This window comes from Eulemur rufifrons, chromosome 8, assembly GCF_041146395.1.
Source record: "Eulemur rufifrons isolate Redbay chromosome 8, OSU_ERuf_1, whole genome shotgun sequence".
In the NCBI taxonomy this organism is placed as follows: domain Eukaryota; kingdom Metazoa; phylum Chordata; class Mammalia; order Primates; family Lemuridae; genus Eulemur; species Eulemur rufifrons.
The window spans coordinates 115,627,532-115,748,257 of NC_090990.1; the positions used below are offsets into that span (position 1 = coordinate 115,627,532).

The 120,726-nt window shown below is 43.6% G+C and overlaps 4 protein-coding genes and 1 non-coding gene across 8 annotated transcripts; 2 read left to right on the forward strand and 3 right to left on the reverse strand.

Moving 5' to 3' along the window:
• Positions 1 to 1,390: 1,390 nt before the first annotated feature.
• ELAPOR1 (endosome-lysosome associated apoptosis and autophagy regulator 1) lies at positions 1,391 to 75,612 on the reverse strand. 2 transcript variants are annotated; one of them, XM_069479063.1, is made up of 22 exons: positions 75,460 to 75,612; positions 34,504 to 34,624; positions 32,113 to 32,305; positions 25,924 to 26,071; positions 25,369 to 25,449; positions 24,695 to 24,800; positions 24,409 to 24,558; positions 17,922 to 18,010; positions 14,996 to 15,173; positions 14,186 to 14,314; positions 13,691 to 13,781; positions 12,295 to 12,400; positions 11,906 to 12,043; positions 10,126 to 10,389; positions 8,613 to 8,786; positions 5,830 to 6,010; positions 5,413 to 5,509; positions 4,822 to 4,923; positions 3,536 to 3,662; positions 3,278 to 3,456; positions 2,584 to 2,749; positions 1,449 to 1,490 (listed from the first exon to the last, which is right to left on the reverse strand). In XM_069479063.1, the coding sequence occupies exons 1-22, from the start codon at positions 75,610 to 75,612 to the stop codon at positions 1,449 to 1,451; spliced, it is 3,015 nt and encodes a 1,004-aa protein (XP_069335164.1). The 2 variants fall into 2 exon arrangements, with proteins under 2 accessions (XP_069335166.1, XP_069335164.1); XM_069479065.1 differs by lacking the exons at positions 17,922 to 18,010; positions 24,409 to 24,558 and having other exon boundaries at positions 1,391 to 1,459; positions 24,717 to 24,800.
• Positions 75,613 to 76,774: 1,162 nt separating this feature from the next.
• On the forward strand, positions 76,775 to 83,051 carry CFAP276 (cilia and flagella associated protein 276). 2 transcript variants are annotated; one of them, XM_069479049.1, is made up of 5 exons: positions 76,775 to 76,855; positions 81,002 to 81,118; positions 81,638 to 81,753; positions 82,411 to 82,541; positions 82,981 to 83,051. In XM_069479049.1, exons 1-5 carry the CDS (start codon positions 76,775 to 76,777, stop codon positions 83,049 to 83,051), a joined length of 516 nt encoding a protein of 171 aa, XP_069335150.1. The 2 variants fall into 2 exon arrangements, with proteins under 2 accessions (XP_069335150.1, XP_069335151.1); XM_069479050.1 differs by lacking the exon at positions 81,002 to 81,118.
• Positions 83,052 to 84,860: 1,809 nt separating this feature from the next.
• Positions 84,861 to 85,282, reverse strand: LOC138391234 (small Cajal body-specific RNA 2). The gene has a single exon (XR_011234839.1). It is a non-coding gene; the product is annotated as a small Cajal body-specific RNA 2 (non-coding RNA).
• A 1,011-nt stretch (positions 85,283 to 86,293) lies between these two features.
• On the reverse strand, positions 86,294 to 92,213 carry TMEM167B (transmembrane protein 167B). 2 transcript variants are annotated; one of them, XM_069479053.1, is made up of 3 exons: positions 92,096 to 92,213; positions 89,706 to 89,837; positions 86,294 to 88,824 (listed from the first exon to the last, which is right to left on the reverse strand). In XM_069479053.1, exons 1-3 carry the CDS (start codon positions 92,103 to 92,105, stop codon positions 88,742 to 88,744), a joined length of 225 nt encoding a protein of 74 aa, XP_069335154.1. In that variant the 5' UTR covers positions 92,106 to 92,213; the 3' UTR covers positions 86,294 to 88,741. The 2 variants fall into 2 exon arrangements, with proteins under 2 accessions (XP_069335154.1, XP_069335153.1); XM_069479052.1 differs by having other exon boundaries at positions 89,645 to 89,837.
• A 10,756-nt stretch (positions 92,214 to 102,969) lies between these two features.
• TAF13 (TATA-box binding protein associated factor 13) lies at positions 102,970 to 111,105 on the forward strand. The gene is made up of 4 exons (XM_069479054.1): positions 102,970 to 103,024; positions 103,905 to 103,983; positions 108,558 to 108,655; positions 110,456 to 111,105. Exons 1-4 carry the CDS (start codon positions 102,998 to 103,000, stop codon positions 110,624 to 110,626), a joined length of 375 nt encoding a protein of 124 aa, XP_069335155.1. The 5' UTR covers positions 102,970 to 102,997; the 3' UTR covers positions 110,627 to 111,105.
• Positions 111,106 to 120,726: the final 9,621 nt, after the last annotated feature.

The window sequence follows — 120,726 nt, forward strand, 5'->3', positions numbered from 1 at the left end:
AGGGAGGGAGAATTGCCAGTGGTAGAAGGAAGAAGGTAATTTAAAGTCTTGCTCTGGTTTGATCATTCTAAGGTACCTAAAGTTCACCAATTACAATTGGGATAAAAGTGGGGGAAAGGGGCACAGAGAACACCCACTCTACTCACCTTTCAAAAGGGATGTTGCCAGAAATTAGGACCAGATGTCTTTTTAGCTTTTTAGCACACAAAGGAAATGAGAATTTGAAAAAGGGAAGGAAAGGGGCTTGAGAGAGAAATATCCCAGTTTGGTGAATCCCTTGTTAAACTCTCCTAGCCTTCCCTCCGTGGAGACTGGTCTGATTCTGCCGCTGGGGGGTGGGCCTGGGATTCAACTCATTCTTAGACCAGCCTAGACATTATTTATTCTGTGGCTGAGCAGGTGAGTTAAGCTTAGAAGCAGACATCATGGCCACCTCAGGCCCATGCCATTGTGGGCTCGATCCCCCAGGATGGCCCCGTTAAAACCTGGCCTCCACGTGCTCTTTTGAAAGAAGATACCCCTGGCCAAGCCTCCAGGACTGGGGCGCTCGAGGATGGGTAATTTTCCCCACTGGTAGGGGTTTGCCCTCTCTGTGGGTAAAAGCCAACAGAGGATAAAACTAGAGCATCTGGGTTTGGAGGTTACCTGGTTCTCTTTATTGTCACAGGGAGACAATGGGAGGTGAAAAGAAAATCGGGAGAATAGACCCACCACGGCTTTGGGCATTTTCTTCGTGAACTTTTTCCTTTGGCTTCAGTGAGGATATTTATCACTTATTAAGAGAAGGGAATGAGGTATCCAGTTTAAAAAACGAAAAACCCTTAGTGCCTCTCTTGTGCTTACCCAGGCCTTCCTCACCTTGCCCTCAGACTACCCGTTCCTCTCAGTGTGAGCTGGCTATCCAGGAGAAGTGAATCCAGGCCACCATGAAGACTGTCCATCAGGGAACCCCGATCCCCCCACCCAGCCTCTCTCCCAAAGAGATCATGAGCTGAGGGCATGACGTGGTCAGCAAAACCCCCAGATGTTTCTGCCCTTAAATAAGAGGACAGAGGAAATAGTTTCTATACTTAGCAGAGAATTCGGAACTATAAGAATTTTGGTCAAAGCTATGGCTCTGGCGGATGGGCCATTTTGGGAAACAAAATGCAAGCATGGGAATAATTTACAACCAAAGTGTGGGTATATTTGGCAGGTTTGAGGCAAGCAGAAAGGAGGGTTTGGGTACTCTATAAAAAAAACCAAATATCTGAAATTCAAAAGTCTTCTGATAAGGCCACAATGAAGAGATTTTCAGCAGTGGGTGTTGCAGGATGCAGGCACCCAAATCGCCACAGGCTTGCAGGTGATGTGCCGAGGTGAGGAGGCAGGTGTGGCAGGGCAGTGCCTTTCACAGGTCCATGTCTGGGCCTCCTGAGGACGTCTTCAGCGGCACTGAGTCAAATCCATCAGGAGTCCTCTGAAAGAGAGATGGTGACAGGAGCTGGCTGCTGCACAGGGGCAAGTTTGGGGGACAAAGGAGAGAAATAGAAAACAGGTGACAGAAGGAACCCTTATGGAATTCCCGTTTTCAGTGGTTTTGTAGAAACACAGAAATGAGATACCTTCTATTTATCTTGCTCCCTTCAGGGTCAGTCAGAGAATAAGAAAAATCTTAAAAATCCCCTGCTTTGCACCTTTTCTAAATTCTAGAAGTCCCAGATCGACTCAAGAGTCCCAGGGTGAACTGTTCTCCCATTGGAAAAAAAAAAAAAGTCACAGTCTAAGGAGGCCACGGGAGTCACCCTGGCAGGTCAGCACAAAGGGAACAAGATTCAGCAATCTAAACACCTAAGCACCATCCTTTCTTCACCACCCCACCTGTACGCTCCTCCCTCTTTCCACCCTCCCCACCCACACCCGTTGGGATGAACTGGTTCAGGGCAGTAGTCAGGTGTGGGCGCTGGCAGAGTGGAGCTGCAGACGGCTGTAGCCCTGGAGGAGTTGCTTGGATGCTCTCTCCTGGCCCCACGCCCAGCGACAGAGTTGTCTGTATTGCATTTAAGAGCTTCACACTCACTCACCCACCCACACAGAGCCAACCCTCCCAGCTCAGAATTGCTCAGTGGTGAACAGCTTAGACTTAGCTATGATTCAGTCCCCAAAGGACCAGGCCCAGACACCTGGGGGACAGCACCCTCCACTGGTCAAAGGAGAGCCCCACTTCTATCAGAAGTTGATCCTAGAGATCACCTTTTCCTCCTTCCAAAAAAAAAAAAAAAATAGTGGGAGAGGATAATTCTTATAACATGGATGGTTCAATACTCCATCTGGAAGTTAAAAGGGCCAAACAGTTCTCCAACTGCAATGCATGTTGGAAGAGAAAGAGCTTGGTCAAGAGCAGCCTTGGGCCCCAGGCGAAAGAGTATCAGCATCAAAATACAGAAGGCAGAAGGCAGGATTTTCAGATGGGGAAACAGAATAGTATGGGGAGTGGGGAGTCAAGTCGTGGTCCCTGATCAGTGCCGGACCACTCAGTGTCCTGGCAGCAGTGTCTCCTCTGGCCCTTCATGCTGACTTCAATGCACTGGCCAGGCCCCTTACCTTGGAGGTAAATGATTTGATCTTCCCAAAGAGTGACTTCTTGCTAGTAAAGATAAGGTCATCCTCTACATCCTCGCCTTCCATGATGGCACAGCTGTCAGCTGCTGGCAGGTCACAGTCCTTGAGGGTAGCATTCATCACCAGCTTGGAGTACTTGTACTCTAGTCTATGAAACAGGAGGTTGGGAAAGACGAGACACCGAAATGTGGGAATAAGGGGAAAGAGGGAGAGAGATTGGGTTATAAACAGATCCTGCTCCCATGCCGTGGGGAAGGAAACTGAAGCATAGCAAAGTGGTGTTAGGACTGATATATAGAAGGAATCTTAGCTCCCACTTCAGTGATCTTTTCTCCTTAAGGATGATTGTTTCTCTGATCTCAAAGCTTAGTAGAATATTGAAATCATAAAGTCATATTTGTATTGTAAATAATAACAACAAATTAAGGCTACTCTTTGCTTTCCCTCTGAGCATCGAGCAGCCATTTAGAGACTTCCACGTGATACCATCCCTGTTCAGAAGTCAGGACAATCAAGGCATACACTGGATAAGTGTGGCTCAACAAGTCTCTGGCCAGAGTCACAGGGTCTGTGGCCAACTCCAGAGAAAAGCCCCATTAATTTATACTCTCAGATGTTCTCCCTGCTCAATAATCCAACCCTGTTCATCCCCAAATTCCAATTCCCCGTCATGTACTTTTGATTCTTTTTCCAGAAGTAGCAGGTCAAGACTGTGAGCAGGATGGCAGTACAGGTGCCCGCAGAGATGCCCACTTTCAGCCAGAAATCTATCGTTTTGCAGATAGTGACTCTCTGCTCAGGCAGAGAGATGCCACCGGAGCATAGCTTTGGTTCTCGCCACACATAAGTAGTCTTCTGTTGGGGAGAAAAACAAGAAACTCAGATTTCACATTCCCTTTTCTCCTGGGACGTCCCGAGTCAGAGGGAAACCTACCTGGATCCCAGCCACACAGCTGCTGACGATAGCGTGGTAGTCAGCCACTGAGCACAGCGGGCAAGCGGCCATGCTCTCCCATAGGAAGTGGAAGTTGCAGCCATCACAGGTCCCATCGGAGCACGTGCTAGCAAAGCAGAAAGGAGGCCTGAGCTCCACTCGCTGGACCAGTGGGGGAGTTCTGGTTGGAGGCCTGTTGTCTCATGGCTTTCCTGATGCATCCTCTCCCTGCCCCAATCGTTAACCCTACCAGGATCCTTCCAATTAGTCCTTAACACAGGCTTGATCTAGGATCTCCCTGATGATAAGAGGCCTTCCCAGTTTCCACTGGGCTCCCCACGTCCTGCCTGTTTACGCTTTTGCTGACATCAGATGAGAGCTGATGTAAGGTGTCTGAGCTCTAGTGTGGCTCCCCATCCACCCCTGAGGTCCCCGTCCTCCCATGGACATGTGATGTTTTGCAATTGCACTTTGAAGCAGCATCCTGGGGGTGGGATTGGTCTTGAGAAATGAACTTCAAGTCATGGATACCTGCTATGTACTTTACTGTGATGGTTACAATGGCAAGAACAGTGATTTTACACTTGGACTCCACTGCTGGGTCAAGATGCCCTGCTCTGCTCCCCATCTTCCCAATCAGTCTTTGCGTAGGAGCAGCATTTCCCAGACTGTCTGCCTCAAGGCACAAGTGCCCATCAAGATGTTAGTTGGTGTTATGTGGGAAAAAAAGGGGGTGGGAGTGTCCTCTGGTCATATTAGTTTGGAAACTTTCAATTTAGTACACTAAGCTATTAAACTCAAAATTGGGTCTTTCAGTTGCAGAGAGATTCTTAGGCTCCCTAAACCTTTACTAATCCTAAAGTCCTAAAGTCTCATTGGTTTCTTCAAACCTCAAAACAACTCCCTGAGGGAACTTATTATCATGCCCATTTTACAGATAAGGAAAAAAGAGGCCCAGAGAAGATAAGAAATATATCCATGATAATATAGGTAGTAAATGGAGGAGCTGATTCTCATCTGGCTCTCAGCCAGAGCCACTGGCCACCCTGCTGCGCAGCTGCCACTATAATGGCCTGGGAACATGGGGGCAGCTTTGACTCTTCCTTCTGCCCCATTCCTGCCATCTGAAGATTGAGAATTTGAGGCCATGACTATGCCCCTAAGAGTCCATTAAGGGATCTCAAACTCTTCCCTTTTGCTCTTTTTCAGTAATATCTGGCTCTTGGGATAGAATGAGTCCAAAGAAGGGAGACTGTGGCCTTTGTTACATCCTTTGTAGGGCTTACCTTGGCAGTGACAGACTTCCGGGGGCAGATTTCTGTGGATTGCATCTGACACGGATGGTGGTTGATCTCCCAGAACTGCAGGATTGGGTCACATCATCGGACCTGCAGAGAAAGCCAGCCCCCGTGGGGGAACAAGTCAATCCACCATGTTATCGGAGAGCCACTAAGTACAGCCAACATGGACCGATTCCCTTGCTGGGGAAGTCAGGACTTGGGCTCTAGCCTGACACACAGGGAACAGGGAATGCACAGGCCTTGGCTTATACGTGGAGGGTGGGGATCAGCAAGATCTAGTCAAGGAGGAAATGTAATGGTCTAGGAAAGGCACGGCATACACTGGAGGCTCCTGAGGCTGGAAGGGAAGTCCACTGCAGATCATCCAGTATTTCTCTCTGCCTCCAGGACAGACCTGCCCCCAAGAAGCTGGGCTCGGGGAACCCCCAGCCTTTAGCTATCATGACTAGGCAGATCTGCTAGACCTCAGACATGTCCTGGCTTTATAAGCAGCAGGTGGCTAGAGAGGGAGGGATGTAGCAAAGTTGTGGAGGAGTCCTAGGTTTCACTTGCATTAGCCTGGCCTCTCATCTTCACCTATAAAAGAAGATCACGTCCGGTATTCCCAAGGACTCCGGGTGGAAAAGTTCAGCTGGGGAGGTGATTCCATCCAGAGTCATATCTGTTGTCACCCCTGCCAAATTAGAGCTCCTAATTAGTTCTTAGCTAGCAACCACTTTAATTCTTTCAATACCTTTCAACATCCAACCTCACTTCACCTCATCACATCCCTGAGCGGCTCGTGAAAGGATGAACAAAGGTTTGTCAGAGGCCCCAGGGGCACTTGACACACAGGACGGAGTGGAAAACAGGGGTCAGAAGGTTGGGCCCCTCACAGGATGCCTTTTACCCCCAGCCTGGCGGCCTCGCTGTCTTGCGCCTGCACACACGCACACACGCACCCACGCACCCATGCACTCACGCAAACAAGGCTGGAGCAGCTGGGTTACTCACCGATAAGTCGGTCAGCGAGGCTGACAGGCTGCGAGGATACCCCAGCCTTGTAGCCTGTCACCTCTGGGGGGATGATGACCGCCTGGCAGACGTAGGCTGAGATGGATTTGGAGAACCCTGACTCACCCTCGGGAATCCGGAGGTCAGTGACATTGTCGGTGCACACGGACATTTTCTTACCCTGGTGGTGGGAGGGGTGTGGGATGTGAGAAAAAAGAAGTGAATAGTCACAGAGGAATTCCCAGAAAGGAACAGGGAAAGGTTTTTTTTTTTCACATCTAAAAATTTCAGCCTTCCAACAGTATGTTGCAGTGGAATGATTCATCCCAAGTGTAATGACAAAACAGATTTAAATGTTTTTAAAAAGCCAGAAGTAAGGCCTAGGTGCCCCAGTTTTTGGAACTCTGGCCCAGGGTCCCAGTTTTTTTGTTTCTTTGAGTTTGTTTCACCTGAGAGCACTACATAAGCCAGCTGATGATGGTGGCAACTGATTTAGACATCTAACCTACCAGCCCACCAGTTAAGGGTACGTCCTTATCCTAATCAGTTTCCTAGACAGAAACTGAAATATATATCTGATCCCAGAAACCAGTGAAAATTTTTCTGAAGCAGGGTCTTACTATGTTGCCCAGGCTGTTCTCAAACTCCTGGCCTCAAGTGATCCTCCCACCTCAGCCTCCTGAGTGGCTGGGATTACAAGCATGAGCCACCATGCTCAGCAGAAACCAGTGAAATTTATTTGCACATCTGGCCTGGTTCGCATCTCTTCCGTTTCTCCCTTGGTGCTGTGATTCTGCCATGTTTGTCTCAGAAGCACTTTCCAAAGACTCCCAAGGGTCAAAAAAGGCCCCATGACCAGCCCCCTCCCTGCCTTGAGGTAGGACATCTAAGGCCAAAAGGAACCCATTCCATTTTTTAAAAAACATATATCAAGAGAAGGAAGTTTGCTTTTCCTCCAGTCTTGAACCCTCACAGTGTAGAGATCTGGAAGGCAGTGGCAACTGAGACTTGAACTTTTAAAATAGAGGGAATATCAAGATATCATTCCTCCAAGAATGTTAAATTTAGGCTGGGCGCGGTGGCTCACGCCTGTAATCCTAGCACTCTGGGAGGCCGAGGCGGGTGGATCGCTCGAGGTCAGGAGTTCGAGACCAGCCTGAGCAGGAGCGAGACCCCATCGCTACTAAAAAATAGAAACAAATGATATGGCCAACTAAAAATCTATATAGAAAAAATTAGCCGGGCATAGTGGTGCATGCCTGTAGTCCCAGCTACTCGGGAGGCTGAGGCAGGAGGATCGCTTAAGCCGAGGAGTCTGAGGTTGCTGTGAGCTAGGCTGACGCCACGACACTCACTCTAGCCTGGGCAACAAAGTGAGACTCTGTCTCAATAAAAAAAAAAAGAATGTTAAATTTATGGAATATCAATATTTAGCTTGTTTGCCAATATAAAATCATTTAGTCAATATTTTAAATTTAAGTGGACTAAGTATTTAGAACATAAGATTGTCAATGTTTTAAATTTTATTACAAATGGACCTAAATCCCAGCTTTTTTCTGTAAGAACTAGATAAAGAACTTGAGAACAGAAGGAAACTTTTATGTTACAATAAAACACAGAATTATTTTTGTCTTTGAACTGAGGATCTATAGTGTGGCAGTACACAGTAAGCATTTCTGAAAAGAATAAAGGAGCAAAGGGAAAAAAAAAAAGACATCATCTCCCCAAATTCCCCATCTTCACCTCTCTCCATAACTCACTGAATGAAATGTTTGCAACCCGGGGCTTGCATTCATCCTTATTTCCTGAGTTATCACTACCTGTTACTTCTGAGGCTTCACCTCTCCAAGGACTTCTAAAAACAAGATAGAGACACCTATCTCTAACCTTTCATAGATGACTTTCTTTCTTGGTATGTTCTCTATGTTAACACACATCGGCTTCTCTGCACGCTGCAGAAGGCGGGTCGAAGCTCTATGATGCAGAGGCCTTAACACCACACAGTCGCAGACTAAAAGCTCAAGACAGTTTTTGGGGGGATAACATTTGAAATGAACTTTCCAACTGCTAACTGTGGCTTGTTTGCAGTTTAGTCAAGCGCAGTAGGGGTGGGATTACCCTTTACATTTCTGCCTTTGAATTTTGGATCCACAATATTTGCAGCAACCTGAAATGGCTGATGGTAACAGTCTTTCCTTATCTTAGAAAGTCTTTCATGTTACTTTCTTTTGTACTGTCAGCAAAGATACATGCAGGTGAACTAAAAATAGTTGATTTTATCCAGCCTCTAGAAAGCAAGTGACCAATGCAGTGATTGCTAAAGACTGCAGCTTTAAGAGGGGAAAGAAATCTTCCTGCATATTTTCTTTATATCTGCATCTGGAGGGAATAAAGGTCAGGTGAGAGTAAATGAACATCTTATTTTAAACATTTTTACTTTCCTAAGTCCTCAGAGAGATTTATAATCATTTAATAGCCGGGCATGGTGGCACATGCCTGTAGTCCCAGCTACTCGGGAGGCTGAGGCAGGAGGATTGCTTGAGCCCAGGAGTTTGAGGTTGCTGTGAGCTAGGCTGACGCCACGGCACTCACTCTAGCGCGGACAACAGAGCGAGACTCTGTCTCACAAAAAAAAAAAAAGAATTATAATCATTTAAAACCTCTTTAACCTCTCCAATCCTCTGCTGCCAGGAGGATTTCTAGTTTTCTCCTGCGTCTGTCCCTGGCCTCCGATCTCCTGGCTTTCTTCCTCGCTTCTCTGACTCTCAGCTCACAAACCTTACCTCGTTTCCGCAGAGACTGAAGGTAAAGTGATGGAAATATTTCAGCCCTTTGGAAGTGAAGCTTGAGCCTCCAGCCAGAGTGACAGCGTTTGCCAACGTGGAGAAGTTGTAGTTGAAAGTCCTGGCCGGGGTGTTGCGTGTGAAGCTGCAGTCGTTGTAGCACAGAGAGTGGATCTGGGCGGGGAGAGACAGGGTCGGGCCAGTTGGGTGGGCAGGGCCTTGAGGGCCCGCAGCAGAGAGAGTAACAGGTTTCTCCCCAGCTCGCTCCAGCCCAAATGGGGTGAAAGAGGAGGAAGAAAGGATTGGGGGTGGGCATGAAAAGCAGTGAAGCAGGCATCAGTGGGATTTATGTACATCTTGCCATTCAATTATTGGCACATATATGATGTACAAACCCAAACCTGTTATTTTCCAGTAGGTAGTTCGGTCAAATTCCATAGCCTTCTCCCTGTGCCTAGATTATTGAACCCTCTCAAGACACAGAAGACAATGGGGTGCTAACAAGAAGGGTACCCAGGATGGCAGAAGAGAAACTATAGGTCTTTCCCCCTCACCCCCTGAACACTGCTCCCTCTTTCTCAGGTTCTCTGCAGGAAAGGGGTTTTACTTCCCATAAACCCATTCCTCGCCCTGTTTTAGGGTCCCCCATTCAGCGGCAGCCTTATACACCGCCATTCCCTCACATCGCGGCAGGGGAAGCTCCAGGGGAAGAAGGTTGTGGCAAAAGTCCAGGCTGCCCAAAAGAGGTCGTCAGGGATCTGCAGAACCCTCGCACTTGTTGCAGAGCTGGACTGAGCTACATTTGCAAAGCACGCATAAATAATGTCTTACATTGTACCCAGATTCCAATCGGTTGAAAAAATATATAAAATAAAATAAAACAAAAAGATAAAAATAAATAAATAAAGCCTTACAGAGATGTATGTGCGTGTGGTTGAGATCAGTAAAAGATACAAACCATTTAAAAGCATCAGTGAATATCTAACAGCTTTTAGTCATATGTACTTTCTCAGATGCAGAAAGTGCATGGGGGTAACAGCACTGTTTTTCCACTTTAGAAAGGAATCTTTCTACCTGTCAACCTGAGAAGCTGCTGGGATAGAGCACAGCAATGCCAATGAACCATGTGTCCCAGCAAAGGTTCAGTTACCGTCCCAAAGGAGAGGGGGCAAATTGCCATGAGAACAGGCTGGATTGGACCAGGCTGAATTTGAGCCACAGGCCCCACCATTCCCTCCCTTCAGGTCTCTGCACAGATGCCAAATAACCTTCTGGACCAGACAGTCACCGATTTCCCTCACCCATCGACTGAAGATGAGACTAGTCCATGACTGAGTCCTGGACCCTGGAAATCAAGTCCAACTGCTAAGAACTCACCGCTCACAGTCACGACCTGGGACTGTGCTAGGGGAGCGCTTGAGGATCAGCCCTCAAGCCCCACCCAGGACCCAGCACCCTCTGAGGCCATCCAACCAGAGGGACAAGTTTAGGATGCATGACAGACTGCTGGCACCTTGTTGTTCTTGGTCCCTGGACCGCAGGGCACGCAGGCCTGGACACCATAAGGCTGGTGGGCTTTCAGGATTGTGTTAGGGGGGCAGGAGTGGCAGGTTCCTGAATCTCGGTCAATGTAGTAACCAGCAGGACAAGAGGTGCAGGAGGAGCCTATATTAGAGGCTTCTAGGGCACAGGGACGGCAGTAGGAGGCCACCCCATCCATGACATTGGTGACATTGATAGAGTAGATCTTGGCAACATCATTGGTATACTTCCTGCCCTGGAGACAAGGAAACAAGAGGGAAGAAGGTGAAGGCCTAGACGGCAGCAACAATGGAGGCCTCTGGAAATAGCAAACTCTTTTTTTCTTTGTTTTGTTCCCCCCCCCCCCCCCCCCCGGAGAGATAGGGTCACACTATGTTGCCGGGGCTGGGGAGCAGTTGCTATTCACAGGCACGATCATGGCACACTACAGCCTCAAACTCCTGGCCTCAAGCAATCCTCCCTCTTCAATCTCCCAAGCAAAGTACTTTTTTTTTTTTTTTTTTGTTGAGACAGAGTCTCACTTTGTTGCCCAGGCTAGAGTGAGTGCCGTGGCGTCAGCCTAGCTCACAGCAACCTCAAACTCCTGGGCTTAAGCGATCCTACTGCCTCAGCCTCCCGAGTAGCTGGGACTACAGGCATGCGCCACCATGCCCGGCTAATTTTTTCTGTATAGATTTTTAGTTGTCCATATAATTTCTTTCTATTTTTAGTAGAGACGGGGTCTCGCTCTTGCTCAGGCTGGTCTCGAACTCCTGACCTTGAGCGATCCACCCGCCTCGGCCTCCCAGAGTGCTAGGATTACAGGCGTGAGCCACCGCGCCCGGCCCCAAGCAAAGTACTTCTTAATCTTTTATGCTATGATACTCAAGAAAAATCTTAGAAGCATGCTACTCTTTTTATTCACTTAACAGTGGCTCTTTATGTACATTTTGTGTCATTTTAAAACAAGATTGAACCATTTTAAATGATGTATAAAAATATTAAGTACCATGGGGGAAATATGCAGTAGATACGGTTATATGGAAAAAGCAAGTCTTTTCCTTGTAAAAGAAAAAAAAAAAAGTGTTTGTAGAGAAACAAAGACTATACAGGAGATACTCCAGGTGTTAACTGGATTATCTCTGGGTAGTAGCTGACTTTATTTCTTCTTTTTTGCTTATTTCTATTCTCTAAGTTTTCTGCAATGAAGCTGTATTACTTTGAGTTAAGAAAATAAAACCAGGCCAGGCAAGGTGGCTCACGCCTGTAATCCTAGCACTCTGAGAGGCAGAGGCAGAATTGCTTGAGATCAGGAGTTCAAGACCAGCCTAAGCAAGAGCAAGACCCCGTTTCTACCAAAAATAGAAAAAATTAGCCAGGCATGGTGGCATGCACCTGTAGTCCCAGCTACTCGGGAGGCTGAGGCAGAAGGATTGCTTGAGCTTAGGAGTTTGAGGTTGCGGTGAGCTATGATGATACCTCTGCACTCTAGCTGGGGCAACAGAGTGAGACTCTATCTCAAAAAACAGGACAGGGACTACAAGGAGAGATAGGTCACTTAAGGCGCTTATATTGGCATCTTCCCAGGAAGTCAATGACTAAGGCTAGGTGATCTTCAGAAGGCTGGCTTAGACGCTTCCCTGCTTGACTCCTTGAGATCCTTCTAAGCCTTGGATTCTGAACCTCAGAACTTACGCTGATACTAGTCATGCTCCTGGGTCCAGAGGGTCTCTTCTGGGAGTCAGGGGGCTAAGGAAAGGGGAGGAACTTACTGCCTCATGAAAAGTGGTCCTCTGGAAGGCCCAGGTGAAGCTCATGGTGGCGTTCTCCTTGACGGTGTAGGTATAGGACTGTTTGCCTTTGGAACCTTTCCACGTCTCCACGGGAGTGTTGGTCCTAGAATTCACGCCCTGAACCAAGGACAGACAAGTAAAGAAAGTGTGATGGCTGGAGGTGAAGTGGGTGCCCATACTGCTGCCAGCCCGGGGCCATCACAGGTGGTCAGACTCATGTTAAACTGTGAAGTCCCTGACGGTCAGTCTGGGCCTTTCCTCTGTGGCATCACTACAAGCGGGTGTCAGTTACATTGATGCGCCAGTGGGGCAGATGGAGCCAAGCCTCCCCCGGAAGCCCCGCAGCAGGCAAAGAAAGAAAAACATACCACCATGAAGTAGAGCTCACAGTTCACAGAACAGATGGTCTCAAAGACAAATGTGATTCTGGCCACCTCTTTATTCTCTGTGTCTGCCATCACCGACTCTGGAGGTCTGTGGGGGCAGAAATTAAAGGTCAGTACCAGAGGCCAGGCGGTGCTTATTGAAGAGCCCGGACAGCTGCAAAGAGTGTACTCAGGGATGGGATTAGGTTCTGAGTACCCTGGAAAGAGTGTGGACTAAGTCCAGTTCTGTCCCCCCGACTATGTGAGCTTGACCTAGCCAAGCTGTAGTTTCCTCATCTGTAAAATGCAGGCGATAATATATCTTTCTTATCACCCTCCCCTCATTGTGGTGAGATCCAAAGGCATGACAGATGTGGAAGTGCTTTATAAAATGCTATATAACCTCACCCAGGCGCAGTGTGGGTGCCTGTAGTCCCACCTACTTAGGAGGCTGAGGCAGGAAAATCACTTGAGTCGGAAGTTCAAGACCACCCTGGGCAACATAGTGAGACCTCATTTAAAAAAAAAAAAAAAAAAGGCTATAGCTCTAGTGCGTGTCTTCCAGCCCAGTGTACTTTTCCACCGTACCACACTGCCAGGAGTAACTTTTTTCTTTAAGTGGCAAACAAATTGCTTGTTGCCCTAGGTCTTCTTGGGATATGGGGACAATTATGACAATAAGAACAATCTCTCTAGGCCGGGCGCGGTGGCTCACGCCTGTAAACCTAGCACTCTGGGAGGCCGAGGTGGGCGGATCGTTTGAGCTCAGGAGTTCGAGACCAGCCTGAGCAAGATCGAGACCCCGTCTCTACTAAAAATAGAAAGAAATTATATAGACAGCTAAATATATATATAGAAAAAATTAGCCGGGCATGGTGGCACATGCCTGTAGTCCCAGCTACTCGGGAGGCTGAGGCAGGAGGATTGCTTGAGCCCAGGAGTTTGAGGTTGCTGTGAGCTAGGCTGACGCCACGGCATTCACTCTAGCCCGGGCAACAGAGCGAGACTCTGTCTCAAAAAAAAAAAAAAAAAAAAAAAAAAAAGAACAATCTCTCTCAATCTTCTTGCTCCAAATAAAGATGAATGGACTATGGGGACTTCTAGCCCTATTTTTTAAGGTGTTTTTTTTTTTTTTTTTTAATCTTCTCTGATGCTGTGAGGAGGAAGAATTTGAGTAGCACGTGGCCAGTTGACAGGATGAGCGAGCCTGCGCAGCACTGAGAAAATGCACTGGCGTTCGCTCCACGTTGGCCAAACTGTTACTGCGCCCCCCTACTATGAACTGACACTGAAAGGAAATTCAGCTCCCGAAGCCCTCTCCTCTACAACATTCCAGAGTACGTGGGATCTGGGTGTGGCCAAGGTGGCTTGGGTTTCCCCTTGGCCTTGTAGTCCTCACCTAAATCCTGGCACAACCAGAGTGAGAATCATGAAGTCATTGTCTGAGGCTCCAGCAGCTGTATAAATGTAGTCACCAGCCACCTCCCAGCCTGGAAAAGGAGAGGGCAGAGTTAACACCCTGGTGCTCTTGGGTGCAGGGCAAATGTGCACCCAGATGCCACCCTGGAAGGGACATATGGCACCATCCTTTGGGGCATCCAGAACCACCACTGAACACAAACCATGTTACTGATCAGAGACTTTGGTCAGAGACTCTGAAGCTCTCAGAGCAAGACCTTCAGGGTGAGTGCTCGTTGTTTCTAGCTCTGATCTTGCATCTGAACTAAGTTTTGGCAGAATATATGCTCATGAAGCGTGGAACTTTCAAGGGAATACACGATATAATTAGCTTATTTTTCTCAGACACCACTATTATAAAGAAATGTGAAGTTGGAAGAACTGAGGGAGTGCAGGGAGCGGACAGCTCATGGCAGGATGAGAGGCAGTTAGTTACCTGTCATGCCCTTGTACTCAAAGTTGACCCCACTGAGAACAGTCGTTTCCATGTTTGTGGGCAGCGTGTTCCACCACTTGTATTCAAATCCCATGGCAGGCTCAGTCCCAGCTGGGCAGTGGGTACAATCTGGGGAAGCACAGATCCAGGCATTCAGCAGGAGGGCTGCTTACGGCCACCCAGCCCAACAAGGGTGGTCACTCAGTGCTGTTGCACAGAGTTCTATCCAGCTAACTCAAAACATTCTGACGGTGTATTTAACAGTGGCACTGTGACAACAGTGACAGACCTCAGCGTGAGGTAAACACTGAGCCTTCATTCCAATATGCCAACCATCCTACTTGCCCCCCACAATTTTCATTTCGAAACTTAAATGTATCTTCTAGTCTGATGCGTGTAGTTCGTATTATTGCCACATTACCACTGACAGATACAAAAATCCCCCCAAGGTGGCATAGCTTCTAGGTTCTGATTATGTCAAGCTGGTCATCTAAGCCCCTTCAACCTTCTAGATGGCATCTCCACCACATGCTGCAAGCCTCTGTTGTGAGCACTGGGTACCTTCCGGCCTGAGTCACATTCGCAGTTGGAACGAGGAGGCAGGAGAGCAGTTCTGAAGTCTGACTCTGATCTATAGACAGACCACCTCTCCGCCTGAACTCAGGCCTCCCAGGTGGCCTGGTCCTTCCTGCCTCCCATGGAAGGGCAGGGGCCGCATTCTAGTGGCCACTCTGAGTGCCCACATGGCCCACCCCCAGGGTTGATGTGGGGATGGGTGTGGCGCGGGGAACAGGGCAGTGAAGAGGTTACCGGAGCCGTTGGAGTAGGAGCCGTACGGGCAGGGTTCGCAGGTGCTGTTGTTGGTTTTGAAGAAGCCTGGGTTGCAGGGTGGGCAACGGGTCTTCATGCCAGAGGCGGGTAGTTTCACTGCCCCCTCAAGGTCCTCGCCGCAGATTTTTGGCTTGGCCCATTTGTACATGAGCTGCGTCTGCGGAAAATGGATTGAGCGCGGCTCAGCCTGTGTGGGGTTTAGCCTGTCTTCAGGACTCTAACTTTCAGTGGGATTCTGGGCCAGATGAGAGCTCCACCAGGGTGGGGAACTCGGTGGTGGTCACTGATGTGTCCCAAGAACCTAGCCCAGTGCCTGGCACATGGTTGTGCTCAGAAACTACCTGCCACATGAATGTCACCTGGATGAAGAGGAAGACACCTAATGAGGACTTTGTGGTAGAGGGGATGGGGACAAGTTCTCTTCAGAGAAAGCTCTGATTCCAGTGTAGAAGCTTATTACTACCAAGCTCACAGGAAAGGCAGCTGGTGAAAATCGCAGAACACAAAATGGCACACAATGGAGGCGGCTTACATAACTCCTGGGGAAAGAGGAAGTGGCTGAGATGTCCCAGTTTGTTTTCCAAGTGGTATATTCTTTGCTTTTTCATTTATTCAGTAAGCATTTATAGAAAGCCTAATATATCTATGTGCCAGACCAGACCTGGTGTCTCAGGGACGAATGAGACCTGGCTCCCGCACTGGGTACAGAAGGGGACCCCTGGGGAGTCAGGGGTGAAGTTGGACAGCTCTAGTCTTCCCATATGGCCCTCAGACCAAGTCAGAGGCAAAAAGGTGCCCTTACGGACTGCACTGAGGGGTTATGAGAACGGTCTGCGCAGAGCGCCATGCATGCGAAAGGACGAATGCGTAAGGCCTCTGTGTATTTTATGCAGGATGAGAAACGAGAAGCTCTTAAGGAGGGACCCACACTTTCTCCTCCCCCTGCTCAGCTCAGCCCTCCTCCCTGTGAAGAGCAGCCAATGGAGAGCCCGGGCTTGCATGTTAACTTTACCCTGCCCACCTGTCTCCCGGGAGTCTCAGGGTGAGGAGGGTGTTGGGAGTGGGGACACTGACTTGGGTCCTCTCCTGGAGAGGCACATTCAGCAAGCCCAGTGCATTGGCCTTCTTGGTCCCTGAGAAACCACTGAGGCACAGCAAAGGTCAGAAGGGCCATCACAGGAGCCAGCTCGAGGTGTGTCCGTTCATTTTAAAACATGGTTCAGAGACAAACTGAAATCACCAGACTGAGCAGAACCTGTGTGGGCGCGAGGCACGAAGCAGGAGACTTCTGTAAGGCGCTGCTGGTGAATGCATATTCACGTGCACGCCTCACACCACACGCGTCAGCGCTCCTCTGAGCGGGGCTGTGGCTGTGCTGCAGGGCGGGCACACGGCCTTTGGCCTGACCCAGCACCTCCAGGGCCGGGAGTGGTCAGTCAGCCGAGGCAGACACCCGGGCTGGCAGGCAGCAGAGCACACTACAGAGCTAGAAGGCCTTGGTCTGTGCCTGGTCCGTAAGAGAGTGGGACAGAAGGGAGGAAAAACGCTCACATTCGCTCACATATGAAGAGGAGGGAGAAGAGGAGCAGGATTAGTTGTCCCCATTTTATTAGTGAGTCAACTGAGACCAAGAAAGTGAAAATAATTTTTGCAAGGTCATACAGAACACCAGACACTATGGAACTGAGTCTGAGATGCAACTGACAAGACACGCAGCCATTCTATCTTTGCTGGGGAAGGGGATGATGCTCCAAATATAGGCGGGAAGGTGGTAGTGGTGGTCAGAGACGACGACGAACAATAATCACTGTTAAGGACCAGACTTTATTCCATGCTTAATTAGCAAAGGGATAATTCAGCCAGCCGTCCAGCCGGCAAACATTTATGAATCCTAATAGCCAAGCATTACGCTTAGTGCTGAATGCAGAATTCCCGCCTCCTAATGCTTTCTCTTTGAGAGGCTCCGGTTTAGGGATACAGACAGTTCATCCGGAGCCTCTAACCTGAGTCAGACCCCTCTCCCTGTGCCCTCGAGCCCAGCCCGGCTCACCACTGCTCCTTGAACTCACCGGGCACACAGCTGCCTCCTCTGCTCCTGCCGTGCCCTCTGCCCGCAGAGCTCCACAATGCCTCCCTCATCTCATTCAGGTCTCTGCTCAAATGTCCCCTCCTCAGAGAGGCCATCCCTATACTTTATAAAATAGCATCCCCATCTTCTATCATTCCCTGCCTCTTTATACCTGTATACCTCCCTGGTTGCCTCATCCAGGCTCATCTCGCTCCTCTCAGCCTCCCGCACAGGACTGCGACTCCCTGAGCGCAGGAGCCTGCCCCAGTCATCTGACTACCCCACCTGCAGCACGACACCTGACACACCAGAGTGGCTGGCTCAGTGGCAATGCAGACGAACAAGGAAAGCTCTTTTCTGAGGCAGAAAGCCTGAGAGAAGAGAAACAGCAGCAACTGAACAAGTCAGGCCGTTCTCCAGTGAGCCAGGAAGGAGGAATCAAGTTCCCTTGGCAACCCGGGAAAGTGGCGCTGAGGGGACAAGTCTGACAAGCTGCACGAGGAAACAAGTGTGCTCGGAGAGGCAGGCACTGCCCAGAGCCGCTAAACAAATGGGAGAAACCAAGCGAAAGAAAATGAAATGTTTTTTTTTTTTTTTTCAAACAAGCACATGTGAATAAACAGTGAAACAAACGCAGCAGAAACAGTTTCCTGACCTGAAAATGCATGAAGCCATCTCGTTTTGCTCCCTGACCAGCCCTGGGCTCACCTCAAAGGTCTGTGGGGTTTTATCTGGTGCCAGCTTGGCTGACTGCTCAACAGTGGCAAAGCCCGGCGGGGGGGAGGGGCGGGAGACAGTCCCCCCGGGGCCAAGGGGCTCCAGGACCGTGTTACCCACCTCTCCACTGGCATCGCAGGCCGTGTGTGTGTAGAAATAATCTTTGTCTGTGCAGGCTGGGCGCACTTTGCAGGAGGAGGATCCTTTTTCTAAATTGCCAAAGCAAGAATAAATATCGGAAGTCACATAAGAAAGCCGAGCTCTTGACCACTTGCTCATGACTGTGACTCCCAAGCCCCCGGGGTACATCACCACACGCCCACCCTTCCCCTCGCCCCAGTAGTGTCCTTTCCAGCTCCCAAAGCCCTGCTCACATACCCTTTTGCCCCTCTCCCAGCTGCCTACGAGAAAGCACTGGCCCCTCACCGGGGGACAGGGTGTGGAGAAGTGGCCTGGCCAAAGGACCAGCGAAGAGGGGTGGAAGCGCAAACAGCATCTTGCGGGTTAGCCACCACCAACCCAAGTCCCTAGACACCTGCCATCTTCCAGTGCCTCAGTGTCCTGACTGCGGGTGTGGTTTTGCTACTCCTGAAGGGTTGAAGTAAAACAGTAAAGCTTAGGACATTGCTTTCATATTCTTATTCCAAGCCTTTCTCTGAATTTTCTCTTAATATACGCCTCACATGAAGGTCTTCTATTTTTGAAATTTCCTCTTCTTCGTGAAATCAGCCTACACAAAAAATCTTGTAATTTCTCTGGAGTCTACTTACGACCTAAAGGTCTTCCCACCTGCCTCAACCCAAGCATCCCAGCATTATCCTTAACCTTTGACCTTTACCTAATGAAAACTGCTCGCTCTCGGTTTTATCCTGCTCTGTGTGGTCTCCTGGCTCTGTTCGTTCTACTTTAACCCGGCGAGCCTCTGCATAACAAGAACCATTTCAATGAATCCCTCTTTAAAGCAATGGATTTCACCTTTTTAGAATTTAGAAACTCTTTCGAAACATTGAAGAAAGATGTATAATCCATGCTAATAAAATTTTAAAAAGTTTTCCAGGGAACTGATCTTCTCCAGAATAAAAATCACTGCTTTATAGCGTGCACATGACAACACTACTACTACTACTGCCACCAAGACTTCTAATATGACTACTGTGTCACCTGCAGGTAAGCATTTAATAATGATAAGACTCTCTCTCTCTCTCTCTCTCTCTCTCTATATATATATATATATTACCTGGCAGGCAGTATGGTTAGTGGAATGAGATTTTAAGCTAGACAGGTCTGGGTTTGGAATCTGCTTCATCATTTAGTAGCTGTGTCACTTCAGGCAAGTTACTTGATCTCCCTGAGCCTCAGCCTTCCCATCTGTAGAGCAGGAATAGTAAGATCTACCTTGCGGGAGCCAGCGCATACCTGGCACATTGTAAGTAGATACTCACTAAATAGCAGTGACTATTAATACTATGCATGTTTGGGGGATTATTTTTATTTGAGAACCATCACAGGAGATTTAATAAGGATTAACAGTCTCTTTCCCTCCTTTCCAATTAAGGGCTTATTTCTCAGTTGATCCTTCTTTTCCCCAAGGCACCACATGAGTTCCTAGATCACTCTCCTAATCACAGCCTTGCTGGCCTGCACTGGGTAGTTCCCTCAGCTGCACCTCTCCACACCTCTGCTGTTCCCGTCTTATTAGGCCGGGCAAGAGGGAACGACTGGCTGAGAAACAGCTGGGGTCTCCTCAGCTCATTTCCTTTGTTAACAAGCAGAAGGCCCGATTCAGCATGGAGGGGTCCAGGGACTCCAGCTTTGGACTGCCTTGGCCAGGAGAAATTTGGGGAGAGAGATGGTGAAAACGTGCCAATTCCCGGGACCTTGCATAGTAGGTGTAGCAAAGTACAAATGTTGTGTTAGAAAATGCATTCCATACAAACCCCTTTCTCTGCCTGTCAAATATTTGCTCAGCCTGACACCCTACCTCCAGGCTTTAGCAAAAATGGTCCAGCTGTTTACACACTGACCACTGTTAAGGTGGTTTTAATAAATGATTAACCAAAATGCTGAGACAGACCTCACTTTCCCAGCTCAGGTTTCATGGAGGTGTTTAAGTTGGATACTAGTCAAGTTTGAAAGATCAGCCTAAATGTTTGGTTGAGGGAGTGAGAAGTGATTTGAATAGGACTGACGCTGAGCAAAACTGTAAGAAGATAAAATTTATCTCAGGGACTCCAACTCCTTTTTCTGCACCTCCCTCCTCCGTTCAGTATTTTCTCCTCACCTCCAGGAGTACACTGTTCTCACTGGGACCCCTTTTATCAAAGAAAAACGTTTCCCCTGAGAGATTAAGTACCTAATGACACAAGGCCCAGCTCAGACACCAGTTCAGACTTTTGGCAAACCCTTTAAGGTTTCTGAGTTTCTCTTTATTCATCTATAAATGGTAAAATCACTCCCGTACTATGCTATGAGCAATAAGTGAAAAATAATGTTTTGTCATTTGGAAAGTACTATACAAGTGACTTATTGTGGTTGTAACCTCTACCAAGAGTATTTTCCTATCAAAATAGGAGTGTTGGGACAGGCCTTAATGTAAATAAATTAATAAAATTAGTGCTTACTATGTGCAGGCCCCTTTCTAAATCTCTACCTGTATTTATCAATCCTCACAATCATGCTATGAAGCAGATATGATTATTGTCATTCCCATTTTATAGATGAAGAAACAAGCACAGACAATTTGCACAGCTATTTGGCACAGCATTTGAACCCCACTAATTTAGCTCTGCAGCCCACACTCTTAAATTCCATGCTATTCTATTAGGAAATGGATTGCTAAGATAAACATAGCACAAAGAAATTAATCCTAATAATCAAATTTTAGGTATCAATGAGAAAGACGCTTTTAGCCAAGCTTTTGTCTTGAACAGCTCTCCTGTGAGTTCTCCAGTCTCCATCCACATTAGCTCCAGCTTAGTTTAGGTCCTGGACACCAGCAACGGTGCCTGCTGTGACCTCTGCCTCCAGCCATTCCCTCCCTCCTCCGTGTGGCAGCCAGAGGGGTGTTTCAAAAGCACCAGCCAAGGCCGGGTGCGGTGGCTCACGCCTGTAATCCTAGCATTCTGGGAGCCGAGATGGGCGGATCGTTTGAGCTCAGGAGTTCAAGACCAGCCTGAGCAAGAGCGAGACCCCATCTCTACTAAAAATAGAAAGAAATTATATGGACAACTAAAAATATATATAGAAAAAATTAGCCAGGCATGGTGGTGCATGCCTGTAGTCCCAACTACTTGGGAGGCTGAGACAGGAGGATCCCTTGAGCTCAGGAGTTTGAGGTTGCTGTGAGCTAGGCTGACGCCACAGCACTCACGCTAGCCTGGGCAACAAAGTGAGACTCTGGCTCAAAAAAAAAAAAAAAAAAAAAAAAAAGCACCAGCCAGAGTGACCGTGTCACTCTCCAGTTTAAAATTCTTTAATGGCTTCCACTGCTGATAGGATCAAATCTCAATTTGTTTTCACTATAGCACAGAAGCGCTGCTCCATAATCTGTTCCCTGCCTGCCTCCTGGCCTTGGATGCTACTTCTCTCCACCTAATCTCCAGCCAAAGTGAAATACTCACAGTTCCCTAAACTCTTCCTCCTTTCCTAGAGAGGATCAGGCACTTCACTTTTTTTTTTTTGCTTGCACTCATGCTACACCCTGCACTCCTATCCCAACACCTACTGCACCAAGGAGAGTTACTGCACTTAGGTGTTTACTTAGCCACTTTTTGACATAAACTGAAGGGCAGGCACCAGTTCTAACCCTAGCACCAAGTGCAGTCCTTGGCGCCTGGCAGGCACTCAGAATATATTTGTATAATAAACGGATGGGTCTTCCCTCACTCCCTTCACGCACATTTCATCATAGGCTGTCATCAGACTCTGCATTTTGCCAGCCTCCCACTGCCCCTGCATTCTGAAAGAGGCAAGTCTCAAAGAAATGACTCTCTTTGTACCCCAAGCTAGTGAGGTAGTCGACAAGTTGACCATGTTCTTTATATTAATAGTAAAAGCTCATTTCTTAGTCTAAGAGACAGATTGAGAAATCAGTGGCAGGCTGGGTGTGGTGACTCACACCTGTAATCCTAGCACTTAGGGAGGCCAAGGCAGGAGGATTGCTTGAGGTCAGGAGTTCGAGACCAGCCTAAGCAAGAGTGAGATCCTGTCTCTACTAAAAATAAAAAAATTAGCCAGATGTGGTGGCGCATGCCTGTAGTCCCAGCTACTCGGGAGGTTGAGGCAGGAGGATTGCTTGAGCCCAGGAGTTTGAGGTTGCTGTGAGCTAGGCTGATGCCACAGCACTCTAGCCCGGGCAATAGAGTGAGACTCTGTCTCAAAAAAAAAAAAAAAAAAAAAAAAAAGAGAGAGAGAGAGAGAGAAATCAGTGGCAGAAAGAGAATAGACTAGAGAATTCAGACTCCCAACCTAACACTTCCATAATAGCTCTCTGGATAAAAATCAGTTGCATAGAATCGATTGAAACACACGTAGGCAGTTTTTCTAGAACCACCTTGCCATCCAAACTCTTGCACAACTGCTGGGCTGGAAAGGGAGCCAGAGACTTCGACTAACAAAGGCTGCTGTTGATAGAGGTAGAGCAGGGAAGAGGAATAAGAAATTCAAGTGGAAAAACAGTCATTTAGCCTTATACATTAAAAACTTCCTCCAAGAACTAAACATTATTGTTCTGACTGAAAACTATACTCATTTGGCAAGATCCATGTAGATAAATAGGACTTTTATTCTAGGAATTGTGTCGAAATAAGCAATTCACAGGTCGATGGCTGGTCTTGGCAGAGCAAACACATACTATAACACCTGTGTGAGGTGTGCATGTGTCCATGTAGGGACATGGGGGTCTTCGTAAGAACGGGCCTTGAGAAGGGGCCCTGTGCTGGGTTTACATAAAGTTCTGTGTAAGAAGGGAAAAATAGAATAGTTCTGAGTGTTTCCAGGAGAAAAGAGGGAACTGTTTCTCTCTCCCTTCTTGTCTGTTTCAGAACCTGTCTTGGGGGTTGACCCCCATGTACCTGCCTGAGCAAAGGGTGTCTGGTGGCACTGCCTGTCTCACACCAGAGCCTCGATGCCCCCTGAGAACCCCTCAAAGGACCAAGTCCTGTTTCTCAAATTGGGATGCTTTAGGAAGCTACCCAAGAACTGTAAACATAGGCTACTTCCAGCTGTCCCCTCCCTGTTCCTTAGGGTAGTGATTTTCCCAAAATGACTGCTTTGAATTCAATAGATGAGGCTATTGAGGCTGATCAAAGATTGTAACCTCTCCGCCAGCACGGTGGCTCACGCCTGTAATCCTAGCACTCTGGGAGGCAGAGGCAGGAGGATCCCTTGAATTCAAGAGTTCAAGACCAGCCTGAGCAAGAGCGAGACCCAGTCTCTACTAAAAATAGAAAACCTTAGATGGGTGTGGTGGCCAGTGCCTGTAGTCCCAGCTACTCGGGAGGCTGAGGCAGGAGGATGCCTTAAGCCCAGGAGTTTAAGGTTGCTGTGAGCTGGGCTGACGCCACGTCACTCTAGCGCTGGCAACAGAGGGAGACTGTCTAAAAAAAAAGACTGTAGCTTCTGTGTTTAGTCCTTGTTATCAAAATATTTGTGCTCATCAATGCAACCTCATGGTTCTTATAAACTAACTTGATAATAATTGCTATAAATTAAAATGTATAAATTTATATCTCTTGTATCTACTATATCTACTGTTTATAATTATAACCTTATATAAGGTTTCATTTTAAAAGAAGATTTCACTGCTTAAAAAAAGATCACAACTTCTTTCGCTAGCTTTCCTAATCCCTCCAACTCTGAGTTGATTTTCTTCTTGTCACGGCACCATGGCACTTTTTACCATCTAACATACTATGTAATTTATTTTATATGTATTATTTATTTCTTATATTTGCTTTTATTATTTTTATTTTTTCATTTTTAAGAGACAGAGTTTCACTCTGTTGCCCAGGCTGAAGTGCAGTGTCACAATCATAGCTCACTGCAGCCTTGAACTCCTAGGCTCAAACGATCCTCTTGCCTCAGCCTCCCGAGTAGCTGGAACTACACATGCGTGCCACTATACTCAGCTAATTTTTAAATTTTTTATAGAGATGAGGTCTCACTATGTTGCCCCAGCTGGTCTTGAAGTCCTGACCTCCAGCGATTCTCCTATCTCGGCCTCCCAAAGTGCTGGAGTTATAGGCGTGAGCCGCCGTGTCTGGACTATTTCATATAGTTATTTTTTATAGTCTGTTTTCTCCCCACTGGAATGCAAACTCCATGAAAATAGGGACCTTGGTCTGTTTTGTTCACAGATGTATTCCCAGCTCATAAACTAGGACCTGGCAGATAGGAGAGGCTCAATAAATATTTACTAAATGATTTCATTTTTATTTACAGAGCGATTAGTGGAAATATGGATTAGCAAAGGGTCTCTTAGGGAAGGGAAGGGTTTCAGAATTACTGTCCTCAGTTTGGCCAGAAGCATGGCTCTACTGGCTGATTTCTTCCTGTGTATTTGTTGGTACCCCCCACTCCCAAACTCTCCCGCCTTCAGAAACATCACCTGAGTATTTGTCAGGGTCACACTGGTGGCAAGAAGTTTCTCCTTTATTTGAATAAGTGTTGGCTGGGCAGAGTTTGCAAAAAGAGGAGCCCTGCTTGGCTGCATATGTGCCGGGTTTGCAGGGGAAGCATTCTGAAGTGTAGGCCACCCCTAGGGAGAAAAAACAGCATGGAAAAGCAAGGACTAGCCCTGGAGACTGAGCCCCCTGGGGACCGACTCCCACCCTCCCTGCAAAGTCAACAGGCCAGGAAGTCAGTAACCCCACCTCCAGCCCCACTCTCGGTACCTGTTATGGCGATGTTTCTCACCAGCACAGGCTTGGAAACTTTGGACCACACCGAGAAGGCTGTGGTTCTCCAATAGAGGACATTATTGCCTCGATTTAACTCGACCTAAAAACCACAAGCAGGAGGCATTAGTTCATCACAGAGACAGATGTCACTAATGTGTTGGGAGCTCTCCTCTCACAGCCTGCCTGGCCGTGCCTACGCCGACCCTCTCCCTCCTCTTGCTCAGCTTTGCCCTTCCTCCCACCTTAGCTTAGCTCCTCTCTTTCTAAGCCTCCTCCTGCAACCCTGTCGTGTCCCCTCCCTCTGCTCCCTCGATCACATAGTCCATGAGCATCTCTTATGACCAGACCGGTAAAGGGACCTGAAGGTACTAACAGCAGGGTGACTGGCATCCCCTCATTCCTCTCTGGTTCTGCAGGGAAGAACCCCCCTCCCCAGAAAATACAGCCTTAAAGCTAGAAAGCTGCTGGTCTTTGGGTCAAGCCACAGGAGCAACAAGTCGGCCCACACCCGTATTCCATCAACTCTAGAGGAGAAGGAACATAGTGTCCCTGTCACATCAGAGCCCTGCTGTGCTAGAGACTCAGACTGGGAGGCGGCGGCACTCTCTGAGGAATGGCCCTTGGTCGCTTTTCTGGGATCTCCAGGGGAAGGCTGGTGTGATACTCACACTGTGGAATTCCCATCCTTTCTCCGTGGTTTTCATCCACCTGGAGTCATCCACATTGGGCTGGCACTGGTCGTTCTGAACCTGAGGCAGAGGAGTTTGGGACCAGAGCCTCAGCTTTCTAAGGAAATGAGTGCCTTACCCCACGCCACCAGCCCTCCAGAGGGCCCTTCTCTGGGGAGAAGAGTTGTCAATTTTCCTTAGGGACTGAGCTGAGAACACATGAGCCTTGAAGTAGGGCAGGAGCTAGATGCACACACAAGCGTCTGAGCGTTGACATCAAAGAAATGACGCGTAACTCAGACATGCTGTTTTTGCATCTGAGCAGGACAAAACACCTAGAAATCTTCCAGACTCTCTTCTGCCCCCCAAAGTCCTTTGACTTTAGCCTTTTCTCCTTGTCTCTTTAGGCCTCAGCTCATTTTGCCCATAGTGCTGTCCAGAGGGAAAACAATTGTGATGTCCCAAGCAGCACTACGCTCGTGATGGATTCTTGCAAATCAATCTGAACCTCGGGGAGTCTGTACCTCCCACCCTCTCCCTTGGCCAGGGGCTTACAAAAAACTCGAAGATGATGCTGGAGTCTGGGTAGTAGTATTCGAAGTTAACAGTGCCCGACTGCTTCAGGTTGACGGCGTACATCAGCGTGGCTGTGCATTCGTCCGTGTTGGAGGCGATGTAGTCACCCTGGGGGACCCACTTGGACCTGTGAGGGAACAGGAACCAAGTTCACTGGCAGGGGTACGGCCTGCCAGGCTTTGTGTCGTGTGCAGCTCTCCTGTTCTGCGCCGTCCCTGGGAATTCTAGACCTGGGACTCACAGTCCAAGCTTGGACCTGCAAATGCGCAGTGAAGAAGGACTAAAGAAGCTCTGAGGCAGATCAAGGAGCCTGGAGTACAGCCAACAGGAGAAAGCAGGCAGCTAACCTCCCCATCACACAGATCCACCCTGCAGACAGATGGCAGGTGGATTGGGGGCTGTGTTAATATTTATCGGTTGCTTACTGTCTCCCAGGTATTAAACTACATGGTATCTGTCTTCTTTTAACTTAATTTTTATTGTATTTAGAGATGGGGTCTCACTCAGTCACCCAGGCTGGAGTGAGGGTGGCACAATCATAGCTCACTGTGGCCTCAAACTCCTGGGCTCAAGGGATCCTCCTGCCTCAGCCTCCTGAGTCTGTGTAGCTGAGACTACAGGCGTGCATCACCGTGCCCAGCTACACTACATGTTTTAAATTCATGATTTCTTTTCCTCAATAAGAGGAAGTGCTATTTCTTTCCATTTAACAGATGATGAAACTGAGGCTGGGGGAGTACCGTGCCCAATACCACGAAGCCAGCAAGCGGCAGGGCTAAGATTCAAACCCAGCTCTGCCTAACTCCAAAGCTGCCAAAGTCAGTCAGTAAACACAGATGTTCTTCAGAAGTCAGAAGTCCACCCAGTCTAGTCCACCTGGTTTTCTGGAAATGTCCCCTTTATTCTTTTTTTTTCTATGTATGAGTTGAATTTGCAATTTATGGAAACATTCACTTGAAGATGCTACGTGTAAGTGGTTTTTACGGGAAGGGGTAAGGCCAGAGAACCCCAGAGACAACCAATCTGGTCGTGTCTGTTTTGTCTCCTCGGTACGTCTCAATTCTCCCTGGCCTCCCCAAGGGCTTTCCCTATGCCCACCACCTCCGAACTGCCTCCAAACTCATCTCCCCGCATCCAGTCCTGCATCCTCCAACCCCTCCCCACACTGACCACATCACTCCCCTGCTTAAAACCCCTGTGCCTGACTCTCTGGTCCCCTTAGGATGAGGTACAAATTCTTGGCCCCCTCTTTATACTCTAGCCCTACAGAATTTCTTTCAATTCCTCTGCCAAACTTCTCTTACTCCTGGGCCTCCCCACATGCTGTTCCCTCTTCCTAGAACAAACTTCCTCCTCCTTCCCTCTATTTAATTCCTACTCATGTCTTAGAGTAAATGCCACTTAATCTAAGAAGTCTTCCTTGACTCTACCTGCCTCTGCTATGGGTACCCTCAACTCTCTTTGTTTCCCTCCTCACATCCATAACCCCATTCTATTTTATTTATCTTTAGCATATTATGCAATGTTTGAGACCTACACAAAGTTATAATGAGCACTCATCTACCTGCCACCCTGCTTAAGAAATACAACACAGCAGAAGCCTCCGTGTGCCCCTGGCCAACCTCACCTCCTCGCCTGTGACACACTCCCTTCCCCACTGCCGAGTGAGCACTTACCTGAAGCTGTTGTTCCAACATCCTGTGTAGCGCTCTATCTGTATGTATCTATACAATACACTGTATGGGAGTACTTTGCATGTTTTAAAACTTTATGTAAATGGTATTATACTTTTATGTTCTGCAACTTGCTTTTTTGGGGGGAGGCTTCAATATAATGATTATAGGATTCATCCATATTCTCACATGTAGGTCTTCTCCATTTTTACTACTGTGTAATATTGCTCTTAATGGCTCTACCATATTTATTTATGCATTACTTATTGGTGGACATTTAAATTGTTTCCAATTGTTTGCTATTGTGCACACTCTGCTATGAACATTCTTGTTCCCGTCTCCTTATGCACATGTCTGAGTGAAATGCCTGGGAGCAGAACTGCTGGGTCAGAGGGTATGTGAACCTCCAACTTTACCAGCTACTGCTACCCTGTTCCCCAAAATGGTCATATCAATTTACACCCACCAGCAGTGTAAGAGAGCTCCCGGTGTTCTGCATCCTCTCCAAATTTGGAACTGTCAGACTTTAAAATTGTTGCCAACATAATGTGGTAGGAAGTAAGTGTCTAACTGGGCTTTCAATCCTATTTCCTTGGTTATTAGTAAGGTTGAGCATCTTAGTTTATTTGCAGTTTGAGTTTCCCCGTCTGATCAAACTTTATTTTATTTTAATTCTTCTTCAGCTGTCTCTCTTCCTGGCTGGCCTGTAGACTCTGTGAGGGCAGTGACCGAATTTACCTTGCTCACTAATGTATCCCCAGCACAAAGCCCTGAGCCTGGCACAGACGAAGGACTCAGGGATTAAACAGAGGAATGTGGGAATGGGTGATCAAAGACAACCCCACTATTTCACTGTTTTGCCCGACACTAGACCAGGTCTCCATTTGCTTAATAATGGCCAGTTAAGGGAACCTCAAATTAGTTCACAGGTTTCCCCTTGTTTGCCAAAATAACATGGTATTTCCTGTTCTTCAGTAGTCCGTGTTATTCTCAAAATGGAAACACGAACTGAGCTCATCCAAAATATCCCAGCTAACCAAGGAGAGAGCATTGATCTCTCCTTGTTGAAAGAGACTTTTAATGCTGGTGTGCTCCATGGCATAAGCTATAAATAACTCCTGAAGTTTGATGAATAATTAAAAGGATGCCATAAGTGGGTCACATTTGCAAATGCATCACAATTCTGATTTTCATCAGAGTTGTCACTGGTAAAGACATTTCACATTGAATACTAACATATTCTGATTAATTTCCAGGGCCAGGCATTGCTGTAAATTCTTTACCCGTATCATCTCATTTAATTCTTACCACAACCTATGAGAGCACTGTTTTTTCATCACTTTTAGGATGAAGGAACTGAGGCTTAGAGGTGATTAGGAAACTTGTCATAGGTCAGTTAGTTGTGATCTGCATATAATGTTTTTAATTTTTAATGTTTATGTTTATTTTTCTCTCATTCTTATTTCACTGTCACAGTCTTTGAGCTTCTGCTCAGTCTTTTCTATATGACATCCTGAGCACATAGCACGTGCCTATAATCCCAGCTACTTTGGAGGCTGAGGCGGGAGGATCGCTTGAGCCAATGGTTTGAGACCAGCCCAGGTAACATAGCAAGACCCTATCTCAAAAAAAAAAAAAAAAAGAAAGAAAGAAGAAAGAAGAAAGAAGAAAGAAAGAAAGAAAAAAAAGAGAAAAACCTGGCATATTTTCTGTAGGAATGGTCTTCTAAAAACAAAGCCAACAACATCCTTTCTCTTACTCCCTCTTCACTTCTGTTGCCTTTTGCTTATCCCAGTCTCTGATCTCAGACTGTTTCCTGCACCTTAGCCCTGGGACACATACCCAGGAACCATGGAGGATTCCTGAAGGCTCGGGATGCTGCCATGAAGACTACATTCAGTTGGTCTGTTTTGCTCCCAATTATTTATTTTGTGTCTACTTTGGGCTAGATGCTATGTTGTATGCCGGAGACACAGCAACAAACCAGGCTAGAGCTTGGCTTGCATTCTGTTTCTAGTAGACGAGACAGAAACTTCACCAATCACACAATCAGTCATAGTCATGACTGTGATAACAGGAGAAATAGAAGATGATACAAGAGTGTGTGACAGGAGTCTATGGGGTCAAAAATGATTTCTTTGAGGAGGTGACTTTTCGGCAGAGACCTGAGGGTTAAGTAGGAGTCATCTAGGAGAGGGGACAGAGTCCAATGGCCCCAAGAAGGGAAGGAGCATGGTGGTCAGGGTAGCTGGAGCACAGCAGGCGAGAGGGAAGGTACTTGGGGGAGGCTGGGCAGAGGGCAGAGGCCGGAGCGGCAGGGCCCTGCCGGCACTATGAAGGTAGCTGATTTCATCCTAAGAGCAATCAGTAACCATAGGATCCAGAGTTTTGAACAAGAAAGTATTGTGATTGGATTTTTGTTTTAAGAAGATGAATCTGGCTGCTGAGAGGACAGTGGCCGAGAGGGGGCTGGGAGTGGAAGCAGGAGAACAGCTGGGAGGCTCTTGAGGCAGAACCGGCAGGAGCCGAGGCTGGCTTGGGTGAGGTTGGAGGCCGTGGGGCTAGATTTGGGTAAATACACAGCTGAACAGGAAAGCCAGACACTTGGGCTCTTGGTACCAGCTCAATTATTGCCTTTCAGTGGGATGGTGGGGAAACCACAAAACCTCTCCAGGTGGCCATTTCCTCTCCATTTCTACGGAGCAGAAACATCCTCCCCCTCCCTCCCTCCCTCCCTCCAGGGATGTCGTGGGCTGCCTTAGGGTCCAGGCCCTGATATAGTCCGTGCCATAAATTGTTATTAACCTGCCGCATCCTGCCTTGCTGAAAGATAATGATTTCTCGACTCTCAGTGTTGTCCCCAGAGAGAGGAATCCTTCCTTTACACGGGTAGGAATTGATTGAGCCAGGTCTGCACCTTGTCCATGGTCAAATGACATTCTCCATTAGGACTCAAATGGGGATTGGTAGTCTTAACCCACACATTCCCTTTCCTTCCAGCTTTAATCCTCTCTAGCTTTATCTCTAGCTTTATCTAGCTTTATCTAGCTTTTTTTTTTTTAATTTCTTCTGCACTTTGGTGTTTTATTACTTCCAAATCTCAGGCTATGTACAGGAAATGAGAGCATTGTCAAAATAAAAAAAAAGGACCTAAAATGGCCTGGCTGGCATGGCCAGCCACCCTGTCCCGTGGGCCCCAGGGCCTCTTGGCACTGTGTGGCCTGTGCACCCGGCAAGCTGGTTTTGCAGTTGTTCTGGCAGAGCTGGGGGCGCGGGGGGGCGGAGGGGTGAGGGGGGGCGGGGGCAGAGCTTGCAGTCTTGTCCCCAGAGGTCTGGAGTTGCTGTAGGTGTCCCTAGGCATGCCAATGAATTTGACACATAAATATGAACTCTAAAATAACATTAAAACTGGATGACATATTGAAAGCCTGCTTCTTGGCTCAGACAAGATTTAAGTATAGAATGGGGGACATTGCTCACAGTTTTAGAAATCCAAGTGTAATACAATTCTTAAGCCCCTTCTATCTATTTGATCGCCTGGGTATAAGAGAAACTCATTTAGTTTCTTCCCACGTTCATTGTCAATATTTACCAAAGAGCAGTGTACTTTCACATCCTTGCATCCTTCCTCTTTTACTCCCTAGGACCCAACCTTGCCCTGCACACACTAAATGTCATTTGAAGGTGGTTTTATGGGGCAGCAGAAAGCTGGGGACCGGGTTGGAATTCCAATCTTACCAGTTGTAAGCTGGAAAACAAAGGGCAGGTCACTTAACCTTGCTGGGCCTCCAGTGCCGCCTCTCTGTAATACGAACAGTAATACCTATTCCACGGGGTTCTTGTGAGGATTAGAGAAAACAGTATGTGGAAAGCACCCGGAATAGTGTCTGGCACTCACACACAGTGTGAGGAAGAATGAGAGTTATGGATGTGTTATGCACATCTGAAATAAATAGCCAGTTCTCCACCTACCCTGGACTGAGCTTTTCAATTGCAGGCAAAGGTCTCCTTCTGAGCTGGGAAATTTTCCAGGCACTGGGGTCTCAGCCAGCTCTGACCAAAGCTCGGGTCTGGTCCTACTCTATCGCCTCATAAATTCAGGTTAGGCAGAACCAGTTTTAGAAGTTAGCACCAAGCCAGAAAGAACCCCGACTCTTGGCAATAAAGCATTGTGTTCCAGTCAAGTCGAGGAAGTGTAGTGGCTGATCCAAAATTCCACGGTGGAAATCCAGCGGGTTTTGTCTTAAGCAGACTGGGCCATTTAACCCTTGCCCCTCCTTATCTACTTTATCTCCCCGTGTTTTTCACCTCCCACAAAATGCCTGTCGGCCACTGGTAAGCTTAGGGCAGTGAGCGTCTGAGGATGAGTCACATCCAGCAGTCCTGGGGGACCCGCAGCAGGCCTCCCCCTGGCAGCGTGGCTCCTCTTCCCATCCCGTCCTCCCAGCCCAGCCTGAGGAGCAGCGGCGGGGCAGGGGGTGGCATGTAAACTCACGAAGTGCAGTTCTCGGTGGACTCAGAGATGCTGTCATCGATCTCCATGTTGGCGGAGAGGCTGGCAAAGCCGTGGGGCAGCTCATCCCACTCGTCGAACCGGATACCTGTGCCCAGGGAGTAGCGGCCCTCCGCGCACGGCTTACAGGACTGGTCCTTCATGTCCAGAAACTCCCCGGCGTTGCAAGAGAAGGCTGGAAAAGAGGACGGGGACACGGGAGCGGGGTGAGGTCGCTGCAGCCCCAGGAGAGGTGGTCGGGCTGTGGGCATCCCCAAGGGAGAAGCACAGGGTCGGGTGCGAGGAGTCTGACCCACTAACATGTAGGACCATGGCCCGTATTGTGTGATTCTGCTTGTATGGAATGTCCAGAAAAGGCAAAGCCATAGGACACAGAAAGTAGATGTGTGGTTGCCAGGGGCTGGTGGGAGGGACCTGGGGAGAGATTGCTAATGACATGAGGTTTCTTTTCAGGGTGATTAAAATGTTCTGAAATTGTAGAGTGATGATGGTTGCCATGAATACTCTAAAAACCAATGATTTTTACCTTTAAAGGGGTGAATTTTATGGCACGTAAATTATATCCCAATAAAGCTGTTAATAAAAGAGAGAGAGTGATTGATTTAGGGCCATGGACGCTCTGCCTTGCTCCAGGACTTTGGGCTTATCGCTGGCAGTCTCATTTCCTTTGGAGAGGCGCGTAGGCCATTCTGGAGCTCTCCAGTAAAGAGGATGCCGTGGTCTCTCCTGCTGACCCCTCTGAATGGTGCACAGCCCTTCAGCCTGGAATTTCCCCCTTGAGTCTCTGGCCTCTGTCTCCTCCTTTCTTGTTCTGCTACTACCATGCTAGCTGGGATTCTCATGACCCGCTAACTCAGCCACGGCAATGCCCTCTTAATTAGGTCCCTATTCTTATTTTTGCACATTCTGTGGTCAGAGGTATCTTTCTAAAACACTGATATGTACTACTAGTCTCCTTATTTAAAAAATAATCAGACATTCCCTTTTGGTTATTGAATTAAGCTCTCAGCCTGGCATTCAAATTCTACCACAATTTCCCCCTGAATAACTCTTCATCTTGACTTTCTACTACAGACCTATCTCCACCTCAATCCCACCTGTCACCTTCTCGGTGTTGCCTCCACCCAGGACCACAAGCTCTTTCCCAAATGTGTCGCTGTTCTTCCACCTCCAAACTTTTGCTCAAGTGGTCCTCCCAGCTGTTCCTGATTTCGAAGCATCCATTATGCTCATTCTTTCTCTCACTGTATATGTCTGCCACCCACTAGGCTCTGAGCTCCTCCAAGGACAGCTGGCTCAGTGACTAGCACAGACAGAGTGGGAGCTCCACGAGGTTTGCTGAAATAATGAGTGGATGAATGAATGTCTGCTCCTCCCACCACAGCGTAAGCTTCTGAAGACAGAGACGGGGCTTATTCGTGTTGTGGTCCACACTGCACGTGCACATCCTGGTGCTTACACATGGTGGGAGCTCACCGAAGTCGGCAGAGTGAACTGAAGATGGCTCATTCGTTTCCATTAGTCACACCTCGGTTCTGCTCAGATCTCAGCAATATCAGTTTATTAATTTAATAAGTAGTTATTTATAAATACAGTGCCCACTCAACCAGGCACTGTGCTGAGCTGATGTTAGAATTTGAATACCCTCAATCGCCTTTCAAATTCTTCAAATGATTCCTTAATTCTAGTGCCTGATTTTTATTGTTATTCTCTTTGCATTCCTAAAAGAACAGTGCAAGGGCGGAGCTCCAATCGGTTGGTTACCCCACGGTGCTTTTACAGAACAGTGCAGGAGAAATTGCCACTTGTAGAAGAGTTGTGACTGCAGTCACAGAGGCAGGGCTGGGAGCTGCACCGAGACACTGTCTTTCCTAGTGCACAGTCAGATCCACAGTTGGGAGCATTCTTGTCTCCTTATGATGCCTGGTGCATTTTAAAGGATGTCTCTGCAGAAATTTATCCTCTCTGGCTTCCTTTTTAAGAACACAAGCAAATCGTAATCTTCCCTAATGACTGATTGTGGCTGGGGAGTATAGATTGGAGAGAAACACACAGGCAAAAAAGAAAATGTATGCAAAAAGAAAAAAAAAAAAAATCTGTGTGGCACACAGCTGGAATTTTTGCTTATCCACTGATGGGATTTAAATTTTTTTTTAAAAAATGAAAGCAAATTCAAATATCCAGTTTGCATCCATGAAATAATATTTTTGCACCAAATTTCAAAAGGGTTGGGGATGAGGACTAACTAGGGGAAAGATCTGACTCCTTAAGGCAGCTGCACTGCCAGGAAGGGCCTATCTTGGACAGCAGGAGGCTTGGAGGGAAAATGAAAGCTAAGTGGCAGGGAGGCCCTGGAGCAGGATGGCTGCTTACAGCACTCGGTGCCCTTGACGGGGTCGGGGAGGCTGGTGCACAGGCCCGGGGTGTGCGGCACGGCGACCCTCCACCTGGAACCCGTGCTGTCACACGCGGTGTACTCATAGTGGTACTCAGACTGTAGGGGAGAGAACAGTGGGCAAACGTCCATTAGCAGCGATCAAACATTAACAGCTTCCCACCCACTTCCTGCCCAGCAGGATGGCTACTGACAGTCGCTGTCACAGTAATGGGCCCTGGAAACCCGAGCAGGGAGTGAGGCATCATGGTGCTGAAATGATTACGATGCAAGTATGAGAACTACAATAATTTGGATCATTTCTTTCCACCTGGCCATGGTCTAGTCCCTAGAAATACATTTTTTGTGCGTGTGACTCTCTTTGCTGTTGTGGGTAAGTAATGTCCTGATGGAACAGAGGATTGTGGGAAGGTAACTAAAGAACAGGCTAGAAACAGATGGAGTTTTTCTTATTCCAAACTGTAGAATTTATGAGCAAGGATGTTTTAAATGGAATGATGTCCTGAATGGAAAGGCTGGTCCACAAAAAAATTACAAAGCATTGTCCCAGAAGCTGTATTTCTATTTCCCTGTGTTCCTCACACCCCCTTATGCCGAGAAGGACTACAAATTCCTACTTTCATTTTGTGAAAATGTCATATTTAGCCCAGGCAGGTGATGTGTTCTCATCACATGAGCCTGTTCACGCCTACTTTCTCTGTGCAGTGAGAAACTCACAGTTCAGTTGCTTTACTTGAACTAAGAATAAACTGAATGATAACAGCAAAACAGCCAAATCAAGCATTAAATAAAACAACAGCAAAAACAACAAAAAGTGCTACTCAGGAGAAAGAAAACACAATTGATGGGTCAAATGTTCTTAAGTATTTCTCACTCTTTTAAATCTTATAATAAACAACCGTCCATGGAATTAGTGACGATTTGGGCTCTGACAAGTATTTTACAATCTTACCTAAAACTATATTCAAACCCAAAGGTACTTTGTGTTACAGTATCCATGAGAAAAATAAAACTAATATTCCCCTTCAATCCACATGACAGCATGATTATATGGCACGTATAACTTCAAGGAACTGACAATAAAAATGAGACAGTTCTGAGTTTGCTAATCTAATAATGCATCAGGACCAAAAGGAAAAGTTTTACCTTTTGGAATAGGTAAATATACTGCATTTGATCCATTCTAAGGTGCATGTTTTTTCTACATTTAACCTCTATGAAACCAAGATGCATCTTATAAATGACACAGTAAGGAAGCATTGTGTCATATTAACTGATAGAGCTGTTTCTTTCTTTGTGGCACATAAAAAATGGTCTTAGAAGAAGTGGCATCTCGGTCTTGTTGAAATATGATAAACGTGTTGTTTCTTGATCTCTGGTTTCAGAAACTTAGAATGATCAGAGAACAATTTTAGGGCTTCACTTTTATTTTCCTCTATGAGAAATATCACCAAATACATATTGTTTGCCAAGCACCTAGAGGTAGCAGATGCGCCTGGTGAGCTCAAGACAGCAACACATGAACTCAGCATTTTCACCTAAGGGAGAAGATGCAGAGGAGATGGGGAAAATTTGGAGAACTTCCAGCCTAAATTTTGACCAGCATCTTTGGCTTTGGATTTAGATGTCAGTGTCACCTAGGAAAGAAAGCAGACCAGGACGGGAGTTCTTTGTGCCCTGGGGCTACCGTCTCTTTGGGGCTATTTTTCCTCACAGTTCCACTCTTCCTCATCTCAGAGGATGCTGAGGATAAGTAGGGCGACTACACACATATCACATCAATTCCAGTTCTAAAAATGATACTCTCAAAAGGGTTTTGCTGCAAGAATGAGGGGTCAAATCCTCAGTATGTAAATTAAATGGAGGATTGTGTGAACAAGGCAGAAAGGATTCAATGTTCTGCCCATGAGCGTAATCATGTGGTCTTTTTATAGTGCTTTCATTGTTCCCAAACACCTCATTTGATCTTCACAACTCCCTATAAGGCAAACAGAGCAGAGGCTGTTCCCTCCATTGCACCAATGAGAAAACTGACCCTCAGTGGGGTGAAATAGCTCATCCAAGGTCACACAGCCTGTACATCACTGAGCTAGAACCCTCCACCAGCCCCTCCCACCAGGAATCCTCTTCCACCCTCATAGAGCTGATCAAACACAAACTCACACTGGGCCAAATTTAAAAGCCAAATCTAAAAATTAAATATGACAGTGTTGGTTGACTGCCAGCAGCCAGGCTCACATTCTCACTGAGAATCAGTGTTAAAATATCTAATCTGTTCAAGCAGATAATTCCCATTCACTCTGACTGCATTTGGCCTTTTGGGAGCACATGGGCCAAGTCCATTACTTTTCATAGTCTTTCATTTGGTGTCCCCTGAGTCCCACTCGGGTGGGAGGTTTGCTGGGGAAAAATGGTAGTTCTAAGCCTTAGAAAATTTCCCTTTCAATATGTGCTAATTTATACTTCATGCCATTTGGGAATATCTACAGCCTTGGAGGTGGCTGGCTCTGATGCACCTGTTTCAAATCTGAACTGTATTTGAGATCGTACCACTCAAGACATAAGCTTAGAGAGAGTTAAATCAGGGGTATAACTGGCAGGACTCCTCAATTATGTTAAGTGTTCTGTGAACAATTCTCCAACAGTACCTCAATCTACCTAGTGATCTATCTTTGAAAGTGTACAATCTGCATATTGTACAGATTCACAAAGGAGGCACACAAACACATTCGGTGTATATATACAGCACACAATTCCTTCCTCCCCACCATGCACGGTTATAATGACACATATCCAAACCATAATGCTAAATGAGACACAGCAAGCAGTGGCTGCTGCCTGTTCATCAGGGAAATAAGGGAAGGGTTAGGAATAAGGGAAGGACTATGAGTTAATCTGTCCTCCCCAGCATCACCCCACTGTGTAATACTCCTGGGCATGTAAGGAGGAAGAGGAAAAAACTCTGAAGTTGAAGTCTGCTTTGCCTAATACTGAGCTATCTGTTGGTAACACTGGTCTTTCAGCTCCAGAAGAATTTACTCAGACCCACAATAGTTTTAGTCCTTGCTGTCTAGGTATTGAATGGACTGCTGAAATGATTTTTTTTTTTTAAATTGCGAAGTCAGGATGGTATCTGGATGGAAATCTGTCCTTCCTTCCACTTTTCCCCACCTTTCTTTCAAAATAACATGTCTTAGTTTTTATTATTTTATTTTATATTTTATTTTTTTACGTGTCAGAGAGCTGCTTTAATGTCTTAGTTTTTAAATGATTATCAAACCAATAGATTAGAGACTAAATCTTGTTGGTAATCTGTGGTTAGATGCTAGAGTAGTATTTGATTGCCATCCACTGTGGAAAATAGATACAATTTAAGCTGATGAGCTGGTGACAAAGGGATGTGGTCCACAATGCTGGTGGTGGGAGGGCCATAAGGACTGGGTTAGCCTCTTTTGTATGTCCTAAGTCAACAGGCCAGTTAGAAATGATCCCACCACATGATGCTCAACTTCCCTAAGCCACAGTTGCTTATCAAAAAATGGGGATACACAAATATCTGTCTTATTAGCAGGGCTGCTGTATACGGTTGTGCAGGCTATTCACAAGGCTACCTAGCTCAGGGCGTGAGTGGAGGGTGAAATCTAGCTCAAACTGCTAGATGGTATGCCCTGTCGTGGGGCTTCATCTGCCCTGAGAGGGAGTGCCTTATTCCCATGTGCAATTGGTCAGCTGTGAGCATAACTAAGGTGATGTAGGTCAAGCACTTAGCACAGTAGGCTTTTTCATCTCCAAAACAACCCAGTGAGGTGGGTACTATTATTTTACCATTTTACAGATGAGAAAACTGAGGCGTTGTGAGGTGAACTTGCTCACTCCAGACCACCTAGCCAGGAGGTTGCCAAGCCAGGGTTGGACCCAGACTATCTGAACCCAGTCTGTGTTCAAGGCTGCCGGTATTTGAGAGCCTCCTGTCACATTCACAAAGTGTGTCTGGGGCTCAGCATTGGCTCTCAAGCTGCTGAAAACTTTGCAAGGAAAGCCAATCGTATCAAAAACTTTGCAAGCACACATAGAAGTAACATTCATAGGGCGTTGGGCAGGTTGGCCGGGAAGGGGAGATGGGTAAATTCATACCTAATGGGTACGGTGCACAATGTCTGGGGGTTGGGCACGCTTGTAGCTCTGACTTGGGTGGTGCAAAGGCAATATATGTAACCAAGACATTTGTACCCCTGTAATATTCTGAAATTTTTAAAAAAGGACATTTAAAAAAAAAAAAAAACTTTGCAAACAAGGCCCAGGGGGAAAAGGCGCAAGTCCAAAACTGTGTGGAATGGGAAGGCTGGAAAGTACTTCAAACCTTGGAGGTTCAACAAGGACATCTATTGTTTTTGCCTGCCCTGTGTCCATCCCCGCCTCCTGCAGGTAACAGCGCCCCTGTGGGCGGACGCATTGCCTCCTTATCATATACAGGCTCAGTGGGATTGTCAAATGAGGTGGCCCACCCTCCTCTGCCATGGGATGGACATACGACCCACACTGGCCAATCGGATGATCTCCCTGAATAAGTGGGAAATGGGATGAGGGGGCTGAGGACACTTAGCCACTGAGCAGGGACCTCAGGTGGGTCGGAACTGAGAGAGGGATGGGGTGGGAAAGTGGGGCCGCTGGGGGTAAGCCCCACCTTACTTCCCAGTTCCGCCTAGGGCTGCTGTTGGTGCCCCCCAACAAAAATCCACCTTAGTAATAAAAATGAAGATTATGTAAGTAAAATAAGCCAGCCACAAAAGGACATATACTGTATGATTCCACGTGTATGAGGTACAGAGTAGTCCAATTCATAGAGACAGAAGGTAGAATGGTGGTTGCCAGGGGCAGGGGATTGGGGCGGTACTGTTTAATGAGCACAGTGTTTCAGTTTTGCACGATGAAGAGTTCTGTGGATGAGGGTGATGGCGGGCTGGGGAGGGGACAGAGCATAAGTAGATATGCAAATAAGCTTAATTGCCACTGCGCACTCTTGCTTGCCCCAATTCTCCAGAGAAAGGTCTTGCTGTCTAAGGACTCTGGCAAAAACAGTAACGCATATCTCTGACACCAACCTGACACCAACCACTGAACTACATTTTTTCTTCTCCAAGTGATGGTGGTTTGAAAGCCAGGACACGCCAGCCCGCACAGACATTTAGCCCAGTTGCTTAGAAGTAACCTGTATGCAACAGCAGAGCTGAGAACTGCCTGAGTGAGAAGCACAAGGTGATCCCGTGGAAGTGGGCTCTACTATTCTACTGGCCTTCTTCCTGCCAGGGCGTTTCTCCAGCCCCGCTGGCCAAGGATGCTGGTAACAGATGGCTCAGACAGGCTGGAGAGCCAAAGGGCTGCCCTCCAAACAGGGCCTCCAGGGATTAACACGGGGGAGGCAGTCTGAGAAACTAGGAAACAATGACCTAGTTGGTCATTTGACTCCTCTAGTCCTCAGTCTCCTCATCTATAAAATAAGAAAGTTGGACTTAGGCAATTTCTGATTTCTAAAATTCTCTCCAGTTCCAAGACTTTATTATTTTGTGCTGGTACTTGCATGGAAATCTGTTCTTCCTTCCATATTTTTCCTCCTTTCCTTCAAAGTAGCACATCTTAGTTTTTAAAAATAATTATCAAAGTAATACATGTTAATTGTAGAAAAAATGAAAATACAGACTAGAATAAAAAAGAAAATAAAAATCTGCCATAAATCCACCAAGCAGAGATAACTACTTTTAACATTTTGCTGTATTTCTTTCCACACTCTTTTTCTGTACATGCATGTGCATTTCAAAAACACAGTGAAGATCACATGGTATCCAGTTTTGTGTTCTGACTTTTTTTTCTCCATTTAATTTTAGGGCACAAGCACTTTCCTATGTCTTTAATGGCTGCATCATAGTTTCTTTAACTGTTTTCCTATTGTTGGGCCTTGAGTTTTGTCCCATTTTTCCTTATTTTAAATAGCACTACAATGACATTTTCTGTGTATGTCTGATTATTTCCTTTGGATAAATTCCCAGAAGTGGAATTACTAAGTTAAAGGAGTATGAATTCCTTCAAGATTCTTGATCAGCAAGGGAGATTTCTAAGATAAAATAAATCTCTAAGTCTTTTTTTTTTTTTTTTTTGAGACAGTCTCATTCTGTTGCCCAGGCTAGAGTGCCGTGGCATCAGCCTAGCTCACAGCAACCTCAAACTCCTGGGCTCAAGTGATCCTCCTGCCTCAGCCTCCTGAGTAGCTGGGACTACAGGCATGCGCCACCATGCCCGGCTAATTTTTTTCCTATATATTTTTTAGTTGTCCAGCTAATTTTCTTTCGATTTTTAGTAGAGACAGGGTCTTGCTCTTGCTCAGGCTGGTCTCGAACTCCTGAGCTCAAACGATCCTCCCGCCTCGGCCTCCCAGAGTGCTAGGATTACAGGCGTGAGCCACCGAGCCCGGCCTCTAAGTCTTTGTTTAAAAAAGCTTTCTATTGGCCAGGCGCGGTGGCTCACACCTGTAATCCTAGCACTCTGGGAGGCCGAGGTGGGCCGATCCTTTGAGCTCAGGAGTTCGAGACCAGCCTGAGCAAGAGAGAGAGACCCCATCTCTACTAAAAATAGAAAGAAATTATATGGACAGCTAAAAATATATATAGAAAAAATTAGCCAGGCATGGTGGTGCATGCCTGTAGTCCCAGCTACTCGGGAGGCTGAGACAGGAGGATCGCTTGAGCTCAGGAGTTTGAGGTTGCTGTGAGCTAGGCTGACGCCACGGCACTCACTCTAGCCTGGGCAACAGAGTGAGACTCTGTCACAAAAAAAACACAAAAAACAAAAAACTTTCTATTATGGTAAATTAAAAATTTTTATTATGGTAAATTTGAAATATGTTATTTCAAATATATATTTTTAAAAAACCAAAAGAGTATGGTGAGCCCCCTGTCCCATCACCCAGTGTCGACACTTAACCAGTTTCTGCTGTTCTTGCTTCATCTACCTCCACCTGCTCCTCCCCACATGAGATTGTTATTATGTTTTTTTTCTATCTCTGTCTCAGAGGCAAAAAAGATTTTTTTATGGTTCTCTTTTTTGTAAGGTAAAATTTATATATGTTGAAACACACAAATCTTAACTGTACAATTTTGATAGATGGGTACACTTGAGTAAAACATTAACAGGGCTAAGAATAGCTACCCAAGGACTGTGAGGCAGAGGGGACAACTCCCCTGCCACCGCTAAGCCGAGAACAGACAGAGCCAAGCAGGTGTCTCGCGTTCCGAGTCTTAAAATCACCAAGCCACTGCTGCACAGCCACGACCAGCCAAGCAAACAGAAGATCAACATGACTTGGGTTTGTCTTGGCTGGGACAGGGCCCAAGGCAAGAAACAGGTTCTTAAGTAAACCGCCGTTTTGACCAGAGCCAACTTTTGACTGGAGGCCTCGGGGTCTGCAGGGGGCCGCCTCCTTCTGCCCCCCCTTCCCAGACTCACCTCCCTTCCCCTCTCACAGTCCCTGGAGAGCACCTGACCCAGACAGGTGCAGGTTCCATTAATCAACCCCAGGTTAACGGAAGCGCTTTGTCACTTCTGGCATCCTCCATAAGTTCCCTGTTCGGGACAGACTAGCCCTTTGCAGGGAAGTACGAATGAGCTCCACTTAGCGCAGGAATATGGAAAACCATAGAGAAATGTCAGAATTTGAAACAGAAATCCCCCAGATGAGACTTTCTCTCAGGCCCAGCCCCAGCTGGATGGTTTCCTGAACTTTGTTCTTTTTGCTTCAGGGTGCCCTGCTCCAGTTTTGGGTGGATGGTCTGGCTGAGCCTCAGGGGCACATCAACCTCACGGAGGCCCATTGTGAAAGTGAGGTGGCCTGGGGAGGACCTTTCCTATTGTTCTCCAGCTGGTCAGACTGGAGCCTCCCTCCCTCCTCCCCTCCCTCTGAGGACTGCCGGCTCAATAGCTGTGTCTCCTGGGTCCTAGGGCCTGCACACACCAGCCCGACCTCGGATCATTAAAACTGCCTGGAGATCCTGTTAAAAACACACATTCCTGGGCTCTACCCGCAAGATTCCAGTTCTCCTCTAGATTTTCTCGTCCTTTCTCCCCTTTCAAAACTCACTCTTCTCTGCCTCAAGACTAAGTATTTATCCCATTTGGAAATAAATCAGATAAACAAATCTCACACAAGAGAGGCGTCCTTAACCCACAGTCCATGGACCACTTCCCCCATACAACCAGATGCAGAATTTTAGGTATATGCATTTTTCTGGGCAGCAGGTCCACAGTTTTCATCAAATCCTCTAAGGAGTCTGGGATCTCTCTCCCCGTTACATAGAACAACATTGAAACCTGCCATAATATATTAATAACTTTAAAGTACAATAGTCTAATATTTTACCACACCAAAGCTGTTTCCTGTTTTATTTTGTTTTGTTTTGCATTTGAGACAGGGTCTTGCTCTGTCTCCCAGGCTAGAGTGCAGTGGCATCATCATAGCTCACAGCAACCTCCAACTCCTGGGCTCAAGTGATCCTCCTGCCTCAGCCTCCCGAGTAGCTGGGACAACAGGTGCATACCACCAAGCCCGGCTAATTTTTGTATCTTTTGTAGAAAGCAGGTCTCACTATGTTGCTCAGGCTAGTCTAGAACCCCTGGCCTCAGCAATCCTTTGCCCTCAGCCTCCAGAAGTACTAAGATTACAGGCATGAGCCACCATGCCTGGCCTGTTTACTTTTTAACAGCGTGGCTGAAAACTTTAACCCAGTGATTTTCAAATTATGCTCCAGAGCCTAGGGGTTTGGAAAGCCAGACCCTTCAAAGAGTCCCCCCTTTAATGAAGCAATATTTTAAAAATGTCTTTTACATGTTTCTGCTTCTAAATTAAAATTTTGTTTAAACCAAAAATTTCATGCATCAAAAAAGCTAGGATGCCAGAGTCTTTACTTAAAAGGACGAGTTGCTAATGGTGAAATTGCAGGCACTGAGGCAGACTCATAGAATCAAGGATGCCTCTTTGGCTTCCCTTTAATCACCCCACGTGGTTAGTTGTTTCTTCTGCCCACAAGTAAGACCTCACCTCCCCCGGAGCAGGCACCAGGCCCAGCAGCGCCCCTGAAGCAAACAGACCCCAAGCTGGCTGATCTCTGCTGGTTGTCCTCAGTCCCTGACTGTTGCCTAGCAACATGGTGGGCTGCTCTGGGGCTCCCAGTATGAAGGGGTCTGGGGGAGCCCTCACCAGACACTGCCCATTCCGTCAGCATTGTTCAACTCTACTCTGGGTTTCCAGCTTCTATTTTGATCAAAAACAGCAGAGACAGCACCTGATCCCCTGGCGGGGCCTACCCTGCTGCTTTGGCTACGGACACATCACACAAAGCAGATAGTGGGTCTCTAGTCCAGCTGGGGAAGTTTGTGCCACCATGCTCTGAGCCAGACAGGACCCTGACCCTGCTGTCCAACCTGTCTGTAACTTAAGCTGCCTGCCTTTTGGGGGCAGAGCCTCGGCCTGGGTGTTCCTGGGAAACACTGACCAGTCAAGTGAAGGAGACGGGACTGCTGTGGTGGTAACAGCCACCACAGTGAGCACCTATGAGCAACCCTGTGCCGGGCTCTGGGCCGGGAATTGCATGTGCAACTTTCCCTTTAGCACTCACAGAGGCCCTCTGAAGTGTTGCCAATATCCCTGCTGCCTTGACCTCCCAGTTTACAATTGTAATCCACTCTCCTATCCCCCCAACTATTGATCCCTCAAATCTGCTTGACTTTTTTTTCCCATAGCACTTACCACCTTCAAACACACTTTATAACTGTGTTTATGGCTATTTCTGCCCCTGCCCCCCTTCCAGATCAGATATAAGCTCCATAAGAACACACATCTTTGTTTATGTCCATGGCGGTAGCCCAAATACCCAGAACAGTGCCTGGCACGGTAGCTGTCAATAAATATTGGTTGAATGACTTAATGGTGGAAGAGGGTGTGGCCCTACAACACTCCAGAGTTGTGCAGGTGCTGGGATGAGCCCCCAAAGGTCCAGACCCTGCTGTCGTCCTGCCACTCCACACTACATGATCGTGGCCAGTCACCCCTTATCTATAAAACAGGGATGGTAACACCCTGCTAAGATGATTAAATAGATCCCCCCACCCCCCGAAACTGAGTAACATCTCTCTGGATGATTAGGAGGGACTATGTTCAGGAAATCTCTTTGTAAACTGTTTTTTTTTTTTTTTTTTTTTAAATCTAGCTACTGCTATGACCCTGCCTGAAGAGGGTTTACGAGGGGACACCCAGGCGTTCTGGATTCTTTCTGGCAACAGGGCTAAGAGAAAGGAGCCCCACTGACACTTCTGGCCTAGCAGTGACGGTCCTCAGCAGCTAGACCCTCCTGGGCTCCCTTTTGATGTTTACTGCCCGCCCTGGCTCACCCTCTTCTCTAATCCCAGTCTTCTCATACACATGCAACAACATCTGTCCCTTTTCCACTTTTTCTCCCCCAGCAACTCCCCAAAGCTGATCTCGCTAAGAGAAATGCTGGTTGCTGACACTTACGACACTCAGTAACTGTGGCCAGTCCATCAGGCGCAGAGGATTGTTCAGTATTGGTGGTAAATATCCCTAGGATTGAAATAGCCTAGCTTTGTTGCCAAGAAATGAAATGTCCCTTTATAAATTCTAATCCCTTTCTGATAGGTGAGTCTATGGTGTACACATCTCCAAGGCAGGGCTTGATGGGATTATATTTCAAAGATGTGCTTCTCTTGCTTTTTAATGAGATCAAAATGTTCCAGTAAATATTTTTCCTGAGCTTTTAATCATACATGTCAGAACCAGGCCACCTAGATCCTGGCCTATGGAAAACCCTCCGAGAGCATAGCCTGTTTGGATATGTTAGCTGTCTGATGGAGAACTTGAACTCGGAGAAGAGACTTCTAGCCTGGTGACCCAGGCCAACGGATAGGGCTTCTATAACTTCACTGGAGAAAAACATATGAGCAGCTGCAATACCCAAGCCCCTAGAATACTGTTTCTCAAACTGGGGCTCCTAGACCCCTGAGAAGTCCCATATGTGTTCTCAAGAGTCCTCAAAATAGTCTCTAAAATACTTTTTAAAATAATAAACTTCATTTTTAAGAGCAGTTTTAGGTTCACAGCAAAATTGAACAGAAGGTATAGAGATTTCCTATACGTCCCTGACCCCCTCCCACAAGCACAGCCTCCACCCTCATCATCTCCCATCAGTGTTCTTACAATTGATGACCTGCACTGACACGTCACTATCACCCAGACACCACAGTGGCCATCAGGGTTCACTCTTGGTGTTGTGCATTCTGTGGGTTTGGAAAAATATGTGATGACATATATCCACTATTTATAGAATCACGCAGAATAGTTTTGCTGCCCTAAAAATCCCCTGTGCCCTGTCTATTCAGCAACCCCCACCATCCTTGGCAACCAATGATGCTTTTACTGTCTCCAAAGTTTTGTCTTTTCAAGAATGTCACAGGCCCGGTGCAATGGCTCACGCCTGTAATCCTAGCACTCTGGGAGGCCGAGGCGGGTGGATCGCTCAAGGTCAGGAGTTCAAGACCAGCCTGAGCAAGAGCAAGACCCCATCTCTACTAAAAATAGTTTAAGCCCAGGAGTTTGAGGTTGCTGTGAGCTAGGCTGACGCCACGGCACTCTAGCCCAGGCAACAGAGTGAGACTCTGTCTCAAAAAAAAAAAAAGAAAGTCACATAGTTGAAATCATGCAGTACGTGTAGCCTTTTCAGATGGGCTTCTTTCACTTAGCAATACACATTCAAGTTTCTTTCCATGTCTTTTCATGGCTGGGTAGATCATTTTAGAATAATTTTTAAATTTTGTTATAATTTGATGTTACTCAAAACAATTTAGACATATCTGAGTTCATCTTGATGAACACCTTCCCTCAAGAACAGGCCCAAGTTTCCAGCGCCTGCTTTCCCATCTGTGTGGACAACTGCTGCCTCACCTAGCATGGCTGCCAATTCTTTCACATCCCTCCCTTAGAAAAGTGGCTTCTGCTCTGCCCCCTGCCCCCCAGCCTTGAATCTGGCCAGACTTGTGACTACTTGGACCAACAGGCAAAATACAGTGGAAGTGACACTATAGATCATAAAGAGCCAAGTCTAGGTCGTAAAGAGCCACACAGCTTCCACACTGAGGTACATCAATATATGGATTTATTTTTACATCTAGTCTGGGATTCCTAATTTTTTAAACTGATGATTCATACATTTTATTAATTCTAAAATTTTCTTAGACATTTACTCTTTGAATATTGCTTGTTTCCTGCTTTCACTACTCTTTCTCTCTCTGGAAGTCCCATTAGATATAAGTTGGACCATCTCGTTCTATTTTCTCTTTCATGTGTTGTCTCTCTCTCTCTGTGCTGCATTCTGACAAATTTCTTCAGATTTTTCATATTTTTCCACTTCATTAATTACCTCTTCATTGCTGTCAAATTGGCAATTAACCCAGTCATTTAGGGGTTTTTTGTTTGTTTCTTTGTTTTTTGAGAGAGGGTCTTGCTCTGCTGTGCTGGCTAGAGTGCAGTGGTGTCATCATAGCTCACAGCAACCTCAAACTCCTGGGCTCAAGTGATCCTCCTGCTTCAGCCTCCCGAGTAGCTGGGATTACAGGCATGTAGCACCACACCCAGCACTCTATTTTTTGTAGAGACGGGGTCTCACTCTTGCTCAGGCTGGTCTCAAACTCCTGATCTCAAGCCATCCTCCTGCTTCAGCCTCCTAGGATTACAGGTGTGAGCCACCGCACCAGGTGCGTTTTAAATTTCAGTGACTATTGTCTTAGTCTGTTGTGCTGCTGCAACAAAATACCTGAGACTGGATAATTTATAAAGAAAAGAAATTTATTTTCTGACAGTTCTAGAGGCTAAGAAGTCTAAGATCAAGGTACCGGCATTTGGTGTCTGGTGATTGCCTTGTTGCTGTGTCCTTACATGGCAGGAGGCAGAAGGACGAAAAAAGGGACAAAATCCCTCTCTCATGCCACCTTATAAGGGCACCTAATCCCATTTGTGAAGGACGAGCTCACATGGCCTAATTGCTTCCTTTTTTTTTTTTTTTTTTAGAGTCTCGCTTTGTTTCCCGGGCTAGAGTGAGTGCCGTGGCGTCAGCCTAGCTCACAGCAACCTCAAACTCCTGGGCTGAAACGATCCTGCTGCCTCAGCCTCCCGAGTAGCTGGGACTACAGGCATGCGCCACCATGCCCAGCTAATTTTTTCTATATATATTTTTAGTTGGCCAGATAATTTCTTTCTATTTTTAGTGGAGACGGGAGTCTCACTCTTGCTCAGGCTGGTCTTGAACTCCTGACCTCGAGCGATCCACCTGCCTCGGCCTCCCAGAGTGCTAGGATTACAGGCATGAGCCACCGTGCCGGCCCTAATTGCCTCTTAAAGGCCTCACCTTTTTTATTTGTTGTTTTTATTATTTTCATTGATGCATAATAGATATACATAGTTTCAGGGTATATGTGATAATTGGATACATTCATACAATTTGTAAAGATCAAATCAGTGTGTGTAGGACATTCATAAACTTAAATATTTTTCTTTTCTTAATACTAGAACCATTCCAGTTCTTCTCTTCTAGCTATTTTGAAATATTCAATAGATTATTGTAAACTATAGTCACTCTACTGATCTATCTAACACTAGGTCTTATTTCTTCTCTCAAACCATGTATTTGTACCCATTAATCAATTTCTCTTCATCGCCTCTCCCGACTTCCATTCTTGGCCTCTGGGAACCACCAATCTACTCTCTATCTTCATGAGATCCACTTTTTTAGCTCCCACATATGAGTGAGAACTGGCGATATTTGTCTTTCTGTGCTTGGTTTATTCACTTAACATAAGGACCTCCAGTTCCATCCATGTTGCTGCAAATGACAGGACTTCATTCTTTTTTATGGTTGAATAATATTCCTATATATATATATATATATATATGTATATCACATTTCCTTTATCCATTCATCTGTTGATCGGCATTTAGGATGACTCCACATTTTGGCTATTGTGAATAAAGCTGCAATAAACATGGAAGTGCAGATGTCATTTTAATATATACTGATTTCCTTTCTTTTGCATATGTAACTAGTAGTGGAATTGCTGGATCATATGGTAGTTCTATTTTCAGGTTTTTGAGGAACCTCCATGCTGCTCTCCATAGTGGCTGTTGTAATTCATATTCCTGCCAAGAATGGATGAAGGTTCCCCTTCGTCCGCATCCTCCCAGCATCCGTTATTGCCCATATTTTTGATAAAAGCCATTTTACCTAGGGTGAGATGACATCTCACTGTGGTTTTGATTTGCATTTCTCTGATAATTAGTGATGTTGAGCATTTTCTCATATACCTGTTGGTCATTGGTATGTCTTCTTTTGAGAAATGTCTATTCAGATTTTTTTGCCCATTTCTTTTATTTATTTGTTTATTTTTGAATCACTTAAACCTGGAAGTTGGAGGTTACAGTGAGCTGTGATCGCCCCCCTGCACTCCAGCCTGGGTAATGGAGTGAGACCCTGTCTCTCTAAAAAAAAAAATTTTTTTTAAAGTGATTTATTTAATGCCACCTACCTTTTTTTCACCTCTAATCTGTATCTATAATCTCTTTCAATATCTGGCTTAAAATTCAACTCCTCCAATCCCAGTCTGAATAATTAAAATTGATTTAAAAGAACTCCTCATTACTTGTGTGCTGTGTAGTCTGTACTGCGTGTACTTTGATTTTGTGGCTAGCACACTGTTCCGTGAGCATTCTTCTATCTCCGGTTTTGTTGTCCCAGAGAGAGAAGCCTGTGATCAAGGCTGTCATGGCTTCTGTGTCCCCCCAGTGTCTACAGGGTGCCTCAGGAATACTTGTTCAGTACACACTAACTTCAGTAGTAAGTCCAAAGGCAGCAGCGGATCCCTCCCGGAAGGAGAACTAGGTCCTGGGGACAGAGTGGGAGGGACACTTACTTTTCACTCTGTACCCCCTTATACTTTTTGAATTAATTACCATGTGGATGAATTACCTGTTCAAAAAATTATTTTAAATTAAGTATTGAAAAAAATGTAATGTCTCCCTTAGAGAAAACACTCTTTAGCAGGATTTTCAGAGGTGGGAAGAGGGGGAGAAGGCTGAAGCAGCATTTTACCACCCTGGACAGGAGCTGACACTGGCATTGTGTTTCTCAGATGACTCCGACCCATGGGAAAAAATGTTCTTTAAAGGGAAAATTAGGAAAGCAGGAAGTCTTAGTCTGCTGGTGGAGGGAGGGTGACAGAAACAATTTCTCATGCTACGTTTGACATTTAACTGTGCCTCACAAAGCGATCTTATCAGCTATGGACACACCTGTGATGAGTGAGTGCTCTAATACACACCTGGTCAGGTGCCTGTGTGTCCTGTAAAATGAAAACTGCACTGGCAACTGGTGTGGCTTGGACGTGTGTGTCACGTTTGTAAAGGAAATGAAATACTGAATAAAACCACAGGCCATTTTCTGGGACAAAGTCTCACCCTCAGCCACTGCCAAGTGTCACCAACGGAGATTCTGACCCAGGCTTCCGCCTTCTCCGGTGAACTGGAGATGGGGGAGTGGAGGGTCGTCTCTAGGATGCCAGGCCTCCTCTGGTCAGCCTGATCCTAAAGGCAACAGGAGCCTGGCTCTTACTTACGCAGGTTCATCTGCAGCCTGGGGCCAAGATCTGAGGGCAGGGTCGGGTGGAAGTGCTTTTAGAAAAGATTCCCAGTGACTGATAAAGTTTCTGCACCGGCAGAGTTCAGTCGGTGTTGCATGAAGCTAGAATCTAGCCTTTCTGGGCCTCGGTTAACTTGACCTTCATTCTAGAAGCACCTAAGAAATCAGAAAAGTCTGTACACTCGTGAAGGAGATAAGAAGGCAGATCTTTGGCCGGGCGCGGTGGCTCACGCCTGTAATCCTAGCACTCTGGGAGGCCGAGGTGGGCGGATCGTTTGAGCTCAGAAGTTCGAGACCAGCCTGAGCAAGAGCGAGACCCCATCTCTACTAAAAATAGAAAGAAATTATATGGACAGCTAAAAATATATATAGAAAAAAATTAGCCGGGCATGGTGGTGCATGCCTTGTAGTCCCAGCTACTCGGGAGGCTGAGACAGGAGGATCGCTTGAGCTCAGGAGTTTGAGGTTGCTGTGAGCTAGGCTAACGCCACGGCACTCACTCTAGCCTGGGCAACAGAGTGAGACTCTGTCTCAAAAAAAAAAAAAAAGAATGCAGATCTTTCTCGTGTCCCCTTTATGCTTTTTGAATTGATTACCATGTGAACATACTACCTGTTCAAAAATTAATTTAAAAATCAAATATTTAAAAAAATGATCTTACCCTGCCTTTATCACATACCCCTCCAGAGTGACAGGGGTTTACAACTGATCCTCTAAGAAAAAGCGTGAGAAGAGAGCCTTGTAGCCGCTCCCCCGACCCCACGGCATGCCCTGCCTAATCCCCTTCATGCCTCCCGTTCCAGCAGCCCAGCTGGAGCACCCTTTCTCAGTCCCTCCTGACACTGTTCCTGATCCTTCTAGAAGGTGAGAGCGCTCTCCTCCACAACATTCCTGGGAAAATGATCACAAACTGCCTTGCTTTGTTGTTACCTCTCAGCTCTTCTGGTCCCAGTTAAATGGTGAATCCCTGAACTCGTATTTCTGTGTTACAACCCTTAAGTGTCTAACTGTGCTTTGCCTGCAACAGACACTCCACAGGTATTTTGAAGAATTTCACATTGTTTTAGAATTGGAGTGAAATCTTCCAATCCAAACTCTGACCCAGTGCAGACTTCCCTGATAGACTGACACATGGGTTAGGGCTGTTGGATAACTGAGAGATTAAAAATATCTAGGGGCACAGGAGTTCATTCTTTTAAGGATATTTGGCAGTAATTATATCTACAGTTAATTTTTTTAAATTATAAGCATATTTATTAAAAATTCAAACAATAAGCTGGGCACTGTGGCTCACATATACCAGCACTTTGGGAGGCCAAAGTAGGCAGATACTTGAGCCCAGGAGTTTGAGACCAACCTGGGCAACAAAGTAAGACCCCATCATTACACAAAATTGAAAAATTAGCCAGGTGTGGTGGTGCATGCCTTGTCATCCCAGCTACTTGAGAGGCTGAGGTGAGAGGATCTCTTGAGCCCAGGAGTTCAAGTTTGCAGTGAGCTCTGGTGAGGCCACTGCGCTACAGCCTGGGTGACAGAGCAAGGCACTTAAAAACAAACAAACAAACAAACAAACAAAAAAGAGATGTATGGAATAAAGAGTAAAAGTCCTCCATCCCCTCTCCTCAACGCACCTGTTCCTGATGTGATGTTATACTTCACAGTGCCTGTAGTAGTCGGCTAAGGCTGCCTTAACGAAGTATCACAGAGCGGGTGGCTTTAAACAACGGAAATTTATTGTCTCACAGTTCTGGATGCTGGAAGTCTGAAATCAAGGTGTCAGCAAGGTTGATTTCTTGTGAAGCTATGAGAGAGAACCTGTTCCAATGCCTTTATCATTGTGACAGCCAGCAATCCTGGACGTTCCTTGGCTTGTGATAGCGTAACTGCAATCTTCACACGGCATTTTCTCTGTATGTCTCTGTGTCCAAATTTTCCCTTTTTTATAAAGATCCCAGCCATATTGGATTAGGGCCCACCCTAATGACCTCATCTTAACTTGACTACATCCGCAAAGACCCCGTTTCCAAATACAGTCACATTCTGAGGTGCTGGGGTCTGTAGGGGGTGCTCTAATGTACATACGAATTTTTGGAGGATACAGTTCCACTCATAAAAGTACCCATACCTCAAATTTTTCATCTAGACAAGGAGAGAAACACAGCTCTTGGTTCCATGCTGTGAAATTTGAGAATGACTTCTTGGACCAAAAAATAAAAAATAAAAAAATAAAAGCAGAATCATGTTTACCTCCTGTGAGGGAAATAAAATTAATGTTTACTGGATCTCCCTCATGGTCCTTTAGCTTTGCAAATGTAATCTCTTTAATCTTCACAACCACCCACATATCCTTGGCTTCGAAGACTGTATCATCCATCGTTGTGCCCTCGCCGCCCAGCTCAGAGCCTGGGACTGCAACAGTCATACAATAAATATCTGTAGAATCAACGAGTTCGGTGGGGTAGATAGTATTTCCCCCACTTTAAGGATGAAGAAACTGGTTCAGAGATAGTCATGTGGCCCAAAGTCAATGGCTGCTAAGTAAGCTGCAGACGTAGGACTCAAACCCAAGACTACTTTTCTTCAAAGCTCTTGTCCTTTCCATTAAAACTTAAACCAGTGGTTCACAAAGTGTGGTCCCAGGACCGGCGGCACCAACAGCGGCAGGAGAACCTGGGAACTTGCTAGAAATTTGAATTCTTAGGCCCCTTCACTGACCCACCGGATCAGAACTTCTGGGGTGGGGTCTAGCAAGCTGGGTTTCAGCAAGCCCTCAAGGGTGGTGCTCATATCCACAGTACAGAGCTGTACCAAACCAGGAAGCTACCTAGGAAAAGCCAAGAGTGGGGGTGTGCTACTGGAACCCATTCTACTAAGTGAAGTATCCCAAGAAAGGAAAAACAAGCACCACATGCACTCACCATGTGCACGTACATCAATAACATTTATCGGGTGTCAGGCAGATGGGAGCGGGGAGGAGGGGACGGGTATATACACACATAATGAGTGTTGTGTGCCATCTGGGGGATGGACATGCTTGAAGCTCTGACTTGGGTGGGGCAAGGGCAATATACGTAACCTAAACATTTGTACCCCCATAATATGCTGAAATAAAAAAGAAAACAAAAAGAGTGAGGATGGAGTTAAAGATTGGCTTGGCCGTTTTTTGTTTTGAGTCACCTCAAAAGAGTTGCAAGATGTCCAGAAATCTTATCTCTTCCTCAACCATGGTTGCCAGTTTTTATGCTGAAAACTTATATTATCCCACTATTTTTAAAAGGGAGGGGAGAGAGAGAGAGAAAAGTGCTGGGAGGTAATTACTTAAATCTGAATTCTTTCTTCAGGTTTCTTCCCTCTGCTGGAAATGATGAGACCTCCCCAGGGGCCAGCCCCAGTGAGAATTCCCAAGTTCAGCTTTAGCTTTCCCACCGAGAAGAGAACTGGTGTCCTCTCCAGGATGAGACTGGCAAGATGCTTTGAAAGCTGCCAGAGGGCTTCCAAGTTGTAATGATGAAGGTGAAACCAGCTCAGCTTCATCATCCAACCAGGAAAGAAATGATAAGGGCAGCAGGTGCAGCAGCCCGAGCAGCTGTCGCTTCTTATCAGGGAGCCAACAGGAGACCGTCATAAAAGCTGGCTGTTCGCTGGACAGATGTTCCTTTTTATGTTCCACAGAGGGCCAGACCAACCTTGGCAGGAATAGCTTGGTTTCTGAAGGAAGCTAATTTTCTTCTTGGGGGTCTTGGTGGCAGAAGAGGGTGGCAGCCAGACGCCAGCTGGAGGAGCAAGGCCCAGAGGCCTGTGAGGTCAAGGCCTGTGCTGTGCGTGGCCCAAACCAGGGTTCCACCACTGGGCTCCGACTGGAGAAGGTGAGGAGGCTTTGCAGAGTGAAATCTGGAAACCCTGAAGCAGGAGGGCAGCAGGCAGCTGAGTCGCCTTCAATGTTTCCCTTGGGAAACTGTGATACTGACCGTTGTGGAAAGGGCAGGTGGGGCTAGCAAGAGGGGATTCGGAGAAGAGAATGAGACCTCCAGCAGAATGCTCAACGGCAAGCCATTTGCCTAAGTTCGTTTTCTCAGGTGGCTTCTGCTACAAGGTATTATAGAAAAGGAAATGCTCATTTTTAAGTTACTAAAATTGATAACAGCGCTCCTCTGCCTCCTCCCACTTCCTCCCACCCACCACCAGCCGACAGTTCCCGGGGCCAGCCTGGAGCAACATCCCTGGGAACAGGAGTTCGCATTAGCACCTCATGCTTTGCCAAAGCAGAAGTGGCCTGGGTCCAAGAGTGAAATTTGGTGGAAGAAATTAAGGCAGGATGCCGTTCTCCCGAATTTTCAGGAAGTCCTCAGATGGTTGTTCCGCTGTTTCACAGTCACAGGAGGAAACAGGACAAATCTTGCCACTTCTCTATGTTTATAATTACTAATAAACAAGCCATCTCTTTTTTTCCTCCCACTCTGAGCAGTGCCAGCCTCTGTAATTTCTGTTGTTTAAAGCCACCTGCTCTGTGATACTTCGTTGCGGCAGCCCTTGCCGACTAATACAGGCACTGTGAGGTATAACATCACATCATGAACAGGTGTGCTGAGGAAAGGTGATAGAGGACTTTTATGTCATACACCTCTTTATTTTTATTTCATTTTATTTTTTTATTGACAGGGTCTTGCTCTGTCACCCAGGCTGGAGTGCATAGTAATTAAACATCATATCTCCTGCTAGTCCCATTTGAGACAAAAGGAAATTACTCTGGCTTAAAAAAATAGGATATATTCCATTTCTACTTCATATGTATGTGTGTGTGTATATATGTGTATATACATATATGGCAGAGAAATAATAATCCCTGGTTCCATAATAATCTCTATAGATATGGGACATAATATCTACAGCTACTACAAAGTCTCAGTAACCATGTTAACTAATCAGTGATGTCTCTGCAATGTCTTCCTCTAATGTTCCTGATCTTTTCCATTCTCATGCCATACCCAGCCCATCAGTACATCTTTCTGTTGTATCTGCCTGCTAAATGATTTTCCCAGGTGTTTTCTTCATGGGCTCTGAGCACTGCATGTTCTATATTGTCTTTGTCTTTCACCTTGGCTACCAGGAAGCTCCAGGTCAAGTTTCCAGTCCATTTGCTTATATAGCATTCATATATTTATTTAATGATTCTGTCTGTATTTGTCATTCTAAGTTGTATATTTCCCATCATGACTTTTATTTTATATTTGTATTTTACTATTGTGATGGAGGTATTTCCTGGAAACCGAAGTCCTTATAGGTGGAGGCACTATTAATTAATTAACTAATTAATTAAAATAAGACCATTCCTAGTTTGATCCTTGCCTTCCTCTCCCACCTCATATCTAACCATGTTTGCCTTCCCTCCTTATCTGTTCCTCCCACTACATTGGCCTTCGTTCAGTCCTCTGTATTTATCTCAGGGCCTTTGCACGTGCTGATTCTTACCCTCTCAGGGTTTATTGCTTCTGGACATCTTTCAGACCTCATCTCTGTTGTCACTGCCCTGAGAAGAGTTCCCTGAACTTCCTGCTTAAGTCAAATTCCCTAATATGTGCTTTCATTGCACCCTGTACCTTTCTTTGTAATACTGTCCAAGTTGTAATTTTACCTTTGTGATGATTTGATTAATACCTATGTCTCCCACGAGGCTAGAAGCTCTCTTTAAACAATGCCTGGTGGGTATGCAATAAATTTTGAATACATGAATGACTGAATGAGTTCATACGTACATACACATAAGTTTCCTGGCTCCAGTTGTTTCTGTTCTCCAAAACATATATCTAAGCATGTCACTCCCCTGCTCAGAAAACACAGGTCATTCTTCAGTGTGTTCAGAATCAAGCCCAACCTTTTTCTTTACCACAGTCTCTAAGAGCCTCCCAGACTGGCCTCAAACCACTTTCCCATTCCTTTTCTCCCCATCCTACTCAAGTAACCCTGGACAACCTGACATTCCCCCACACAAGTCCTGCACATTCCTATCTCCTAGCCCAGAATGTCCCCTCTCAATGACCTGCCCAAGAGCTACACTATACCAGGGGTGGGCTAAGCTTTGGATGCTGCCCTAGGCCCTCAAATACCATCTACCCCTTCCTTAATATCTTCAATTTCCCTCTTATAAGTTGCAAACCCAAAGCCCGCTGTTTATATTCACTTTTATCTCTTACACACATACATTATATTTATGGACATATTTCCTTTACCCCACTAAACTATAAACTCCTTGAGGGCAAGCACTGGTCTAATTCATTCCAAATTCCCAGCTTCAAGCACAGTGTCCGGAACATTGTGAGTGCTCACAATTATCACTGTATTAATGAATAATAATAACATATGGATTTGGGAACATCAAATTTAGGAAACTAGTCCAACATCTAAAGGAACAGATGATTTAATAATACACTGTGGTGTGGTAGTTTTAAAATATGCCCACAGATTCTTTGATATTCCTTCCTTCAAGAGGAGGATAGAGCTTAATTCTCCTCCCTGAGAATGTGGGCTAGACTAGTGAACTCCTGGCCTCAAGAGATTCTCCCACCTCAGCCTCCAAGTAGCTGGGACTACAGGCACATCCTACTGTGCCCAGCCAATAAATGTTTGTTATTTTAAGCCACTAAGTTTTAAGGTAACTTGTTACAAAGCAATAGATAACTAATGTATATGGTTATCCATTTGGAAAAAGATTATAGTTTATTTTTTTCTTTTTTGGAGATGGAGTCTTGCTGGGTTGCCCAGGCTGGAGTGCAGTGGCACAATCATAGCTCACTGCAGTCTCGAACTCCTCAGCTCAAATGATCCTCCTGCCTCAGCCTCCTAAATAGCTGGGAATACAGACAAATGCTACCAAGCCCAGCCACTAAATGTTTGTTATTTTAAGCTTCTAAGCTTTAGGATAATTTGTTACAAAGCAATGGATGTGGTTATCCATTCAGAAAAAGATTATAGTTTTTAGTTCCCATTGAGCCAGAGGAGATTTCTGTCTCACTAATAGCTGATTTTACAAGGTTAATAACTCTATTACAGTTAAAATATTGATATGCTATTCTCCCCACCGAATAAGAATTTTCAGTTCTTATCTAAATTCTACTATTAATACTTCTGTTAAAGCCTTGTATAACTCTTACTTCTTCTCTGAAGCTTTCCTTAACCACTCTAGCCCACACAAATAGTTTTTCTCTCCTCATTGGCATTTTGCACTTGATAACCATAATAGTTTCCACTTATTCAGTACATACCATGCCAGTATTCTGGGTTGAACAGTGTCCCTCCAAAATTCATGCCTGCCCAGGACCTCAGAATGTAACCCTATTTGGAAACAGCATCTTTGCAGATGTAATTAGTTAAGATGAGGTCATACTGGGTTAGAATGAGCCCTAATTTCAATGACTGGTCTCCTTAGGCCACATGAAGACACAGCAGACACATGGGAAAAGTGCCATGTCACGACAGAGGCAGAGGTTGGAATGATGCAGCTGCTAGCCAAGGAACACCAAGGATTGCTGGCAACCACCGGAAGCGAGGAAGAGGCAAGGGAGGACTCTTTCCTAGAGCCTTCAAAGAGAGCATGGCCTTGCAGACGCTTTGATTTCAGACTTCTGGTCTCCAGATATATGAGAAAATCAATTTCTGTTGTTTTAAGCCACCCAGTTTGTGGTGCTTTGTTGTGGCAGCCCTAGGAAACTAATACGACCGGTGCATGCCTTATTTCTCCTTTCTAATTCTCACAGCAGTCCTTCGAATCAAATACAATTAGCTCCTTTGGTAAACGAGACGCTGAGATTCAGCAGTTTGCCTGAGTCTCACAGCCGGTGCAGCTTCACCTGGGATGTGAGCTGGTCCCCAAAGCCTGTCCACTGCTCCTTCCTAACCGGCCCCATTCCATCATGCACTTGATCTCTATCTGTAACTCCCTGTAACTGCTTGTTCCCTTAAGGCTGTATGTTCCATCAGTGTTGGTTTTGTATCAGGTAATGCTTCTATGTCCATTTCAGTCCATTATGTTTAATAAATACTTGGTGAAGGGATTATTTTAAATTTCAGAGGATTAAATATTAAAACTACAAGAGGAAAAATAACTATTTGCTAGGAAAAAACATGACAGCAACCCATGATCTCTAGACGGAATCTCTCATTGATATTTTCACATTGTAAAATACTCTGATGATACCTCTTCTCTGGAACCACGTACCCAAATGGACAGTATTTGTCAATATTCCTAAAAGGAATAAAACCCAGAAAGGGTATAGGGTAGAAGAAATGAGTGTCATAAATAATGGGTCCGTCAAGTGACCAGTTATGCTGCTTAATTGGTAAATGTGAAGCCTCTTGTGACAATGCCAAAGACATTTCTTTCCCTGCATCAGATGTTTGGATTCTAAAGGCCCTCCAGGGCTCACACAATCCCTTCCTCTCAGTTGAGGATATTGGGCATCTGTAGGATTTTTAAAGGCAGTTCAGTTAAAGAATGTTCACAATGTCTTCAAGACTCTTTTCTAGTGTCTAACGACCTTCTCTGTGTTATAGCAATTCACAATGTCTTAGGAAAAATGTTGTACTTTCTTATACTTAGTACAGTGACCACTAGAGGTTAATCTTAAATTGCTTTCTTAAACGCATCCCAGAATGAGCCATAGGTAGATTTCCTTGAAAGGTGGTCTTACTGATAACCTATCTAACAGAGGAAAATAAACTATTAAACAGAAAGTAAGGGAAATAAACTCAGAATCCATAACTGCCCCTTTGAAGAGAAAACTCACAACACAACTACTCCCTTTGTTTTGTTTAATTAAAACACCTGTGGCCTAACTCATTCTCTCCAAGAGTTTCATTTTCTCAACCTTGAAGAGCCCTAAGCAGACAGTAGGGCTGCGAACTCTCTGCCTCAGTTCCTCCCAGGACCAGATCCCAAGGACTCTGATAAGCTGGCCTTACAGAGAAAAAAGCAAAAAGAAAGGACACCCTTTACCCTTTAACCCTTTTACCCTTTAAAAACTCTCAGCAACTTTTCCTCAGGGCCCGGCACTCCCTTCCTTCCTCTGTATGTCATGGCCACTCCCTTCTTTTCTCTCTCTTTTTCTCTTTCTCTTTCTCTACCTCTTTCTTTCTTTCTCAGAAAAATAAATAAACTTTTTACTACTTTATATCTTAACCTCTGCTTGATAAATCTTTCTCCACCTGCGGTGTGAGCCCTTAGTGACCTTTCTACCCTTTACTCCTTAAATGTTCGGGGTTCAGGTTCTCAGTCCAACCAAGCCTTTAAGAAACTGATGATTCCGCTTACTTTATAAGCTGGGAAACTGAGCTCTGCAGACATAATATCCTTGGTCTTGGGCAACGGGGAATAAATTTACAGGCTCTCCAAAGAGCCTGTCTCAAACCTGGGCTCCAGTCTCAAATCTAAGGTAGAAAATTTGAAGCATGTGAAATCTAGAAAGGGCGATAGTAACAAGTTTCAGCTCAGAATATTCAAGAATTCCTTAACATTTAGAAATGTTTAGCCCAGGCACAGTGACTCAGGCCTGTAATGCTAGTACTTTGGGAGGCCGAGACAGGAGGATGACTTGAGGCCAGGAGTTTGAGACCAGCCTGAGCAACATAGCGAGAACCTGTATCTACAAAAACAATTTTTTAATTAGCTGGGCATGGTAGCACACATCTGTAGTCCCAGCTACTTGGGAGGCTGAGGCAGGAGGATTGCTTGAACCCAGTAATTCAAAGTTGCAGTGAGCTATGATCACACCACTGCACTCCAGCCTGGGCAACAGAGTGAGACCCTCTCTCTCTCTTAAAAAAAAAAGTTTTAAAAAATAACACTTTTTATAGTTTTTTACCCCAATGGCATGGCTTTCCTTTAGAATAGTGAGCTTCTCATTACCAGAAAGGTTCAGTCCCACCTGACGGTAAGGATCCATCCAGGTATTATACGGGGCTGGCAAGGATGCCTTGGGACTGGATGGCCACTGAGATCCACCCTAACACCAGCATTTCATGAAGTCACAATTTTATATCTAGATGACACTTGCCAGAGTGAACAACCCTGTTAATCTCTGTGGGCCTCAGTTTCTGCATGTAAAAAATTTAACATTTTAATAGGAATGGAATTATATATCATTGACTTTTTTAAAAGCTTAGACTTTTAGGTTATCTAAAAATTAAAAGTATGTCCCTCTTGCAGAGAAGCTCCTGGAAGTCTGTTTGCATACTTCAGTGGTACAACCTTTACCTGCTCATACTCAAGCATGTCCGCTCCCTTCAGTTACTCATCATCTCACGAAATGAAAATGTCTAAGCAATTGACTACATTAAAGGCAATCGAGTGCACTGGCTATGATTACACATTCCCCAATCTTACAGGAATCTATCTATACAGGGGTAAACCTAAATGGTGAATACAAGAATTAGGGACAGCATTTTAGATAATCTAGGACTGAAAAAACTCTACATGTCCTTTAAAAGATCTGCCTTTTTCTTTTTTTCTTTTCTTTTCTTTTTCTTTTTTTTTTTTTTTTGAGACAGTCTCGCTCTGTTGCCTGGGCTAGAGTGCCATGATGTCACCTTAGCTCGCAGCAAACTCAAACTCCCGGGCTCAAGCAATCCTTCTGCCTCAGCCTCCCGAGTAGCTGGGACTACAGGCATGCACCACCATGCCCGGCTAATTTTTTCTATACATATTTTAGTTGTCCAGCTAATTTCTTTCTATTTTTTTAGTAGAGACGGGGTCTCGCTCTTGCCCAGGCTGGTCTCAAACTCCTGAGCTCAAACGATTCGCCCGCCTCGGCCTCCCAGAGTGCTAGGATTATAGGCATGAGCCACCGCACCTGGCCCAGCCTTTTTCTTTTTTCATAGTTCTTTCTTTCATCTGACTTTCTCTTAGCCTGTTACCTATTTTATATTTGGGCACAGCCCCTTCTTTTCTTTTACAGATGATTTTCACAGCTGTATTAATATTTGTAAACGAAGGCCCTAGCATTACTCTCTTCAATCTTTTTTACAGGGAAAGTGAATTGATCCATTAATTCACAATTTTATTGAGCATCTAATTGAGGGCTTGACGGGCCTGACTTTTCCCAAATGCTCTCCTGAGTCAGGTGAGTTTGAACAAAGGCAGGGAAACAGATATAACGGATCTCTCTATATCTTTTCTCTTAGTGGCTTACTAGCCACTCTGTTTTCATGTGATTGGGGTTGGAGGTTGAAGCAATCAATTTCAAGCAGAAAATTAGCCAATTTCTTTTTTCCTTTATTGTTCTGCATGGGATAAAAAAAAGGGGGGGTATACTCTAATAAGCATGCAGGATTTTTACAATTAAAGTCCAATGTTTTTTGTCTTTCATTTTGTATCAGCAGTAAAATTCAGGTTTAGAAAACCACATTCCAGGCCTATGACACTCAATTTACGTATTTTTTCATTCTGTATCATTTTGTGGGTATTTCCTAAAATGGCTTTAATGATACATGACAACTCCAAGATAAAAAATATAGGTGATAACCTCAGATTAGGCTTCTCAGACTTAAAAAAAAATTTAAAAAGTGAAGGGCCTAAGAAGTATGAAGAATATATTTTCTTTCAGCAGCTGTCAACCACTAACTATAATTATCTGTTCTATTCTTTATCTGGTACGACATAGAAGAGAGCTTAAGAAAGAAATGTGACAAACAGCATGATTTTTATACTTACCAGAGGGACAATACAGACTGAGGAAAAGATGGGTTTGACTAAGTTATTTTCAAAAAATTTGGCAGAATCAGCCACTGGGCCAGTCTGCCTTGATTTGCACAAGCTGGTGGCTTGATAAAGCAGCCAGGCTCTTGAGCCTGGCCCTCAGTGATTCTGGGTGAAAATGAGCTCTCTCAGCTGTCTTGGCAGCCAAAGCTTCCCCCCACCCCCAGCCTGTCAGGTGACCACAGATGGAGAAGGCTAATGATGTCCTTAAAAATTCATGCTACCAACTAGAGACACTTCTATCAAAATGTTAAACACTTATATATCCTTTGACCCACGAATTCTGCTTTTAAGAATTTATTCTACAGATAGACACAAGTGTACATCAAAGTATGTAGGAGGATGTTCACTGTAGCATTGTTATAAATGACTGGAATCAGCCTATTCAAGAGGTTTCTGTTTCAATGAGTTATGGTTCATACACAAAATGAATCACAATTTGGTTGTTAAAAATAGGCCGGGCGAGGTGGCTCACACCTGTAATCCTAGCACTCTGGGAGGCCAAGGTGGGCGGATTGTTTGAGCTCAGGAGTTTGAGACCAGCTTGAGCAAGAGCGAGACCCTGTCTCTACTAAAAAAATAGAAAGAAATTAGGTGGACAACTAAAAACATATATTAAAAAAATTAGCCGGGCATGGTGGCACATGCCTGTAGTCCCAGCTACTCAGGAGGCTGAGGCAGGAGGATTGCTTGAGCCCAGGAGTTTGAGGTTGCTGTGAGCTAGGCTGACACCACGGCACTCTGTCCCGGGCAACAGAGTGAGACTCTGTCTCAAAAATAAATAAATAAATAAATAAAGAGGCAGAGCTATAGTAATGAAAACAGTAAAATACAGAACAGGACAAATATTCTGATCTGATTTTTACAAAAAATAAAAGTAAATAGATAGATGTGCATATGACATTCTAGGAAGATAGATAGGCATGTGACATTCTAGGAAGAATATATTTAAGCAAGTGGTGACAAAGGTTAGCCTTCTGGGATTTGCAGGGGTGAGGGAAAGTTTTATTTTTCAGCTTATTCCCTTTGTACTGTTTGGATTTTTAGCATGGACAGGTGTAAAATAGCATGAATAAGAGCCCAGCTTCCTGAGCAGGAAGTTCCTGCCCTTTCCCTAGCTGAGTAACCTGGGACAGGCAGAGTCTCTGTGTCCTAATTTCATCATCTACAAAATGGGGATTCATTCGGGAAATTTTTTAAGTATTTATTATGTGGCAGGCACTAGAAATGTAGAAATGCATAAAACATACAAGAATATTGGCTCTCATAGCGTTTACCTTCTAGTCAGAAGAGATGGACAACTAAAATATATGTGTGTAGGCTGGGTGTGGTAGCTCCCGCCTGTAATCCCAGCACTTTGGAAGGCTGAGGCGGAAGGATTTCTTGCGGAGGCAGAAGGGGAATAGGAAAATTTGGCGTTCAGTCCCATTCCAAAATCAGTATTTTGTATGCTTTGCCTTGAGTATATTTGACTACTACGCTGTAGTTTTCTTGTATTCCTAAAGCAATGATTTATACCCACAGATACAGTGATTAAAAATTCTCATATGTGGTGGCTCATGCCTGTGATCCTAACACTCTGGGAGGAGGAGGTGGGAGGATGGCTTGAGCTCAGGAGTTTAAGACTAGCCTGAGCAAGAACGAGACCCCGTCTCTACTAAAAATAGAAAAATTAGCCCAGTGACATGGTGCAGCCCTGCAGTCCCAGCTACTTGGGAGGCTGAGGCAGGAGGATCACTTGAGCCCAGGAGTTTGAGGTTGCAGTGAGCTGTGATGACACCACTGCCCTCTACTTGGGGCAACCAAGTGAGACTCTGTCTCAAAAAAAAAAATTCTCATATGTCATCTTTCCAGCAAGATGCTGAAAATATATAAGAGATCTTGTGGTATACTGTAAATTAGATTTCCTTGTAATAATATCTCATATCCTTCACTTTTCTTTCATAGCACCTAGCCAAATTTATAACTATAAGTTGATTGGAGTGGTTGGTTATTTTTATCAATTCCTCTTTTCACAATGGTATACTGAAAAAAATGGCAACAAATTATTTCTATCCCCATATATATGCCCCTTCTCCCTTCCCAATGTGACTTTGCAGGGCCTCCCACCAAGACGTGGAGTCTATGTCATGGCCTGACCATGTGACTTGCTTTGGCCAATAGGACATTAACAATCATGACAGGCAGAGGCTTGAGAAGAGCTTGTGCACTGCAGCTTGCTCTGTTATTGCACTTGCAACTCTGAGACCATCACATAAACAAGTGTAAGCTAGCCTGCTGGAGGAGGAGAGGCCACCTGGAAGACAACCTGGGCGCCCCAGTCAATAGCCTGTCAACTGTCAGGCATCTGGGTGAGGCCATCCTAGACCATCTAGCTTGCAGTCAACCCACCAGCGCAAGGGAGCCCAGCGGAAATGGAGATCAGCTATGCTGTCCCAGACCAGAAGAACCACCCAGTCAAACTACAGGATTGTGAGCAAAACAGTGGTTACTCTTTCAGGTCTCAGGGTGGCTTGTTACACAGTAAAAACTAACTGATACAGATTCTTTTTAAAATTTTATTGAAAGGTTATCTGGGCAGGAAAAGCCACATCTAGATTAAGAATATAAAGTTCTCTGGTTAAAAATCCCCTCTAAAATAAGGAGCATATAGGCAAAAAAGACCTCCATTATTGGACCATCAGAATATGAACACAATCCACATTTGCAGAAATTATCTAAACTTCATAAGGCTAGACAGTTCTTGGTAATGTCCTTTCTCAGAACTTAGTCCCTCCATTGCCTAAGGCTGCATTAAGCCTCTCTTTTTAGGATTCATCATGAATGTAAAGGGAAACTCTAAAGTGTAACTGAATCCACCAAATATGGATACAGGGTTAGCTGTGCCCACAGGACACTTCCCTGAGAACCATTACAATAACTAAGACTCCTCTCAGGTAGAGGAGAGAGCAGTAGTTTTCTCCTATCTAGTGACACTTCTGTTTTACCCTAAAATGATACCTTGAGACCTTAAGATGCTACCAATTTCCAGAAGCCTACTACTGGAAGTTGCTTTCACCCATGCTCTACTTAGTAGGTGATCTGAGTGTGAATATAATCTGTCCAGATTCCAAAATAGAAGGAAACCTGTCCAACCTGGGACACATCAGATTACAAATCACTCAAAACTGAAGAAAGCTATAAAACTTTAGGTACTATCAACATCCCCCACCAGAGTGGTACATTTGTTACAATGTAAACCTACACTGACACATCATCACCACCCAAATCCCTAGTTTCCGTTAGGGTTCACTCTTGGCAGTACATTCTACTGGTTTGGAAAAATGGATAACATGTATCCACCATTATACTATCATACAGAATACTTTCACTGCCCTAAAAATCCTCTGTGCTCTGCCTAAACGTTTTAAAATTTAACTGTTTTGGTAAAATCCCAAAGTCTTAAAAAACCACATTAGAGGCCAGGCGCGGTGGCTTACTCCTGTAATCCCAGCACTCTGGGAGGCCAAGGCGAGTGGATCGTTTGAGCTCAGGAGTTTGAGACCAGCCTGAGCAAGAGTGAGACCCCGTCTCTACTGAAAAAAAAAAAAAAAAAAAAAGAAAAATAGAAAAAAATTAGCCAAACTAAAATATATACAAAAAATTAGCCGGGCATGGTTGCGCATGCCTGTAGTCCCAGCTACTCAGGAGGCTGAGACAGAGGGATTGCTTGAGCCCAGGAGTTTGAGGTTGCTGTGAGCTAGACTGACGCCACGGCACTCACTCTAGCCCGGGCAACAGAGCGAGACTCTGTCTCAAAAAAAAAAAAAAAAAAAGGTTCAGCACAGTACCACCTAATATAAACTTACATTCTCACTGGAACACTATAGAAGCTACTTTCCAAATTCAATTAATGGGAATTAGAAATCAGCAAACACCTGATGTTTCCTATAGAGCTAAGTGAATATACACAGCTTTTACAATTCTTTTAAATTAGCTAACAGGTACTGACATTTTTAACGTGGGTAAGGGTTGGCTATTTTCCTACAATCTCTGTATCAAGTTAGGGAAAAAAATTCAAGCCCAGATCAAACGTTTCATATACAGATTTCAGGAAACATTTTTTAGCAAGCATCCAAAAATAAAAATAAAAAACTCTAGGTAAACATAAACCCTAAGAGCTCTGAAGAAATGACAGCACTTATGAAGGGAGAGTGGCCCCACAATTAAGCCCTAACTTAGTATGTCTGGGGCTAAAGTGACTGTCTGTTATGGTGGCTATAACACAACACCTTAGACTGAGTAACTTATAGACAATAGAAATTTATTGCTCACAGTCCTGGAGGCCGGGAAATCCAAGATCAAAGTACCAGCAGAACGGGGGTCTGGTGAAGGCCCATTCCTCATAGAGGTGCCTTTTATGTGTCCTCACATAGAGGAAAGGGCAAACAAGCTCTCAAGGGCACTAATTGCACGGGACTAATCACCTCCCAAAGGCCCCACCTTTCTTAATACTACTTCATTGAGGATCAGGTATCAACATATGAATTCTTGGAGTCACAAACATTCAGACCACAACAGTGACTAAGGTCCTTCATGGAATCTCAATCTCTAGAGTCACTGAAGAATAAATTAGGATTAGCTCCCTCACTTTGGAAAACAGTTTGGCATTCTCTTGTAAAGGTGAATCTGCACACATCTCACAACACAACACTCCACTTCTAGGTTTACAGCATCAAGAAATTTGTACCTGTGGCCAGACATTGTGGCTCACACCTCTAATCCTTTGGGAGGCTGAGACAGGAGGATCACTTGGGCCCAGGAATTCAAGACCAACCTGGGCAACACAGCGAGACTCTGTCTCTACAAAAATTAAAAAATTAGCTGGGCATGGTGCCATGTGCTTTGTAGTACTTGGGACTCAAGTACTTGGGAGGCTGACGTGAGAAGATCGCTTGAGCCCAGAAGTTTGAGGTTGCAGTGAGCTACAACTGCGCCACTGCACTCTAGCCTAGGCAACAGAGTGAGAATCTGTCTCAAAAAAAAAAAAAAAAAAAAAAAATTTGTACCTGAGCACCAGGAGACAGATTCAACAATGTCCATAGCAGCATTGTTGGAAATAGCAAAACACTGGAAACCCGAATGCCTACCAACAGGAGAATGAATTTTAAAATTGTGGAATATTCACACAAAGGAATATTTTACAACACTGAAAATGAACAAAATATAGTAATATACAATAACATGGATGAGTTTAGAAGTTCAACATGGAGTTAGAAAAGCAAATCTTTTAAGACTACATACAGTATGGTAGTTTTTATAAGGGTACAAAGTAAACAGAGCCAAATAAGATTTTGTTTAGGGAGACATACACATGTGAAAAAAATTAAAAAAGTAAGAAACAGAAAACCAAAATTCAGGGCAGCAGTTACTTCTGGGGCTGGGATTGGAGACAGGCTCCGGGGAAGTTTTGCCAGCATGAACTAAGTTCTAGTTCCTAAATTGGGTGGTGGGTTAATAACTTACACATATGTATATGTATATTTTATACACATAAATTATTACATAATTAAATAAATTTAAACAGTGAATGGGAACTATGATCATGCCACTCTATTCCAGCCTGGGTGACAGAGCAAAGTGCTGTCTCAAAAAAATTTTTAAAAATTAAAAAAAAACAGTGAATAGGAATGAGTAGAAAAAGGAATGTTATATCCAAAAGTAATGAACTGGAAGAAGTGAATATTAAAATAACAATGGGGATTTTTTAAGCTGTAAAGTTGGCAAAGGGAAAAAACTCTGTGTTGTGATGGTGGTAGGGAAAAGCCCTCCCATACATTACTGGTAAGAGAGTAAACTGATCTGTAAAAAAAAACGTTTGGAAAGCAATTTAGAAAAAAATACGCCTGAAAATAATCTTATCCTTTCCCCCAGCAATTGCATTTCTAGGAATTTGTTCTAAATAAGTAATGACAAATGTGCTAAAAGGTGTATGAAAAAAGAGACTCAGCATTGTTCATAACAGCCAAAAGTTGGAAACAAGTTGTATGTTCAACAACAGTTAAATAAATTCCATCAGTGGAATCTATGCATCTATTTCATTCATTTATTGAGGGCCCACAATGTGCCAGATGCTATTTTGGTGCTGGAGACACAGTATCAAACAAAACACAAAAAGCCCTGCCTTCATGTGCTTGTTGTTAGTGAAGAAAGACAGAAATAAGTGAAATATAGAGTATGTTAGAGAGTGATGGGTACTCTGGAGGAAAAAAAAACAGAAAATGGGTTGGGGAAGGGGATGACATTGCAACAAAAGCCTGAAGGGGACTGAGAAATAAGCCACATATCTTGGGGAAGAGCCTTCCAGGCAGAGAAAACAGCAAGGGCCAAGACATGGAGGCAGCAGGTTGTCCCTGGGATCTGAGAACTAGCGAGAAGGCTGGTGTGGCTGGAGAGGAGGAGGAGGGGCCTTGTAGGTCATTGTTAGGAACTGGTTTCTACTCTGAGATAAGAAGCCTTAGGAAGGTTTTGAGCAGAGGATGACAAAATCTGTCTTATTTTCAGTAGGTTTACTCTGGCTAAGTACTAGACAATAGGTGAGCAGGGTGGAAGCAGAGAAACTAGTTAGGAGGCTTTGGCAATCTTCCAGGTGAAAGGTGATGGTACCTTGGATAAGGGTGGTGGCAGTGTACCAAGTGCTCAAATTCTGGATATATTTTGAAGGTAGAGATAGTAAGGTTTTCAAATGAATTTGGAAAAATTCATTTTCTAATGAATAGGGTGAAGAGAGGAGTCAGGATTTGGGGTCCGAGCAGCTGGAAGGATGGGGTTACCATTAACTAAAGTGAGGAAACTTCTGGGAGGCACAGGTTTGATGGCAGCGGGGACATCAGCTGTTTGGACATGCTCAATCTGAGTTGCCAATCAAATACGTATGTACATAGAGAGGTCATGGATGCAGCTGGATGTTCAAGTCTGGAGTTAAGGGACGAGGTCCAGACTGGAAGTGTGAACGTGGGAGTCAGACACGTACAGATAGTGTTTAAAGCCATGATGACAGATGAGATCACCAAGGTCATGAAAACAGAAGAGGTTGGATAAAGATAGAGATAGACAGATACAGGTTTAATGACTGAGCCCTGGGGAACGGCCAAGTTTAGAGCTCAAGGAGATGGGGAAAAAAACAATCAAGGGGACAGAGAAGGAGCTACAAGGGCTATAGAACAAAATAAAACAACCCAGCAGAGCTGGAAGCCAAGAGAAGAAAGTGTTCCTGGGAGGTGAGAGTGAGCATAGCTCTGTCTAACGCAGGTAGATGAAGTCTAATCGGGACTGAAAAATTCCCACTGGATTGAGCTAAGGCAGTGTTGATGGAATCATGGGAATAGATTTGGCTTGGAATGGATTCAAAAAGGAAAAGAAAGAGAGGGTTTAGAGACAGTGATGATAGATATGATTTTCAGGGGCCTTTACTACACAGGGGAGCGGTACATTAGAGTGGCAGGAAGTGGCAATCAAGAGAAGTTGGGCTTTTTTTTTCTATTTTTCTACTTTTTAAAATAAGTTGATTTTAAAATATCAACCTCTTGAAGGTTGATAGAAATGATTCAATAGAGAGGAAAAAGTAACGGCTCCAGAAAGAGGGAAGAATTGCTGAAGTATTGTTTACAGTAGGTGAGCAGGGATGGGTCTAAGGCAGGTGGTCAAAGTGAAAGGGTTAGCATTAGAGATTAGCTGGGGTAGTCCATCCAGTTCATCACTAAAATGATATCATACAAGACCATTAAATGACATAGAACAATGTTCCTGTTAGGTTTTTGAAAAGTAGATCAAAACACAGTATTTATTGAGGTATATGTGCAATGCATTTTGCAAAGCACTTTTCAAGCATTATCTTGCTTAACCCTCCCAGTGATCCATAAAAGGCAAGATCTAAATTATCCCCATTTTCCAGATGAAAAAGTGGAGGTTGGCCGGGCACAGTGGCTCACGCCTGTAATCCTAGCACTTCGGGAGGCTGAGGCAGGAGGATTGCTCGAGGTTAGGAGTTCGAGACCAGCCTGAGCAAGAGCGAGACCCCGTCTCTACTAAAAAAAAATAGAAAGAAATGATTTGGACAGCTAAAAATATATATAGGAAAAAAAAATTAGCCAGGCATGGTGGCACATGTCTGTAGTCCCAGCTACTCGGGAGGCTGAGGCAGGAGGATTGCTCGAGGTTAGGAGTTCGAGACCAGCCTGAGCAAGAGCGAGACCCCGTCTCTACTAAAAAAAAATAGAAAGAAATGATTTGGACAGTTAAAAATATATATAGGAAAAAAAAATTAGCCAGGCATGGTGGTACATGTCTGTAGTCCCAGCTACTCGGGAGGCTGAGGCAGGAGGATAGCCTGAGCCCAGGAGTTTGAGGTTGCTGTGAGCTAGGCTGATGCCATGGCACTCTAGCCCAGGCAACAGAGTGAGACTCTGTCTCAAAAAAAAAAAAAAAAAAAAGAAAAGAAAAAGAAAAAGTGGAGGCTAAGAGAGGTGAATATCTTGCTCAAGGTAATGTAGCTGAAATGGTAGAATTAGGATTCCATAGCAGGCTTCAGGCCTACTATAAGACAATGTTAATTATACTTCCACTAAAAATCTAATTATAACAGCTGACATTTATTGAGTATTTGCTATGCACCAGGAACTATTCTACGTACTTTGCATGTATTAACTCTCTTAATTGTCATATTATAGTAATTAAGTGGATTCTATTAATAGTCTCATTTTAAAGATGGAGAAACTGAGGCATGAGAAGATTAAATAACTTCCCCGAGGTCACACAGTTACTACATAGAGGAGCTGGAAGTTGAACCCAGCCCACCCAGTTTTATCCGGACCCCACACTCTGAACCAGTATTCTGCCTTTCCCTCATAAGTATTTACATCAAAATGATAGTTTGAGTGGTAAGATTATATAATAAGTAATTTTTATTATCTCCTTTCTATTTACCTATATTTTCCAATTTGTCTGTCAATGAAATGTGCCACTTTTGTCATTTTTAAAGCTTTTTTAAAAAATAAGTCAGGTGATTATCAGTCTAGTTTGGTTTTAAGATACACTTACCTTGGGACAGGAGAATAGAAAAACTAACTTCTTAAATGTCTTCACATCCCAAGAAAGTGTTATTCTTTAGCCCCCTCTGATATCAAACAAAACAGCACATCTTGCTACCTATCAGCACTTCATGATACTCAGAGAGTTTTAATTTTCTCTCTTCACCTAATATGGCAGGGTGGTTTAAACATCCAACCTTAACGGTAACCCACCAAGAGAGTCATTTTAAATTTTACACTTCCCTGAAATATTTCCTGAAAACTCACAAGTTCTGAATGTTTTCTAGATCTAGCCATTGCCCTGTGGTGTTCAAACCTCAAATAATGTGTGTGAATCAAATACAGGAAAACATATAAAAGCCTAGAAACTGGTCATACGGTGAAGCAGCATGCCGGAGGCTCAGCACTTTTTCCCACCTACTACAGGGCTGGTCCCAGGAAGGTCAGAACCAAGAAAAGAGATCACTCTGCTCCCTAAAGCTGTTCTTTCTGCATTGTGACTAGGAGTAACTCCTACCATTCTGCACTCTGAAATCCTCGCCTACCCCTCACTGACACTGTACACCTCCAATCAGTCGCCAAATCCTTTAACTGTACCTTCACCATATCTTTCATCCCTACACCTTTCCGATTACCCGGCTGCCACCAGGCCAGTGCAGTGCCTGTTGTCAACTTCCTCCTTGACCCCAGGAAAGGCTTCTGGTCTCCACGCCCCGCCTCTGCGCCCTCACCTCCCTGCCCACCTCAACCACGTTTACTCTACATTCATGCTAATCCACCCTGAGCAGGCTGCTACCGTCTGTCAGATCCTCCAGGGATTCCCCACTTAGTTTCCAACATTACAACTTTATTTTCTACTGTAGCCCACATGCATCCACATTTCAGCTACCTGGTGTACTTGCCATTCCCAAGATCACTTGCCTTTTCCGCCTGTGGACCTTTCCTCAGACTCCTCCCTCTATCTAGAAAGCACCCTTCCTCCATTGCTGCCCACTGAAATGCTACTGATTATTCCAGAAGCAGGTCGAGTGCCAACTGTTCAAATAAGTTTTCTTCCTTCTTTTCCTATTAACCTTTACACTGCCACTCCTGCATTGCTTACCACATGCTAACCTTACATCATCATTCGTATGTCATTATTTACATACTTAGCTTTTCTGCCTACCAACATTTGTTAAGCACCTATGATATGTCAGGGGTATGTACCAGGCACTTTACAAGTGTTATCTCACTTCATTGAATTCTCCCAACAGCCCTGTCCTGAGGTATTACCACCCCCATTTTACAGATAGGAACCTGAGGTTGGTAGAAGTTAATTAACTTGCTCAAAATAGCATCCTTACTAAATCACATCACTCATTCAACAAATTTTACTGCACTCTATGTCTGCCAGATTCCTAAGCCCCGTGGGCTTTTCTGCATAGAGTGAGAAGTCCTTTTGAGGGCAATTAGCACTGGAGCCTCAGGGCAAGGCAGATCTTGTCAAAGGCAGCTTTCTGCCCCTCTCTCATTAGATTTGATTCATTGTGCTAGGGGGAATGCTCCTGTGACTCTCAGTCAGCACTTAGCCTGGCTAGCGCAGGGCTAAAGACATGATTCATGAAGACAAACATCATACAGGATGTTTAGTTCCACTTGTGACCCTGATCATTGTAAAACTGTGAGAGGGACGCCAAGCCCCAGCACATACTTGGCAGTCTAGAACTCCCAGTTCTCTGCCACCTCAGTTTAGGATTCAAGTTAAATCTCTGTGTTTCCTGATTAGATCGAGGGGGAGGCCTCAGCTTTGACAAACAAGGCTGGAGCAGCATTGTTGTCACTGAGGTCAGCCTTGGCCTGATAAGAGTCCCTGCCATCAACACCCAGTAAAGGCTCACAAGAAATTCATGTGAAGATTAAGGACAGAGAAGGGATAGTCTACCCTGAATTGGTTTTTCACCATTTAGGGTTGGAGGCCCCCAAACTTGTTGGATCAGTTCATATTGCCAAATGAAGACTATTATAATAATGGGTTTATTCTCTTCCTTATTGTTTTGGAGTCAGGGGTGTTCAGCCGCCACTGTTTGCTCAAGGAGAGTGTAAACAGTTCTTGCTGCCGCCTGTGGCCAATAAGCATGACTCCTAAGCCATTTTCAACTTGGCATGGGGTGTAGATCTAATGGTAAAGAAACTGAACAGGGGCCGTGGTGGTTCACACCAGTAATCCTAACACTTTGGGAGGCCAAGGCAGGAGAGTCACTTGAGGTTGGGAGTTCAAGACCAGCCTGAGCAACATAAGACCTTGTCTCTACAAAAAATAGTAAAATTAGCTGCGTGCGGTGGTATGCGCCTGTAGTCCCAGATACCTAGGAGGCTTTAGAAGGATCACTTGAGCCCAGGCATGTGAGGTTGCAGTGAGCTATAATGATGCCACTGCACTCTAGCCTATGAGACAGAATGTCTCAAAAAAAAAAAAAAAAAAAAAAAAGAGATAAACAGGGAATAGAATGGAATTAGGCAACTCTATTTTGTGTTTTACATGTATTTTCTCCGTCAGTGCTCAAAGCAGCCCTTTCTGAGGTAGGTGTTATTGTAATACCCATTCTATGGATCCAAAAACTGTGGTAAGTGACAGGACTAGAACCCTGGTACATTGAGCTCCACAGCTTCCATCACCCTAAGCTCATGCTTTGTGGCAAGATCTTTTGCTTAGGCAAACGTTGGTCATTTAAATGGGGCCAAAGGCAAAATTTGTACACAAGTTAGAGTTCTCAAATACCAATATTCTTCCCTCCCTCCAAACCAAGATGATATGAAGTGTCTAATTTCTTAAATGTCTCATATTTTCCACAGTTGACAAAGATCTCAACAAGAATTGGGAGTTGAACTGTAAGATTCTTACCTTCCACTCAGGAGACTCCTGTGTTTGATTCTTAGGCAAAGAATCTTAGGCTAGGCTCTCATTATTTTGGTTGGTTAGACCATGGGACACTAAGGCCAGTGAGTCAGAGTCACTGGTGAGATGGCTGTTCCCAGCCATCTCTAAAACAAATCATAAAGTGGCTGGGTGGAAATGCAGATGGCCCCATGGTCATTGGGACTAATGAAAGTTATCAAAAGTCCCACTGTCTGGGGTCACTTATGTGATATTCTTGAATCTTCAAAGCCAAACATCTTTATTCACACAAAAATCTTCCCCCCTTCTTCATGATCTGCTATGTTGTAGACAGTCAAATGCTTAGAACACTTTTATACTAATATACCTCCATATAGAATGTTGTTGCTGCTCATCAGTTAACACTAACAACTTATAAAAATATTTTAACATCTCAAAACCTTACCCAAGTTTGACATTTGGGATTACATTCACAGAGCTAGACTCTTGACTTTTTATGAAGTCTTTCACGTTTCACAGCGATAACAGAATTTTTATTTTGCTTTCCACAATGCAGTTGTTACCGTTGCCTCTGCCATATGGTTAAAAAAGGTTACTCAGAGCACAACCAAATATGGTTATTTCAGTAATATAGAAACTACTTAGTTTGATTACTCCAAACAAACTTTTTGTGTCCCTCCAAAAAGACTTTTCAAAAGACATTTTCGTTGGAAAACATTCACTACCTATTGTCTGAATTCTGTTGCCAACAGTTTATAAACACCTTGAAAAAGACTTATGACATATGTTAGCAGAAGTCCAGAGAAGGAGAGTAGAGACTGGTAGAAAATGAGATATTAAAGAACTCAAAATCAGGACAAAGATGGGTTATGTGCTGTCAGGTACACTAAACAAAGTGTGCTGGGAAGAGGCGAAGCTGTGAAGAGGACCCTGCAAGGTAACTGGATGTGTAATACTGAGGAATGGGAGGGTTGATGGGATCCTATCGTCCCTCTCACGTATCTCCCACCTGGACACTGTTGTTGAAGCCATGATAAAACCACAGGGACTCCTACTTTTCTCCGCTAGTTTTTTCTGGCCTCTTAACGTGTTTCTTATCCCACTACTCTTTCCTCTTTCTATTTTGCTTCTCTGTACATAGTCTTTTATCGTCAACCACTTTTAAGGTAATTTCACCCCAGCTGGAAAACAACTCATGTCTTCTTCCTCCCTCGTTCTGAGTCCAGGGACCCAGGTCACTCCTCCTCTTGGAGCTGGGACCTTTCGCTGAGCTCAGCACCCCAAGCTGAAAGGATGATCTATTTCGTGAGTCCTCCAGTGGGCTGGCCTTCTCATGACGCCACTGTGCTCCGCTCTGCTCCTCTTCCCTCCCCCCCGGCCTCATCCCCAAAGAAACCTAAACTCCGTGGCATCTGAAACTGTCTGCGCCTGGCCACCAAGGTCTCTGCCTGGATCCAATATTTTTGTGACCTAAGGGGGGTCAGGTCAGGGGGTGGCAGTACCTCTTTGCAGGCGTGAAGCTCCGGTCCCGTCCCCTGGGTCACCTGGAAGGCGGTCCCAGCCCAGAGCAGCAGCCGCAGAAGCCGGAATGTGTGCCTCTCATTCCTTCCCCTGCCTCTGGCACTGGGCTGGTGGCTGTGCCCGGGCTCAGCCATAGCGTTGTCCTGAGTGAGCGGGAGTAGTGGCTCAGGTGCTGCGGCCGCCCGTTCTGCTGGCAGCAGGCGGAAAAAAAGGGGAGGGAGGTACACAGGGGGAGGATGCAAGGGGCTGGGCTCGCTTCAGTCACCTCCCTGCGGCTACGCCAAGGCCGCCCATCCTTCCTCCTCCCTGCGTCCTCTTCTCCTCCTCCTACCCACGTCGCCTTGACAACCGCCTCCTCGTTCGCTCCGCGCGGGTGGGGCAGGGACCACGCGCGCCTCTGCCGCTCACCTGCCGGTCGCCATGGCAGCCGCCGCCGCTGGCGCGCGCGGGGTGGCAGTGCGCGCGACCGCGGGGTGCAACCAGCCCAACAGGCGGACCCTGGGCTCGTGTAAAGAACGCGGTAGAAACATCCACCAAACCATTGCCAACAAATTCCGGTTTTCTACTGCCCTTTCGCGCCTGGGGCCATTTATGAACCTCTCTAATGTTGCAAACGCGGCGTATGGACTGAAAGAAGATTGGGAGGCCGTCTCTCCCCTCCAGAAGTTGTCGCCTACCCGAGTGGCCCCAGTACGTGTTACCTACTGCAAAAGCCGCTTCTGGAGATCTTACTTCCATCCCGCCAAAAGCATCGTGCTTTTGCAACTGGCTCTATGAGAAACTCTCAGACTCGTATAGTTAAACCGAGTTTAAGCAAGGAGGGTTTGCCGGAGCTGGCAATTTTCCAAGCACGACACGTGGGCTCTCTGGTCTTTTGACATCCTCATTCTCTCACTGCTTTGAAAAGAGGAAAGCCTTTTGCTAGTTGCGAGGAGAAGGAAATTTCTGGGTCATCTTTTAGGACGTCCTTCCTCGGCTGAAGTCTTTTCCATAAGTCCTGTACGGTGGGAGGCCGGCGCCTTTCAAGCGAGGCTCAGGTGTGCAAATTCAGGGCTCCCTGGCAAGGTCTGCGGCTCTTTCCAGTAACTTCCTCCCGAGGGGCCTCCCGCGTTGGACCGCCAGGTGGCGTCCTTCTCCAAGGGAATTCATCTGGGTCACAGATGGCGGGGCAGTTGCCAGGCAACAGAAACTGGGCGTTCCAAACAATTGGGACCCGGGATCCTCCCCCGGCAAGATTGTGCTGCGGCTGCGCTGGCCTCCCATCCCTCATAAGAACGTCTAGTTGGGCATTTAACCATGCCTCCCACCCGGGACCCTTTGCAGCACACTAAGTTAGATAACGATGATTCCTACTTGGGAGAACCGCGGGCTGCCAAGGTACTGTGGTTTCTTGAGCAGATTCCCAGTAGGGTCGCTGGCAGTCTTCTTTCTGTCGGTATGACAGGCAGCAATGCTAAGATAAAGGACTCTGGTGAAGACATTGAGTCGGATACTGCCTCTCTGTCCCCATATTCAGGTCTTCTGACGTTTCAGAGGTGCTTTTGAGCAGAGGAAGTAGAGCTCCAGTCTAGAGGAACAAGGGGCTCTCACAGCCCAAAGCAATGATTAGCAGAAGTAATGGAAGGACCCAGTTTCAATCAAGTTACCCTTTTCCCTAATTGGAAAACTGTTCTCTAAAGAGAAATGGACATATGGAGTGAGAGAGAACCCTCCGAGAGCCACCAGGTCATGCTTTATACATCTGTCTTCACATTGTCTCTGTCTTCTGGCTAATGCAGCAATGTGTTTGTATATGTGTGTGTTTACCATGATCGTGGTCAGTGATTTGGAAATTTAGATGATCTTTTTTTCTGGTAGAAGTGTTTGGGGTATTTGAAGTGGTGCAAAATAAGGTGAATTAAATGGTAATTGTGGCTTGATAACAGTATTAAAGAGCTTCCTTTTATTTATTCAATATTTATTATTTACTATAGACCAGGCACTCTGCAAAACATTGAGGATATGTACATAATTTAGATATAGCTCCTGCTCTCAAGGAACTCTAGTAGAAAAGATGAACCAACAGCAACAACAGTAAAAAAAATGCTTGCACGATAGCACACGTGTTGTGACACATGTGGGGTGCCCTGAGAACCAGGAACTTAAAGCAAAGCTTCCCAGATCAGGTGGCTTTTGGACATCCAATTATGAGTCAGTTGGGCCAGGTGCGGGAGAGGGCAGAATATGAGTTATGAGAAAGGAAACAAGAACCAGACATTCAAGGCAAAGGAAGCAGCAGGTGCAAATACATGGAAAGGAGAGAGAAGAGAGTGGCCTGTCTGGGGAACTACAAATAGTCCAGAAGGGCTGAAGTGTAGGTGTGACATGGAGGTGTGAAGTGACAGGGGCTGAAGAAGTGCCCTTGGTGGGCCGGGTGTGCTGTGTACACCATGAGAGTCAGCTGGGATTTCATCCTGGAGATGTGGGGAATCGTGGTGGGATTTTAAGCACTGAAGTGACACAATCAGATAAGTGTTTTAGAAAGCACAGGTGGCAGTGGACTGGACAGGATGAGAGTGAGACGAGAGGGATCAGCGAGGAGGCAGGTGCAGCGATCTCCCAGGGGAAGAATAATGGATCTACAGCAGTGACACGGGGGATGGCGACAAGGTGCAGATGTGAGAAAGATGCCAAAGGCCGGACGGATAGGACTTGCTGGCTGACTGGCTATGCTCCCAAGAGAGGGGACGAGTCTAGGATAACTCTTAGGTTTCTGAGAGTTTAATTGATATCATTCACTAACGTGCATCAACCCAGGGAAGCAGGTTTGGGGAGAAAGATGTTGAGATCAATGAGGTAGATGTTTTTGTGGTGCCTGGGGGATAGTTAAGTGAAGATTAATAGTAGGCAACAGGGTTAAGAGTTCCGGGTTGAAGATGTATGTCTGGGAGCCATGGTATCTATGTGGTAGCTGAAGCCATGGGCGGGAGTCAGCTCGTCTGGTGAATGTGAGAGTAAGAAAGACAGACCCTTGGTGAATACCACTATGTAAGGGGCAGAGAGAAACAGAGCCCAGAAGGGCTGAGAAGTAAGAGCCAGAGGCCGGGTGCCGTGGCTCACACCTGTAATCCTAGCACTCTGGGAGGCTGAGGTGGGAGGATCACTTGAGACCAGGAGTTTGAGACCAGCCTGAGCAAGAGTGAGACTGTCTCTACTAAAAATGGAAAAATTAGCTGGGCATCAAAGTGCATGCCTGTAGTCCTGGCTACTTGGGAGGCTGAGGCAAAAGAATCGCTTGAGCCCAAGAGTTTGAGATTGCTGTGAGCTACAATGACACCGCTGCTTTCTGGCCCAGGTGACGGAGCAAGACTCTGTCTCAAAAAAAAAAAAAAAAAAAGACCCAGAGGCAGGAGGAAAACCAGGAGGAGCTGGGCCCACAGAGGATGGAGAAAGCATTTGAGGGAGTCAGAGTTGTGGTGCTAGAAACTGCAGAGATCAAATCAGATCAGGTCTAGAAAGAATCCACTTGACCTGGACATCATTGGTCACTAGCAAGAGCAGTTTCAGTGGGTGCTTGAAGCAGAGGACAGACTTCAGTAAGCTGAAGAGAGGATGGGAACAGCGGGGAAGTGGCCATAGGAAATGTTGGCTCTTGAGTAAGTCTGGTTCTATAGGGAAGGTGATAGGGTGGTAACTCAGAAAAGAGAGGATGCAGAATGGTGCAGGTCTCAGAAGCACAGGGAATGGCTGAGGCCAGGGAGGAAAGGTTACTCTTGAATAAAAGGGACTTCCCTTTCCCTGACATAGAAGGAAAGTGGATGTGAAGATGGCATTTGTGCTTGACAATCTTGACTTTCTCAGTGAAAGATACAGATAATCTCATCCTTCTGCTGATAGAGATGAAGAGCCTTAAGTAGTCACATCAAAGATAACTAAACCTATTCTTGCATCATATGTAGTTGTAGTTTTCTTTTCTTTCATATTTCATCTCCCTGGTGATAGCACAGTGCCTGATACATACTGTTCAATTTTTTTCTTTTTTTTTTTTTTCCCCTTTTCTTTTTCTGAGACAGGGTCTCACGCTGTTGCCAGGACTAGAGTGTAGTGGCATCATTACAGCTCACTGCAACCTCAGACTCCTGGGCTCAAGTGATCCTCCTACCTCAGCCTCCTGAGTAGCTGGGACTACACTTGTGTGCCACCACACCCAGCTAGTTTTTTTGCATAGGGATGGGTGGGATCTTGCTATGTTGCTCAAACTGGTCTTGAACTCCTGGCCTCAAGCAATCCTCCTGCCTCGTCCTCCCAGAGTGCTAGGATTATAGGCGTGAGCTACTCCCCCTGGCCTCAATTAAAGTTTAATTGAGCTGACTCACACAGCACTTTGTCATATTGTGGGGAAGGAGGGTTACGACATCAGGTTGAATGTGATTTCTAATAGGTTGCAATTGTATTCATTGGAATTCAGTAATGGACTCAATGTATAATTTTGAATACCATGTGCCAGGTCACTGTGCTAGGTACTGGGGACACAGTGGTGAACAATATGGCATTTTACATGTAATGAAGAAATCAGTTATATGCTTTTAACATTCACGATTATTCAGTTTTAGAGGACTGAATGTCCAGTGGACTTTTTCTGACATTCCTGCGGTCAATCAGTGACTATTCCCTGCTTACTATATCTTTTTCTCACCTGCTTAGACACTGCATTCTCCTGATTTTGTCTCCGATTGCCCCTCTTGGGGTCCTCCCCCACTCTCAGTTATACTGTGCAATCCTTATGAACCAGCTTTTCCCTTTTGGTCTGACTCCTTTTTGCAGCTTCAACTACTGCTTCACGTAGATGACCCCAGATCTATATTAATTGTACTGAGTTCTCCAACAAGTTACACACTTCCAATTTTCTACCAGTTAATTGCATTAGACTGTCTCACCTTTTCTTCTAACTCAGGACATTGAAACCTGAGCTCATCATCTTTCCTATCCGTTCCCACCCTTTGCCCCACCCTAGTCCCACTCCACTCTTTCTCATGTATTCCTGGCCCATTTCTATTGGTTCACACTAAGAACACTGAGATCAAAAGCCTGGGAAGTCTTGCCCCATATCATTCTTGTCCTTGTAGATGTCCCTCGGAGACTCAAATAAAACAGGATGGAGGCTGTAATCCTAGCACTCTGGGAGGCCGAGGCAGGAGGATCACTTGAGCTCAAGAGTTCGAGACCAGCCTGAACAAGACGGAGACCCTGTCTCTACTAAAAATAGAAAAAAATTAGTTGGGCATGGTGGGTCTTGCCTGTAGTCCCAGCTCCTCAGGAGGCTAAGGCAGGAGGATCACTTGAGCCCAGGAGTTTGAGGTTGCTGTGAGCTAGGCTGATGCTTGCAGCACTCTAGCCTAGCCGGCAGAGCAAGACTCTGTCACAAACAAACAAACAAACAAAAAACCCAAAACAAAACAGGGTGGAATGAGGGGATGTCAGTGAAGCTACATCAGCAAGGACTCCTGTAACCAGGTCATCCTGGATATGGTTTCTCTTTTGCAGAAATTGACCTACAAGAACCCAACTCACCTTGCTCAGCAAGAGGAACCCTGGAGGCGGCTCAGCTTAACTCCCACAATTACTTCCACGAGGCGGGATATCTATTTTTTTGATCCCGAGGTACCTAGCATTGAAATACTATTTCTCTTTACCTCCACTTAGGGATGATTAATATCCTTTTTGAAAGTTAGGTCTGCCCCTGACTGCTTCAGTACCTTTCCTCTTGTCCCCAACACAAGATCCTACCAAATCCAAAGCCCAATTTATTTGGCCTCTGGGAAGTGAGTTTTGCTCCAAGCTGTTATCTGAAACAAATCATTTTACCAGCCTTCCCATTCTTTTGATGAAAACAAGAGCTGAACATAAACACAAATGATACAAAGTTCACTAAGCCCAAGACAGGGACATGATTCCCATGTCTCCAGTGAGAGCTCACCACTCCTTAGATCTACCCATGTGGACAACAATTCCATATTGACAAAAGTGAAGTCATCATGCACAATTTAGTGTGTGAGGATTTGGTAGATTTCAGGCCCAAAAGGGCCTTCACTATACTTTTGAGAGAGTAGAGTCCAACAGAACCCCCTAGAGCAGGGGCACAGGTGGCCAAGCTAACTCTGGGGTGATTGACTTCTGTAGATACCCAAGGATGACCTGGATTTCCGCCTAGCAGCCTTGTACAACCACAACACTGGGGCGTTCAAGAACAAAAATGAGATACTGTTACACCAGGAGACCATCCAGGATGCCCGTGGGTAAGTGGCAGAGGCAGAGCCTCTCCACCCTAAGAATGCTGCCATCCAATCACATAAGGTAAAATGTCACCTGGGCGTAACAATCAGCGGGTACTCATTTGTATACAAATTTCTGTATTTTTACATCTGTACCTGTAATTTCTGTATTTTATTGTCTAAAATGAACAAAAATCCCCCAAGATTGTGCTCATCTACATAAACAAACAAAATCTTTGGTTAACTCCACAGAGGGTAAAAAGGACCTTTGGCTGCTTTTTTTTTTTTTGGAGACAGAGTCTCACTCTTTTGCCCCCGCCAGAGTATAGAGTGCAGTGGCGTCATCATATCTCATTGTAACTGAAACTCCCGGGCTCTGTCCATCCTCCTGCCTCAGCCTTCCAGCTTCCGAGTAGCTGGGACTACAGGTGTTCACCACCACCCCTGGCTAATTTTTTTATTTTTTGTAGAGATGGGTCTTGCTCTTGCTCAGGCTGGTCTCGAACTGAGCTCAAGCGATCCTCCCTCCCACCTTGGCCTGCCAGAGTGCGAGGATTACAGGCGTGAGCTACCGAGCCCAACCTGGCTGCTTTATTTTTGAGGTTGTATGCCACTACCTTTCCCTCCTCACCTTTCTCTCTGATTTCACTCTCTTCTCTTTTTACCCACGCCATCTTCTAGATTCTGCAAGATCCAATTCCCTGGGGAATTTTTACCCCCTCCCTCTCCACCCCCCATCACTTCTCGGGCTAACATCAGACACTGGATCAATCCTAAGAAGGAGTCCATCCACAGCATCCAGGGATCCATAGGTAAGGGTTAGAAGACTGGGTGGGCAGATGGGGTGATGCAGTCTCCCTAAATGGACCCAGGAATCAGGGATTAGAAGGGAATGGCTTGTAGGGAAAATTAGGGACTGATGGTCTTGGAAAGCAGTAATTAAGTTGGCACTTCATACTAATCATATCATACTAACACCAGGGATCATGCCAACTATAGAGCTAGGAAAGTAATTCCATTTTTTAGGGCCTCTTATCTCAGTCTTAGGTCTTGGACAAACACTGATAGCAAGGGCAGAAACCTGGGAGTGGAAGAGCTATAACTACGTCTCCTCAGTCCTCTATATGCCAGTTTCCTCAGCTGTTACAAGAACCTTCTCCATGGTACCCACAAATGTATGGGTCTTTAAAGGCTCCCAGAAAAGGCAAAGGATCTGAAATTCACAGCCCACTCCCTCTTCTTTCTCCACAGTGTCCCCTCACACTGCAGCTACCAATGGAGGTTACTCCCGAAAGAATGATGGTGGCTTCTTCTCCACCTAAGGTAGACAGGCCCCTGGACTAATTATAGCGCAACATCCTGCCGCCCACCTCCATTAAATACATTTGTGCAAGATGAAGCATGAAGTGTCTGTTACCCATGGACTACGAGTTGTCACTTTACTACTCTTAAAATACAGGAAGGAAATCTCCCAACTTCTAGAACCTACTCCTGTTGGGTACACTTGCAACTTGGAAAAGTCATTTTCCCTTAAAAGACAAAGATTTAGGACAGAGTAGTAGTTTTTGGCAGGACACAGGTATTCACATTTTGTAAACTGAAGTCACTTCAACCATATAGAGCCATCCATTCGACATTTCTTGCTAGGCACTAAGTGTTGAGGAAACAAGAATGGACATAGCCCATTCTCTCAATGAGCTTACAAACATAATTTCAGCAGCTCTAAGTAGCATTAATATTTTTGCTAAGGTCACACTTAAATTTCATACCTCCTGGTTTTTGTCATCTGCTGGGCTCTATTTTTCCTTGAGGGCTCCATCTCCCTGGTCCTGACTCCTTGTCGTTGTTGTTTTGTTTTGTTTTTTTCCCACAATTGTGGTACTAGGAATTTTTTTTTTTTGAGACAGAGTCTTGCTCTGTCACCCAGGCTAGAGGGCCATGGTGTCAGCCTAGCTCACAGCAACCTCAAACTCCTGGGTTCAAGCAATCTTCCTGCCTCGGCCTCCCAAGTAGCTGAGACTACAGGCCTGCAACACCATGCCCAGCTAATTTTTTCTATTTTTAGTAGAGATGAGGTCTCGCTCTTGCTCAGGTTGGTCTTGAACTGCTGACCTCAAGGGATCCTCCCACCTTGGCCACCCAGAGTGCTAGGATTACAGCCCTGAGCCACCACGTGGGCCCACTGTTCAATTTCTAACTCTGCTACTGTTTCCTTGCCTGGGAGTGAACTCCCTTTTCTGTCAATTTGTGCTGTGATACATAGCCCCGATTCTTATAAACGTGGTTCAAATCTGGTGCTTGGGTTTGACGCTACCTAAAAACTGAGGCTTTAATGTGGTTTCTAAAATTGCAAGTCACTCACAGGGTCCTGCTGTATCATAAAAAAAAGATTGGACAAGAATGGCAGACCTTTTAGAATACTATACAATAAATCCTCATTTGTAATTAAGTTTGATGGCATATACATTGTTGAATAATTCAGATATGAAAGGAGTTCTTCCAGGTACAAAGGTGCAGGCAGGGTCCTTAAACCAAACTGTCACAGTCCCTTTCCACTGGGACCCTCTAATTTATTACTATAGGATCCAGTGCCAAATGGCAATATGAAGTTTCAGTTTTCATTATTTAAAATGGATGAACGTGACAAAGAGGGGTGACTCCCTGGATAATCAACTCATGCAGCTTAAGATACTGAACATCAAAAAATTTATTAGCTTTCAAAATATGGATTCCTAGACCTCCCGAATTCTAATTTAGTAACTCTCGGGTGGGTCCCCAGAATCTGCAGTCTTATAAGCTCTTCATGTTCTCTTAATAGATATATTTATGTGTATAGACACACACACACATACGTGTATATATTAATACATCCCTTAGCAGTAAAGGCTGTATAGTGCCTTCAGGCCTGGGGGCTCCAGTGTTGGTATCACACAATGAATCATAAGACAAGCAGAGCCTAAAGTAAAACAGAGAGGGAGCTAGGGAAGAAAAACTGTAGGGGTGAACAAGGCCTCTGTCACCTTCCAGCTCCAGCTCCCGGAGGCAGGGCGAGGGCTGATTCGCCCCGCGCCCGCTGCAGATGGTTAACATGCTCGCCCCACGCCACCGGCGGCCGTGTCCTGGGGCCGGGCTCAGATCAGAATCGCCTCGATAATCAGTGGCCCGGGACAAGCCCGGCCTCGTCTATCTGATCAATTCATCACTTCTGAGCGCCGGGCCCCGCAGGACCCGCTCCGGGACCTCGGAGACCGCGGCGTTGCCGCCGCCCAAGGGGCCTCGCTGCACAGCGCCCCGAAGAAGGGGCTTCGCAGGAGGAGAGCTTTTCATTTCGGGCCTGCCCGGCGCGGCTGGGGCCACTACCCGATCAAATAAGATCAAGGTGTAGGCGGGGGGAGGGGCGCAGGGGCGGGCGCGCACACTCACCTAGCACGCCCCACGCGCGCACACGCACACATTCGCGCATCCACTCACACTCGGCCCACACGCGCCGTCCACGCGACACCACAGCACCGCACACACAACCTCACCCCAGGCCGCGCTCCCTCCCGTAAGCGGCGGAAGCGCGCAACCTCTTTTAAAGCCTCCGGCCCCCCCCCCGCCCCTGCGCCTTGGAGGATTCTGGGAGTTGCCACCGCGCACCGGCGGGCGCTTGGTCAGAGCGCGCGTTGCTGCCCTCGCGTGGCTCGGAGGGAACCCAGGCCCCAGGGCGAGGCGTGACTGATTTCTACCAGGCAGAATCGTGGTTGTCTTTTGATCTTTGTGTAAGCTACATATTTAATCTATATCGACAGTTTTTCTTTGATCTTGACTTTATTTTTGTTGGTCTTAAATTTTTAAATATTCCATTTCTGGATATGAGATGGTTCAGCTTCAGGAGATTTATAGGTGAATGACTTGTTTCCCATGGAGACAGCAGTCCCTGGTCATTACCAAGCAGAGCATCGGCTCCTCCAGGAGCTCCTCCTACGGGCGAAGGCAAACATGATTTTACCGAAACGTAAGGTGAGAAACAGTATTTAAACCCAAAGACTAGTCAGGGTATCTCTGAAATGGGTAAAGGTAGGAAAGGCGTATCCCAGCCCTCTCTGGCTGCCCAGAATTTGATGCTGTGGCAGTCATAATGCTGAAACTTTCATTTATGTTCACATCCATTAAAATATCTTATTTTCAAACTCCAGAATGAGTGAAAAATAACAGGGATTATATAAGTAGAATTAGCTCCTCTCACATTAGAGATCACCATTTTAATGTCTCAGTTCCCTTCTTTCTCCTTTTTCTTTTTTTGTGAAACAGACTCTTGCTCTGTCACCCAGGCTGGAGTGTAGTTGCATGATCATAGCAGATGATACTTGTATTTTAGCAGCAGTGATGGGTAAAATGTATTGGGAGTGCTACCTTATTTAATACACCTCGAAACCTACTCATTCATATACATGAAAATAGGAATGATGGTATTCACTGATGTGAACTATTAATAAAAAGGTATGCTATGGGCAGATCCCTGGGGAGTATTGAAAAAATTTCAATAAATTCAGCATGTGACAAATAAAACGGACAAAGATTTTAGGGAAGGAAAGTTTATTTTCAAGGATTTGTGCATACAATGGTGAATAAAAAATTGTATTTCAACTACAAAAAGGAGCTGACTTCATTCCATCCTGGCATACAGTGTTTATGGTGATGCCAGTTTGAATCTGAGGCAATACTGCTATCCCCATTCCACCGCCCCTAAAAAATTCCCCCAGCGGAATAACTTCCTATAATTTTTACTCGAAAATATATGACACATCAACCAAAGTAATGAGTTAAACAAGTTTCTGTTTATCTGCTTACATAAAGTCAAAAAATGAAATAAGCTGTGTATTTGTTTCCTGCTATAAATTACCTTTGCCTTGTGCACTTTTTGGTACATTCTGATAGGAAGACATCTCAAAATATAACAACTCAAGAGTTTACGTCAAGATGACCCACCCAGGAGACTATAAAAATTGGTTTGAACTAGAATTGTGGAATGGAACTAGTTTAAAATATGAAGCAACTCTAAGCACCAACCTTATAGATATTAACCCTATTAGAAAACAAAAGTCATTAAAGCTACAAAATAACAAGTGCAAAACATGCTGAACCTATTTCCAGGGAGGGACATTCCCTTTGACCAACAGGTCCCACACTCACACCCACGAGGTGTAACTCTTCTTTCTTGTTCCACTAGATTTCCTTTCTCTCATGTGAAAGGTCCTCAGAAATGACAATGGAAAATACATGAATCATTGAAATTTACCCTGTGGACCAGTTCCTGAAGAGATAACAGCCACAACTCTGAGATGATTAGACATGTAGTGTTCACTGATGACTTTCTATACTTGTAGAAACCCTCAAAGCACTAGACTGCATATTTCAGAATCTAAACTTCCTAGCAGCTTTCATTCTTTCGGAGGAAGCAGACAATTTACTGCCACACAGGAGTCAACCACAGTTAACTTGCCCACAGTTAAGTTTTTACTGTAATGGACAATTCAACTGGAAGACCTATGTCTATGCTTGCTTATAATAATTTAATTTTAGAGCTACTTTTTTTTTTAAAATAGAGAAGTTCTAGACTTCATGAATCCAACAGCTGATCCTTTTGCAGGTATAAGGAGGATGGAATGGAGAAGTCTTCCCTTCAAATGTGAAGTCATCTAAAATGATTTGCTCAGCGGTCAACTATACTCCATGGCAAAGCCCTTTAATCTGAATTGCAAACCTCTGTTTTCCTTTACTTCAGGAAACACTCTCATTTTATTCATGTATCCTCTGTCCTGTCCAAACATGCTAATGAATATCAACAACTTCTCTCATTTGAATTTCTCATGTTCTTACAGTAAATAGAATTTCCAGAGACAACTAAAGAGCACTGCAATATGAAGAAAATTAAGAGTTGGCCAAGAAAAACAAGTAATCAACTAAAAATTGCCATAACCACCCAGACTTAAACAAAAAAATAAGTTTGTATCTTTTAGAACAGGACAAACTTCCATTTAACATTATAATAAATTCTTATACTAGATGAATTCACTAGTATATGAATCAATATACTAGATTTATTTCTTCTACTCTAACTGTAAATATTAATATATTAAACAATTATTTCTTCAATAGTTTCTTTTTCCCTTAGTGGTGGCATTACAAATTGAATAACAGTATTTAGCACGAAGTAATTTAGAAAATATAAAAAGACTTTAGGAAACAGTAAGAGTTGATTAATTTTCATATACCATTTGATCGAGTGATGTCTCCTTTTGGGGATACTGACAAACAGAAATTTTTTGTCTAAGCCACTGCTTTCTGGTCTCATCACAGATAACTCACAAATTTTATGTAGGCCCAGGTTCTCTTGGCAAAACTCTTGAACAACCAGCACATAGCACAGCTACTTCATCTGTTCTCTTTTTGCAACAGGGCCATGTCTGTCGCTTATGTTCCCAGATGGGTATATGAAAGATAAATTCCCAAAGCCAAACAATTTCTTGGCATTGCATAACTCCTGTTTCCCACCCAACACTCCCTCCCCAATTTGCCAGATCCAAATCAAACGGTAAAAAAAAGTCTTGTCTTGAAAATTATCTCTCCTCCCAAGAGGTCTAAACACAGCCTATTTCCTTCCCTAACAAGCCTCAGTTTGAAAAGATCCTGATGAGGGGGTGAAGAACAAAATAGGTGACAGGTTTTTAAGCAGAAGGTATGTAATCTTATCACCGAGGGGTATAATTTATCTGGACATTATATGCACTCTGCCAAGGACTGATTTACACACAGATCAAAGGAAGTTGGCTTTGTAGAGTCCCCTGAAGCATATATAATGTTCATGACCATGAGGAGTTTTCCTCACGTGGCAGGGGCAGATACTGTGGTGTCATCCTGGGGACTTTGATGATTTTAGCTGAACTCTCCTACACTGGGTCCAGGCCTCCAACAGGTTCTTCATCTCCGTCCCCTTGGTTGGCAATGGATGAGTTGAATACTTTGGGATTCATTTTATAAACAGGACGTAAAAGGCCATTACAACACAAGCAATTGCCACAGCAGCATGCAGCCTGGTTCCAATCACAGCAGCTAGCAGGCAGAAGTAAAAAGAGAAAAGAAATCACATCCTGCTCTTCACAAAAGTCCTCATTTTCAAGGTGATATTTTAAAATCTCTAGTCACAGATGTAGAGACTTACTGAGGGTCTCAAGGACCTGGGAACATTTTTGTTGGGGTTTTCTTGACAGTCTCACACTGTCATCAAGGCTGGAATGCAGCAGCATGATCATAGCTCACTTCAGCCTTGAATTCCTGGGCTCAAGTGATCCTCCTTCCTCACCCTCCTCAGAGTAGCTGGGACTACGGGCATGTGCCACCATGCCCAGCTAATTATTATTATTGTTTTTTAATTTTTTGCAGAGACGAGGTCTCGAATTCCTGGCCTCAAGCAATCCTCCCACCTCAGCCTCCCAAAGTGCTGGAATTACAGGCATAAAGCCACTTTGCCTGGTCATATTTTGCCCTTTTTTGAAAAAAGATTTAGGTGGGTAGGATTCCAGATGAATGTGCCCAAAATAAACAGTAAAAAAGCATCTGAGTCAATTAAATCAAACCTTACCCTTCACAGACAATCATAAAAATTTTTAGTGGGAAAATATTTCTTCCACTGAAGGGAGGAATTCCAGCCCAGCCTAAAATTTTTTAATTTGGATACTTTTATCCCATGGAAAATACTAAAATTACTTGGATGCTAAAATAATTATGTTTTTAAATAAAAGCAAACTTTAATATTTACCTCTTCCCTCAAATTTGGAAAATGATTATTTAATTTTGCAGACTCTCAGACCTGATCTCAGGATTTTTTCTAAAAGAGAAACCAAATACAATCCCAGACCATTCCGCTCCCCGCTTTCTAGCACCACACTGTGTGGAGATGGCAATCTCCTCTCCCTGTCCAGACATGGCCTTACCTTTGTAAAACACACCCCAAACGCCCTTCTTCTCTGATAGCAGCCAGGTTTTGAGACGAGGTACTTTCTTGAAGTAGGCACAGGTGCAAACAAAGAGCAAACCAAATACCAGAATCCCATCCAAGGAGTACACTGTTACACAGAGAAGAAAAGAAAACCTTTGGTGTGAATTTCACTTGTGACAGGTGAGAATTCTCCTGTGAATTCTCAGAAGGACAGAGTGTGGTATGATAACAAAATGATAACCTCACGTGGGAACGCCAACACTTGACAAGAGGGAACCAAGGTCCTAGGATTAAGAGGTTACTTTATTGTTCTCCAAAAATTGCTTGTAGACATCCCGAAGAGCACAGGAATGAACAAATTCACTGCTCCCTTCTCTTACCTTTCAAAAAACTAGAAATCCTGGGCAGAGCGCATCAGTTTATGTGGATAGAATTAGCTTCCTAGGAATGACCAGTGTTGGCAATAGGTTGAAAGAGGCATAAGAATCCTTAAAGACTGACCACAGAGAATTAAACATGTTCTCGTTATAAATCATTTACAATAAATGATAAAGGAGAACTAGATATTTAGCCAAGTCTGTCAAATCTGCAGCTGTTGGTAAAGAATATGTTAAGTCAAAAAAAAAAAATAAATAAATAAAGCTTAATGGAAACTACAAGAGTTAAAATCCACATGACTACAATTTTCCTGTACTTATCTTACACTTTATGCATGATATTCTACTTACAAACCAAACTTCTGCCAGAATAACAACAGATTCTTGTAAAAAAAAAAAAAATCTGAGGATTCAACATAGTGGAAAGCTTTAAGCTCTTAGTTCCATTTCTTACATATGTAAACCAAGTTATTTCTTGTACAGGTAAGCACAACGAATCACTAACAGCAAAAAAAGACAAGATATTGGACCACAAAAGCAGGGGAAGTGGGGAGAATGACTAAAATTTATTCAGCAATTACTATGTGTCATATTGCTCTCTTGGTTGGGTGTGGTGGCTCACACCTGTAATCCTAGCACTCTGGGAGGCCAAGGCGGGCGGATCACTTGAGCTCAGGAGTTCGAGACCAGCCTAAGCAAGAGCGAGACCCCGTTTGTACAAAAAATAGAAATAATAGCTGGGCAACGTGGCACGCGTTTGTAGTCCCGGCTGTTCGGGACGATGAGGCAGAAAGATTGCTTGAGCCCAGGAGTTTGAGGTTGCAGTGATCTATGATTATGCCACTGCACTCTACACTCTAGAGGGGGGGACAGAGTGAGATTGTCTCAAACAAACAAACAAACAAACAAAAAGATTGCTCACTTATTTCCTGGTTTAGATTAAATTTTCCTTTAGGTGATGTCCCTTCTCTTACTGTGTTTAGTATCCTGAGACTTCTGACTTCCCAAGAAGGTCCAAGTGAATGTTATGTATAACTAGTGTCTCCTAGTTCTAGACTATACTCTCTACCTCTCTGTCTCACAACTGTCACATAACAAAGGATCCAGTAAATTAATACACTAAGTTCTTTCAAGGAACTATACCCTTACGTATTACTCTTTTTCTCCCATAAGCTTTTGCAGACAATGCCTAAATTCACAAGGAGGTGAAATTTAAGTCTTCAGTGGTAGGCCAATGGACAATGTACCTTTGAGAAATGCTTTCCTGAGCCCCTCAAATCATACTGCCTAAAAGGCCTTCTCTTCTTTCCTGTGGGCTGATTCTAAAGGCTCCGTTTGGAAATCATGTCTATAAAGGGTTTGAAGAGACCTGGAAAACTGGGTCCGATAAACAGGGTGGCAACTGCCACATCCTTTGGAAGAGGCGGTGTCTAAATCCATCCTTTGTAACACTAGCCAGGGTCTCCAGATGGGATCACCCAGCCAGGACTTAAGAATCAAACAAGAGAAGGCTTCCCGGCATTTTTTCAAAACAAAACTTTTTGGGAGGTCTACATTCACCTACCCCCAAAAGTGTGGGATTTGATACTCTCTGTGATTTCTTGGTTCTCTCAACAAGCCTACTGTCCGAAAGTATGAGAACGCAGGAGTCTGGGAGGAGGATCCTCTCTCTTCCCTGGGTCCCAACAGCAGTAGTTCTACCGGGGCTGGCCTCCCTAAGGGCCAGAAAGAACTTCTAGGAAAGAGAAAAGGGAACGCAAAGGATAGGAACCGAGGACTCGAGGTGTGGGCACGAAAAGCACTGGGGGATGGTGTGGGAGTCCTAGATGGATACAGGAAGGGGGAATCCGTGGAGGGGTACAGGGAACATAAGTTAGGGGCGCCGAGAGGCCAAGGGGGGCCGGGCTGGGAGGGGGCGGGGAGAACGACCACGTCAGTCCTGGCCCCGCCCGCCACGTTTCCCCCTCTTCCTTCACTCCAACCCTCCGCTCAGGGCACCAGCTCTCACCGTTCGTCATGACGGATGGGCCTGGAACTAGGTAGAGGGTCTGGGTTCAGCGGTGGTAGCGGCGAAGGCGGGGAAACCCCACTCTCGCTTGACACTTCCCGATCCGGGCCGCGACGACGGCAGGAGCCGTAGTACGCAGGCGCAGGGGCCGAGAGGCGAGCGCCGAACGCTATCAGGAGTGGCTAGCCGATTGCCGAGCTAGGGAACCTGCGCGCTTACGTAGGGTAAGAAGAGCGCTATCCTGGAGGCTTCCTACGTGGCCATGGTAACCAAGTCTCCTCGGCGTGCTCCTGCGGAGTTAGAGCTGGGGCGCAACCTGACAGGTTTGAGTCGATGTGTTTGGAAAGGTAAAGGCTTGGAGTTTTGTACTTTATTTTGCGCTGTGGCTGCTGCTGCTGCTGCTGCGGCTGCTGCTGCTGTGTGTGTGTATGTGTGTGTGTGTGTGTGTAAAAGCAGCAGCCCCCCTGCAACCGAGAGGTACTCATTCCAGGCCTCCACTTAAGCGAACCCCAACACCAGGGGTCAAGAAGCGACCCCTGCGGGCTCCGGACTGCCCTTGCTGCGCGGCTTTTCCTGGTGGAAATCTAGATAGTCATCCTACTCCTAAAGTTTCCAAATGAAATAAGGAACTTTATAACAAAAACAAGTCGCATATTTCATATCCTAAAGGACCACGTTGTTGGGAAACATTTAGATAATTGCCTTGTTTGTACAGACTTTTCCTTAAAATATCAGAAGAGTATCGATTATCTCCTGTATTTAATTCATGCTGGGGTCACCTCGGCCACGTTAGCCAGACATCAGCGGTATCTGGTCAGCGCTTCTCTGAGGACACGTTGACACTTGGACAACGCGACAATAGACATAGTCAGATGGGGTTAGGGTGAAGGAGACAAAACTACAGGTTTCATTTTTTAAACTGAAATCCTTAATTTCACACAATTCAGCCTGCTTTGTTAGAGTCCCGCGAAAGTGCAACAGAGTCTTCCGAGGCTGAAGTTGTAAGGTTACCAGCCTGCGGCGGTTGTCAAGGACCTAAAGGGATTCTACTCCTCTCTGTTGCAGTGCCATCTGCTGGCTGTCCTACATTTCTTTTGTTTTTACTTCTGCTGCCCAGTGGTGTCACCAACAGTTCTACATTTCTAACAGATGTTCTTCTGACATCTGAAATGTTTGTTTAAAGCCAAACTCATTTCCCTTTGTTTTCCCATTTCTATTTTTAATATATCTTTTCCCTAATAACCAAGTTAAAAATGTGTAAAATTTTAAAAATCAAATTCTTTTCTCAAAATGTCATTCAAATTGCCCCCTTTTTAATCCTACATCCATCACCTTAGTGAGGTTACAATTTCAGTCTTCTTTAAGCATCAATTAAATCTTCACAACAATGAAGACCTACATTTTTATAACATTTTCAAAGCAAACAAACTTTGTCATATATTATTTAATCCTCACAACTACCTTATTATTCCTATTTTAGAAATAAAGCAAATGGGCCGGTGCGTGGCTCATGCCTGTAATGCTAGCATTCTGGGAGGCCGAGGCTGGAGGATTGCTCGAGGTCAGGAGTTCAAGACCAGTCTGAGCAAGAGTGAGACCCCCCTCACCCCGTCTCTACTAAAAATAGAAAGACATTATCTGGACAACTAAAAATATATATAGAAAAAATTAGCTGGGCATGGTGGCACATGCCTGTAGTCCCAGGTACTCAGGAGGATGAAGCAGGGGGATCCCTTGAGCCCAGGAGTTTGAAGTTGCTATGAGCTAGGCGGACGCCATGGCACTCTAGCCTGGGCACAGAGCAAGACTCTGTCTCAAAAAAAATAAAATAAAATAAAGCAAATGAGGTTTAGGGTAAGGACTGCCCAGTATAATACACAATAATTCTGGACTAGAAAATTTTTCTTCATGCAACATCTGCGGTTTCCTTTAACAGCAACCGTGCCTGCTGAATGATGTCTGAATCCTTAGCCTGCTAGTCAAGGCCTTCTGGCAGCATTTTCCACTGTCCCCTAGGTGGACATTAAGCTTTGGCTGTGAAAAGAAAATACAGTCTTTTCTTTCTTATTTTTGCTCATGCCATTCACTTTTTTGGAGATAACTTTATCTCCCCATTTTTTTACTAAGATGAAAACCTTTCCAATTTTTGTCATGCTCTGAAAGGTAATTCTTTCCTCTTCTATCACTCTCAGAGATTAAGAATAAAGTTTAAGGATAAAGAAATCAAAGTTTAAGAAGTAGGAAGAATGATTAATGGGCCAATTACTATTTTTAAAGGACAGTGATAATGCCCAGTATCTTATTCTGATTGAATATTTTTTTGTTCTGCTCAACATTTATTCTTTTCTGTGTCTTCTTTTTCCGTGGATCTGTCTCTCTTCTTCTTACTCTTTCTCCCACTTTTACATTTATTTTATTTCTTCTTTCTCCACCATATTTTTTCTTTTTCACGTTTTATATTTTACCTTTTTATTGAGTAGAGTGAATCTCACCATGTTTTTATTTCAAAATTCATTGTATCAAGAATTTTATTTTATTTTATTTTTAGAGTCAGGGTCTCACTCTGTTGCCCAGGCTGGAGTACAGTGACCAGATCACAGCTCACTGTAACCTCGAACTCCTAAGCTCATGCGGTCCTCCTGCCTCAGCCTCCCAAAGTACTGGGATTACAGGTGAGAACCACTGCACCTGGCCAAGAATGTATAGTCTAAAAAAAAAAATACATTCAGTTTTCTCCTAGGTAAAACTGGGTTTTTAATGGTAGCTTCTTTCTAGGTTGTTGGAGGATTAAGAGAATTACTATTTACAATATCTGGCATGAAGTAAGCGCTCTATAAATATTAGCTATTGTTTTTGTTGCTTATTTGTTAAAAGAAAGTATTTACCAGTGTCTCCTATGTGCTGGGTACTTTTCTAGATTTTGCAGGAATAGAGGCAAAAATAAGTCCCTGCCCTCAGGGAACAAAATATGTTGGGTAAGATAGATGAATAAACACATTTAAATAGAGTACAGGCATTGTGCTTTGTAAAAACGTTATCTTTTATTTTCACAACTGTTTTGAAGAATATTTTTTAAATGAGAAATCTTGGGCTGGTCGAGGTAGCTCATGCCTGTAATCCCAATGCAGGAGGATTGCTTCAGGCCAGGAGTTGGAGACTAGCATGGGCAACGTAGCAAGACCCAGCCTCTACAAAAAAAAAAAAAAATTTTTTTTAATTAGCCCAATGTGGTGGTGCACATCTGTAGTCCTTGTACCTATTTGGGAACCTGAGGTGGGAGTATTGCTTGAGCCCCAGGTGTTTGAGGTTACAGTGAGCTATGATTGGGTCACTGCACTCCAGCCTGGGCAACAGAGCCAGACCCTGTCTTTAAAATAAAGATGTTTGGCTCTCCTGGGTACTGATAATTAATAAATAAATAAATAAATAAAATGAAATGAGAAATCCTGGTGCTCAAGGAAGGCACATGGGTGAGGTCACATAACTAGTTAGAATCCAAACCCAGGTCTAACTTCAAAGCTCCCTTACTCTTGTTATCACAGTGCCTCAAATTGCAGTGCTTTCCACTGATATTGATCTTTGATGATTTTGTTACAAGCATTAATATTTCTGTTAACCTAAAAAGCCTCACTGCCACCCATCCCCTGCAGTCTTGTCTCACACCAGGCCAAAGCATGGGTCACTGGCTGTTGTAGCCCAATTGCCAGAAATAAATAGAGCCCCACTGTACTCTCAATTCATACAATGCTTCCTCAGGTCATTGCAGCCTACCCTGGAGAACTGGCAGTTGTTGCCAAATGCCTGTCAGTCAAGAACAGTGGCCTATTTGTTAGGGTTGTTTTAGTCATTGTGGTGAACACTAATCAGTCATGGGGACCATGACTATGGCATTCTGGTTTAACCAAAGAGTAAATTTAGTCTCAAAGGCACAACTTGCAACAATAGCTTCATTTGAATTACAACATATTTGAAAAGGGATGTCAAGCAGGCATTAATTTATGCTACAAATATTTGTTCCAGAACTTCTAAATCTAAGGAATGTGCTAGCCTTTGGGAGCGCAAAGATGAATGAGAAACAGACTCTGTTCTTAATAAGTTTAAGATTTTGTAGAAAAAGATAAGCTGTGTGTATAAATAACCAGAAAATACAGTAGAAAGTGAGAAGTGTCAAAGGAAAATGAAAACTAACTGCTGTGGGAATATAAAGGAGAAAGTGCTTTCAGCTGGAGAGCTCAGGGAAGCCTTTATTGAGGAGCAGACATTTTAGCAGGGCCTGAAAGGCATGAAGAATTTTAATAGGCAGAAAGGAAAAGTATTCTAGTGGGAAAGGAATACGGTGATCAAAGGTCTAGAAAGGGAAAGTACAAGATAAGTTTAGGGCATAGTTCACCCTTTCTCTGCTTCACTGGCTAATTCCCATTCATCTTTCAGGTCTCAACTCAAACCTCATTTACTCAAGGGAGGCTTCTCTGACCTTCCTGGGTCTCTTTCTCCCATCATAAGCTTCCAAAGCATACAATATGTACTGAATTCATGTTCCCCTGCTACACTGTAAAGTTCGTTTGCATTGTTTTTCGTTTTATCCACAGTCCTCTAGCAAGCGCTGAACGTTTTGCAGGTGCTTGATAAATATCTATTGCATAAATAATTGAATATGACCCTGTGGAACTGGAATGTAGAGTTCAAGGAGAACAGCAGAAGACAATGGTGAAAGGTAGGTTCTTGAATAAAAAAAGCTGACACTTATATTTAGTACATGCCAGGTGCTACCCAAATCACCTTATCGGTATTAATACATTTAAGCCTCATAATAACCTATGATTATCCCCATCCCACAGATGAGGAAATGGAAATGTATGAAGAAGTCAAGTAAGTTATCTCAAGGTAACACAGCTGATAAAGGGTATAGCTAGGATTTCAAACTCAATCCATCTGCCCTCAGAACCTGCATATTTAACCAAGGAATGTGAGCATTATTTGGGAAATAAGCAGATGGTTAGACTACATAATATTTCAAGAAGGAAAAGGTGTCTCAGAAAAAAAAAATAATTGGTAACTAGTAGTTACTAATTAATTTTTTTTTTTTTCTTGAGACAGAATCTCACTCTGTTGCCCTGGGTAGAGTGCTAGAGTGCAGTGGCATCATCATAGCTCACTGCAGCCTCAAACTCATGGGCTCAAGCAAGCTTCTTGCCTCAGCCTCCTGAGTAGCTGGGACTACAGGCACATGCCACCACACCCAACTAATTTTCTATTTTTAGTAGAGATGGGGTCTCGCTCTTGCTCAGACTGGTCTCGAACTCATGAGCTCAAGCAGTCCTCCACCTTGGCCTCTCAGAGTGCTAGGATTACAGGTGTGAGCCACCGCACCCAGACAAATTAAAAAAAAATTTTTTTTAAGACTGCATAAGATTATTGTGGAAATCCTGAAAGCCATTTTAAAAGTGACGTTACTTCACTAATAGGGAGTCTACACCCTGGGATGGAGGAGTGGCAGTGGAGGTAGAAGGTGGGACTGCAAAGCCTCCTTCTGGATTTAGTGTCTGATTGGTGCCACCTGCCTGTCTTCTCCCAGCCATCACTAACACCTGTCTCCAGCCCACCTCCTAACCCCCTGCCTTCCTCATTTCTGATAATCCCACCCCTGCCATTCCTTCCAAATTATTCTCACACAACTGAGATCTACTTCTCCCTTCTATCAATTACACCTGTGTGCTTCTCTGCTAACTCCATTTTTTTGTGAACAAATCTCTTTTGTCATTAACCTTTTCTTTAAAAGCTCATTCCACTTTTTTGCTATAATTAAAATCTGGCTTTTCTGACCAGTTAGCTAAGGGTCGGGGACAAGTTCACAGCCTCATTCCTTCAGTAATCATTTATTCAAAGTCTACTTTCCTTGATCCTACTGCCCTCCTAAGGCTACTTTCCTCTCTTTGCTTTTCTACCCTTCAGTATCCAACTATGCACTGTCAATGTAAAAGGAAGAGGCTGAAGCACTAAACGTAAAGAGTTACTTGAACCAAAGTGAGGACAGCTGTGCAGAATACTGAGCCCTAAGTAACCTTAGATATGAGCTCCATTCTTCCTTTGTTGCAAGCAGTTTTTTTTTTCTTCATGGCTGCCAGGTAGAATGATACAAGCAGGTTTTTAAAGGTAAAAAAGGAGAACAGGGGGTGGGCTCATACACAGTTGTTTGTCAGGAATTCTCACTGGTTTATTTACAGAAGTAACATTGATTAGTGATTGGCTATGCATCATTAAGCTGTAGGATGTGAGTTATAGGTCCAGTGTGACATTATTAGGTTAATTTATAGCTACTTGTGGCAGTAGCAAGCAGTTTCAAGAGATGAATACATAGCTCAAAAGGGGAAGAAGGACGTTAGGATGTGATTGCTGTCTTATCTTAATTTCTCTCTAGGCCCAATAATTTTTTTTTTCAGAGGCAGGGTCTCACTCTGTTGCCCAGGCTGGAGTGTGGCAGTGAGATCATAGCTCATGGTAATCTCCTGGGCTCATGCAATCTTCCTGTCTCAGGCTCCCAAAGCTCTGGGATTATAAGTGTGAGCCACCACACTTGTGGGACCAATAATTTAAAAGGACTCACATTCCTCATATAAAAGTTCTTTTCTTTTCTTAACACTTATTATTTAACTAATTGTTTTTTTTAATCTGGCTTCCATCTTCACCACTGCCCTCAAACTATTTTCGGCAGATTATTCTCTTACCTCTTAATTGTCAAATCTAAGGCCTTTTCTTAAAGTATTCTATCTCTTCATCTCTGTGGCAGAGCCAGGGGCGGTGGCTCATACTTGTAATCCTAGCTACTTGAGGTTGAGGTGGAAGGATCACTTGAGGCCCGGAGTTAGAGGCCATAGTGAGCTATGATCACAACATTTCACCCCAGCCTGGGTAACAGAATGAGACCCTCCAAAAAAAAAAAAAAAATCTCTTTAGCACTGAGAATTCCAGATTATCTGTTTCTTTTTGAAATTTTTCTTTTCCAAAGTGTGTGTGTGTGTGTGTATTTTTTGAGACATAGTCTACCTCTGTCACCTCAGCTCGAATGCAGTGACGTCACCATAGCTCTGCAACCTCAAACTCCTGATCTCAAGCAATCCTCCTGCCTCAGCCTCCCAGAGTGTTAGGATTATGGGCGTGAGCCACTGTGCCCAGCCCCAAAGTATATTATTATTCTCTTCCTCCTCCCTTTCCTCCTCCACTTCATCCATCTTTTATCTTTTCTTACTTCTTATGCCATTCCTTCTTTCTTTTCTGTCTCCTTGATGTACCGTTTCTAAGGATCTGCCCTTTGCCTCCCTTCTCTCTTGCTTTTGTTCCCATGTAGTCTTTAAAATACCACCTTTGTGTTGATATCTCCTGTATCATTTTCTCTCATCCTAATTTCTTGTGGATTTCCAGGCCTGTTTTTCCATCAGTCTGTAGGACATATCTAGAGTCTCAAACTCAGACTAAACTCATTTCTTTCCACCCCCAATAGCTTTCCCTTTTTTTCTTTCTTATTTACATTAATAGCATTCAACGCATCTGGATATAAACCTCTCTGTCCATAGCTCTCAGATTCATTGTCACAAAGTCCTGTAAACTGGATCTCCTAAAGTTTCTCTTAAATCATTTCCTTTTTCTTCTTCTTCCCCTTTGCCTTAATTCAGATTATAATCATCTCTCATCCTAGGTAGTTTCCCTGCTAAAGTGATCTTTTTAAAAAAGATTGTCATGTGACTCCTTTGCTTAAAGACCTGCGAAGAACTTTGCAGTTTGACGTTCAGGCTCTGAAGAGAACATTTAAGGCCTTTCACACTCCAATTCCAGCCTCATTTCCTGCATCCCCACCCAACAAACTTGGTTCTGGCAACCCACCTGGAACATCTTGTAGAAGCACACCATGCCTTTCACTCTCTGTGCTTTGTTTCTGCTCTGCTCATCACAATTTTTTTCCACTTCATATTTTGGATCTCAGGTTCAGAGGATTGAATTATTTCTACTCCACAATTCATGGCATACTATTGCAACTGACCCTTCCAAGGATCCTCACTTTTATTTATTTATTCCCTTTATCCCTATTCCCATTTCTCCTACACTGCAACCTTCCCAATATGTTTAATGTCTATTAAAATATGTTCCTATAAAATATATTATTTTGTGTTTTTAATTTACATAAATGGTATTGTGTTATAGATCTCATTGTATTTCTTACTTTTTTTACTTAAAACTTTTTAAGTTCTGTCCATGTTGCCAGTCCATCACTTCTGATTGCTGCATAGTACTCCTTGGTGTGCGTCCAGCACCTTTTACCTGTCTACTTCTCTGATAATGGACACTCTGAATGTTTTATACCCAAGCCCCTGGACAAGGCCAGCGTTTGATCATTTCCTAACAGCAGTTCTCAACCCTATGAGACCCAACAACCCCCTCTTAAATAACAAATATAATGTCTTCTTCATTGTTCTGAAGTGAAATTCACAGATAATATAATTTACTGTGGTAGGTGGCCTTTCAGACAGCCCCTGATGATCTCCCCATCCTAATATTCTCATCCTTATGTAATCCCCCCTTGAGTGTGGGCTGCACTTACTGAAAAGAACAGGGCAGAAATGATAGGATGTCATTTCCAAAATTAGGTTACAAAAAACTGTGACTTCTGTCTTTTGGGTTCTCTCATTTGTCTGCTCTGGAGGAAGGCAACTGCCATGTTGTGGGATGTCCTGTGGAGAAGAAAAGGACTATGTGGCAAGGAACTGAGGGAGGCTTCTGGGACACAATTAGTAAAGAACTGAGGCCCTTAGTCCAATACCCTGCTAACACCGAGTGAGTGATTCTGGAAATGGATCCTCCACCATCAACACTTCAGATATGACTGCAGCTCCAGCCAACATCCTGACTGCAACATGAGGGACCTTGAGCCAGAGGCACCCAGCTAAACTGCACCCAGATTGCTGACACACAAACAGAAACTGTGTGATAAATGTTTGTTTGAAGCCATTAAGTTTTGGGGTACTTTGTTATATAGCAATAAATAATATACTTACCTACTCACATAATTTTAAAATAATATATAATGCCCTAACTGTAATATAAAGGTAAAATAAAGACAATAACCCATGATGTAATATGTACATGCTTAAGCATGATTACACTAGGGGCTATAATGAAGATTCCTGATGCTTGTACCTGTATGTGTAGACGCACCTTGAATGCAGGAGCTAGGGATGTAGACTGACTGGGGTGAGTTGATGACATTATTTCTTGAAAGAGTTCAAAGCTCTTAATGAGTTCAAAGCTCTTAATGAGTTCCAAACAAAATAAAGTACAATATATGTTCCTAGAAAATTCAAAGTACATTTTGTCTTTTTTGTTGTTGTTATTGAGACAGTGGCTCACTCTGTTGCCGGGGCTAGAGTGCCGTGTCATCAGCCTAGCTCACAGCAACCTCGAAGTCCTGGGCTCAAGCGATCCTCCTGCCTCAGCCTCCCGGGTAGCTGGGACTACAGGCATGCACCACCATGCCCTGCTAATTTTTTCTATATCTATTTTTAGTTGTCCATATAATTTCTTTCTATTTTTAGTAGAGACAGGGATCTCGCTCTTGCTCAGGCTGGTCTCGAACTCCTGAACTCCTGAGCTCAAAGGATCCTCTCGCCTGGGGGCCTCCCAAAGTGCTAGGATTACAGGCATGAGCCACCGCGCCCGGCCTCAGAGTACATTAAAAGCATGGGGAAAATGCTTTGTGTTTGTGTGTTAACAAAGATAGGTTCGAGTCTCAGAGATAATTATCCTTTTCACTCACTGAATTTCCCGCAAGACATTCAGAAATCGTGTGTTTTATGGGATTTTCGTTGTGTGGCATCATCTGTTACATTGCAGGACATTTTGTATCCCTAGCTCTAGTCTTCTAATGCTCATGGTTTTCCTATTCATCATTCTGATCAAAAATCTTAATCACAAAACATTAAATCTTCTCAGTCTAGGGACACTGCCTTCTTGGAAACTAGTAAAGTTTTTGGATAGGCCGGCGCCAGAGAAAGAAAGACGAACGGAGTTGAAAGGGGTAAGTAATGAGGCTTTATTGGGACGCTCACGGGCAAGGTTCACGGGCCCCAAGAGAGAGAGAGACCCGGGAAGTCACATCGCCCAGAAGTCTGAGTGGGTTTACGTATGTTTTTAGGAATGGGGGTAGGGGTTTCTTTGGCAGGAAGATTTATGGTGGGGAGAACAAGGAATTGTCCCTTGCAGTTTTAGGGCGGGTATTGAGAAATAGGAGGGGACGGTGGTATGTGTGGACTCCAGGAACCGAGACTCTTATCAGGGTAACCATCCAGGTGTAGTCATCCTTTAATTTAGCTGGCCTTGCAGGCATTGTCCTTGGCAGGTCTTGGGCTTCTTCTTTTTCCATTAGGGAGGGGAGGGGTGCCCGCTACCAGCCTTACAAGTAGTGAAGCACAGTATCCCCCAGTAATTAACACAGTGCTTGGAAATAAACAGTGGAATTGTAAATCTTTGAAACTAAATAACACCTTCAGTCAGACCGACAACGGCTATCCTGACCCCCTATGATCCACAGCTTCGCAGTCCGGAATCTGGCAGCCATTATTCAACATGCAGAAGCAAACTTGGGGTGACCAGCTACACGCCGCTACCCTATGACTTCCTTTTCTTTGTTAATTTTAATTTCCTTCTTCGTGATTACAGAGGCAGTCTCAACCCTCGCTCCCTCGGGACTGCCTTGATTCCGCCGCCAGGCAGAAGCACCCGCTCCTCTCCAGCAGTAGGAGGCTCGACTAGGCCCCGCCCAGGTCGGGCGTGCCACCGGAAGTGAGGCAGCGGAAGTAGTAAAATCCGCTGGGAGCGAACCGCCGGAGCGCTGTAGGCTTGCGGGCCGCGGGGATGGCGGATGAGGAGGAAGACCCCACCGTGAGTAATCGTCTCTGTCCCAACTCTCTCATGTCTTCACCCACCGCTCAGGCTCAGTAGCGGTGGCCGAGCTTAGAAGAGGATCTGTTTTCCTTAATGAAATTAGCACAGAGAGTTCGGGACGCTTTTCCCTTTGGATTCATCATTTTAGTACGTGGGGCAAGACGTGAAGGAAGAGTAGGAGGGTGACCTCCTTTCCCTTTAGCTTTGGTCTATATTTTTGCCAGACACCCTTTGAAATACCTAAAGAATCCTTAGAGGTCGAACCTAGTATTTATCAGTGTTTAGTACGAACCAACAATTCAACTGGTAACAAAACTGTATACTTACTGTGAAGTAGTGGAAAAATAATGGATCAAAAGTCAGGGAGCCTGGATTTCAAAATCTCCATTCTCTATGAGCAATTTACTTAACTTTGAGCGTTGGTTTTCTTGTTATAAAATAGGGTTAAGGCTTACTTAAGGAAACTTTTTATCCCTGTATAAGAAGGTGCTTAGTAAATATTAGTTTTGGTTACTACGGGGAGGTAGACCTTGATTCAATACCAACTCTTTAGCAGTAATGCTGCCTAGCAATAGGCCAACTTAGTTGATTTAAAAAAAAAAAAAAAAAAAACCAAACTCGTGGTTCATTAGAACTCTTAAACATAGAGGCTATAGAATTATTTCTTAGGGATCTTGTAGAAGCCATTGCTGCATGAGTTGGAAGTTGGACTAGATAGTCTTTAAGGCCCCTTCAGTGGTAAGGATTCATGTTTTATTGCTACTAGCTTTAGGCTTTCTGGCTTGATAACAATGTTGAAAATGAAAAAAATTAATTATTAAAATATCACATGCAATGCAATCAATTGACGTTTCTGTGTATACATTTTAACTTCTAGTTTGAGGAAGAAAATGAAGAAATTGGAGGAGGTGCGGAAGGTGGACAGGGTAAAAGAAAGAGACTTTTTTCTAAAGAATGTAAGTTGTGTTGGACAATGATTTTATTACAGATGATGAAAACTTTTGGATATGTCCTTTGAAAGAGGATTTATTGTTCTGAATGTTTCCCTATAGGGACAATGTTCTCAGACTTGTCCTATAAAATTCTGTTTAACTTTTCAATCAGCTAGTAATGATCCTAACCCCAGTTTTATATATGTGTAAAAAATTATTTTTATATCTATATATATTTTTAGTGAGAAAATGTGATCAGTGTTTTAATTCAGGGCAGAACACCATACCTCCATTAGTTTTCCTGACCCTTAACCTGTCAGCGATAGAAACAGGGACTCATTTGATTTTAAGCAACAGGTAATGATGGGTCCAGGAGTAGGTGCTGAAAGTAGGAACTAAGTTGGGGCTTTGGATTAAGGCAGTGAACAAACCAAGAAGGTGGTGAACAGTGTGAGGCATTAAAATGGTATGGAGATTATAATGTAGTGGTCCTCTGTCCTTAGCCCTCAGTAGACATGTTTGACCCTTTTTGGCAGTAGCAAGAGGGAGAGATGCTGCTACTACTGGTGGTCCAGGCCAGCCCCTGAAAGGCACCGTGAGAATGTGCATTCCATCTCCCAGTCCTGTGTCCTTTATAGTTATGGCTGAGTATTGAGAAATGAGGCAATACAGATTTATCAGTACCTGGTTTATTTAGGCTGGGTCATCTGTGAGCAGTTTGCAAATGCCCTTGAAACTACGGGGTCAGTGTTTTTTTTTTTTTAAACCATCTAAATCTTTTTCCATATCTCAATTCCTCGCCTAAAACTGACCACTCCCTATTCCATTTGTCTGATGCTATTTACTTCACTTGTATGTGGTTAGCATAAAAATGGGATCTCTATACCAAAGCATCCCACAGTGATGCTTGCTCAGTTGGTTGTTAGTAAAGACCTTTGTTTCATTTGGATTATTTTATTTCTTTTTTTAATTTTATTTTAGTATTTTTTATTATTATTATTTCAGCATATTGTGGCGGTACAAAAGTTTAGGTTACGTATATTGGCCTTGCCCTTCCCCGCCGCCCCCCAGTCAGAGCTTAAAATGTGTCCATCCTCCCCCCCACCCAGGTTATTTTATTTCTGTGATGACAGTAATTTGGAATCTTCACAATCTTCTTACCTTACCTGAATCTTCATATATCTTACTGACCAAAGATCTGTTCTCCTAAGCCCTCTTTTTTTGTTGTTAATGTAACATAGAATATCAAAGCATTCACGGGTTTTTGCTTATGCTTTTACAAACCATTTAACCAAATGCAGTTTACATAATTCCTATATAATAAGTGTCCCTTTGCCAATAAAATATATTTTTCTACTGGTGAATTCTACCCATCAAAATGTTAGTGACAGGACGGGCGCGGTGGCTCACACCTGTAATCCTAGTACTCTGGGAGGCCGAGGTGGGTTTGAGCTCAGGAGTTCAAGACCAGCCTGAGCAAGAGCGAGACTCCGTCTCTACTAAAAATAGAAAGAAATTATATGGACAGCTAAAAAAAAAAAATATATATATATATAGAAAAATTAGCCAGGCTTGGTGGCACATGCTTGTAGTCCCAGCTACTCAGGAGGCTGAGGCAGGAGGATCGCTTGAGCCCAGGAGTTTGAGGTTGCTGTGAGCTAGGTTGACGCCACGGCACTCTAGCCCTGGCAACAGAGTGAGACTCTGTCTCAAAAAAAAAATGTTAGTGACAAAATATCTTCCTCAGAATATTTAGCAGTAAGCTTACAGTGGAGAATTCTGGCAGACACTACAGTAGCCAAGTGATCTAAGTTAGCATCACCAGTAATATACAGTATATTGACATCACGTACCCCTGATATGATGCGTTAAGAGGACACATCACCTTCTTTGTATCCTTTCTATTATGACAATGTATAACTTCAGTCTAATCATGAGAAAACATCAAACAAACCCAAATTGAGGGATAGTCTTCAAGATAACTGAACAGTATTCAAAAGTGTCAAGGTCTTGACAGACAGGGAAGAGATGAGTAACTGTCAGAGGTTGGAGGAAAGTAAAGGAGGCATGACAACTAAATAGTGTGGGATCCTGGATCAGAAAAAGGACATTGGTGGAAAAACTGGTAAAATTTGAACAAGGTCTGTACTTGTACCAATGTTAATTTCTTAGTTTCGATAAATGCCTATGGTTATATAAGATGTTAACATAAGGGGAAGCTGGATATAGGGCATATGGGAGCTCTGTACTATTTTTACAACTCACCTGTAAGTCTAAAATTATCTAAAAAAGAAAAAAGGCAAAAAAAATAATTTTAGAATCCAAAAAAGAAAGATAGAAAATATTGGTTCCTGTGCTTGTTTTCTGCTTTCTGTTTCTGGAACTAAAGGCTCTTGCCTGTGTAAACCCTAAGGATACTTCTATCCCAGGCTGATTTCCAAGTCACCCTTTTCTTCTGTAGCCTTGGTCTATTTTATTGTCTTTTCACTTCTAGTTTTCCTAAATAGGAATTAGTCTTAATGTACTTTTTCCTTCTTTTCCAAGTGTTCTAGGAATTTCTTTCTTTTTAAAAAAATGTAAAACTTACATACAATAAATTATACAAGTTTTATGTGAACAGCTTGCTGAATTTTACATATGCTACACGGAAGACCCTCTGTATTCATGGGTTGTATATCCATGGATTTAACCAACCTCCCCTAGAAAATATTTTTTTGGAAAAAAATTACATCTGTATTGAAGATGTATAGGCTTTTTTCTCTTGTCATTCTTCCCTAAACAATACAGTATAATAACTATTTACATAGCATTTATATTGTATGAGGTATTATACATAATCTAAAATACACATAGGATGTGCATAGGTAATATGCAAATACTATGCCACTTTATCAATAGGTCAGGGACTTGAGCATCTGCAGGCTTTGGTATCTAGGGGAGGTCCTAGAACCAAGCTCCCATGGATATTGAGAGACAACTGTATGTGTATATATGCACACACACTTGTAACAACCACTAAGATGAAGATACAAAACATTTCCAGCATTTGTTAACATTTACATACCCCTTTGAGAATCTGATAAAAGTTATAATTCTTCTTCCCAGAAAAATGTACACATACAGATAATGTATAAAATTTTTCTATATAATTTCAGGAAAGACTCAAGGACTTTTAAGCTTGTCTGTGGACAAAATGGGAGTTTATAGGATAAGAATCCATATGGATCCCATCTGTCCTAAACTACCAAGTGAAATACTGTTGTGGCCCTGTAATATGCTGAAATAATAAAATAAAACAATAACCCTGGGAAAACATAAGAAGTGCATCACTTAGCTTAACAAGAAAGTTTTGATATATGAAGAGGTCCTAGTGAGAGCAGAACCCATTATTATAGTTAAATACAGGTTAAGAATCAAAGTGTCATTGTGGGGTTGATCTATTAACTTATTAATTAACAGCATCCTGCTCATGTACACTAGGTTTCTGTCACTCATAGATATATAAACTAATGCTTATAAAAAGTAAATAAACAAATAAAAAGCCGGTAATCTAAGCAGTCAGACTAAACTCCAGAGTGAATCTACATATATAGCTTTTTAGTTGATATTTCTTATCATGGTTTGCTTCATACTCAATGTTCCTAACAAGGTATATAGTTTGTGAAATTAAAGAAGAAAAGAATAAACAGAAAGAAAAAAAGAAATACTGTTGTGGGTAGGAGTGAAGACTCTGGAATCAAATGACCTGGGTTCAAAGTTAGGTTCCATTTCTTAGCTGTCTGACCTTGGGTAAATCACTTAACTCACTGCCTCAATTTTCTCATCTATAGAATGGGGATAATAATAGTATCTATCTCAAAGAATTGTTGTGAGGATTAAATGATTTATATATGAAAAGGACTTAAAATAGTACCTGGCATATAATAAGAGCTAATAAGTTTTAACTCTTAGTAGTTATTTTTATTGCTATGTATTAGACTTTTTTCTCTTTTGCATTTTCTATGGTTCCTTCATATGACACCTGAAAGGGCTTTGCTGGCAGTTGCATTGATCTATTATAGGAAATGAAATGTCAAAATTCTCTGTAGAAGCCTTCTGCTTTTTCCTTTTGAATACCTTTTTTTCCTATAAGAAGGTAATTGGGACATTTTCTCTCATGTCCTTTCCCCTGTGGTAATATCAAAAAGGATTCTGCCTTCTCTTTTCTAATGCCCCTCTACTGTGCCCACATACAGAAAGCACCTCCCAGAAAAGGCTAAGCCATTGCTACCCATCCTGTCCCTGCCATGGAGTCTCCTATTTAAATGTATTCTGGAGTTACTGGCGAGTAGATGATAGAGATTAGGAAAAGAATGTTGACATTAGGGTTCAATAGCTGAAGGAAGTAGAGTTTTGTTGGTGGCCAGGTGGGAACAGTTGGTCATAAGACTGTGGTTAAATCTTTTATGCCAAAATTCATACTTGGAGACAACAAATACAATGTGAATATGTTTTTATACCAATCATCTGTGACCTGGTTCATTTCTAGTTTATTTTTAAAAAGTATTGGTCAAATTGTTAAATCTGTTCAACTAAACAAAAATGATTTTTTTTTATAGTGAGATGTATGATGTATGGCTTTGGAGATGACCAGAATCCTTATACTGAGTCAGTAGATATTCTTGAAGACCTTGTCATAGAGTTCATCACTGAAATGGTAAGATTTTGTTGTAATTGGTCTTAGTTAATTGAAGAATACATTTGAAATTATAAGCTTTAGATAAGACTAAAACTTATGGCATCTTTTTGAAATAAGCTATCCATTTGAGTGCTTGTTTGTGGAAGTTACTGGTTACTATTTATCAGTAGGGATGGAGATTATACCTATATATTCTATCCTTGCCTCCTGAATTTTATTTATAAAGACATAAAATCCTTGAATAAAATAAAAATATTATATACAATCCCATTATCCAACGTAGTTTTTTTTCCCTCCTTTTTTTTTTTTAGACAGTCTCTCCATCACCAGGACTAGAGCGCCATGGTGTCAGCCTAGCTCACTGCAACCTCAAACTCCTGGGCTCAAGCAATCCTCTTGCCTCAGCCTCCCGAGTAGCTGGGATTACAGGTGTGCACCACCACACCCGGCTAATTTTTACTATTTTTAGTAGAAATGGGTTCTCACTCTTGCTTAGGCTGGTCTCGAACTCCTGAGCTCAAATAATCCTCCAGCCTTGGCCTCCCAGAGTGCTAGGATTACAGGTGTGAGCCACTGTGCCCAGCCTTCCCCTCCTTTTCCGGTGCTTACTTAAAGATACGTAATGTTTTACATAGTAGTGATCATAGTAACATTCTTTTTACTCAAAGTTTTATAATACATATTTCTTGTGTTCTAATCATAATTATTTTAGTAGCTACCTAAAATTTATTCAAATTGTTTTCTAACTTACTTAAACATTTCCTTATTATATAAGTTATTTCCAGGTTGCTTTACTTTTATCTGAATAGTTAATGTTGAATAATCATAGTAATGAAATTTCCCCTCTCTGCTTTTATTGGATACATTCACGGGGATGGGATTATAGAGTTTGGTTGTATTTAGTACTTATAAATTTTCACCCTGTGTTTTAGATTGTTTCCTTACTACAGAATAGAAGTAAAATTACTGGGTCAGAGAGTATGATGCATTTAAAAATTTTTTTTCTATTTATAAAAGTATTTAATATTGATTAATATAATCTAAAAAGTATAAAAAAGTACAGCAAAGAAAATAAAAATTTGTAATCCTTCCGGTTAGAGACAACTAAAGCTAAAATTTTGGTGAATATCATTTTGTCTTTTTGCACGTATTTGTAACCTCTTTATAAAATTGGAATCATACAGTCTTAGAACTTGCTTTTTCCCTTAGGAAAGTCTTGAACATTTCTTCCATGTCATTGCATAGTATTGTACAGTATTTTAATCGGTTTATAGTATTGATTGTATATACTCAAATTTATTTACTAAATGCCTTATTATGAAATATTTAGTTTCCGTATTTTAGTCATTAGAAGTAATGGTATGGTAAATCTTTGTTTTTGCACAGGATGAGTATATATAATGGATGAGGTTTATTTATTTGATTTTAAGAAAACCCACTAATATTTATTGGCTATTGGGATGGAGGGAGGACTCAAAGCATAAATGGAATGGGTGGTTACAAAGAAATTATAAAATTATTTTATACAAAGGAAGACAAAAACTACATATATCAAAAAAACAAAGGAACATCAATAAATTTGATGGTTTTAATGTCTTCAATATTTTTTTTAAAAAGTGCCTATGAAGCATAAGGAGAAACGTTGCTGATAGCCTAGTAGAAAATGGTCAAAGGACATGAATAGAAAGTTCACATATGAATAACTATAATTATTAGAAGAGAAAATCTTCAACATCAACCAGCAATTAATAAATGCAAATTAAAACAGTAAGATATTAGATTTTAAAAAATTGAATTTAATATCTTTCTTTGTAATAGACTCACAAGGCAATGTCAATTGGAAGACAAGGTCGAGTACAAGTTGAAGATATCGTCTTCTTGATTCGAAAGGACCCAAGGAAGTTTGCTAGGGTTAAAGACTTGCTTACTATGAATGAAGAATTGAAACGAGCTAGAAAAGCATTTGATGAAGCAAACTATGGATCTTGACACCTTTTGTAGTACCTGAAACTCTGTTATGTTCTAGGGAAAATGTATATAATAATTGTATATTTTCTATAGTAAGGTCCTGATACCTACCTGTGTAAATGAAAGGTGGAAAAACACAGAGTTTTCTGCCTTTATTTTCATGCCTTAGATTTTAGAGTGATATTGGATTAACTGCCTGCCTTTATATGACCATACTTGAATTACTTATTTGGTTTTAATGACCATACATAAGTTAAAGTACCTTGCAAACCATGTAGTTCCTTCTGATTTTTGACTGTCTAAAGGATAAAATAGTATTTATGTGTTAGGTATATTTGTGCCCTTGTAAGCTCTACTGTAGCTGTTTAATACGTGAAATTTAAATGGCATCTTTGACTCTATGATAGCTGAAATGTGCTTTGTGTATTCTGAAGTTTTTAGACAAAAGTAGTCTGAGAGGTTATTATAGTGAACTTTTTTGTGTTTCTTTTAAGATGATACAGGAAAATAAAGGTTTTTTTTGTAAGAATGTTTGTTTTAAAAGATAATTTGTTTTGAGGAGCCGTAAAAAAAAAACAAACAAAAAAAAAAGATAATTTGTTTTAATATTCTTTTCTTCAGATAACAAGAATGATTTGATTTTTTTTGGAGAAACTCAAAGTTTCATGTGAATGTTTCTGTGTTGGAAGGCTTTTTTGATTTTTAAAACCTTTTGGGGCTTATAACATAACTATTTGTTAAGTTTTGGGATAACTCATTTTCCAGATCAGATTTAAGCTCCTAAAAATAAATGCTTTCAGTAGCAAGAATGGCACTGCTTAAAAATTGAATGGCATTGATGGCAAGATAAGCATTTAAGATAGGGTTTTATTAACATATTTGTAAGTACTTGTTCATTGTGGAAATGTGTACTTGATGAAAACCATATGTGTCTTTGGAAACTACTTTTGTCTTGTTTTTTTTTTTTTATTTCACCAATCACAGAAGCAGAACTAGATGGAAACTACTTTTGTAGTTCAGGATATACAGGTTTTGTGTGTATGTAGCTTATTGTATTAAATTATTATTGCAATTAGCTTAAAACAAGGATTAAAATTGCATTTAAATAGATCACTGAATGTTACTCTTTGTGAAACTGAACTTTTTGTGTGCCACTTATTACCTATAAGTGAGTGCTTGGGAAAATTTTACTTTTTCAACCTATTAATACAAGGAATAAAGTATGAAAAGTTAAACAGGTTACTGCTTGAATTGGACAGTGATTTATAACCTTTTTTTCTCCCAGAATATTATGCCCATTACTGGTAATATGATAATTCTAGGTGCTTAATCACACTAAAAACTTTTTTCTTATTCTTGCAATGCTCCTGAATTGATAATGAGATTCAGTGCATATCTAGATTGATCTTTTTGTTATTTAAAAAAGCAACAGCCAATTGAAAAGCTGGCCTAGTCTAAACCAAAATAAAGAATGGGAGTAGAATAATAAAATATTAATATATTACTATTTTTGCTAATTGGGGCCTGCTTCACTCTGAGAAAGGAAATAGTAGTAACTGGCACTAAGAGAGTTATATACCGGGTACCATTAGTCCGCATTTACTTACCCTGTGCAGAGGTGTGCTGTAAATACACTGACTGACTTGAATCATGTTTCAGTCATGCTGAGTGTCTTACTATTCTAATGACCTTCTAATTTAAAACGTTTTTTATGGGATTTTGTGTTAAGACTTTTTTAGGTTGTGATAGAACTTAGAACTAGCATAAGCAACAAAGGAATTGGCTTACCTAACTGAAACATGAGAAAGAAGGGATAAAGCTGACTTCAGGGTTGACTGGATCTAAGTACTTGAGAATGAAGACTCTTTGTCTCTCCATCTTGTATCCTAAATTTGGTTTTACTGTCTCAGTATGGCAAAGGAACGTGATGGCCAGCAGTTCTAGGATTCCATCCTTAAAACTCCACATTGAAGGAGCTGCTTCACTTTCTAATACAGAAAATTCCAAACAAGGATTATCATTGTCCTGGCATTGGTAACTTTCTTCTTGAACTAATCACTGTGGCCAGGAAGGAGTTGTATTATATCCTGGATCTCATCATGCCCCACCTCTGTGGTAAAGAAGGGCTTGCATTGAGAGGTGGGAGCAGAAAGCTGGATACTGCTACTTAGCAAAAAGGAGAAAGGGAGGCTGGGAAGACTGACTTGATTCATGAACTTACTAGCTTTGAATTCTGATAGTGAGGCAGCATGGCTGTCTTCCAATATCTAGAGCTGCACTGTACAATATGGTAGCCAGTAGCCACATGTGGCTGTTTAAATTTAATTAAAATTAAATTAAGAATTCAGTTCCTCAGTTTCACTTGCTCTGTGTGTGTATATGGGTGTGTGTGTATACATTTTTTTGAGACAAGGTTTCGCTCTGTTGCCTTGGTTGAAGTACAGTGGTGTGATCATAGCTCAGTGCAGCCTTGAACTCCTGGGCTCAAGTGATCCTCTTGCCCCTAGCTTCAGAGTAACTAGGCCTACAGGCACTCTCCACCATACCTGGCTAATTTTTCTTAATTTTTGTAGAGATGAGGTCTTGCTATGTTGTCCAGGTTGGTTTTGAGCTCCTGGCCTCAAGTGATTGTCCTGCATCAGCTTCCCAAACACTTGCTATATTTTAAGTGCTCAATACCCCCATGGCTAATGGCTACAGCATTGGACAGTGTTGATAGAGAACATTTTCTTCATCATAGAAAATTCTTTTGGAAAGTGCTGATCTGGAGTGTATAGGTGCTCTCTCCTAAGTTAATTCACTTTTTTTTTTTAAACTTACTATGGAAAATCTTGAACATAAACAAAAAATAGAATAGTATAATGAACTCTCAGTTTTAACAAGTAACCAACTTTTTGGCAATTTGTTTTATCTATTTCTCTGCCTTTTTAAAGGGGGCAGCAGTATCATTTGAAAGCAAAGCCCAGACATCATTGTACTATTTTATCTATAAATACTTCAGTAGGGGCCGGGCGCGGTGGCTCACGCCTGTAATCCTAGCACTCTGGGAGGCCGAGGTGGGCGGATCGTTTGAGCTCAGGAGTTCGAGACCAGCCTGAGCAAGAGCGAGACCTCATCTCTACTAAAAATAGAAAGAAATTATATGGACAGCTAAAAATATATATAGAAAAAAATTAGCCGGGCATGGTGGTGCATGCCTGTAGTCCCAGCTACTCGGGAGGCTGAGACAGGAGGATCGCTTGAGCCCAGGAGTTTGAGGTTGCTGTGAGCTAGGCTGACGCCACGGCACTCACTCTAGCCTGGGCAACAGAGTGAGACTCTGTCTCAAAAAAAAAAATACTTCAGTAGGTATTTCAAACAAAGTGGTAACCCAAATACTATTATCATATCCTATCAAAAATTAATACTAATTCCTCAATATTCCATCTAACACCCAATGCCTGTTTAAATCTTCCTGATTTCTCAACATATCTCTTTTGAGTTTGTATATCAGTTTTCTATTGCTGCTATAACAAATTACTGATCATTTAGTGACAACACAAATTTATTATCTAGCCAGTTGTCTAGATAAGAAGTCTGACCCTAGCCTCACTGGGCTAAAATCAAGGTGCTGACACAGTTGTGTTCCTTTTTGGATTTCTAGGAGAGAACCTTGTGTACTTGCTTTTTCCAGCTTCTAGAGGCTACATTTCTTGGCTCATGGTCCCTTTCTTCAAAGGTAGCAATGTTACATCTTTCTGACCCTTTTGTAGTCATGTCTCCCTGTGACCCCAGCTGGGAAGGATTCTCTATGGTTATATATTGGACCCGCCTGGAGAGCCCAGGATATTCTCTGTGTTTCAGGGTCCTTAACTTAATCACTCTAGTAAAGTCTCTTTTGCCATGTCAAGTAATATATTCGCAGGTTCTGGGGATTAGTTCTTGGACATCTTTCAGGGGCTATTCTGCTTCCCACAGTTTGTTTGAATGGGATCTAGGTGGTTCATGCCTGTAATCCTAGCATTCTGGGAGGCCAAGGGAGAAGGATCACCTGAGGTCAGGAGTTTGAGACTAGCCTTAGCAAGAGCAAAACCTAGTCTTTACAAGGAAAATATTAGCCCGGTGTGGTGGTGAGCTATCGTGAGGCCATTGTACTCCAGCTGGGGTGACAGAGCAAGACACTGTCTCAAAAAAAAAAAAAAAAAGGATCCTAAACAAGGTCTCACCCATTGCATTCGGTATGTCTAAATTTCTTTTAATCTATAATAGTTCCCTCCCTACTTTGTTTTAAGTGAAACTTTCTCTTTAAAAAAATTATGCCTTTCTTTATCTGTCATGTTTATTACATGCTCATGTAGAGCATCTAATACAGATCTATGATTATACTTGACATTGTTGGTTTTACTATATTTAAATTGGTGTTCTTGAATAAACTGTAATATTACTGCTAAGGGTAGAAATTTTTAAATAGAGAAAATAGCTTACTTGGCCTCCCATCAGTGGAGAGGGGTGTTGCCTAGAGAGTCATTTGGCTATTTTCCAAGAGGCCTCAGGAGGTTGCATTACTTTGGTGAATATGCTATAGTCCAGAGTTTGGTTTGCAGCATTGCAGGCTCAGAAACTGATTTCATCAGCAAATGGAGAGCATATCCATCTCTCTGGGTGGACTCATAGAAGCCAAGCTCATAAGACCAATGTATGAAAAGGGTTACAGATATAAGTAAAAATTGCACCTGTATGACCATCATATTCTTCCTTCTCTAGGCAGACACGTAGGAAACACAAACAGAATTATGAGGGTGTATCATAATGAGGGGAGTTACATGAATGCATTCTCTAGAGCATCAGGTAATGTAGGATAGAATTAATACAAAATTAGGAAAATGGTTCACCAGGGCCTGGAGCAATGCAGAGGGGTGGGTTGCCTGGAGAGCCACCTTCAGGATTGTCTTGTTATTGACACTGGAAACTTGGCTTGAGTCTTCACTTCCATTGATGATACCCATCCAAGCACTGTCTATGTTTTTTACTTTATGGTGACTTTGCATAACTCTAATTCATTTAGATGTTGATCTCAGAAGTAATTGAAAGAGGGTAATTTTTCCTCCAAGTTTATTTTATTTTATTTTTATCTATGGTATTTATTTTTTTTATGAGGGTCTTGCTCTGTCTCCCCCAGGGTGGTATGATCACAGCTCTCTGCAGCCTCGAACTCCTGGGCTCCAGAAATCCTCCTGCCTCAGCCTCCCAAGTAGCTGGGAATACAGGCATGCACCACCATGCCCAGCTAATTTTTTTTTATTTTTGGTCGAGACAGGGTCTCACTATGTTGCCCAGGCTGGTTTTAAACTCCTGGCCTCAAGTGACCATCAGCTTCCCAAAGTGCTGAGATTACAGGCATGAGCCACTGCACCCAGCGTGTTCCAAGTTCTTCAGGGAAGCCTCATAGTTGCTCATAAGAGCTAACAACACTGACGATTATGCCTGAAAATCAAGAACTTTTAAAATCTCTGTCTGCATCCCAGAACATTCCCAATTCTCTAGGCCTGATTTTCTTAGGGTCCCCATGTTTTCTTTCTTGCCACAAATAGAGATTGGAGTGTAGATGATCAGTGAACAAGGTGTTCAATGTGTTGTTGAAGGCTGTCGCTTTTCCTGGGTCCTAGTAAATGACCACATGAGCTATTCACAGTGTTATTAATAAATTATGGGATAGGATCAAGAAAAAAGTTTTGATGTATCAGACAAGTATTTATTAAACACCTGTTGTATTTGAGGCATAGCACAGATACCATTTTGCTATGTGGTATCTGGATAAATGAAATTCTAAAGGTATAGAAATAAAATAAGGAGCACATTTCTTACATGTTGCCAGTGGATTGGTAGAAGTTCCTATATGATATTTGTAGTACTGAGACTTCTATGTACATATTTACTTTATTTTTTATCCTTGTACAGAAAGCTTGGTAAACTGCTTTGACATCCTTGGGTGTATTCTTTTAGGACAGGGAGAACAATTGCTAAAACAGTTGGTCATTTGCCTTTGCAGGGTCATTTTAGATAGTTTTAGAAATTTTCATTGGGAAAGGACCTATTTAGTTACCAAACTCTAAAAGAAATACTATTAATATTACTATACTTGATTTTTCTGAAATAGATTTTGGGGAGCATATGAACTTTTAAAACAAGACACCTATCCAGACTTGTTTTAGTGAATCTCTGACATTTCTTCCATCTTTATAGCAAGTTCTACTAAATGGTCTCAAGCTTATTGCTAGAACCTTTCTAACCTTATCCTAAAACATCTATCTGAAATTATGATGTCTAATGTGTTTTATGTATTATTAATACTAACATTTCCTAACATTTAGTTTCCCTTGACATATATCAATGACTTGATCAAAATGGGATATTTTTTTCCAAAATAAAATATAACACATCAGATATTAACTTAATATAAATAAAAGCACATCTTTTTTTTTTTTTGAGACAGGGTCTTATTCTGTTGCAGGGGCTAGAGTGCAGTGACCACAAGCTCACTGGGACCCCAAATTTCCAGGTTCAAGTGATCCTCCCTCCTCAGCCTCCCAAAGTGTTATGATTACAGATGCGATATCTCTTTTATGTGTAATTTAAGTTTTTGTTTAGGGGTCTAGTAGGAGTCCTGATAGCCCCAGGTTATTCTCCCTCCATAATCCTTGATCTGTTTGAAGGAAGCAGCAGGGGTGGTGCTTTGTTCTCCCAAAGCCTCACTTAGGTTGATTCCTTAAGTTGGGTATTGTGCTGCTGGCTCTGAAGCACAGAGCTCTTTGATATGTGTATGTATGTATGTGCCTATGTTCTAGGAATGAGAGTGGAGCTTCTAAAACAAGTTCCCTTATCCCCACTGAACTTCTCCTGAACTCCTTGAGGCAAGATTTCCTAGTTTGGGCTTGTGCACGGATTCCTTTCTATTTGGGGAAAACCAAAAGCTTCTATTCCCCTTTTTAGAAATTAGATTTGAGAATCATATTAAAAGGGGTCCACCTTAGCCTATAGGCATTTAAGTCACAAACCACAATGAATCATTTGTCAAGTTAGAACCTGCATTTCCAAATGATGCCTAACCTAGTTCCTGATGCAGAGTAGGCATTCAGCAAATATTTGGTGAATGACAGAGGCAGTAACTTGGGTTCTCAGGACAGTCCTTCATCTAAGAAAGCTTTGTCCTTTCTGAACAATTCACTGCTATGGCAGCAACTAGAGTGAAAGACTAGATCTAATCTTAACCAGTGTGGCTGAGTATAGAAGGAAAGGTGATAGCTTAGGCTAACAGCTATTTTTTAAAAATTATTTTTTTTAATTTTTTTTTTTTTTAAAGGCTAGTCAAGTGAAGCAGCAGGAGTGAAGGAACAAAAGAATCTGTAAGTGGTAGTGATCAGTTAGTTGTAAACACCACTGCACTGGGACCAGCCAGGCTAACAGCTATTGAGGTTGGAGTGTAAAACTGGGTGTTACATTAGGAAGCAAATATATAGTCAATGTGTTTATCAGTGTGCAAGTGATAAGGGGTACCAGATGTCTTATATTTCAGTGCCTGGTTCCTTCCCTCCTCCCACCCCCTTTTCCCAGAAATATAATGGTTATGTATTTGCTTCTGACAATGCTGATTACTCTTTATTGAAAATTTACATGCAAATAACACTATGCCACAGGGTATGGGGGATATAACTGTAAATAAGACCTCTTATCCTCCCTACCTTGTCAGGATAGGGCCCATTTTTTTCAAGCTAAAATTTCCATTTGATACAGTGAGGTAGAGTGGAAAAAAGTGGTTTTAAAAGTCAGATGAGTTAGAATCCTGGCTTTGCTACATAATAGCTGTGCGACCTTGGCCAAGTTATTTCCTTAATCTCTAAAATGGGAATAATTAACAGGTGTTTTAAAGGAGAATGTGAGGGTTAAGTGAGAGCACTGGCAAAGCACTTCATTTTGTGCTAAATGAATGCTGAAACCAGTCTAGTACTAGAAGATCAGGTTCTTCCTTTTTTCTAGCACTTTGTCCCAAGTGGGTGCTCAAATGTTTGTTAGATTGTCCCTGATTAGTAACTCTTTCTAGATCTAGTTGAAGATTTAAATATTCAGATGATGCTGGCTCACTCTGTCCATGCACACGCAGAGGAAAGACCATGTGAGGACACAGTGAGAAGTCGGCCATCTGCAAGCGAAGAAGAGAGATTTCACCAAAACCCAACCATGTTGACACCTTGATCTTGGACTTGCAACTTCTAGGACTCATGGTAGAGTGGAATTCGGATCTCAGAAATAAGAGTACAAGAGAACCTTCTCACTGGGTGGGTGAACTTTGCAAGGTATCTGTGAACACTTCTCAGTGGACTGACTGAATGGAAATACGGAGATACAAAGGAAATGGAAGCTACATCACTATAAAAATCCATTTATCCCCCTAGATATAATGCCAGTATGCAAATATCATATAAAGCATGGTTTCCAGGATTAAATGAAACCACAAATGTGAAAGTGTCATGATAAAAACATAAAATAAGAATCATGTGAAAAAGATAAATAAATGATGCTGGTTCTTGCAAGTGCTGTTGTTCAAGAGTCAAGATTTAGAGGTGGTTTCTTAGATGAACTACACTGGCAAAATAATTGAGAGACTATTTCCAGAATACATCATATCTGCCCACTCTTTCAATTTAAACATTTGTAAACTATTTTTTGTTTGCTTGTTTTGTTTTCAACATCAAGACCCTGAGAACATTAAACTGTGTTTATATTTATTTGACTATCATCACTGAGAGAGTTCTTAATGAAGACTTTCTTGTAGGAGTTAGTCAAGACTAGGCAATTGTGGTTTTGCAGTTCAGCTTTAATGCCTTAATTGCTTTACCTGAATTTATAAATATTTTTCTTAGAAAGTTTTCCTCAAGCTATTGCTTCTTTTATCTTGAATTGGATAAAATGATTCCTTTCCAGAAATGTATTTTTTAATTTTCAATTTTTATGGATACATAATAGTTGTACATATTTATGGTACATGTGATATTCTGATACAAGCATACAATGTGTAATGATCAAATCTGGGTAATTGGGATATCCTTCACCTCAAACGTTATTATTTCTTTATGTTGGGAACATTCTAAATCTTCTCTTCTAGCTATTTTGAAGTATACAATAAATTATTGTTAACTATAGTCACCCAATTGTGCTATCAAACACTAGAATTTATTCCTTCTAACTTTATTTTTTAAAAATGTTTATTTTTAATTATGGGTACATAAGTTGTATATATTTATGGGGTACATGTGATATTTTGATAAAGGCATATAATATGTAATAATCAAATCAGGGTAATTGGGGGTATCTATCACTTCAAGCATTTATCATTTTTTTGTGTTGGGAACATTCTAATTCCACTCTTTTAGTTATTTTAAAATATACACAACTTATTGTTGACTATAATCATCCTATTGTGCTATCGAATATTGGATCTTGTTTAACTGTATTTTTGTATCCATTAACCAACCCCTCCTCATTCTCCTCTACCCCTCAACTACTCTTCCCAGCCTGTGGTAACCACCATTCTATTCATTGCCTTCATGATATCAATTTTTTTTTTTTAAGCTCCCACATATGAGTGAGAACATGAGATATTTGTCTTTTTGTGCCTGGCTTATTTCACTTAACATAATATCTTTCAGTTCCATCCACATTGCAGCAAATGACAGTATTTCATTCTTTTTAATGGTTGAGTAAGATTCCACTGGGGGCCTGGCGCAGTGGCTCACAGCCTATAATGCTGAGGTGGTAGGGTCACTTGAGACCAGGAGTTCAAGACCAGCCTGGGCAAAATAGCAAGACCCAGTGTCTACAAAAAATTTTTAAAAATTAGCTGAGCATGGTGGTGAGTGCCTGTAGTCCTATCTACTGGGTAGGGAGCTGGGAAGATTGCTTGAAGTCAGGAGTTGGAGGCTGAAGTGAGCTATGATTGTGCCACTGCACTCCAGTCTGGGCGACACAGCAAGACCCTGCCTGTAAAAAATAAAAGAAAAAGAAAAAAAAAGTCCATTGTGTATATATACCACATTTTCTTTAACCATTCATCCACTGGGAACTTAGCTTAACTGCATATTTTGGCT

Bases quoted from the DNA above. Each gene is read 5' to 3' on its own strand.
- ELAPOR1 (XM_069479063.1), bottom strand. From the start codon at position 75,612: ATGGCTGAGCCCGGGCACAGCCACCAGCCCAGTGCCAGAGGCAGGGGA. The intron at 13,782-14,185 runs GTAACTAACTGC...CTCCTTTTCCAG, and splicing joins TGAGTACAAGGGCATGACAG to GCTGGGAGGTGGCTGGTGAC. The intron at 12,401-13,690 runs GTGAGGACTACA...CTGCCCCCACAG, and splicing joins CTGGTTGTGCCAGGATTTAG to ACCTCCAGAGTCGGTGATGG.
- TAF13 (XM_069479054.1), top strand. From the start codon at position 102,998: ATGGCGGATGAGGAGGAAGACCCCACC. The intron at 103,025-103,904 runs GTGAGTAATCGT...TTTAACTTCTAG, and splicing joins ATGAGGAGGAAGACCCCACC to TTTGAGGAAGAAAATGAAGA. The intron at 103,984-108,557 runs GTAAGTTGTGTT...TTTTTTTTATAG, and splicing joins GAGACTTTTTTCTAAAGAAT to TGAGATGTATGATGTATGGC.
- TMEM167B (XM_069479052.1), bottom strand. The intron at 88,825-89,644 runs GCGGGGAGCGGA...TCTGCCTGCTAG, and splicing joins ACACAGTGTGGTGCTAGAAA to CTGCTGTGATTGGAACCAGG.
- CFAP276 (XM_069479049.1), top strand. From the start codon at position 76,775: ATGCCTCCCACCCGGGACCCTTTGCAGCACACTAAGTTAGATAACGAT. The intron at 81,119-81,637 runs GTACCTAGCATT...TGACTTCTGTAG, and splicing joins TCTATTTTTTTGATCCCGAG to ATACCCAAGGATGACCTGGA. The intron at 81,754-82,410 runs GTAAGTGGCAGA...GCCATCTTCTAG, and splicing joins ACCATCCAGGATGCCCGTGG to ATTCTGCAAGATCCAATTCC.